The sequence below is a fragment of the Syzygium oleosum genome, unplaced genomic scaffold, assembly GCF_021117445.2.
Source record: "Syzygium oleosum isolate NSW1041296 unplaced genomic scaffold, Sole_v2.1 Sole_v2.27, whole genome shotgun sequence".
In the NCBI taxonomy this organism is placed as follows: domain Eukaryota; kingdom Viridiplantae; phylum Streptophyta; class Magnoliopsida; order Myrtales; family Myrtaceae; genus Syzygium; species Syzygium oleosum.
The window spans coordinates 637,728-779,142 of NW_026607511.1; the positions used below are offsets into that span (position 1 = coordinate 637,728).

At 38.9% G+C, this 141,415-nt stretch overlaps 10 protein-coding genes, 4 long non-coding RNA genes and 1 pseudogene across 38 annotated transcripts in view; all 15 read left to right on the forward strand.

The window, feature by feature from the left end:
* The first annotated feature begins 1,886 nt into the window (after positions 1-1,886).
* Positions 1,887-42,654, forward strand: LOC115684323 (protein NTM1-like 9). 2 transcript variants are annotated; one of them, XM_056303511.1, is made up of 5 exons: positions 1,887-2,111; positions 2,269-2,543; positions 3,066-3,206; positions 3,346-3,465; positions 42,613-42,654. In XM_056303511.1, the coding sequence occupies exons 1-5, from the start codon at positions 1,949-1,951 to the stop codon at positions 42,628-42,630; spliced, it is 717 nt and encodes a 238-aa protein (XP_056159486.1). In that variant the 5' UTR covers positions 1,887-1,948; the 3' UTR covers positions 42,631-42,654. The 2 variants fall into 2 exon arrangements, with proteins under 2 accessions (XP_056159486.1, XP_030464920.1); XM_030609060.2 differs by lacking the exon at positions 42,613-42,654 and adding an exon at positions 3,563-3,757.
* Positions 19,618-23,689, forward strand: LOC115684299 (protein NTM1-like 9). The gene is made up of 4 exons (XM_030609042.2): positions 19,618-20,044; positions 20,154-20,425; positions 23,006-23,155; positions 23,239-23,689. The coding sequence occupies exons 1-4, from the start codon at positions 19,870-19,872 to the stop codon at positions 23,464-23,466; spliced, it is 825 nt and encodes a 274-aa protein (XP_030464902.1). The 5' UTR covers positions 19,618-19,869; the 3' UTR covers positions 23,467-23,689.
* Positions 24,441-25,815, forward strand: LOC130135118 (uncharacterized). The gene is made up of 2 exons (XR_008814603.1): positions 24,441-25,037; positions 25,532-25,815. It is a non-coding gene; the product is annotated as an uncharacterized LOC130135118 (long non-coding RNA).
* On the forward strand, positions 33,416-68,950 carry LOC115684300 (protein NTM1-like 9). 5 transcript variants are annotated; one of them, XM_030609043.2, is made up of 5 exons: positions 56,462-56,596; positions 56,689-56,892; positions 57,007-57,272; positions 57,808-57,948; positions 58,064-58,474. In XM_030609043.2, exons 2-5 carry the CDS (start codon positions 56,718-56,720, stop codon positions 58,301-58,303), a joined length of 822 nt encoding a protein of 273 aa, XP_030464903.2. In that variant the 5' UTR covers positions 56,462-56,596; positions 56,689-56,717; the 3' UTR covers positions 58,304-58,474. The 5 variants fall into 5 exon arrangements, with proteins under 5 accessions (XP_056159480.1, XP_056159482.1, XP_056159481.1 ...); XM_056303505.1 differs by lacking the exons at positions 56,462-56,596; positions 56,689-56,892 and adding an exon at positions 33,416-33,762; XM_056303507.1 differs by lacking the exons at positions 56,462-56,596; positions 56,689-56,892; positions 57,007-57,272; positions 57,808-57,948; positions 58,064-58,474 and adding exons at positions 33,418-33,762; positions 33,878-34,137; positions 34,673-34,813; positions 34,901-35,345.
* LOC115684303 (protein NTM1-like 9) lies at positions 46,808-50,850 on the forward strand. Its single transcript, XM_030609045.2, has 5 exons — positions 46,808-46,971; positions 47,046-47,243; positions 47,353-47,636; positions 50,231-50,377; positions 50,461-50,850. The coding sequence occupies exons 2-5, from the start codon at positions 47,069-47,071 to the stop codon at positions 50,686-50,688; spliced, it is 834 nt and encodes a 277-aa protein (XP_030464905.2). The 5' UTR covers positions 46,808-46,971; positions 47,046-47,068; the 3' UTR covers positions 50,689-50,850.
* On the forward strand, positions 51,863-53,399 carry LOC115684301 (uncharacterized). Its single transcript, XR_008814604.1, has 2 exons — positions 51,863-52,247; positions 52,739-53,399. It is a non-coding gene; the product is annotated as an uncharacterized LOC115684301 (long non-coding RNA).
* LOC115684302 (protein NTM1-like 9) lies at positions 61,404-63,610 on the forward strand. 4 transcript variants are annotated; one of them, XM_056303510.1, is made up of 5 exons: positions 61,404-61,603; positions 61,831-62,031; positions 62,125-62,384; positions 62,920-63,060; positions 63,175-63,610. In XM_056303510.1, exons 2-5 carry the CDS (start codon positions 61,857-61,859, stop codon positions 63,412-63,414), a joined length of 816 nt encoding a protein of 271 aa, XP_056159485.1. In that variant the 5' UTR covers positions 61,404-61,603; positions 61,831-61,856; the 3' UTR covers positions 63,415-63,610. The 4 variants fall into 4 exon arrangements, with proteins under 4 accessions (XP_056159485.1, XP_056159484.1, XP_030464904.2 ...); XM_056303509.1 differs by having other exon boundaries at positions 61,594-61,735; XM_056303508.1 differs by lacking the exon at positions 61,404-61,603 and adding an exon at positions 61,718-61,744.
* A 3,787-nt stretch (positions 68,951-72,737) lies between the features above and the next one.
* LOC130135092 (uncharacterized) lies at positions 72,738-74,148 on the forward strand. Its single transcript, XR_008814560.1, has 2 exons — positions 72,738-73,169; positions 73,511-74,148. It is a non-coding gene; the product is annotated as an uncharacterized LOC130135092 (long non-coding RNA).
* Positions 74,149-75,050: 902 nt separating this feature from the next.
* Positions 75,051-80,952, forward strand: LOC115684292 (uncharacterized; annotated as a pseudogene).
* A 3,398-nt stretch (positions 80,953-84,350) lies between these two features.
* Positions 84,351-86,082, forward strand: LOC115666068 (protein NTM1-like 9). 4 transcript variants are annotated; one of them, XM_030587859.2, is made up of 5 exons: positions 84,351-84,477; positions 84,554-84,751; positions 84,881-85,167; positions 85,380-85,520; positions 85,626-86,082. In XM_030587859.2, exons 2-5 carry the CDS (start codon positions 84,589-84,591, stop codon positions 85,887-85,889), a joined length of 855 nt encoding a protein of 284 aa, XP_030443719.2. In that variant the 5' UTR covers positions 84,351-84,477; positions 84,554-84,588; the 3' UTR covers positions 85,890-86,082. The 4 variants fall into 4 exon arrangements, with proteins under 4 accessions (XP_030443719.2, XP_056159379.1, XP_056159377.1 ...); XM_056303403.1 differs by having other exon boundaries at positions 84,407-84,514; XM_056303404.1 differs by having other exon boundaries at positions 84,375-84,751; positions 85,380-85,439.
* Positions 86,083-91,538: 5,456 nt separating this feature from the next.
* LOC115667788 (uncharacterized) overlaps positions 91,539-141,415 on the forward strand; it is a 64,780-nt gene continuing 14,903 nt past the window's right edge. Inside the window, exons 1-3 of one of the 3 annotated variants that reach the window (XM_056303387.1) lie at positions 91,539-91,748; positions 91,824-92,014; positions 92,163-92,413. In XM_056303387.1, the coding sequence (XP_056159362.1) occupies positions 91,834-92,014; positions 92,163-92,413 (432 nt within the window). In that variant the 5' untranslated portion in view covers positions 91,539-91,748; positions 91,824-91,833. Of the gene's footprint in view, positions 92,015-92,118; positions 92,414-141,415 lie in introns of all 3 variants that reach the window. The other 2 variants (XM_056303386.1, XM_056303388.1) reach the window with 2 other exon arrangements.
* LOC115666338 (protein NTM1-like 9) lies at positions 95,290-107,899 on the forward strand. 5 transcript variants are annotated; one of them, XM_056303398.1, is made up of 5 exons: positions 95,290-95,421; positions 95,498-95,695; positions 95,826-96,112; positions 96,325-96,465; positions 96,576-96,974. In XM_056303398.1, exons 2-5 carry the CDS (start codon positions 95,533-95,535, stop codon positions 96,837-96,839), a joined length of 855 nt encoding a protein of 284 aa, XP_056159373.1. In that variant the 5' UTR covers positions 95,290-95,421; positions 95,498-95,532; the 3' UTR covers positions 96,840-96,974. The 5 variants fall into 5 exon arrangements, with proteins under 5 accessions (XP_056159373.1, XP_056159375.1, XP_056159376.1 ...); XM_056303400.1 differs by having other exon boundaries at positions 95,366-95,458; XM_056303401.1 differs by lacking the exons at positions 95,498-95,695; positions 95,826-96,112; positions 96,325-96,465; positions 96,576-96,974 and adding exons at positions 106,297-106,495; positions 106,626-106,912; positions 107,121-107,261; positions 107,362-107,899 and having other exon boundaries at positions 95,367-95,421.
* LOC130135094 (uncharacterized) lies at positions 109,695-111,360 on the forward strand. The gene is made up of 2 exons (XR_008814564.1): positions 109,695-110,819; positions 111,040-111,360. It is a non-coding gene; the product is annotated as an uncharacterized LOC130135094 (long non-coding RNA).
* LOC115684293 (NAC domain-containing protein 62-like) lies at positions 116,970-120,667 on the forward strand. Its single transcript, XM_056303405.1, has 7 exons — positions 116,970-117,269; positions 117,403-117,653; positions 117,930-118,094; positions 118,174-118,539; positions 118,891-119,193; positions 119,683-119,979; positions 120,189-120,667. The coding sequence occupies exons 1-7, from the start codon at positions 117,089-117,091 to the stop codon at positions 120,414-120,416; spliced, it is 1,791 nt and encodes a 596-aa protein (XP_056159380.1). The 5' UTR covers positions 116,970-117,088; the 3' UTR covers positions 120,417-120,667.
* LOC130135093 (NAC domain-containing protein 96-like) lies at positions 129,192-133,098 on the forward strand. Of its 8 annotated transcripts, none has more exons than XM_056303396.1 (8): positions 129,192-129,583; positions 129,671-129,915; positions 130,219-130,368; positions 130,464-130,608; positions 130,741-130,777; positions 131,922-132,003; positions 132,499-132,618; positions 132,820-133,098. In XM_056303396.1, the coding sequence occupies exons 1-8, from the start codon at positions 129,367-129,369 to the stop codon at positions 132,904-132,906; spliced, it is 1,083 nt and encodes a 360-aa protein (XP_056159371.1). In that variant the 5' UTR covers positions 129,192-129,366; the 3' UTR covers positions 132,907-133,098. The 8 variants fall into 8 exon arrangements, with proteins under 8 accessions (XP_056159371.1, XP_056159372.1, XP_056159368.1 ...); XM_056303397.1 differs by having other exon boundaries at positions 130,464-130,578; XM_056303390.1 differs by having other exon boundaries at positions 129,193-129,583; positions 130,741-130,859; positions 131,710-132,003.

A 141,415-nucleotide genomic window follows, 5' to 3' on the forward strand; every position in this document is an offset into this window, starting at 1 on the left:
TATTGCATCTTGACTTGACTTTACTCTCACATTCTCATTTGTATGGGCTGCATTCCTGTTTGATGCCTCCTAGAGTTCACTATCTTGATCATGATAGAATTGGGTGTCTATAATGTCGGTGGAAGGTGGATTGAGTTTACTGACATACAGTTGGAATTTCTTAGAGTGATTTGCTGATAGACCGACTGTTCAATTAATCTCAAAGGTAATTGATTAGGTGACTTTGCACTTGAGAGGTTAACCAGGTTGACCATTTGCCTTAAGCTTATTGTTGCAGATGAACATCTTTGGAGGACTCTGTGTTCTCATTTAGCTCTCCATGAAGATGAAAATTTGTCCCTTGGGACAGATCGTCTCGTTTGAATTGGTCCGCAGCTTTGTATTGATAATTATGGATAAGTGGACTGAAACCATTAATAATTCCTAACCATGAAGGGTTTCCTGTACCTGCAGCTTGCGTACAAGTCAATGGTGTAGTTGTCAAGAGCCGTGGGAGGTTTGTCGTGATTTAGTTTGTTTTGAACCCGGAGCTAGTTTCTATTTGTCCTTTATGGCATAGCATCAAGTTCTTTGCTGATCAATTGTCTTGTAATTTGTACGATATGCATATTTACTACGTGTGATATGAAGTTTCATTTTAATAACCGATCTGAAAGATTTCACAGCATGCTTTCTTAAAACTGTTAAAATCATGGATTCGATTTCATTACAGTCTGTAGCGACGTGTTCATTGACACCTGAGGGCCGCGATCGAAATGGGTGAAAAATGATCCTGGGCGTGCTTAATGCCGAGCCAGTTTGGGGTAGGGCTACGCTTGACCAATTTGGTCCAAATCTATCCCATGTACGGTGCTCTCAATATAAGTTCATCAAGTAATCAGAGTACAATCCCACTAGATCTTGTGACATAAGCATTAATGACTAGTTCTGTTCAAACCATTCTAGCAAATGGTCTTGTAGTGGTACCTTGAATACTTAGATACAAGTGTATTTTGCTCTGCTTTGATAGGTCATAGGCGACTGATGTGGGCGACGAGAGGAGATTATTGTACAGGAGTACAGTCAACCGTTCTTGATTATTCTCTAAAATTTGCTCATCAAACATATGATTTTCTTGGAAGTATGAAAAATAACAGAACATACTGAAAACTTATTAAAAGTTAATTTTTTACTTCCATGTAACTTGGTAAGTTAAAGTCACAAAGTCTCGAGCTCAAATCATTAGAAAAATCACCTTCTTTAAGATTATTCATACGTGCAATGGCAGTCCAAGAAATTTCATATATTATTCTTTTCCAATAATTGTTTCCGCCTAGGAAAGTGGGGGTCATCACTACCCCCTACATCATGATTGTATACATGCACGGGCTTTGACTAGACTTGATCATGGACCTAGCGGCAAACTAGTCCCATCCAGACTTTGAAACCCGTTTTAATTTTTCCAAAATCGGGCGACACTTGAACGGGGACTTCTTGACTAGATACGCTCAGTACTCGACTCAGTCTACCTAGGCGCCACCTATTGATCGAATTTAGCTTTGAATGTTTAGACCTTTGGTCATTAGGTTTTCATGCTTTGGCTCAATCTCTCCAAATACAGAGCTCTATGGGCATTAGCAAACAAACACAGTCCCTACAACTTGGCGCACTTTCCTGGGGAGGGATAGAATGGGAATTTCACCGGTAGCTTCTCTTGCAATCCTCCGCGGAGAAGATAGAGAAGTGTGTTTAGCTTCCCTTCAGAAACAAGGGCTTAGGGAAAAAGGGGGCTTGTGTCACAAGGGAAGACCCGCAAGCAGCAAAAACCAGAAGGTTGAGTCAGTTTTCAGTTCACTTATAAATTGTCGTCTCCAATTGACATATGAACTCGCAAATTCACTCAAACACTCAAGTTCTAAGTTCTAACCATATCACTTGTCTTAGCTAATTAGCCATACTCAATCTCTGTATGGAGCGCTATCAGGTGGGATTCAGATTCCTTCCGACTGAGGAAGAACTCGTCAATAACTACTTGATGAGCAAGGTACTTGGACACAACGATGGTGGCGTCATCCCCGAGCTCGAGGATTTCTATGCGCACGATCCTTGGGATTTACCTAGATTGTATCAGAGTAAGTTTCATGCGTCTACTCCTTCCTCTTTACTTTAGTTGTAGTAAGAATTTCGTTTATCATATTAGTAATTACACATTGACAAGTCGTTCATACATTGTTTGCACTATAGTGTTTTGATAAGTAGTCCTAAATCTTTTGTTGTGCATGTGTGCAGAAATATCGAATATTCCATCGGATGGGTTGGATTGGTACTTCTTTTGCCCTTCTCCTTACCTAGCCCAAAATAGCGAACGTGTCAAAAGGCAAACAAGAAGTGGTAAATGGAAGATCACTTGCCAAAGGGATAACATAAAAACTCGAGACACCAAGGCTTTAATAGGCACCAAGAGGATTTTGGTCTTTTACAATGGTCGCGCCAAGACCGGATGGGTCATGCATGAATACCACATGAATCCCAAACTTCTTAATGGATACTCTTCCGCTTTCCAGGTTCCCCATTTGATCTATCTAAGAATTTTCATTTCTTTTTCATTTGCAAAATATATGTTTTAGGCGAGGCTCAAAGAAAGCAGGATGATGGTTCTTTTGAACTATCAAATAATATCAACGGCTTCCAACAAAATGAGCCAATTAACTACTTAGGGTTGGCACAATTTGTTGGAGCATGATTTATAGTTTAGGAACCGGAGATAACCCATTCAAATCCCGCCAATTGCATGTATACTGCTCTAAATTAGGACCGCCTGCATAGGCCAAAAACCTACGCTTAACCGGTTCAAGGAATTTGCACGTTGTTCCGTGAGCTTAGCCCAGCCTTGCGCTCGATTAAAAAAAGAAAAGAATGACCCAATTACACTCTTGTATCGTGTCATTATTATTTTGTTTTGTTCTGACTATATGTGACGTATATTTTTCAGGTTCCGTTTTTCATTTACATTCTGCATTGTATTCAAAGTGAAACTTTTAGATTCTACCGACTCTAATCTTTGTTACAATTATACAAATTTGCAGATACCCTATATCCTTTGTCGTTTGAAGAGGAAACCGAGTGAAGGCTTGGATATATCCCCTAGTTTTGAAGGAGGATCAAGCGTAACTGATGACACCGCAGCTGCTTCTCAACATGAGTGGACAGAGGACACAGATCAGGAGGTAAACAACTGAAAGGACCGAGCCTCTTTTCTGGATTTTTCTTCCCTAGTCTCACTGGTTTCAATAAAAATATTGTTTGCCGAAAATTTCGGAGTAGTTCAAGAGTTTTTTAACACGAAATTTTTTTGTCCGACATCAGTCATCGTTTCAAGCGACCATGGAATCACTCCCACCACTGCAGACGCTCGCTGACAACTTGCCGAACTACAACTCGTATCGCTCTTTCGTTCCGCAGCCCTGCGTGTACGACGATGGCCAGGTACGGCGTACCAAGCCGATTGTTTTAATCACACGGCAAAACACATTGACCATTCAGTAATTCCTGATTGAACTGATGATCACCATGTTTGATACAGGGCGATGATCCTTGGTGGGCCTTGGAACGTGAAGATTACCACAATTAGCTCCTCAACAATGTGGCCTTGCAGGATCATGCGTTAGAAAGTTTTCATGTCCTGCGAGTGGGTTATGTGTGTTTTTTGTATACCAATAAACATGAGACGTATTTGTACTGCGTATTCCGTACTGCACTTGTGCTAATCAAATGGTTGGACGAATATTAAACTTCAGTTGATTTGCGTTATCGGCCTTCTATTTCCTAACAGTTGGGGCATTTTGCGACGATCCATGTTGGGACTATGTTACATGAATTAGTTCGCTTCGACACCGGACGCTTTTGTATAAGTTGATCGGCGGTCATGTCGGACTATGTTATAATAATGTTGGTTTGAATATAGGAGCAGAAACTATTCAAGAATTCACATTTATAACAAGCCTAGACCAACTTAACCCAGTAAAACAAGGTAGCTTGTCTCGATTGGGAGGTGGAAAGAGTTGAAAAGAAAGTTACAAACGGGTGCATAAGGTGTATTTTGCCCACACCTATATTCACATTTTCCCATGTACAACATCGAATTGAACCACCATTGTTTCATTGAACTTTCTTGTTGCTATTTACGTGAAAATACAATAGATGAAGGGTCATTCGATCAAAAATCATTTCACTCTTTGATGAGTGATATGAGCAAGAGGCTTTGAGAAATGAAAGAAATAGAAATGCTACGACTAGAGCTTTTATTCTCCAACATAAAATCAGAAAAATTAATTTCCTGTTCAAATGATAATTAGTCTTTGTAGTGTTCCTAGTGCATCCGACAGGATCTTGTATCCCTGTGCGTTCGAGCTGAGCTTAATTAATCCGTGTTATATACGAATAATAAATGTGTTGCATGCACATTAACTCTTTAATCTTTTTTCAATACACTTTAGACACATGTAAATAATAGCAATTTAAATGTTAAACCTTTTAGCATGATGCATTTAAATTTTTTTAAACATGTTTAGATACTTCTGAACAAATTTTACATGTCTATGCAGGAGAGCTTGTAATTTCTTTTTAAAATTGTGTTAACAATGTTGTATCTTCTAAGTCTTAGTCAAATTTCAATTTTATGACAAGATTTGTGAACAAATTGCGTTTAGCATGAATCTGACACAAAATGATTATGACATGACCTAATTATGATATGAAATTAGAAATTGCCTACCCAATTCTGCGCAATATCGGAGTGGGACACTAATTATTGTAACTTTAATTCCCAACTAATATCCTTACGATAACTTTGCCTAATTACAATGCTTGACGATATAACTCAGGTCATGCCTTAGTTTTTATTCTATTTTTATTAGACAAATGATAATTTTCTAGTCAAGCTTTAGTTTCGTTGTATATTTATGATTTTAGATAGAATCATGCGAAATGCTCAATTATTTACATGAGTAAATGTAATTAATGCTCTTATCTTGCTACACCTACTAGTGAAATCTTCACGGTCCGTCCCTATTCGAGTAGTAATTACTGGTAAACTATGAATATACTAATCTTTGTTTGAACATTTCTCAGTCCTCTTCTAATTTCAAAGTCATAATCTAGTCTAGTATATGACCTATGGAAAGTTATTGGTATATATTAAAAGCTTACTATTTAGGACAATATACAAACCCAAATTTCACTACTAAATCTACCAACTTTCATGGAAAAGTGGAGGATATTACCATTTCGGTCCTAAATCTATTGGATCGATTTTAATATAGTACTAAACTTTTTTATTTGTTTTAATCTAGTCCTAATCTTTGTATGAAATTTCAATTTAGTCATTTCGATCAAATTTTGCATGAAATTGTTAACATGAAGGTCCAATCATTACTAGTTTTCCTACGCAGCACGCCGGCCATCCGACGTGGACAAATCCTTTCAAAACGAGGTAGTTTTACTTACTTTCCTCTTCACTTTTCCAGATTTTTTTCATTTTTTTTGCTTTTCCTTCTTTTATTTCTTTTCTTTCCTTACTGTTCATCTTCTTCCTTAGGTTTCGTTGTTACTGTTTATCCGCCATTGTCGCCCTGTCTGCCATCGCCGCCAGGCTCTGCATCTCCCCACTGCTCGACTTCAATACCCGCCACACCCAATACGACGAGCTGCCCTGAGATCTGGATGGCTTGAGCTTGGCCGCGGTAGCAATTCAGGACTCCTTGGTCTTCGTTTCGCTTAGACTCGGAGAAAACAAGGAAATAGTTCTGGTGAGTTGGGATTTATGGAGGGTGTGAAGCTGCTTAGAGCTTGGCCTAGTCCCTTCAGCTGCAGAGTCATATGGGCGCTCAAGCTCAAGGGAGTGAAGTATGAGTAGAAGAACGATATGTTGTTACGGTGCAATCCAGTTCACAAGAAGATCTCTGTGCTCATCCATGGAGGGAGACCGGTTGCTGAGTCCGCTGTGATACTGGAGTACAGCGGAGAGAGTTGGCTACGAACTCCTCTGCTTCGTCGGGATCCTTAGGAGAAGGCCGTGGCCCAGTTCTTGACCAAATTCGATGAGGACGGACATCGAGCCATTCAAATCTAGGAGCAACCCGTTGTGTAAGGCGTGGCAAGGGGTGAAGTCAAGTACTGGGGAGATGCAGGGGTGGTGGGTGGCGGAGGTGGAGACGGCGGCAATGGCAGGAAGAACGGTAACGAGGTAACCCGGGGAAGAAGATGAACAGTAACAGCAAAGAAAAGAACAGAAAAGAAATCTGGAAAGTTAGGAAAAAATTAAAAAATCAAGACCGCATTTTGAGTAAATTTGTCCACTTCGTATTGCCAGCGTGCCACGGAGGATAGCCGGTTGTATTGGCACGCTAATAATTTCGAACGAAATTATCCAAAAAAGTCCACATTGAAATTTAACGTATACCTTTAGACTACTGGTAAATCTTTGCTAATTTTTTCTGGAAAAATGTGTTCCATTGAACAATGCCAAATTGGTCAAGGTGACAAAGGTCAAACAAATTGGAGTGGCTTTCACTTTTAACATTTCCTTTTTCAAATCTTACTATGCACACATTAGATTTGTTTTTTGTTCATTCTCAAACAACCCAAACTTTCACAATTTGTAAATGCCGACATGTAGATTCATATATAAGTTTTTTGAAATTTTTAAACATTAAATAATATTTTAAATTTTGACAAGAAATTAGAAAATTATTACTTTATATAATTCATTTATACCAACAAACAAACTTTTAGTAAATTATCAAATCCACTCATGATGAACAAAATCGATTGCAATAATCATTGGAAAGAAAGAAAATTGTCCATAAAGTCTTCAACTATTGTACAACAGCTAATTTAGTCTTAAACCTTTTAATTATGTCAATTTAATCCTAAACCTTTTAACGATATGCCAATTTAGTCCTTTAGCCAATGTGAACGCGTCCCGTTCTACGTAGACGACTGGGATGATTTTTGCAAATTTTTTTAATATTCTAAAATTTTTCCTTTTTTTTCCTTTTCCTTTTTCCTTTTTGCCCCTTTTTCCCTCTTTTTTTTTCGGCGGTAACTAGTCGCGAGGGCTGGCAAGGGCCATGCTCGTGCCAGCCACCTAGCCTATGGCAAGGGCGAGGAAGAGAGGAAACAAGGAAAATGAAAGGAGAAACTCGAAATGGAAATAGGCGACATAAAAAATAGTTCCTTGTAACTAAAAATTAGTCATGTAACTTAGGGGTGCGACTCGTCGGCGAACTCAAGCTCTTACTTGAGACTAATTGGGCACTTTGGGTCCGTATTTGAAACTGATTGGGCAGTTGAGGTTCTTATAATTTAATCCTAAATCTTTTAACGATATGCCAATTTAGTTCTTCAACCAATGTGAACGCTATCCTGCTCTAAGGAGCACGACTGGGACGATTTTTGCAAAATTTTTTATATGCCCCTTTCCCAACTTATCAGCCCTGATTTGTATTTCTCGATGATCAATCAGACTGGAGACAAAGTTTTACATGATATGACACAAAAGTTGGTGCAAATGCCAGCGGTTAAAGGCCCACTAACAAAGATTTCTGAATCTGGAACTCTTTATGATCCACGTTTTGTGATGCTCTTAATTCTCATTTTCTGAATCTTAGAAAGTGTTTTTGTAAGGTGAATTGGCTGTGGTTGGCCTATTCAGGAGCTTCCATTAATAAACTTCATAATTCTTTTTTTTCACTGAAAAGGCTCTAAAGTGAAGGGATCCTTTTTTTTCCTCCTCTTTTACCAGCTTTATAATCCCTTTTTGCATTGCAATGCTTAAATTTTCGAATTCTATCATCTTCTTAAGGTGGTTCCATTGGACCGGATCGGCGAAGGCCGGCGAGGGGGCCGGAGGTCGCCGACCCAACGGCCGCCGGGTCCGGTGACCGCCCAGGGTCGTCGCGGTCGACCGGGGCGACGGGGTGCGGTCCGCGAAAATAGGAACCGATCCTCCCAGTCCGGTTCTTAGTTCCTGAGTCGGACTGGACTGGATCAGGAATCGATCATCCCTAATGTAACTTAACATTTAACCTTTATTTCACATCCAAAACTGATTATTTAAGGCATTTGACAAAGGTTCAATAAGAACCTTAGCTTTTAGTAGACCAGTACAAATGGGTGGGTCGGGTCGGGTTTGGGTCGGATCATAAATGGTCCGACCTAATATATATATGCCCCTTTCCCAACTTATCAGCCCTGATTTGTATTTCTCGATGATCAATCAGACTGGAGGCAAAGTTTTGCACGATATGACCCAAAAGTTGTGCCAAATGCCAGTTATACCCACTTAGAGATTTACTCGATCAAACCATTATGATACATTTTTAAAACTTACTTCCATTTTTGAATCTTAAATTTTGGAAAATGCTGTGATGCCCATTCCGAGATTGAGAGAGTGCAAATGTGAGTTAGCGCAAGGTTGAGTAAGGGCGGGAGAGATTAGTTGAGTTTAAATCAGTTGTAAATTCATTTATGACCCATTTACGATCCATTTACGACCCATTTAATACTAATATTAGACTTCTACCCATTTACTAAATATAACTAACCCATTTATGATCCATTTACTTGATATATGAGTTAAGAAATGGGTTTATGACCCATTTTGAGGTCTAGCTCTTAGTTAAGAACATCAATTTTGCCGAAGAGCATAAGAACTTCATTTTCTATAGTTACAAACTTATCCGAAAGATAGAATATAAAAATATGCCGCTGCCCCGCTGATCACTGTTTGGTCTTCCAAAATTCAAAAAATAATAATAAGAAATCTTATTTGTCATTTCGATGTTCACACATAAATCGTAAACATATATAAGAAAATGAAAACATAATAATAAAAAAATTCTGTGCCCTATGTTCCTCCCTCTTTTTGTCAATTGTTTTCCAAATATATATAATTATAAGATAAGAATGATGAGAAATAATAAGTGCGTTGGAAACTATCCAAAATTAACTTGGCTAAAAATAGGGAAAAAAAGTGGATCATATTCAAAATTAAGTAACACACGTGTAATATACGTGCTACACACGTGCAATATACGTGCAATAAGGGAAGTGGGAGCCATCACTGCCCCTATATCGTTACTATATACATGCACGGGCTTTGACTAGACCTGGTCATGAACCTGGCGGCAAGCTAGTACCGTCCCGGTTTTGAAACAACATTTCAATTTTTCAAAATCGGGCGGCACTTGAATGGAGACTTCTTGACTAGATATGCTCGGTACTCAACTCGGTCTACCTAGGCACCACCTATCGATCGAATCTAGCTTTGAATGCTCCCACCTTTGGTCATTAGGTTGTCATGCTTTGGCTCAATCTCTCCAAATACACAGCTCCATGGGCAATAGCAAACAAACAGAGTCCCTAGAACTTGTCGCACTTTCATGGGGAGGGATAGAATGGGAATTTCACCGGTAGCTTCTTCTGCAATCCTCCGTGGAGAAGATAGAGAAGTGTTTTTGAGCTTCCCTTCAGAAACAAGGGCTTAGGGAAAAAGGGGGCTTGTGTCACAAGGGAAGACCCGCAAGCAGCAAAAACCAGAAGCTTGAGTCAGTGTTGAGTCCAGTTATAAATTGTTGTCTCCAATTGACATATGAACTCACAAATTCACTCAAACACTCAAGTTCGAAGTTCTAACTATATCACTTGTCTTAGTCAATTAGCCATACTCAATCTCTATATGGAGCGATATCAGGTGAGATTCAGATTCCTTCCGACTGAGGAAGAACTCGTTAACAACTACTTAATGAGCAAGATACTTGGACAAAACGATGGTGGCGTCATCCCTGAGCTCGAGGATTTCTATGCGCACGATCCTTGGGATTTACCTAGATTGTATCAGAGTAAGTTTCATGCATCTACTCCCTTCCGTTTTACTTTAGTTGTAGTAAGAATTTCGTTTATCGTATTAGTAATTACACATTGACAAGTCGTTCATACATTGTTTGCACTATAGTGTTTTGATAAGTAGTCCTAAATCTTTTGCTATGTATGTGTGCAGAAATATCGAATATTCCATCGGATGGGTGTGATTGGTACTTCTTTTGCCCTTCTCCTTACCTTGCCCAAAATAGCGAACGTGTCAAAAGGCAAACAAGAAGCGGTAAATGGAAGATCACTTGCCAAAGGGATGACATAAAAACTCAAGACACCAAGGCTTTAATAGGCACCAAGAGGATTTTGGTCTTTTACAATGGTCACGCCAAAACCGGATGGGTCATGCATGAATATCACATGAATCCCAAACTTCTTAATGGATACTCCTCCGCTTTCCAGGTTCCCCATTTGATCTATCTAAGAATTTTCATTTCTTTTTCGTTTGCAAAAAATATGTTTTAGGCGAGGCTCAAAGAAAGTAAGGTGATGGTTCTTTTGAACTATGAAATAATATCAACGGCTTCCAAAAGAATGAGTCAATTAATTACTCAGGGTTGGCACAATTTGTTGGGGCATGATTTATAGTTTAGGAACTGGAGATAACCCATTCAAATCCCGCCAATTGCATGTATACTGCTCTAAATTAGGATCGCCTGCATAGGCCAAAAACCTACACTTAACCGGTTCATGGAATTTGCACGTTGTTCCATGAGCTTAGCCCAACCTTATGCTCGATTAAAAAATGAAAAGAATGACCCAATTACACTCTTGTTTCGTGTCATTATTATTTTGTTTTGTTCTGACTATGTGACGTATACTTTTCAGGTTCTGTTTTTCATTTACATTCTGCATTGTATTCAAAGTGAAACTTTTAGATTCTACCGACTCTAATCTTTGTTACAATTATAAAAATTTGCAGATACCCTATATCCTTTGTCGTTTGACGAGGAAACCGAGTGAAAGCTTGGATATATCCCCTAGTTTTGAAGGAGGATCAAGTGTAACTGATGACACCGCAGCTGCTTCTCAACATGAGTGGACAGAGGACTCGGATCAGGAGGTAAACAACTTGAAAGGACCGAACCTCTTTTCTGGGTTTTTCTTCCGTAGTCTCACTGGTTTCGATCAAAATAATTTTTGCCGAAAATTTCGGAGTAGTTCAAAAGTTTTTTAACACAATTTTTTTTGTCCGACATCAGTTTCAAGCAACCATGGAATCACTCCCTCCATTGGAGATGCTCGGCAACAACTTGCCAAACTACAACTTGTATCGCTCTTTCGTTCTGCAACCCCACGTGTATGACGATGGCCAGGTAAGGCGCACGGAGCCGATTGTTTTAATCACGCGGCAAAACACATTGACCATTTAGTAATTCCTAATTGAACTGATGATCACTATGTTTGGTACAGGGCGATGATTCCTTGTGAGCCTTGGAACGTGAAGATTACCACAATTAGCTCTTGAACGATGTGGCCTTGCAGGATCATGCGTTAGAAAGTTTTCATATCCCGCGAGTGGGTTATGATTGTTTTTTGTGTACCGATACATATGAGAGGTATTTGTACTGCGTATTCCGTACTGCACTTGTGTTAATCCAATGGTTGGACGAAATTATGGATATTAAACTTCAGTTGATTTGCGTTATCGGCCTTCTATTTCACAACAGTTGGGGCATTTTGTGGCGATCCATGTCGGGACTATGTTACATGAATTAGTTCGATTCGACACTGGATGCTTTTATAGAAGTCGATCAGCGGTCATGTCGGACTATGTTATAATAATGTTGGTTTGAATACAGGAGCAGAAACTATTCAAGAATTCACATTTATAACAAGCCTAGATGAACTGAATCCACTAAAACAAGGTAGCTTGTCTCGGTTGGGAGGTGGGAAGAGTTGAAAAGAAAGTTACAAACGGGTGCATAAGGTGTATTTTGCCCACACCTATATTCACATTTTTCCATGTACAACATCGAATTGAATCACCATTGTTTCATTGAACTTTCTTGTTGCTATTTACGTGAAAATACAATAGATGAAGGGTCATTCGATCAAAAATCATTTCACTCTTTGATGAGTGATATGAGCAAGAGGCTTTGAGAAATGAAAGAAATAGAAATGCTACTACTAGAGCTTTTATTCTCCAACGTAAAGTCAGAAAAATTAATTTCCTGTTCAAATGATAATTAGTATGTAACAGTCCGAATTTTCGATCCTTTTCCCGGGATTTAAGAAATGAGTTTGGCCAATGCACTTATAGTGAAATCTCACCCGGAAATGCGCATTCACGGGATGCTAACCTTAGGGGTAGGCCTATTACGGGATTGAGTTCGCACGATCAAAGAACTCGATCTGAGTTCGATCTTCGACCATATGGATTGATGAGGAATGTTTTGAGCCAACCGAGAACCGGTCTATTTGATTGATCGTGTCCGAAGGAACTAGCGACGTACCATCGCAATTATATGACAACCGAGGTTGTCCGGGTAGAGTAAACTTAAACGTGATTTGACTTAGTGTCGGTCACGGGTCGAGAGCGCGTAATCCCAATGAGCCACTCGCAGCCGTAGATAAGCTAAAGTCGCGATTGTTCGATTTTAGTCATTTCTTGAAATTCAGGCCCGGGAATCGAGAATTTTGAAAGTGACAATTTTGAGCTGCCGATGACGTTTTGGCTTGGCTAACCTTGGGGCCACCCATTTCTTCAAAAATGGATTTCGGTTCGGGACCGGAAAAATTACGATTTTGCCCTCGGGACCCGGACGTTGATTCTCGAGGCCGTATAAGATTATTTTTCGAGGCCGATGTCATTTTAGGGTGGCCACGCATATTTGGAGTGGATATGGTCAAAATTGGAATTTGGCTCGGAAGCGAAAAATAATATTATTTTAATCCCAGACTTTGCGCGATTTTCGAGGGCTTAAAAGCTATTTTCGCGATTCCAACGCCATATTATGTTGGCCACACCCATTTGGGGTTAGTATAGACAAAAATTGGAATTTCGCCCGGATGGAAAATGACCGTTTTGCCCCGGGCCATTTTGCCCAAAATTTTGGGAAAATATTAGGGACAATTAAGAGTACAGAAACGGAAAATTGGACCATTTTACCCTTGAGAATCACAAAAGGGTTAGTTTTGAGGGCAAGGGGTATTTTGGTCATTTTGTGGTTTGGTCCAAGTACACTATTTAAGTCAAAATTGGTCTTCCTTCCCTATTCTGTCTCTCCCCTTTTTGCCGTGAAGAACACCCCTTCCCCTTTTATTTTTTTCTCCTTGGCCGTGAGTTCTTCCTTGGCCATTCTCTCCACCGCCGGCGCCGCCGTTCGCCGCCACCACACCGGACCACCCTCAAGCCACCGTCCACGCCGCCGTACGCCACCATCACCCCCTCCCGCCGTCCCTCTCTCTCTCTCTTGGCCGTGAGGCCCTTGGCCACGCTCAAGCCACGCCATCGCCGTCCAAGCCGATCGCCGCCACTCGGAAGTTGTACGTTGTCGCCGTCATCCTCGATTAAGTGTCGCAGCTGCTTTGTTCTAGCAGAAAGTCTAGAACGCAGTAAGTGACTTCCCCCAATCGACACCTAGGACCTCGGGTATTGCTAGGCTCGTTTAGGGTTCGGTTTAGGTGATTTTCGTGGCTGTTTTGGACTGGAAATAGTGGCTGGCTGTTTGGGTGGTGGTGGACTCGATTTGGCAATGGAATTTCGAGGTTTAGGAGGCTGAGTTAGGGCTGAGTATTTGGTGGTTGTGGACTGGTTTGTCGATGGAAAATGTGAGGTTTGGGAGGTTCGGATAGGGCCGTGATGATGCAACGATTACGGTTTGAATTCGTGTGATTTGGTGTGATTTTCGGATTCGTGACTGCTGTACCCGTCCGGTTTGTTATTTTTGTGGAGAATTTTGGGGGCCGAATTTGAGGAAGTTTTCTTCATGAAAGTTGCTCCCAACATCTTGAAGTATAACATACTTTAATTTTGGAATTTTTGGAAATCATTTGAGGCCATTCGGAAGTCCATCTTTGGACCGAAACAAAACTGCCCGATTTAGTGTTCACCCGACCTTCTGGTCTGTTCGAATTTTTATAAATTTTTCCAGGCATATTTTCAAAATACTTCCTTCATAAAAATTGTTGGGGACATTTGTGGTTATAACATATAAAAATTTCAAAGCTTTTCAAGGTGATTTGTGTGTTGAAATAAATGTATTTTGAGGACAAAGCAGTTGTTAGAGCGAACTGATTTTGGTCTGATTTCGAGGGACAAAAAGGCATGGTTACAGATTGAACCAGATTTCGTGTTCTTCATAAGAAATGTTGATCAAGATGTGTTTTATGATATATCCAAATTTTAGAATTTTTGAAGTTCGTTTACTATTTATTTTGATGGGATTTCGGTCACTGTGTAAACTGCCCAGATTTACCCTGATGCTATGAATTGAATTGTGTACGTGGTTGTGTGACTTGTGATTGTGGGCTGATTTGGATTGTGCTTGGGCCGAATGTGATGTGGTGCCGTGCCGTGTGTATGTGGCCGTGAGGTGTAGGGGCGTGATCGTGTGAATATGCATTGAATTCGTGTGCCAAGAGTGTGTGATTGGGTGGCGTGTTCGTGTGACGAGAATGTGAAATTGTGAAATGTGTGTGTGAGGTGTGTATGTTTGGCCGTGCGTTTGTTGGCCGTGTGTAAGTGTGGTTTGAGTGGAACGAGGATACAGAAATGTGGGATTGGTTGGAAAGGATCCGTCCCGGGCGTGTACGTTTACGCGGGACGATGCTGTCCCCGAGTGACATGTGATGATGAAATTGTGTGAGAATGCGTGTCCGCCATGAACATGTGATCACCTAAAATGCCTAATGCGTTATACGGGGCGATAATAATAAGTTGTGTGATCACCAGGACCTTCGGGTCGTGACCTTCGGGTCGATACCGTCCTCATGCACTTTGAAGCAGGTGACGATGCCCGTACGTCCGAAGACGACCATCCTCATGCACTTTGAAGAGCCGTTGGTCGTAAGGAGATGCGTGTTGCGCGCTCATGCACTTTGGAAGAGTGCTAGAGACATGAGCGGATCGGCTTGCGCGTGCATGCACTTTGAAAAGTGATGCTGGTGACGGGCCGTAATAATGTGACTCGAGTCGTAATTAATAATAAATTGGGAAATTGCCGATTATGGGGTGGGCTGGACGGAGAATGCGTATGACATGTAGACGACATTTGCATGCATGGAACATGCATAGGCACGGCATGCGAATGTATGAGAATCGGTGCATGAACGTGTGATTGACATACGTGTGATTATGCGTGCCACGCATGTGCCGTGACTATTGTATGTTGATCTGCACTAACTGCAGGGGTCGATAATTGTCTCGACTATTGTGGTATTGTGATTTGAATAATTGTTTCCAATCGGAGATTGCATGCTAGCCTAGCCTAGGTTGGGTTTAGGGGTGAACTTACCGAGAAGTGTTCTCACGGTTGTTTTAACCAACAATTTCGAACCCCGACAGGACCCATGAATCTCCCGCCACCGCCACCGAACGTTTTGGAGTCCTCGGTGGATGGGACGGTATAAAGGGACTCGGACTCGGAGGACAAGGAATCGACTCGAGTGGGTTTTTGGCGAGCACCATTTTTGGAGTAGTAGTAAACCCAACTTTTCATCCTTGAGTATCGGTTTTTGAGAAAGGCGATATAAATGTAAATATTATGGTATAAGAAGGAAATGAAAAAGATATGTATATTCTCCCTGATTTTTCTCCCTAGTTTTAATTGTCCGGATTTAATTGTTGATATCCGTGGTAGTAAATCGCCGATGGGGTTTTGAGGCCGATATTCTGGGACGTCGCTTGAATCGACTAGAGGCGGTGTCGCGTGCCGTAGGGGTTCGGGGCGTGACAAATAAGGTAGCTTGTCTCGATTGGGAGGTGGGAAGAGTTGAAAAGAAAGTTACAAACGGGTGCATAAGGTGTATTTTGCCCACACCTATCTTCACATTTTCCCATGTACAACATCGAATTGAACCACCATTTTTTCATTGAACTTTCTTGTTGCTATTTACGTGAAAATACAATAGATGAAGGGTCATTCGATGAAAAATCATTTCACTCTTTGATGAGTGATATGAGCAAGAGGCTTTGAGAAATGAAAGAAATAGAAATGCTACGACTAGAGCTTTTATTCTCCAACATAAAATCAGAAAAATTAATTTCCTGTTCAAATGATAATTAGTCTTTGTAGTGTCCTACTGCATCCGACAGAGATCATGTATCGAGTGCGTTTGAGTTGAGCTTAATTAATCTGAGTTATATACGATTAATAAACGTGTTGCATGCACATTAACTCTTTAATCTTTTTTCAACACGCTTTAGACACATGTAAATAATAGCAATATAAACGTTAAACCATTTAGCACGATGTGTTTAAATGAATTTAAACATGTTTAGATACTTCTGAACAAATTTGACATGTCTATGCAAGAGAGCTTGTAATTTTTTTTTTTAAAATTGTGTTAACCATGTTGTTTCTTCCAACGTGCTTGATAATCAAGTCTTGGTCAAATTTAAAATTCACGACAAGAGTTGTGATCAAACTGTGCTCAGCATGAATCTGACATAAAATGATCATGGCACGACATAATTGTGATATGAAACTAGAAATTGCACGCCTAATTGTTCTTGTTATGGGAGTGGACACTACTTATTGTAACTTTAAATTTCCTAATAATATCCTTAAAATAACTTCGCCTAATTATAATGCTTGATGATACAACTCGGGTAATGCCTTAGTTTTTATTCTATTTTTATTAGACAAATGATAATTTTCAAGTCAAGCTTTAGTTTTGTTGTATTTTTACGATTTTATATAGAATCACGAGAAATGCTTGATAATACATAGTAGTAACTGTATTTTTAGCTCTTATATTGCTACACCTACTAGTGAAATCTTCACGGTCCGTCCCTGTTTGAGTAGTAATTACTAGTAAATTATGAATATACTAGTGGGTTAATACTTCAAAAAACCAAACTAGTACATTTGTGACAAATTTATTCAAAACTAATTTTTTGATAACAAAAAACGACAAACTAATACACCGTAACAAATTTATCCTCCATTAGTTTCCGTTAAATTTTACCGTCAAATTACTGAGTTGGATGACACATAACAATTGATGGGTATACTGGTTTCGGGTTTTATCCATCCGTTTGCTATAGGTTTACCAATTTATGATTTTTCGTGATATTAATCTAATTTTACGGAGGGTAAAATTGTCGTAAGTGTATCGGTTTGGGGTTTTTGGTGATTAAAAAATTAGTTCGAAGTAAATTTATCATAAGTGTACTAGTTTTGAGTTTTTCATGATATTAACCCTATACTAATTTTGTTTTAACATTTGTCAGTCCTCTTCTAACATCAACATCATAATCTAGTCTAATATACGATCTGTGGAAAGTTATCGGTATTCATTAAAAGCTTAGTATTTAGGACAATATACAAACCCAAATTTCACTATCTTGATGTCAAATCTACCAACTTTCGGTCAATTTTCATTTGAAATTGTTAATGTAAAGATTCAATCATAGCCAGCCGCGTCAAAGCCAAAAATCTGATGAATAGAAGGACAGTCTTACACTATACACCGGCAATCCGAAAATATAGACAAATTCATTCAAAACGATGTGGGTTTACATTCTTTTTCACTTTTCCAGATTTTTTTTCATTTCCTTCTTTTGTTTCTTTTCTTTCCTTACTGTTCATCTTCTTCCTTAAGTTTCCTAGTTACTGTTCATCTGCCATCGCCGCCAGGCTCTGCATCTCCCACCGCTCGACTTCAACGCCCTCCACACCCAATACGACGAGTTGCCCCAAGATCTGGATGGCTCGAGCTTGGTCGCGGTTGCGATTCTGGGCTTTATGGTCATCGTTTTGCTTAGACTCGGAAAAAACAATGAAATCGTTTCGATGAGTTAACATTTATGGATGGAGTGAAGCTTCTAAGAGCTTGGCCTAGTCCCTTCAGCTACAGAGTAATATGGGCGCTCAAGCTCAAGGCGATAAGAGCGGGTGCAATCACAAGAACATGCCTGTGCTCAGCCACAGAGGGAGGCCGGTTGCAGAGTCCGCTGCGATACTGCAGTACATTGAAGAGAGTAGGCTACAAAGTCCTCTGCTTCCTCAGGTTAGGAGAAGTTCTTGATCAAATTCGGTGAGGACGGAGATCGAGCCATCCAAATCTAGGAGCAACTTGCTGTATAAGGGGTGGCGACGGTTGAAGTCAAGTAACGAGGAGATGCAGGACTTGGTGGCGGAGGTGGAGACGGCGACAATGGCAGGACGGATGATAACAAGGAAACTCGAGGAAGAAGATGAACAGTAACATCAAGAAAAGAAAAATAAAAGAAATTTGGAAAGTTTCTGAAAAAATAAACAAAATGACCTCGTTTTGAGTAAATTTGTCCACTTCATATCACTAGCGTGCCACATATGATAGCCGATTAGCTGTCATGTCAACACTTTCGGGTGAAAATGTCCGAAAGGACTACATCGAAATTTTAAGTAAAGGTTTAAACTATATTGGCAAAATTGAAATATTTAGGATTATATTGAAATGTGTACAATAGGTTTAGGACTAAATTGGTAAATATTTTTTTTTTGAAAAATGTGTTCCATTGAACAATACCTATTAGACAAGGTGACAAATGCTGAAACAAACAACGTGACAAGCTTTAACTTTAACTTATTTTTCAAATCTTAAAAAGTGCACATTAGATTCTTTTCTTTCAATCAAAAAAAAAAACAACAGAAACTTTCACGATTTGTAAATGCTGACAAGTAGATTCATATAGAAGTTTTTTTTTGAAAATTTTATAATGTAGATAATATTTTAAATTTTGAAAGTAAAGTAAAAAGTAGTTAATTTATATTTTCGTAAATACCAACAAACAAACTTTTAGTAAATTATCAAATCCCACTCACGATGAACAAAATTGATTGCAATAATCATTAGAAAGAGTGAAAATTGTCCAAAAAGTTCTAAACCGATTGTACGGTTGCCATTTTTTTTTTATTTTGTACAGTGGCCAATTTAGTCTTAAACATTTCAATTGTGTCAATTTAGTCATAAACTTTTTTGACAATTTTCCAATTCAATATTTCCGGTCAACATGGACGACGTCTGTTCTACGTGGTAACACTATTGCTAACATGGAAGATTTTAACAAATTCTTTTAATTTTCTAAAATTATTAGCCTTTTCCTCTTCCTTTCGCCTATAGCCAGTCGTGAAGGCCAGCAGGGTCGCTCTCGCCAGCCACCCCTCGCCCAAATCTGGAGAGAGTGAGGCTTTCCCAAGCGAGGGCCTCCTCACCATATCTGGGTGACTTAAAAATTAGTCATGTAATTTAACTTTTACCTTTATTTCACATCCCACATCGATTATATAATACATTTGGATAAAGGATCCAATAAGAACCTTAGCTTTTTTAATGAAGAACATCAATTTTGCCGAAAGTATGAGGAAACTTCATTTTCCAAACTTATAAACTCATCCGGAAGATACACTATGAAAATATATAGGAGAATAACTTTTGCTTTGGGAATCGTCCTAACAAGAATCTTTTCAAATCTTTCACTTTCCACGTCATCGCTCAAAGTATGCATTGACAACAAAAGTCTAGATTCTTCACTGAGGAAACGCTCAAGCAACTTCTTATCATGACCTTCGAAGATGCTGTTCTTGGTGAAAACGGCAGTGTCTTTGAGCTTATGGTAGCATCCACTCAACAGTAGTTTGCCTTCTTGAAAAGGCTAAAGAAAATTACCTGTTTGGAGTCAACAGTCTAAAACAAAGTCAAGCCAGGAGTGAGCTTCTGCTTCCTCTACTTATTTCACTAGTCCCATTCTCTACTACTCTTTTCTTCTCTTTCTCTGTAGCAGAATTTGATTTGTGACAGGAAAGCATGGAAGACTTGACGGAGACGTGGCCGGTGGGACTCAGATTCAAGCCGAGGGAGGACCAACTTGTTGATCAGCACTTCCGAAGAAAGCTAAGAGGAGAAACGGAAACTATCTGCTTAATACCAGAGCTATATATCTACAAGTGGGAGCCTCCGGATCTATTTGCCAGATACAATGGTAACTTTGTAGTTCATATTGAACAGATTTACTCTTTCCTTAGTGTTCTCTATGGTGGTTGCTTCTAAGACTCGGTGAATCGACACTTCACCATTTGTTTTTTGTATAGCCCTGTCAAGGATACCGTCGGATGAACACGAGTGTTTCTTCTTCTGCCTCAGGGATAATAAGATCCCGAATAGCCTTCGTACGGAGTTTGGATTTTGGAAAGATACAAGTAAGAAACGTGTAGTACGAGCACCGGGTACCGGGGAGGAGATAGGGTTCAAGAGGATCTTGGTTTACTACGAAGGTCGAAAAGGGGATGCCCGCAGGACGGACTTCGTGATGCACGAATATTACCTAAATTCGAATGTTTCGAATAGTGAAATTCCCCGCCCGGTACTCGATTTCTCTTCTTTTTGCTTCCTCTCAATGAGCATCTCTAACATAATCCAGCTAATATTGAAATGATCACTTTCAAGCAATGTGCATTTTCCATTTGTTCTATCAAAGCAAATAGATGTATGAGTATGTGCATATGCCTTCCTTGTCATGCTACATATACTCCTCATTATGCTTCTTGTGGATTATTGCCCTATTATTTCTATTGTCTTCGTTTTCTGGCTTTTTTAGTGCATGTTTAGGGACTTTTCCCCCGGTGTGGGTTGTCCAGCAGAGCAATCCAGGGTACTTCTTAATTAAACTTTTTGGTACTCTATAAGCAATCACAGCCATCATTTTTAGAAAAAAAACTATAACGATGGATCCACACAAAAAAATTTATTATAAATGTGCCTAATAATTTTTCCATGGAGCCACACTCTGCCGTGTGCATGGAAACTTTTTTTGTTGCATTTGGTACAATCGAAAGGAATGGATTGGAATGAGGAGATAGAATGTAAACGAAATCGAATAGGATGGAATGGGTTTCGATTTCTTTGTTTGGTTATAATAAAAAAATTATTGTTATGGAATGGATTTGTGGTTCTTTTGTTGGTTGTGTGAGAATGAAATGGAATGAAATTTCTGTAATTAAACTTTTGATTTATTAATAGACTTGCATTTAACAAAATATATACTTTTATAGCACAAAATAATGGACCATAATTTTTATTATAAAAAAATTAATATTTAATTATTCCAGCTCAGTAATTCAATAAATTAATATTATTTTAATAAGGGAAAGGATGATATGGGCATTCCATAGGTCTACTTAAGAATGCTCATTCCTTCAAAAGTTGAAATAGGCATTCCATTGGGGGAATGCCATTCCAACCTTTAGAAAGACACCAAATGCAAGAATAGGAATGGAAGGGGGAATGCATGGGTTAGCATGGGTCCCGGGTAGAACCAGGAACCGGTCCAGATTGACCCTAAAAATTGGTCCGGTTCCCGACTCCAAACTTTTTGGAACCAATACTATGCGGTCTAGTTCCCAGTTCCTAGGTAAGAACCAAACAAAATCGAACCGAGAACCATAGAACCAAAGAACTGGATTGGGAATCGGAGAACTGGACCAAGAACCGGACAGAACTGAGTAACCCTAAAACTAGTAGTATCTGTGGATCTTTTTACCAATTTCCATACTAGCAGTATCAAACTTTCAGAATTTAGAACATTATTTCATTAGTAATGTTATTTATTATGTTCGTCCATTATTAGGAATAGTTTTAAACTTGCTCTGGTACAGGTGGAATATATGCACCCATTAGAATCCACGTGCAGCATATATGTAAATTGATTGCAAGAGAAATCCAGTATACTATGCAATTTGGAAACCTCAAATTTACTAATCATTACCCTTCTACACATGTTTCTAGTTTACTCTTGAATCAACCTCTTTTATTTACTCTACATAACAACATAATACTACTTCTATTGTTAGGTTTCACAGATTACTTCACTTATAAACAGTTCTATTTGGGATAGGTATTCTTGTTAATGAAACTCTATCTATCTAAAGGGGAATTTCTGTTGTTACTTTAATTTTCATTTTGCTTGACTAAAAATGAAGTAAAGAAAAAAGGAATAAAATAAATGAAAAAAAAAGGAATTGGCCAGTTCCGGGGTAGACCGGGAGCCGAACGTGCTGAACCGACCCTGGAACTGCATGTTCTGTTCCAAGATTGACATTGTAGGTTTCAGTTCAAAAAATTGGTAATCGGTCCCGGCATGGTTTCCAAGTGGAACTTGAACCTACATTGGAACCCCTCACCCCTAGTGGAATAAGAATTCCATTTTCAGTTCACTCTTGCATACTAAACATAGCATTAATATTCTTTCATTCTTTTTCCATTTTTTGAACAAATAAGAGAACCTTTACCTTAATAGATTTGTTTATAGCAACATATATAAAGTTAAAAAGTATTTTGTTTTACTTCTCCGCCAAAATCTAAAATGTTACTCAAATTTCGAATAAATTATGAAATGAAGATATATATTAATGTGCATGTCTAACATTTGCATATTGTGAAAGTTTCAAGCTTTAAGATTTGAAAAAAAAATAAAAAATTAAAGTGTGTACGCCACAAGATTCGATAAATTTAGGATATATTTGGCGTTTGTCTTTGTTGTAACTCTAATGCTTTGTTTGGAAATGCAAGGTGTGGAAAATGTGGGCGGAAAATTTTGCATGTTTAGAATATTGTTAGAACATTTCGAGTTGGTAATTAATTTTGTAATTTTCGTTATTTCCTAGGATAGTTAATTTCACTGTTAGATAAGATTACTTCCTTACTTGTACATATTCTTCAGGTATAGATACTCTTTGTTTGTGACACATTATAAAGTCAAGCAACGTACCAATCCATTTCTTAATATCGGTTCTAACTCTTGAAAATCTAAATTTCCCTTTTCATATTTCTCACAAAAATATTATCTTTCTTTCCATTTTCTCTCCCAAAATTTCACTCCCTCCGTTTTCTTTCACCTTCCAGACATAGCATAAAACTCAGCTCCGACATTTTTTTCCCTTTGTAGATGGAATTTGTCCTGTGTCGCATAACAAACAGGAAATGTGAAAAAGCAGGATCGGGGTCAGCAATTATGAGTACGAGGGCCAATCTAACCAGTCCTACTAGTATTGTTAATAATTCTGACAATGAAGGAGCACAAGATATTAGCGCACAGGTAAGCAAATATCAGTTTAGGTTGACATGATTAAGCAAGACTAAAGCTTGAATATGTTGTTTTCTTTCCATTGTCTCCCTCAGGCATCTCTAGCAGTGACTGTTGAACCCGAAAGTTCCAACCATACTACGTTGGATTATGATTTACCAGATTGCAATGCATCTGTTCCTCGGCGGCCCGACATGCTTGGAATGGAAAGCTCACTGTGCAATGATAATTGGCTTGTTGACGGAACTAGTGATGAACATGATGTGCCATGTTCTCCAAGGGATGACGTTATTTATCTCTCTGATATCTGGAGCTTCAACTAGCACAGGCTGGCGTGCCTTATCGTCACGTGTATAGAACAGCATGGCCACTTGCTGGCCTTATTGCAAGTCATACTATGGGAAGAGATTATGGTGTAGATATTAATTGTTACTAAGGATTGCCAGTGTTTTGCTACTCTATAATGTTTCAGTGTTTTTTTATCATGTTCCAGTGAAAATTCTCAATCGTGTATAAGCTTTGTATTATTAACTTGACCTCTCACTCTGCGTATTATCTTGATCTTTTAGATACTAATATTGGTACGGATATTTCACCTCTTGTCCCTCCTACTCAATCATTTTTGGGAAACTTTCAAAGAAATGCCTGAAGTGGGACTGTTTTTTTCAAATGATGGTCTAGAATGGATTTTATTTCAAATATGGCCTTGAAGTAACAAATTTAGTTTCAAATAAGACCCCGAGCTTACCAGTTGGCCAAATCTTTACTTGAGCAAGATGCATGTTTCTAAGAGGGAATAAAATCGCACTAGTCAAGGATCACTTCTCAAAATCTTGCAAGTCCAACATACATAATACATGGAAAAGTAACAAAATCATCAGTCTTTGGTATTTCATCAAACCAACATGATTCTTTTACTTTGTGAAGAGTCATCAACAGAAGTCATGACTAAATCTTTATTTTGTCCTCTAGAAAAAATTCACAAATCTCGTTCAAACTCAAGAAAATAAATAATAATTTTTGTTATTTTTGCTTTAAATAATGCATTTTAAACGTACAAACACGCCCTAGATGATATCAAGAACCTTTTTTTTTTCCTGTCCTATCTCTAACGCTTCTCTTTCTCAGACTTTTGCTCCGCTTCTTTACATAGCTCGAGAGTTGAACCCCGCACCTAAGATACTAGTATCTGATAGTGTTAAATCAAGAACCTTTTTGTTTAGCTATAAAAAGTAGTGCTAGGAGGTGTAACGTCTCCTCTCCTAGCCATGAGAAAAGAGGTGTAACCTTCAGTGAAAGTTCTTGCTTCGTTTTTACCCATAAGATAAAGATAAAGATGAAGAAAAAGAAAAAAGACCCAAATAAAGAAAGCGAATACTAGAAGCATCCTGGTAGGACCAGCAGTTGGGTCTCCATCAACTCAACTTCCGGATGAAGTTGAGAGCACTTCAGAATCAAGTTGAAGGCAAAAAGATTAAAAAAGGAGAAGAAGATAAGGACAACAAAGGAAAAGGAGGTGGAATCCACCAAAGGGTCTGACAAAACGGCCGTGATTTCAACTCAATGCGAGTGGAGTATATATTTCCATCCCTTCTCAAATAAGTGTGTATCCAACGAATCTCCAACCGAAGTTCAGGAACTTCATCTCCCCTGTGTTTCTGGCGCAGAGAGCACGAGATGGAAAACCTTTCGATAGAGCTGTGGAGTCTTTGCCGACAGGGTTTGGAGTGGAAGCCTGCTGTGGAGGTGCTCGTCAATCATTACTTGAAGTTGAAAGAACGAGCTATGTATTGGTGCCCCAATCAGTCCCGGTGTTCACTAGGAACACGCGAGCAGGGGCCATGCACGAATATCACCTAAAGCCGTTCTCTTGTAGTATGCTTCAGGAGGCAGGGTAATCATTTTCTTCTTCTTCTTCTTCATTCTTAAATCTGTTCTTGTACAGGTACAGCACATCTTTGTTCACCAATGAGATCCCAGAGGCGTATTAGATTACCGTATATAGGTTTTTCGTGCCATTTCCAGTACTTCTTGTTTTCACCATAATTGAATTGTTTAGATCCCAACGAGCAAAAGTGTTTCTCTTGATTCTTCACCACCTGAGCTTTACTGGGTAGACATAACATTAGTGGTCAATGACTGGGGTTTATGAGAATTTGGATTCGGGGGTAACAATAGCGACAGCGAAGAACTTGATTTCTATGCCCTTCTTGGCTTTCTAAGCCGAGGTTTAGACAATGAATTTGTGATAATCTGATGTTGCATTTTGTTGACCCTCTGTTTATAAAGATACATCAGTGTGCATCCCAGGTCCGTGAGGATTTTATTGTTGCTGCCTTTTGCTACTGTCTCATATTGACCGATGTTGGGTTCTTAAATCCTGAACAGAGAATTTGTCCTTGGCCTCTTGAAAGAAATACAAGATGAGAAGGCTGATAATCGTTCTTCATCAACATACGTGGCACCTCAATCAAGGCAGGTCTAAGAATGTCAAGATGCCTCAAGAGAGACGATCCATGTATCTCTAATAAATAGTTGAAGATATGTCAACAAGGTGATCTAGGTAATTGGAGACGCTTGTGAAGTCATCCGCAACCTAGTTTTCATTTACTTATTGTGGAGCACAATGATCTTTATGATAGAATCAAATAAACCCTCTTTCTTGTCAAGAAGGCATGTTCCTCATTTCGAATTTCCTTTTCTTTTTATCCACCATCGCTTTTCAACCCGTATTATGACATATCTAAAACACAGTAAGTATGAACAGACAACCGACACATTCTCAACCGACGATTGCCTACAATATGCTAATTTATACTTCATCTCCTCCAAAGATTGTACAAAAAAGCATATATAAATCACAGGGTTCTAAGCCCAAACATTGATAAATGAAGAACCTTCTCGCCAAACCCCAGAATCAGTCGTACGTTCTCGGATGCTCTTCTTTTTTTACCACAGGAAGCCACAGTACCGTTTTTTCATCCCCTGTAAGCCATGAACGTGTCTTCTATTAGACTAATGATATATCAAGATGAATATGGTTCAGTCCTTGTGCTTTGCGCTTGTTTAAGTATTGTCTGTTGCATAGTGGGTCTGCAACGTCTGTAACTTTGTAATCCGTTTGATTAATGTATTTTCTTTCACTTTGCAAAAGGAAGGGGAAAAAAAACAGAACCGGATACGATTCCACTACTCACTTTTTGTACTACTTTGGAATATGCTGGATGATGTGGTCATCGTGAGTGAATAGCATCAACATCAACCCTGCTGCTCAATGAGGCTGCTAGAGTTTGAGGCAGAGAACCATCCGTCCCAAAGATGAAATCATAGGATTTTGGAAAATAGATTTATTAACTAGATTAATTTCCTAAATAGCTTCGAGTTTCAAAACAAGTTAAATAGGCTAAATGGACTACGACCATGGTACAGGTGATCGAGGAGCTACGAGCTGGGCTCAGTAAACTGGTGAGCCGCAAACCACATTCGCACGGTCATAGATCATGATGGGCTGTGAGAAAAAAAGTGAAATAAACTGTTTTTCTGTCTTTATTTATGGCCATGAACTGCGTTTGTGCAAGTTAGAAAATTTGTTTGTGCTTTATAAAAAGCAAAAAACAATGATTTCCTACTCAAATTATAAATTCTATTAAAAAAATGTTATCCATGAACTTATGTGTCAACGTATATACCGTATGAAAGTTTTAGGTGTTGCCCGTCCAGATAAAAGTAAATATACATCAGCCGCAAGATTTTGAGGGAGAGAAAATGTATTTATAAAAATGGTTAATTCCATAAAAAAATCCCAAATTAGTACATTTGTGACAAATTTACCTAAAACTAATTTTTTGACCACCAAAAATCGCAAACTGGTATATTTGTGATAAATTTACCATCCATTAGTTTCCGTTAAATTGGATTAATACTACGAAAAATCACAGACTGGTACACCTGTAAAAAGCGGAGGGTAAAACTTTAAACTGGTACATCCGTCAACTGCCACGGGTCATCAAACTCAGTAATTTGACGGTAAAATTTAACAAAAACTAACAGAGGGTAAATTTGTCACATGCGTATCATTTTGGGGTTTTTCATGGTCAAAAAATTAGTTTATAATAAATTTGTCACAAGTGTACCAGTTTAAGATTTTTCGTGGTATTAACTCTTATTTAAATCACAAGATTTCTAAAAAAAATAAAAAAATTATTGATGTAATTTTTCCTAAAGGGATTTGAGTTTTCAAAAATAAAATTGGGCTACCTTGGCTAAATGGACCATGACTAAAACACATGCGATGAGCAACGAGTTGGCCCTACATACTGAGTTGGTCATAAACCATAATTGCACTACTAGTGAATCACGAGACATGAGAAATAGTAGGAAAATGTTTTTAAATGATGAATTATGCTCACCTGCTTTGTCCTAATCGTTTTATAAAAAAAGCAATCAAAGTCCTAAATATTAAAAAAAGTGTAATCAAGTCATAAATGTTTTGAAATCCGTGTAATCAAGTCTCCATCTTGCCGTTGGTGGAGTTCGGCACTAGAATTTCGGGCCCAAAACCAACAAAATCCTGTACTTTTTTGGTATAGAACGATAGAATTATGTCAAACACGAATATAACTCGAACTTTTGGGCTTTTGCAAACTTTATTTTCAGCCTAGTTTTCGTTTAACGGGCTCAAACTCGACGTATATATTTTTAATTTGAATCGATACACATATGGATATAATAAAAATTTTTGAACATTTATCAATCCTCTTCTAACTTTAAAGGCATAATCTAATCAACTATGATTTATGGAAATATGTAATATCTAAAGTTTATTACCTCGATGTCAAATTTACCCACGTTGATATATGTTCCTTCATACAACACCTACTAATTAATATAAAATTGGTAACCAAATGTTGGGTAGAATCGGTAAATTATCAAACCCATCTATAATGTACAAACTTTTATATCAATGATAGTTGGAAAGACAACATGTGTACATGCGCATTAGTTATGTAACTAAACATTTGCACTTATATCACATCGGCAAATGAAGGGAAAATTACCAAAAAAGTCCTAAACCTTTTCAAATTGTGCCAATTCAGTCCTAAACCTTTTTTTTTGCCATTTCAGTCCTAAACCTTTTACAATTATGCCAATTCAGTCCATCCGGCCACTTTTGACCAGCCGGTGCTAACGTGAACGCCGGCCGACAGACGTGGCATTATTTTAATATTTTTTTTCCTTCTTCCCCCTGGCCGGGATCGCCGGCCGACCGACGTGGCATTATTTTAATATTTTTTTCCTTCTTCCCCTGGCGAACCGGCCATGGGGAGGCTCCTCGCCGGCGAGGTGACCTCGCCGGCCTTGGGCGAGGTCGACCTCGCCCGGCCATGGCGAGGTTGAGCTCGCCGGCCATGGGCCATGGCGACGGCGAGGCCTCGCCCAAATCCGGCGAGACCTTGCCGTCACCGGGCGAGGTCGAGCTCGCCGGCCATGGGCGAGGCCGAGCTCGCCGGCGACGGCGAGGTCTCGCCAGGCGGGCGAGGCCTCGCCGTCGCCATGGTCGGCGAGCTCGACCTCGCCCATGGCCAGCGAGGTCGGCCTTGGCATGGCCGACGAGGTCACCTCGCCAGCGAGCCTCCCCCTGACCAGTTCGACCAGGGGGAAGAAGGAAAAAAAAACGGAAAAAAAAATATTAAAATAATGCCACGTCAGTTGGCCAGCGTCCACGTCAGTGCCGGCCGGCCAAAAGTGGCCGGATGGACTGAATTGGCACAATTGTAAAAGGTTTAGGACTGAAATGGCAAAAAAAAAAGGTTTAGGACTGAATTGGCACAATTGCAAAAGGTTTAGGACTTTTTTGGTAATTTTCCCGCAAATGAATATAGAGGTGGCAAAATGGGTCTAGAATCCATATTTTAACTTATATTTAATGGTGTGAGTCATAATTGGGTTACCTTAAGTCTTAATGAACAAACTTTTATGTCAATGATAGTTAGTAAGACGACATGTGTACATGCGCATTAGTTATGTAACTAAACATTTGTACTTATATCACATCGGCGATTGAATATAGAGGTGGCAAAATGGGTCTAGAACCCATGTTTGAACTCATATTTAATGGTGTGAGTCATAATTTGGTTACCTTAAGTCTTAAAAACATGCTTAAGTGGGTCTTAAATGGGTTACTAACAACTTAATGGGTCTTAAATGAATAATAAATGGATTACCTAATAAGCTTAAGTGAATAATAAACATGTCACTTTTAATATTTTTAATTTTGTGATTTGTTTTATTTTTTGGGTTAATACCATGAAAAACCCCAAACTGATATACCTGTGACAAATTATCTCAAATTATTTTTTTGATCACCAAAAACCCCAAACTGGTACACCGTGACAAATTTACCCTACGCTAGTTATTGACTAAACCGACCTTTCTCCTTTCTTGATTATCAATCTTCCACAAGACACAAATGCTGTGAATTGAGTTCAATATCCGATTCAATGAATCGACTTACATGATATTAGCATGCTTTGTAATGTTTCGACTTGTGAGAAATCTTAAGAAGTCTATGGACCATCCCTATTTCAGCTTCCTCTAATTGATGGAGGACTATTTTGGAACGTAGGACCTTGCCGAACCTATAATTAGCCACATTATACGGTCCGAGTCTCGGGTCCAGTCACAGGAAAAGATGCTAAATTTTCCGTAGTCGGTAGATTTATGAAATTGCTATAAAATTATAGTAACATTGGTGAAAAAAGTATAGCCGGTAACTCGATTGTCAAGTAACCAGTTTGCATATGACCAGCACTATCAGAAATTTACTAAGGCTCCAACGAATTAGTAAATTACTAATTTTACTAGTATGATAAGTAAACTATCAACACTGTAATAATTTACCAACATTTCAATAAGTTAGTAACTTATCAACTTTGAATTGTTACTAGTGTAGTTAGTAAGGTACTGATTAACAAAAAATTTACTAACATTCATATAATTTTTAAGTTAGCAACTTCTCGTAAATTTGACAACTGTAGTTAGTAAAATATCTACAGTACAAGGAAATTATCAACATCTCTATAAATTAGTAAATCACCAACTTCTTTGACATTCTAGTAAAATATCGATATTATAAGAAACTTACCAATGTTCCATTAAATGAACAAGTTATCCAGTCCTTTGATATGTTACAAGTTCAAGTGGTAAATTACCAACACTATAGAGAATTTACCAAAATTACCAGCTTCTTGCAAATTTTTGAATGTGGTTAGTAAAATACCAACCTTGTAACGAATTTACCAAACATCCCAGTTAAAAAATAGTATCATGGCTCTGTTGTTAATGAATTAGTAAATACCAACTTCTTTTACATTTTTCAAGTGTGGTTAAAAAATTACAAACACTTTAAGGGATTTATTAACATCCCAATTGATTACGCCAACTTCTTTGAAAGTTTACATGCATGGTTAGTAAAATATCATTCCTATAAGGAAATTACCAACATCTCATTATATGAGTAAGTCACCAACTTCTTTCAAGTTTTACAAGTATGGTTAGTCATTTACCATGACGAATTTATATACATGCAGAAGAATAAGTACGTCATGTACTTCACCTGTGTAGTGCGTATTGTAAAGGCAAAATTTCACCAAAAGTGCTAATTATTTGTCCAATAATTAAGCAAGTCATAAGCATACTATTGATAATTTAGTCAATATTTTGAAGTGAGTAATTGTAACAGTCTGAATTTTCGATCCTTTTCCCGGGATTCATGAAATGAATATCTAGTTTGTGCTTGGGCCGAATGTGATGTGGTGCTATGCCGTGTGTGTGGCTGTGAGGTGTGGTGGCGTGGACATGTGAATGTGCATTACAAGCGAGAGGATTGTGGAAAGTGACGCATGGTGTGAGTAGCATGCGAATGTGTTTGTATCGCGTGATGTGATGCTCGATTATGGGGTAAAAACTGCTATGCATGGTATGGGACGTGCCCAAGTGGGTTTTGCTCTATAATCGGGGCACGCGCAGCCGTGATGTATTTTTGTGGTATCTGCTGTGGTTGACTAACGTGTAGGAACGTGCGTGATGGATTCGAGGTAGGGTCGCATGTGATTGTTAGTTTGGCCGATCGTTGTGTGTTATGTGTGTTTTCGTCTCGGCGGTACGTGAGTGCCACGTGGGGTTGAGTTGTACACTTATTGAGATTCGTCTCACGGTTGTATAACCGCCACTTTCAGACCCCCGGCCCTAAACCCAGAAGTGCGCCTTTTCTTTTTTGGAAGTCGGGGAGCTACTCGTTGGTGCCCGGTGGAGCGGGGTGAGTTCTAGAGATTCAAGCCGTAGATTGTAAGGGACTAGAGGTGGGCGGCCCCTTTAGGTTTTTCCTAAGGTGTTTTTAGGGGTTGTATAACTTGGGTTATCCGATAGTGAAGTTAAGATAACCAAACCCCGAACTTTTGTTTAAACGGTATTTGAGGATGTTAGTCCGTATTTATGTACGTAATATGATGTTTGTATATTTGGTGTTGTATGAATATGTGGTTGCTTTGGATTGTTCCATTGTTCTACTGCCACTGTTGTCGTCATTATTTGTCCGGGTTTTGTTATTCGCTTCCGCATGTGGCTCACGATGTTTGGGTTGGGTCGGCGACGTTCCTGGGACGTCGCATCATTTCCCGACCGGAGCAAAGGATGTCGCGAGCTTGTTGGGGTTCGGGCGTGATGTTAATGACATTGAGGTTGCAAATTATTTGAGGAGATAAGATTAAGGCAAAAAGCCACAAAAAGCCCTAAACTATGCTCACTATGACATATTTACCCTTAACTTTTTTTTGTGACATCAGAAATCCCAAATTATGCCCACCGTGACACATTTACCCTAAACTTTTTCTTGTGATATAAAAAAACCCAAAACTTGTATCTATGTGATACATTATCCTCCGTCAAGGTTTCGTTAGATGATTTTTCTGTCAAAACAATGTTGTTTTTATTTCACTTAAGTCATGTGGGCACCATGTCAACATTGTTCACTTTCTAGCATCAATATAAGTAGATTTTTAACGGTTCTTAATGACAAAATTTTTACGGAGGATAAATGTGTCACACGGGTACAAGTTAAGGATTTTTTTTGTCACAAAAATTTTTTTAGGGTAAATGTGTCACAATGGGCATAGTTTAGTTTTTTTGGTGGCTTTTGCCCTAAGATTAATGGTACAAGAGAAGTTCCATTTTACGCTTAATAAAATTCCATTTTACAAAATATACATATACATATCTTTATACATATACATGTGTGTGTGCAGCCATGTACAATAGATAAGAGAGAGGAGCCAAAAGAAACTGGAAAATTATCAATCCTTTTATAATTTCACAGGCACAATGTAATCTACTATGATTGATGAAAATATATCAAATCCAAAGTTTATTACCTCGATGCCAAATTTACCTACTCTACTATAAAAGTAACTAATAAATTCCTTTGAACAACGCCTACGAGTTAATACAAGGTTGGTAATTAAATGTCCGGTAGAATCAGAAATAATTAAAAACAACCAATAATGAACAAGATTTTCTTATGGCAATCGTTGGAGAGGTGAGATGTGTACATAAGAATTAGTTACGTAACTAAGCAATTGCCCTTATATCACATCCAATGGCGACTTTATAGAACAGATTTGCACTGATAAACGTTCTAAATACGAATAAGATACTGAACTTTTTAGTCAAGAACATGCATCTAAGTTTTGCTAAAGAAGACGAGTCTGCCCTTTAATTTTTTTTTCCCACATAGTTCGCACCCAAGTAATATGCATATAATATATAAAGAGAAATCGATTGTGCTTTTGCATTGTACAAATGAGAATCTTCTTATCTCTTTCACTTTCAACATCATTGCTCCCACTATGCATGTTATTTAGAATTCTAGAATCTTCTTCACTGAGGAAACACTTCAGACAACTTCATATCATGATCTCCATGGCTACATACATGAAATTCTAGAGTCTTCTTCCCTGCAGAAACACTGCTAAACTTCATAACATCATGTGCTTACTCCTGCATATTTTAGGTTATGAAGCTATCTGTCATATGCTCTGATTGGCTAAAACAACCAGATGGGTCCTATTAACCAAGTTAAATGCGCGTAGTGGAATTCGAAGAAGCTGCTCGTAGTGAAAACGTCGTCGTCTTGAGCTTGAGGTGGGATCCACTTGAACAGTAGTTTGCCTTCTCAAACAAGGGTCAAGAAAATAACTCTTTTTTTGTGCTTATAAATTGACCCACTTGGAAGTGTTTGCAGTCCACACTCTCAGGCAAAGCCAAGTCCATAGTGAACTCTGTTTCCTCTGTTTTCCTTCTATTCCTCTGCTCACTTCACAAGTCCCATCCCCTCCACTTCTCCTCTTTTTCTACTGCAGAAGTGAATGTGAGATAGCAAGTGTATATCATGGCAGAATCGAAGGAGGCGTGGCCGGTGGGACTCAGGTTCAAACCGACGGAGGACGAGCTCGTCGCTCATCACTTGACAAAAAAGCTCAGAGGAGAAATGGGAACTACTTGCATAATTCCTGAGCTATACATCTACGACTGGGAGCCTCCGGAGTTATTTACACGATACAATGGTAACTAATATTTGGTCCTTGGTGTTCTCTCTCTCTATTTCTTATGGTTTGATGGTGATCGAGAGTTATCTATAAGACCTTAGTGAATTAACATTTAACTGATCTTTGGTTGTAGAATTGTCATGTATACCGTCGGATGGAAGCGAGTGTTTCTTCTTTTGTCCCCGTGTTCGTAAGAGGAAGACCGCGTGCGGATTTTGGAAAGAGACAAGTACCAAACGTGTTATACAAGCATCAGACACCGGTGAAGAGATAGGGCTCAGGAGGAGCTTGGTTTACCACAAAGGTCGACAAAAAAATGCACATAGGACCAACTTGGGCATACACGAATATCACCTAAACTCGAATGTTTTCGATAGTGAAATTTCGGACCCGGTACTCGGCTTCTCTTCTTTTGCTTCCCCTAATTGAGCATCTATAACATGGTTACAAGTGCAGGTAAAATTGATAACATCATTTCTCTACATATGTTCCTTATTCAGCTGCTTGATGTTTCTGGCTTTCTGAGTTCATGATTTTCTAGTTCCTCCCTCTGTCCCATGATTATTTAATCGTGATTTACCTTTAAGTCCAGTTGAACTTCGAACAGTAGCATCCGTGAGTCAGAACCTTTCCTACAGTATTTTGTAGAATTTCGTGAGGAAGATTGAGAAAGAAAACTTACAGATAATCATTTTAAGTGATAGATTCATGACTGATGTTTTAGTTCCGTGACTACTGAAGGTAATGCTGCCAAAAGTAGAGTGATTCTGCAGCAGCAGAGGGGGCAATTTGTTCTTGAAACAAAAATTCCTTCAGATTTGATAAATGACGCACGATGTATCTCATGCATAAACTACTTCCGTGCAACAAGGGAGTTCCCGTCATTGTAAGCCTGAAACTCATCCCTGGTATCATTTTGTCTATGTAGACGGCATTGGTTCTCTGTCACATAATAAACAGAAAAAGTAAGAAAGCAAAGTCTGCAACAGCGAGTACTTCAACCGATTTAAGCGGCCCTAGCAATCTCTGTGATTCCCAAAACGAAGGAACACAAGAAATTAGTGCACAGGTGAGAACATATGATCTAGAGATACAACTTACTATACTAAAGCTCTAGTACTGATTGTTCCTACGTTTTTTCCTTTTTGTCGCTCAGGCATCTCCTGAAGTTACCGTTGAATTCTCGTATCCGAACGAGATGTCGAATTTAAATCTACCAGACCAGAATGTGCCTATTCCTGATCAGCAGCCTCAAATGAGCAAAGAGCAACGTTTGTCTCATGACGATCATCGGCATGTTGACGAACCTAGTGACGGACATTGCTCTATGCCATATTCTCCAAGCGGCTGTATCAATCTCGCGGATCTCTTTTAACTTTTACGAGAGTACTGATTAGTATGCCAAACTAGAGTGATAATGCCAGTGTTTGAGGTCCTTTTATAAATGTTAATCTCATCCTTGCTTATTATATCAGTGATAATGCTGTGTACCCACTATGCTTATCCGAGGATAGGACATTATATCAATCTTGTACCCTTGTATATTGTATTATTATTGCTTCCTTATATTTGATGTATTGATCTTGATTTTATCTGCTCAACACTGGTCAAGCATCGATATCTATTCGCCTAACCGTTGAGAAGGCTTGCAGTATGAGGCTTTCCTCCATAGTTGTAATATCCCCAAGTCCATACGTATGACTTGTGAAGTGATTTGTAGTTAAATACCTATTCCTCATCAATGCCCCGGTTACTCCCGATGATGCGCTTCTCAGTCTCTTTCGATTTCTCGGCTCTTACTCTTTCTCACCGCCTCTAATCTCTCCTCAATGGCAGCGCCACCCTACCATGACGATGGATAAAGCAAAGTAGTTCTTTCTCGCTGACTCTCCTCTCTCCTCAAACGGCAACACCACGCCATCACCACAAAAGATAAAAAAGCAAACTTGCGGCCATTGTTGTTTGTTAGGTGTATGATTTGATTATGGGTATGGTGGTATCTGGATGGTAGGATTTCTAAAAACTTCTCACGAAATAAAGCATGATTTCAAACATAATCAAGGCATTACCTTGCTATTAGGTGGCATCTAGATGCCAAATATCCATAAAATCAAGCATGATTTCGACCATAATCAAGTTATAAAACACGCAACTATTGTCATTATTTATGTCTTGATTGATTATGAGCATCAATTGAAAGTTAAAAGCAAATTTCGTTTAGAAACGAGGAAAAACTGAATTTAAAATAACACCCCTTAGTGTCGACACTTCAATCTTTAGAATCATTTAAAATAAATCAAAGGAACGACTAAACTGGCCTTTCTCCTTTCTTGATTATCAATCTTCCACAAGACGCAAATGCTGCAAATTGTGTTCCATATCCGATTCAATGAATCGAGCTATAATCATATAAGCATGCTTTGTAATTTTTCAGACTAGTGAGAAATCTTAAGCTGAAAGGGTGTAGTCTATGGACCATCCCTATATTAGCTTCCTCTAATGGATTGAGAGCAATTTTGGAATTTAGGACCTTGCCGAACCTATAATTAACGACATTATAGGGTAGGTGTGATCAGTTCCAAGGTGAGTGGTTCTTGGGCCGGTTCGACAAAATTAGAATCGGGATAGTCCACTGGTTCATGAACCCACCCAAGAACTAGACCAGGTCCGGTCCGATTCCTAGGTGGGTTAGTGGTACTGGCCATGTCCTCGCTTGTGCGTATGGGGTTCTGATTCGCATTTCAGTTTGAGGGAATCCTCGCTTGTTCTCGTGGTTTGTTTTGGGCTAATCGAGAAGCAAAAGAAGAAGCTGAGTCTGATCTAAAATGAAGATGAGTGTGGAAGGATTTTACTGTAGTTTGAATCTCGATAACAAATGCTGGCATGAGATTGTTTAGTGAATGTTTGGAAGTCTGTACCAGACTGCATTCTGTGGAAATATGCTCGGAAGAAGTAGGAATAAAGTGCAGGATTTCATCCTTAGGAGTCTGAATGGGTGACGCAGAGAGAAGCGTAAATTTGGAACAACTCCAAAAAACTCGAAATTTTTATTCAATAATATTGTGCTCTTGATTACAAGACGGACATCTTATATATAGAGATAGGACTCCTAATACTAATGAAAACCGAATAATTAAAGAAACTGCCAATATGGTAATATAGGAAACTGTCTTACTGGTAATATAGGAAACTGCCTAACTGATAATATAGGAAACTGCCTAAATGATAATATAGGAAACGCTTGAATGGTTGTTTTCCCCAAAATCGAAAAACTGCCGAGATTTCCAATGATTACGGCGATCACATTGTTCAAGATAATCACAGGCTAAGCGTTCTACATCATTCCCTCCTCTTCGGAAAAACTCGCCTCGAGTTATGATCAGATAGAGGGGTGTATCAGAAGCATGATACTCAAATAAGTCTGCCACATTAAATGTAGGGGAAATGTTGAGATCACCCGGAAGTTCAACTATATAGGCATTGTCGTTGATCTTCTTCAGGATGCGGCAAGGACCAATCTTCTTGTGCTTCAGTTTATTATAGGTACCTACAGAAAACGCTCCTTTCGGAAAACCATTACCTCATCGCCTACCTCAAAAATTTTCGAACATCGCCGTTTGTCAGCATCCTCCTTATACTTTGAATTACTCTTCGGTCTCAAAGTAATTTTAGTCCTTTTCCACACAAAAGAATACGTATTTTCCCTAGCTCGGTGTATAGCATCAACATCATATTGCCATGGTCGATCCAGTAAAACATGACACGCATCCATCTCCACAACATCACAGACAATAGTATCTTGATATGATTTTCCGATTGAAATAGGCAAACGGCATAATTGGTTTACCTTAAGTTCTGCTCCCTTGCGTATCCACCCGATCGTGTAGGGCGCGGGATGCGGCTCCGTCTTTAGTTGCAAGTGATCCACCAAGGCCTTTGACACTATGTTCTCGCAACTTCCGCTGTCAATAATGATATCGCATACTTTGTTGTTGACAAGATAAATGAGCGGAAAAGGCCGATTCCGCTGGGTATCTTCTCGTCCGCGGAGTAAGCAATAGACGACGCACTACACAATCAACTTGCTCACCCACTTCATCTTCCACTCCCACTTCTTCTTCCTTTTCCCAATCTTCCTCATACACATCTTCGTCATGTTCAACGATATTGGCCATTCTACGACGAGGACAATCGCTGGAACGATGGCCTAACTCATTACACTTGTATCACCTGATCGGTTGGGGCTTGGCATATGGATTCTGGGTATTATAATTGGGAGTGCGATTGTTTGTTGCGACTGCTTCCTTAGGCGTCCCACTAGTACCCCCTGGAACTCGGCTCGAATAAGGTGTTTGTTGACTAGAACTTGCAATATCAGGCTGTCTTCCTTTCCCGAATGACCCACGACCCGAATAATTGCTACCACGAGTACTAAGGCTAGTCCTCTCCAATTGCACCTCAATTTTTCGCGCCATATCCGGGCGTCTTCGACGAGAGAATAGTCGATGCAAAGAAACCCGATCCCGAATATTAAGTCGCAAACCATTAATGTACCTAGCAGTTTGTTGTGCCTCAGACTCATCCAGGTTATTACGAGCGGAGAGTCAAAGGAACTCTTCCGTATAAGCTTGGACCGATCTATTCGATTGTCAGCAATTTTGGAATTGCTGAAATAACAGTTGCTCATAGTCCGTTGGGAGGAACCTCTTCTTCAACTTCTGTTTCATCTGACCCCAAGATCGAATAGGAGCCTTGCCTTGTCGACGTCGCATCAATTGAGTTTGTTCCCACCAAGCTGAAGCGCCACCCTTCAACTTGTACGCCACAAGTTTCACTTGGCGATCCTCGTCAATATCCATAGCGTCAAAGAATTTCTCGACCTCCCAAAGCCAATCAAGGAAATCTTCAATATCCAAATTCCCATTGAAAGTAGGGAGATCTACCTTTAGTTGATATTGCTCAGGATCTCGTCGATATCCTCCCTGATGTCGATTCCCACGAACATGCTCCTCCGGAGTCCCCTCAGTACGGCGACCACCACGAATCTGCATCTCCCGGAAATCATCGTCTTCGTCTTCCGTATCCTCGACATAGTCTTGACGCCTATGTCGGGAATTCCTCCACGCCCCATAGCATCTTCGGGATCACGAACGACGGAATTCGCTCGGCTGGAAGAACGCCGGGCGCATGGTTTGTGGACAAACGCTGGATGGCATCAAGGATCTCTTGAAACCTCCGATCGGTTTGATCCACGAACCGATTGAACTCGGCCGCGTAATAGGCTTGTTCTCACGGCCCTCAGCGGCGGGGAGATTGACATTCACGTTATTCACCATCGTCACAGAGAAACCTACTACGATACCAAATGACGCGAGAGAAGCGTAAATTTGGAACAACTCCAAAAAACTCGAAATTTTTATTCAATAATACTCGTGCTCTTGATTACAAGACGGACATCTTATATATAGAGATAGGACTCCTAATACTAATGGAAACCGAATAATTAAAGAAAGCGCCTAAATGGTAATATAGGAAGCGCCTAAATGATAATATAGGAAAGCGCCTTTTCGGTAATATAGGAAACTCGCCTAACGATAATATAGGAAAGCGCCTAAATGATAATATAGGAAACTGCTTGAATGGTTGTTTTCCCCAAAATCAGAAAAACTGCCGAGATTTCCGATGATTACGGAGATCACATTGTTCAAGATAATCACAGGCTAACTGTTCTACATCAATGGGTCTCCACTTTTCTCCAGCTTGTTCTGCTTCTCGTGCACTTCTATGGTGCATTCTTTCTTTGTTAATTATGTTGTTTTGGAAAAAAACTGTACCCTTTTTGGACGCATGAAAATGGAGTAAACATAAAAATTAAAACATATAATATGTGTACTGGTCTGGTCCGGGTGATCCGGGAAGGTGGTTCCACACGTGGAACTAAGAACTGGACTGGTTCCCATGGGAACTACCCAAAACTGGCCGGTTCGATCGGTTGCTGGTTCTTTTGCACACCCCTGTTATAAGATACGAGTCTAGGGTCCAGTCACGGGAAAAGCGGGAAAATTTTCTGTAGTTGGTAGATTTATGAAATTGCCCGTAAGTTTTTAATAATGTTGGTGAAAAAAGTACAATTGGTAACCGAAATGTCAAGTAACCCGAATATATTGACAGCACTTTTGTAATTAACCAACGTTCCAGTGAATGAGAAAATTACCAACTTTTCTGAAATTTTGCAAGTACATAAATAAACTATCAACACTCATTTCAATAAATTAGTAACTTATCAACTTCGAATTGTTACTAAAGTAGTTAGTAAATTACCAATTAACAAAAAATTTACCGACACTCATACAATTAATAAGTTAGCAACTGTGCAAACTTTACAACTGTAGTAAGTAGAATGTCACAAGGAAAGTACCGACATCTCTATAAATTAGTAAATCACCAACTTCTTTAACATTCTGGTAAAATATCGATATTCTAAGAAACTTACCAACGTTCCATTAAATTAACAAGTTATCCAATCCTTTCAAATGATACAAGTTCAAGTAGTAAATTACCGACACTATAGAGAATTTACCAAAATTACTAGCTTCTTGCAAATCTTTAAATGTTGTTAGTGAAATACCAATCTTGTAGCTAATTTACCAAACACTCCAGTTAAAAAAATACTATGATGCTCCGTTGCTAATGAATTAGTAAATTACCAACTTCTGTCACTTTTTTCAAATTTGGTTAGTAAACTACAAACACTATAAGGGATTTATTAACACCCCAATAGAATAGTCCTACTTCTTTAAAAGTATGGAAAAATAACATCCCAATAAATTTCCTTAAAGTTATGGAAAAATGACAAAACAAACTAAAAACTTATTAAAAGTTATTGTTTACTTCCATATAACTTGGTAAGTTAAAAGTTACAAAGTCTTGAGTATAAGTGATTATGAGGACTACTTTCTTTAAGATTATTCATTCGTGCAATGGCGGACCAAGAAATGCCATATATTATTATTTTTTTTCAAACTTGTTTTCAACTAGGAAAGTGGGGGCCATCACTATCCCCTACATCCGCGACTGCATAGATGCACGGGCTTTGACTAAACCTGATCGTGGACCTAGTGTCAAGCTAGTCTCGTCCAGGCGTTGAGCCAACGTTTCAATTTTTCAAAAATTGGGCGGTACTTGAATGGGGCTTTTTGACCAGATAGGCTCAATACTCAACTCGATCTACCTAGGCCCCACCTATTGATCGAATCTAGCTTTGAATGCATGGACCTTTGGTCAATTAAGTTGTCATGCTTTGGCTCAATCTCTCCAAATACATAGCTCTACGGGCATCAGCAAACAAACACAGTCCCTTGAACTTGGCGCACTTTCCAGGGGAGGGATAGAATGGGAATTTCACCAGTAGCTTCTCCTGCAATCCTCCGCGGAGAAGATATGGAAATGTATCGAGCTTCCCTTCATAAACAAGAGCTTCGAGAAAAAGGAGGCTTGTGTCACAAGGGAAGACCCACAAGCAGCAAAAACTAGAAGCTCGAGTCAGTTTTCAGTTCTCTTATAAATTGTCCATCTCCAATTGACATATGAACTCACAAATTCACTGAAACACTCAAGTTCTAACTACATCACTTGTCTTAGCTAATTAGCCATACTCAATCTCCCAATGGAGCGATTTCAGGTGGGATTTAGATTTCTTCCGACCGAGGTCGAACTCGTTAATAACTACTTGATGAGCAAGGTACTTGGACACGCCGATGGTGGCGTCATCCCCGAGCTCGAGGATTTCTATGCACGGGATCCTTGGGAATTACCTGGATTGTATGAAGGTGAGTTTCATGCGCCTACTCCCTTCCCTTTTTCTTTAATTGTAGTATGAATTTCTTTTATTGTATTAGTAATTACACATCGACAAGTTGTTCATACATTGTTTGCACTATAGTTTTTTGATTAGTAGTTCTAAATCTTTTTCCATGTATACGTACAGAAATATCGAATATTCCATCAGATGGGTGGGACTGGTACTTCTTTTGCCCTTCTCCTTACCTTGCCCAAAATAGCGAACGCATCAAAAGGCAGACAAGAAGCGGTAAATGGAAGATCACTTGCCAAAAGGATGAGATAAAAACTCGAGACACCAAGGCTTTAATAGGCACCAAGAGGATTTTGGTCTTTTACAATGGTCGCGCCAAGACCGGATGGGTCATGCATGAATATCATATTAATCCCAAACTTCTTAATGGATACTCCTCAACCCTCCAGGTTCCCCATTTGATCTATTTTAGATTTCTATTTCTTTCATTTACATTCCGCATTGTATTCAAAGTGAAACTTTCGGATCTAATCTTTATTACAATTATAAATATTTGCAGATACCATATATCCTTTGTCGCTTGAAGAGGAAACCAAGTGAAAGCTTGGATATTTCCCCTAGTTTTGAAGGAGGTTCAAGTGTCACTTATGACGCTCCTGTTGCTTCTCAACTTGGGTTGACAGAGGACGCAGACCAGGAGGTAAATAATTGAAAGGACCGAACCTCTTTTCTGGATTTTGCTTCCCTAGTCTCACCGGTTTCGATCGAAGTAATGTTTGCCGAAAATTTCGGAGTAGTTTGAGAGTTTAATAACACGAAATTTTTTGTGCGACATCAGTCATCGTTCCAAGCAACTGTGGAATCACTTTCTCCATTTCAAACGCTCGACAACAACTTGCCAAATTACAACTCGTATTGCCCTTTCGTTCCACAGCCCTATGTGTACGGCGACGGCCAGGTAAGGAGCACGTAGCCAATTGTTTTCATCACTAGGCGAAACAAGTTGACCATTCAGTAATTCCTAATTAAACTGATGATTACTATGTTTGGTGCAGGGCGATGATTCTTGGTGAGCCTTAGAACGTGAAGAGTACCACCGTTAGTTCTTCAATAATGTGTCCTTGCAGGATCATGCTTTAGAAAGTTTTCATGTACTGCGAGCGGGTCGTGTGTGTTTTTTGTGTCCCTATATATATATTTTTTTTTTGAGAGGTAATGTGCTGCATATTTCGTATTGCACTTGTGCCAACCAAATAGTTGGACGAAATTGTGGATATGAAACTTCAATTGATTAATGAAGATGTGATGATAGAGATATCGGCCTTCCATTTCCAACGGTTCGGGCATTTTGCGGCGATCCATGTCGGGAGTATGTTGTATGTATCAGTTCGCTTCAACGACAGATGCTTTCATCTAAGTCAATCGGCGGTCCATGTCGGACCATGTTATAATAATGTTGGTTTGAATACAGTAGCGGCGCCGCTATTGTATTCAAACCAACACCGCTACTGTATTCAAACCAACATTATTCCGCTACTGTATTCAAACCAACATTATTATAACACTAAATTCTATCCACAATCTGCAATTACCTGCTGTTATACTTTTTTTTTTCTAAATTAGAAATAATGTGGCCCTTTGACCCCACCAAATTTTTGTCACCACACTATGTCCCTTCTAAAATTAGAGAAAATCCAAATTGTAATCAATTCAAGAATTCACATTTTATAACAAGCCTAGACCACTTGAACCCAGTAAAATAAGGTAGCTTGTCTCGATCGGCAAGTGGAAAGAGTTGAAAACAAAGTGGCAAACGGGTGCATAAGGCATACTTAGCCCACACTTATATTCAAATTTTCTCTTAAACAACCTCGAATTGAACCACCATTTTTTGATTGAACTTTCTTGCCCCTATTTATATGAAAATACAATAAATGAATAGTTGTTCGATGAAAAATCATTTCACTCTTTGATGAGAGATATGGGCAAGAGGCTTCGAGAAAAAAAAGAAATAGAAATGCTACTACTACAGCTTTTCATCTCCAACATAAAGTCAGAAACATTAATTTCCTGTTCAAATGATAATTAGTATTTGTAGTGTCCCTAGTGCATCTGACAGGATCATGTATCGAATGCATTCGAGTTGAGTTTAATTAATCCGTGTTATATACGAATAATAAATGTGTTGCATGCACATTAACTCTTTAATCTTTTTTCAATACGCTTTAGACACATATAAATAATAGCAATTTAAATGTTAAACCTATTAGCACGATGCATCTAAATGTATTTAAACATGTTTAGATACTTCTGAACAAATTTTACATGTCTATGCAGGAGAGCTTGTAATTTTTTTTAAAAAAAATTGTGTTAACCATGTTGTATCTTCTAACGTGCTTGATAATAAAGTCTTGGTCAAATTTCAAATTCGCGACAAGATTTGTGAACAAATTGTGGCCAGCATGAATCTGACGTGAAATGATTATGGCACGACGTAATTGTATGAAACTAGAAGTTGCGCGCCCACTTGTACGTGTTATGGGAGTGGACACTACTTAATGTAACTTTAAATTCCCTAATAATATCCTTATAATAACTTCGCCTACTATAATGCTCGACAATATAACTCGTGACATACCTTAGCTTTTATTCTATTTTTATTTGACAAATGATAATTTTCTAATCAAACTTTAGTTTTCGTTGCATATTTATGATTTTAGATAGAATAATGTGAAATGCTCAATTACATTAGTAAATGTAATTAATGCTCTTATATTGCTACACCCACTAGTGAAATCTTCACGGTCCGTCCCTGTTTGAGTAGTAATTACTGGTAAACTATGAATATACTAATCTTTGTTTGAACATTTCTCAGTTCTCTTCTAATTTCAAAGTCATAATCTAGTCCACTATATGACCTGTGGAAAGTTATCGGTATGCATTAAAAGTTTAGTATATAGGATAATATACTAACCCAAATTTCACTACCTCAATGTCAAATCTGCAAATTTCATGTAAAAGTGGAGAAAATTACCATTTCAGTCCTAAACTTATCTTACTGATTTTATTGTAGTCCTAAACGTTTTAATTATTTCAATACAGTCTTAAACTTTTCCATCAAATTTAAATATAGTCATTTCGGTCAATTTTTATCTGAAATTGTTAATGTAATGGTTCAATCATCGCCAGCCGTCTTACACTGCACGCTGGCAATCCGATATGGACAAATTCATTCAAAATGACATGGTTTTACTTACATCTTTTTCACTTTTCAAGATTTTTTTTCATTTTTTTTCTTTTCTTTCCTTACTGTTCATCTTCTTCCTTAAGTTTCCTTTGTTACTGTTTATCCGCCATTGTCGCCATCTCCGCCATTGCCGCCAGGCTCTTGATCTCCCCATCACTTGACTTCACTGCCAGCCACACCCAATACGAACGAGTTGCCTCAAGATCTGGATGGATCTAGCTTGGTGGCGGTAGCGATTCAGGGCTTTATGGTCTTCGTTTCGCTTAGACTCGAGAAAAACAAGGAAATCGTTTTGATGAGTTAGGATTTAATGAGGGAGTGAAGCTGCTAAGAGGTTGGCCTAGTCCCTTCAGCTATAGAGTAATATGGGCGCTCAAGCTCAAGGGAGTGAAGTATGAAAAGGTGGAGGAAGATCTCGGCAATAAGGGCGGATGCGAGAGCATCCCTGTGTTCATCCACAGTGGGAGGCCGGTTGCAGAGTCCGCTGTGGTACTGGAGTACATTGAAGAGAGTAGGCTACAAAGTCCTCTGCTCCCTCAGGTTAGGAGAAGGCATTGGCCCAGTTCTTGATCAAAATTGATGAGGATGGAGATCGAGCCATCCAAATCTAGGAGCAACTCGTTGTATAAGAAGTCAAGTAATGAGGAGATGCAGGACTTGACGGCGGAGGTGGAGATCGCGACAATGGGAGGACGGACGATAGCCAGGATACCGAGGAAGAGATGAACAGTTACATCAAGAAAAGAAAAATAAAGAAATTTGGAAAGTTCAGAAAAAATAAACAAAATGAGATCATTTTGAATAAATTTATCTACTTCATATCACTGGTGTGCCACATAAGATAGCCAATTGGCCGCCACGTCAACAAGTTCGGGTGAAAATGTCCGAAAGGACTACATCGGAATTTTGAGTATAAGTTTAGATTATATTGGTAAAATTGAAATGCTTAGGATTATATTGGAATCCATACACTAGGTTTAAGTAAAAAAAATTTCGAAAAAGTGTGTCCCATGGAACAATACAATACCTATTGGACAAGGTGACAAATGTCAACACAAATTAAGGTTTATTTGGAGTGGCTTTCACTTAACCTTTTTTCTCAAATCTTACGAAGTACACATTCTTTTTTTTACAATCTCAAACAATCAAAACTTTCACTATTTGTAAATGCTGACAAGTAGATTCATGTTTTTTTTAAAAAAAAAATTTAAATTTAGATAATATTTTAAATTTTGAAAGTAAAGTAAAAAGTAGTTACTTTATATTACTCGTAAATACCAACAAACAAACTTTTAGTAAATTATCAAATCCACTCATGATGAACAAAATTGATTGCAATAATCATTGGAAAGAGGGAAAATTGTCCAAAAAATTCAAATCAATTATACGGTTTCCAATTTAATCATAAACCTTTCAATTGTGTCAATTTAGTTATAAAATTTTTGACGATTTGCCAGTTCAATCTTTTCGGCCAACGTGGACGGCGTCTGTTCTACGTGGTATAGATGTTGCTAATATGGACGATTTTTACAAATTCTTTTTATTTTCTAAAATTATTAGCCTTTTCCTCTTCCTTTTCGCCTATAGCCGGTCGCGAATGCTGGCTGGGGCCACTCTTGCCAGCCACCCCTCGCCCGAATTTGGCAAGAGCGAGGCTTTCCCAGGCGAGGGCCTCCTCGCCAGATCTGGGCGACCTAAAAATTAGTCATGTAACTACTACTTGACCTTTATTTCACATCCTGAATCGATTATATAACACATTTGATAAAGGATCCAATAAGAACCTTAGCTTTTAGTCAAGAACATCAATTTTGCCGAAAGTATGAGGAAACTTCATTTTCCCAACTTATAAACTCATCCGGAAGATATAATATGAAAATATATAAGAGAACAACTTTTGGGGAATCGTCCTAACGAGAATCTTTTCAAATCTTTCACTTTCCACATCATCGCTCAAAGTATGCATTCACAACAAAAGTCTAGATTCTTCACTGAGGAAACGCTCAAGCAACTTCTTATCATGACCTTCCAAGATGCTGTTCTTGGTGAAAACGGCGTCGTCTTTGAGCTTATGGTAGCATCCACTCAACAGTGGTTTGCCTTCTTGAGAAGGCTAATGAAAATTACCTGTTTGGAGTCAACAGCCTAAAGCAAAGTCAAGCCAAGAGTGGCCTCTGCTTCCTCTACTTATTTCACTAGTCCCATTCTCTACTACTTTTTTCTTATCTTTCTCTGTAGCAGAATTTGATTTGTGATAGGAAAGCATGGAAGACTCGACGGAGATGTGGCCGGTGGGACTCAGATTCAAGCCGAGGGAGGACGAACTCGTCGATCATCACTTGCGAAGAAAGCTGAGAGGAGAAACGGAAACTATCTGCGTAATACCGGAGCTATGTATCTACAAGTGGGAGCCTCGGGATCTATTTGCCAGATACAATGGTAACTTTGTAGTTCATATCGAACAGATTTACTCTTTCCTTAGTGTTCTCTATGGTGGTTGCCTCTAAGGCTCGGTGAATCGACACTTCTCCAATTGTTTTTTGTGTAGCCCTGTCAAGGATACCGTCGGATGGACACGAGTGTTTTTTCTTCTGCCCCCGGGATAATAAGATCCCGAATAGCCTTCGTTCGAGCAGGAAGACGGAGTTCGGATTTTGGAAAGTTACAAGTAAGATACATGTTGTACGAGCACCGGGTACTGGTAAGGAGATAGGGTTCAAAAGGATCTTGGTTTACTACGAAGGTCGACAAGGAAACGCCCGCAGGACTGACTTTGTCTTGCACGAATATCACCTAAATTCGAATGTTTCGAATAGTAAAATTCCCCGCCCGGTACTCAATTTCTCTTCTTTTGCTTCCTCTTGTTGAGCATCTCTAACATCTTTATCAATGCAGGTAATATTGAAATTATCACTTTTCAAGCAATGTGCATTTTCCATTTGTTCTAGCAAAGCAAATAGATGTATGAGTATGTGCATATGCCTGCCTTGTCATGCTACATATGCTCCTCATTCTGCTTCTTGTGGATTATTGCCTATCATTTCTATTGTCTTCGTTTTCTCGCTTTGTTAGTCCATGATTGGGGACTTTTTCCCCGGTGTGGACTGTCCGGCAGAGCAATCCGGGGTACTTCTTGATTAAACTTTTTCGTACTCCATAAGCAATCTCAACCTTCAATTTTGGAACAATAGATTAATGGAAACCAAACAAAAATTGATTGTTCGGAACAAATTTTGAGTATAAAAAAAATTATTATAAAAATGCCCAATAATTTTTCGAGGGAGCACACTCTGCCATGTGCATGGATACCTTTAATGTTGCATTTCGAACGATAGAAAGGAATGGATTGGAATGGGGACATAGAATGGAACGGGTTCCAATTTCTTTGTTTGGTTGTCCTAAAAAAAATTATTGCAATGGAATGGATTTGTGGTTCTTTTGTCTAGTTGTGTCAGAATGATATGTAATGAATTTCTGTAATTAAAATTTTTGATTTATTAATAGACTTGCATTTAACAAAATATAAATTTCTATAGCACAAAAAAAAAACCATAATATATATTATCAAAACATTAATCTTTACTTATTCCAACTCAGTAATTCAGTAAATTAATATTATTTTAATAAGGGAAGGGATGAAATGGGCATTCCATAGGTCTATTTAAGGAATGCTCATTCCTTCGAAAGTTGAAATAGGCATTCCATGGGGGAATGTCCATTCCAACCTTTAGAACGACACCAAATGCAATAATAGGAATGGAAGGATGAATGCAGGGGTGAGCATGAGTTCCGGGTAGAACCAGGAACTGGACCAAACCGAGCCTAAAAATTGGGGTGATTTCCCGTTCCAAGACTCCTTAGTCTGGTTCCTGATTTCAAATTTTTTTGAAACCAGTAGTACTATGCGGTCTAGTTCCCGATTTCTGGGTAGGAACCTAACCAAATCAGACTGAGAACTGTGGAATCGAAGAACCGGATTGGGAGCCAGAGAATTGGACTAGGTATCGGAGAGTCGAACTGAACCGAGGTAACCCTAAACTAGTAATATCTATGGATCTTTTTAGCAATTTTCATACTAGTAGTATCAAACTTTCAGAATTCAGAATATTATTTCATTACTAATGTTGTTCAATATGTCCTTCCATTAGTAGGAAAAGTTTTAAACTTGCTTTGGTGTAGGTGGAAGATATGTATCCATTAGAATCCACCTGCAACATATATGTATATTCATTGCAAGAGAAATTCCAGTATACAATGCAATTTAGAAACCTCAAATTAATTAATCGCTACTCTTATACACGTGTTTCTAGTTTACTCTTGAATCAACCTCTTTTATTTACTCAACATGACAACATAATACAACTTCTATTATTAGGTTTTACATATTACTTCACTTATAAATAGTTCTGTTTGGGATATGTAGTATTGTTGATGAAACTTTATCTATTTGAAGGAGAATTTTAGTTGTTACTTTAATTTTCATTTTGCTTGACTAGAAACGAAGTAAAAAAAGGAATAAAATAAATGAAACAAAAAAAGGAATTGGCCGATTTCGAGGTAGACCTAGGAATCGACCTTAAAACCGCAAGTTTGATTCCAATGTTTATAGGGTAGGTTTCTGGTTCATGGTAGGTTTTAGGCTCCAAGTGGAACTTGGACCTACCTTGGAACCACTCACACCTGGTGGAACGAGAATTCCAATTTCATTTCATTCTTGCATACTAAGAATAACATTACTTTTCTTTCATTCGTTTTTATTCTATTTTTCGAACAAATAAGAGAACCTTTACCTTGATAGGTTTGTTGTAGCAACTTATAAAATGTCAAAAAGTATCTTTTTAACTTCTCCGCCCAAATCTAGATTGTTACTCGAATTTCAAAAAAATTATTGAAAAAAGAATTATATGAATGTGCGTGTCTAAATTTGCATATTATGAAAGTTTCAAGCTTTAAGATTTGAAAAAAAGTTAAAAGGGCGCATGCCGCAAGATTCGATCAATACAGGATATATTTGGCGTTTGTCTTTGTTGTAACCTTAATGCTTTGTTTGTAAATGGTAGGTGTAGAAAATGTGGGTGGAAAATATTGCATGTTTAGAATATTTCGAGATTGTAATTAATTTTCCATTTTTTGTCATTTCCTACGATAGTTATTTTCACTGTTAGATGAGGTTACTTCTTTACTTGTACATATTCTTCAGGTATAGATACTCCTTGATTGTAACACATTATAAAGTCAAGCAGTATAGTAATCCATTTCTTATTATCGGTTCTAATTCTTGAAAATCTAAATTTCCCTTTTCATATTTCTCGTAAAAGTGTTAATTTTTCTTTCCAATTTCTCACAACAAATTTCACTCCCTCTGTTCTCTTTCTCCTTCCAAACACAGCATAAAACTCAGCTCCGACATTTTTTTCCCTTTGTAGATGGAATTTGTCCTCTGTCACATAACAAACAGGAAATGTGAGAAAGCAGGATCGGGGTCAGCAATTACGAGTACTAGGGCCAATCTAAACAGTCCTAGTATTCTTAATAATTCGGAATATGAAGGAGCACAAGAAATTAGCGCACAGGTAAGCAAATATCAGTTTAGGTTGACATGATTAAGCAAAACTAAAGCTTGAATATGTTGTTTTCTTTCCATCGTCTCCCTCAGGCATCTCCAGCAGTGACGGTTGAACCCGAAAGTTCGAACCATACTACGTTGGATTATGATTTACCAGATGGCAATGTGTCTGTTCCTCGGCAGCCCGACACGCTCGGAATGGAAAGCTCGCTGTGCGGTGATAATTGGCTTGTTGACAGAACTAATGATGAACATGATGCGCTGCGCTCTCCAAGCGATGATGTTATTTATCTCTCTGAGATCTGGAGCTTCAACTAGCACGGACTGGCGTGCCTTATCATCATATGTGTACAGAACGGCATGGCCACTTGCTGGCCTTATTGCAAGTCATACTATGGGAGGCGATTATGGGGTAGATATTAGTTTTTACTATGGATTACCAGTGTTTTGCTACTCTATAAAAGTTTCCGTGTTTATTTATCATGTTCTAGTGAAAATTCTCTATTGTGTATAAGCTTTGTATTATTAACTTGGCCTCTCACTCTGTGTATTATCTTCATCTTTTAGAAATATTGGTACGGATATTTCCTCTCTAGTTCTTCCTACTCAATCATTGTTGGCAAACTTTCAAATAAGGTCTTGAAGTGGGACAGCTTTTTCAAATGATGGTTCAGAGCGGATATTGTCTTAAATAAGGCATTGAAGTGACAAATTTAGTCTTAAATAAGACCCCAAACTTACCGGCCGGTCAAATCTTCATTTGAGCAAGATGCATGTTATTACGAGGGAATAAAATTGCACTAGTCAAGGATCACTTCTCAAAATCTTGCGACTCCAACATACATAATACATGGAAAGAAACAAAATCATTCGTCAAACCGACATGATTGTTTTACTCTGCAAAGGAGTCATCAACAGAAGTCATGATTAGATATATATTTTGTCGTCTAGAAAAAATTCACAAATCTCGTTCAAACTCAAGAAAATAATAATTGTTGTTATTATGGTTTAAATAATGCATTTTAAATTTACAAACATGCCCTAAATGATATTAAGAATTTTTTTTCCTGCCCTATTTCTGACTCTCATATTACTTAGACTTTTGCTCTGCGTATTTACATAGTACGGGATTCAAACCCTACGCTTGTAATACTAGGGTACCGGTGTGTTAAATCAAGAGTCTTTTTGTTTAACTATAAAAAGTAGTGCTAGGAGGTGTAACGTCTCCTAGCCATGAGAAAAGAGGTGCAACCTCTAGTGAAAGTTCTTGCTTCGTTTTTACTCATAAGAAAAAGAAAAAGAAAAAAGACCCCCAATAAAGAAAGCGAATACATAGACTAGAAGCATCGTGGTAGGACCAGCAGTAGGGTCTCCATCAGCTCAACTTCCGGATGAAGTTGGGAGCATTTGAGAATCAAGTCGAAGGAAAAAAGGAAAAAAAAGAAAAAGATAAGGACAACAAAGAAAAAATAGGTGGAATCCACCAAAGGGTCAGACAAAACAGGCATGATTACCAAAGGGTCAGACAAAACAGGCATGTTTCCAACTCGATGCGAGTGCAGTATATATTTCCATCCCTCCTCAAAGAGGTGTGTATACAATCTCCATCCGAAGTTCGGGAACTTCATCTCTGCTGTTTTCCTGGGTCAGAGAACATGAGATGGCAAACCTTTCGATAAAGCTCTGGAGTCTTTACCGACGGGGTTCGGAGTGGAAGCCCGCTGTGGAGGTGCTCGTCAATCATTACTTGGAATTGAAAGAACGGGTTATGTATAGGTGCCCTAATCAATCCCGATGTTCGCTAGAAACATACGGGCAAGGGTCATGCACGAATATCACCTAAATCCGTTCCCTTGTGGTATGCTTCAAGAGGCCAGGTAATCATTTTCTTCTTCTTCTTCATTCTCAATTCTGTTCTTGTACGGGTACAGCACATCTTTGTTCGCCAATGAGATCCCAGAGGCATATTAGCTTGCTGTATATAGGTTTTTCGTGCCATTTCCAGTACTTCTTGTTTTCACCATAATTGAATTGTTTAGATGCCAATGAGCAAAAGTGTTTTTCTTGATTCTTCACCACCGGAGCTTTACTGGGTAGACAAAACATTGGTGATCAATGATTGGTGTTTATGAGAATTTCGATTCGGAGGTAACAATAGCAACAGCCGAAGAACTTGATTTCTATGCCCTTCTTGGCTTTCTAAGCCGAGGTTTAGACAATGAGTTTGTGATAATCCGATGTTGCATTTTCTTGACCCTCTGTTATAAAGATACATCAGTGTGCATCTCAGTTCCGTGAGGATTTAATTGTTGCTGCCGTTTGCTACTGTCTCATATTGACTGATGTTGGGTTCTTGAATCCTGAACAGAGAATTTGTTCTCGGCATCTTGTAAGGATACAAGATGAGAAGGCTGATAATCGTTGTTCATCAATGTATGTGACACCTCAATCATGGCGGGTCCAAGAATGTCAAGATGCCTCAAAAGAAGCAATCCATGTATCTCCAATAAATAGTTGAAGATACATCAACAAGACGATCTAGGTAATTGGAGATGCTTGTGAAGTCATCCGCAACCTAGTTTTCATTCGTTTATTGTGAAGCACAATGAGCTTTCCGATAGAATCAAGGAAACCTTCTTTCTTGTCAAGAAGGCATATTCCCCATTTCAAATTTCCTTTTCTTTTGATCCACCATCAATTTTCAACCCGAATTACAACATATCTAAATCACAGTAAGTATGAACAGACAACCGGCACATTCTCAGCAGACAATTGCCTACAATATGCTAATTTATACTTCATCTCCTCCAAAGATCGTACAAAAAAGCATATATAAATCAGAGGGTTCTAAGCCCAAACACTGATAAACGAAGAGCCTTTTGGCAAAACCCCAGAATCAGTCATGCGTTCTCGAATGCTCTTCTTTTTTTACCACAGGATGCCATAGTACCTTCTTTTCATCCCCTGTAAGCCATGGACATGTTTTGTATTAGACTAATGATATATCAAGAAGAGTATGGTTCAGTCTTTGTGCTTTGCGCTTGTTTGAGTATTGTCTGTTGCGCAGTGGGTCAGCAATGTCTGTAACTTTGTTGTATTTTCTTTCACTTTGGAAAAGGAAGGGAAAAGAACAGAACCGACTACGATTCCACTACTCATTTTTTTGTGTTACTTTGGAATATGCTGGGTGATGTGGTCATCGTGATTGAATAGCAACAACATCAACTCTTCTGCTGAATGAGGTTACTAGAGTTTGAGGCTGAGAATGATCCGTCTGAAAGATGAAATTTTAGGATTTCGGAAAATTAATTGACTAACTAGATTAATTTCCTAAATAGCTTCAAGTTTCAAAACAAGTTAAATAGGCCAAATAGACTGCAACCATGGTATAGGCGATCAAAAAGCTACGAGCTGGGCGCAAACCACATTCGCACGGTCATAGATCATGATGGGTCGTGAGAAAAAAAAGTGAAATAAACTGTTTTTCTGTCATTATTTATGGCCATGAAACGCGTTTGCACAAGTTAGAAAATTTGTTTGTGCTTTTTAAAAAACAAAAAGCAATGATTTCCTGCTTAAATTTAAAATATTATTAAAAAAATTAAAATAATGTTATCTATGAACTTATTTGTCAATGTATATACTGCATGAAAGTTGTAGGTGTTGCCCATTCAGAAAAAGTCAATATACAACAACAGCAAGATTTTGAGGGAGAGAAAATGTATTTATAAAAATCACTAGATTTCTAAAAAATGAAAAATTAACTGATGTAAATATTTCCTAAAGGGGTTCGCGTTTTCAAATATAAAATTGGGCTACCTTGACTAAATGGACCATGACTAAAGCACATGTAGGGGTGAGCAGTTTCAAGTTCCTTAATGGTTTCACTTGCAATCTGGAACCTATCCTCGAGTACAGATTCCATTTGGAACCTGGAACCAACCGTCGGGTACAGGTTCCTCATTTTTTGAAACTTGGAACCTACCCGTCGGAACTTGGAACCTAAAACCTACATTGTCACAGGTTCCAGGGTAGGTTCCAAGGTCTAACAGGTTCTTTTTTATTTTATTTCATCATGAAAATGAACGCAACAATACTGAATAAGCTTGTCATTCACCAAAAAAAATACCAAAGAGTAGTTTTCCTAGCATTACAATTCAAATAAATATAATTAAAATGAGAAGTCATTGCATGAATTGATATTAGGGATGAGCGGTTTCATGTTTCGTATAGGTTTCACCTAAAATCTACCCATGATAATAGGTTCCTCATTTTTTAGAACTTGGAACCTATCATATCACAAGTTCGAGGGTCGATTCCAAGGTCTACCCAGGCTCCACTTATATCAATAATTGAACAATTACAGTGAATCATCACTTGCTGTTATGATCCACTAACCATAACTTATATTTAGACATACGACAAATATGAAACATTAACAAGTCATAAAACGAAAGCTCATATTAGTGGTTTCAGATTATACACTCATCATCTAATACCATGAAATACCGCAGGATCACGCAAAGACATAAATCAAGAAAAAACACAAAAAACTCTTTTAAGTTTCAGGTTCTAGGTTTCAAGTTCCACCTACCTAGAACCTGAACCTACCCGTCGAAATAGGTTCTCCAATTTTTGGAACTTGAAACCTACCCTGCATACCTTGGAACCTGGAACCTACAGATTTCCACCGGTTAGGTTCTCAGGTTTCAAGTTCTAGTTTGGAACCATGCTCACCCCTAAGCACATGTGATTAGCAACGAGTTGGCCCTACAGACTGAGTGGGTCATGAACCACATTTGCATGGATAGTGAATCATGAGACACGAGAAATAGTAGGAAAATGTTTTTAAACAATGAATTATGCTCGCAAAAGACGTGTACGGTTTAAATTTCTTCTAGGGAAAATTGCTTTGTCCTAATTGTTTTATAAAAGAAGCAATCAAAGCCCCAAATATTTAAGAAAGTGTAATCAAGTCATAAAGGTTTTGAAATACGTGTAATCAAGTCTTGATCTTGCCATTGTTGGAGTTCGCCACTAGAATTTCGGGCCCAAAACCAACAAAATCGTGTACTTTTTGTGCATAGAACGATAGAATTCTACCAAACACGAGTATAACTCGAACTTCTGAGCTTTCTCAAATTTATTTTAAGCCTAATTTTCGTTTTATTTTAGCTGTTAATTTTTCGTTTAACATGCTCAAACTCGATGTATATATTTTAACAATTTGAATTGATACACATATGGATACACAGATGGCCCTCGCCGGACATAGAAGACTAAAAAAGAAAAAGAAAGAAAGAAAAAGAAAAAACGAAAAAAAATTAAAAATCAAATTTAGAAAAAAAGATAAAAATTGTCCATAGATTTGTATGGCATGGAAGTGTTTAAGCAATATAATTTTTTAAAAAAATTATAAGAAACAACTTTTCCTAGATTGGATAAATATGCAAGTGTTTTAACAATATGGGTCGGGTAAAGCATGGGTCGAGAAATTTGCACTACGAATAAATTAGTTATAAATAGGTTAATGGGTCAATTTCTATTGGATCATTTATCACTCGATCCAAACCAGATCTAATCCATCTGTTTGACAGGTATAACTAAATACAATAGTTTTAGACTGACAAAAGTTATAAATTCGGATGAAAAGCTAAATTTTTTAGTGAAGAACATGCGTCTAAGTTTTGCTTATGCATATAATATATAAAAGAGAAATCGGTTGTGCTTTTGCATTGTACTAACAAGAATCTTATCTTCTTTCACTTTTCGACGTTATTGCATCCACTATGCATGTTACTTGGAATTCTAGAATCTTCTTCACTGAGGAAACGCTATGAGACAACTTCATATCATGATCTCCATGGCTACATACATGAAATTCTAGAGTCTTCTTCACTGAAGAAACACTGCTCAACTTCATACCATCGTGTGCTTATTCCTGCATATTTTAGGTTATGACTTTATATGTCATATGTTCCGATTGGCTAGAACAACCAGACGGGTCCGATTAACCAAGTTAAATACGCGTTGTGGACTTCGAAGAAGCTGCTCGTTGAGAAAACGTCGTCGTCTTGACCTTGAGGTGGGATCCACTTGAACAGTAGTTTGCCTTCTCAAGCAAGGGTCAAGAAGATTACTCTGTTTTTTGTGCTTATAAATTGACCCACTTGGAAGTGTTTGCAGTCAATACTCTCAAGCAAAGCAAAGCCAAGCCAAGCCAAGAGTAAACTCTGTTTCCTCTGTTTTTCTCCTCTTCTTCCACTGCTTATTTCAATTGGACCATTCTCCAATCTTCTCCTCTTTTTTCGATTGCAGAATTGCGTGTGAGATAGAAATCATATAGCATGGCAGAATCGATAGAGGCGTGGCCGGTGGGACTTAGATTCAAACCGACGGAGGATGAGCTCGTCGGTCATTACTTGAAAAAAAAGCTCATAGGAGAAATGGAAACTCTTTGTTTAATTCCCGAGCTATGCATCTACAACTGGGAGCCTCAGGAGTTATTTACACGATACAACGGTCAATTACATGCAGTCCTTAGTGTTCTTTCTCTATTTTCTTATGGTTTGATGGTAATTGAGGGTTACCCATAAGACCTCAGTGAATTAACATTTAACCAATCTTTGGTTGTAGAATTGTCAAGTATCCCGTCGGATGGAAGCGAGTGTTTCTTCTTTTGTCCCCGTGGTCGTAAGAGGAAGAGGAAGACCGAGTGCGGATTTTGGAAAGAGACATGTACCAAACATGTTATACAAGCATCGGACACCGGTGAAGAGATAGGGCTCAGGAGAAGCTTGGTTTACCACGAAGGTCGTCAAAGAAATGCCCATAGGACCAACTTGGGCATGTACGAATATCACCTAAACTCGAATGTTTTCGATAGTGAAATTTCGGACCCGGTACTCAACTTCTCTTCTTTTGCTTCCCCTAATTGAGCATCTATAACATGGTTACAAGTGCAGGTAAAATTGATAACATCATTTCTCTACATATGTTCCTTATTCAGCTGCTTGATGTTTCTGGCTTTCTGAGTACATGATTTTCTAGTTCCTCCCTCTGTCCCATGATTATTTAATCGTGATTTACCTTTAAGTCCAGTTGAACTTCGAACAGTAGCATCCGTGAGTCAGAACCTTTCCTACAGTATTTTGTAGAATTTCGTGAGGAAGATTGAGAAAGAAAACTTACAGATAATCATTTTAAGTGATAGATTCATGACTGGTGTTTTAGTTCCAGTGACTACTGAAGGCAATGCCGCCAAAAGTAGGGTGATTCTGCAGCAACAGAGGGGCAATTTGTTCTTGAAACGAGAATTCCTTCAATTTTGATAAGTGATGAGTGATGTATCTCGTGCATAAACTACTTTCATGCAACAAGGGAGTTTTGATCATTGTAACCCTGAAACTCATTCCTGGCATCATATTGTCTTTGTAGACGGCATTGGTTCTCTGTCACATAATAAACAGAAAAAGTAAGAAAGTAAAGTCTGCAACAGCGAGTACTTCAACCGATTTAAGCGGCCCTAGCAATCTGAATGGTTCCCAAAATGAAGGAACACAAGAAATTAGTGCACAGGTGAGCATGTGCTGCGTTAGATTGATACAAAGGAACATATGCTCAAGAGATACAACTAACTACACTAAAGCTCTATTACTGATTGTTCCTTCATTTTTTCTTTTTTATCGCTCAGGCATCTCCTGGAGTTACTGTTGAATTCCCTTATCCGAACGAGATGTCGAATTTTAATCTACCAGACCAGAATGTGCCTATTCCTGATCCGCAGCCTCAGACGAGCAAAGAGCAACAGTTGTCTCATGATGATCATCGGCAAATTGGCGAACCTAGTGACGGCCATTATTCTATTGCATATTCTCCAAGCGACTGTATCGATCTCGCGGATCTCTTTAACTATGACGAGAGCATTGATTAGTATGCCAAACTAGAGTGATAATGCCAGTGTTTGAGGTCCTTTATAAATGTTAATCTCAGCCTTGCTTATTATATCAGTGATAATGCTGTGTACCCACTATGCTTCTCCGAGGATAGGACATTATATCAATCTTGTACCCTTGTATATTGTATTATTATTTTTTTCTTACAATTAGTGTATTTATTTTGATTTTATCTGCTCAATACTGGTCATGCATCAATTTCTATTCGTCAAACCGTTGGTTGGGCTTGCAGTATGAGACATTCCTCCATAGTTGTAATATCCCAAGTCCCTACGCACGACTTGTGATAAATCTTAAGCTGAAAGGGAGAAGTCTATGGACCATCCCTATTTAGCTTCCTCCTATGCATGGAGGGAAATTTTGGAATTTAGAAGCCTTGCCGAACATATAATTAACCACATTATAGGGGACGAGTCTAGGGTCCAGTCACAGGAAAAGCTGGAAAATTTTCTGTAGTTGGTAGATTTATGAAATTGCCAGTAAAATTCTAATAACGTTGGTTAAAAGGGTATAAGAGAGAACTCAAATGTCAAGTAGCCTGTTAACATATTAGCAGCACTATCAGAATTTTACCAACGTTCCAAGAATTAGGAAATTACCAATTTTTACTAGTATGGTAACTAAACTACCAACACTGTAATAATTTACCAACATTTGAATTAGTTAGTAACTAATCAACTTTGAATTGTTATTGGTGTAGTTAGTAAAGTACCAATTAACAAAACTTTACCAACATTCAAATAATTAGTACGTTAAACTGTAGTTAGTAAAATATCAACAGTACAAGAAAATTACCAATATCTCTATAAATTAGTAAATCACCAACTTCTTCGGCATTCTAGTAAAATCTCAATATCATAAGAAACTTACCAATGTTCCAATAAATTAACAAGTTATCCAGTTCTTTGGAATGTTACAAGTTCAAGTAGTAAATCACCAACACTATAGGGAATTTACCAAAATTACTAGCCTCCTGCAATATTTTTAATGTGGGTAGTAAAATGCCAACCTTATAACCAATTTACCAAACATCCCAGTTAAAAAATGCTTGGATGGCTCCGTTGCTAATGAATTAGTAAGTTACCAACTTCTTTCACATTTTTCAAGTGTGGTTAGCAAACTACAAACACCATAAGAGATTTATTAACATCCCAATAGCATAGCCCAACTTCTTTGAAAGTTTACATGTATGGTTAGTAAATATCATCCCTATAAGGAATTTGCCAACATCACATTAAATGAGTAAGTTACCAACTTCTTTCAAGTTTTACAAGTATAGTTAGTCATCTACCATGATGAATTTATCTATGTGCGACAAAGGGAAAATTGCACTAAAAGTCCTACGTGTTTGTCCAATGTTTAACCAAGTCATAAACATACTCGATCTGATGTACTTAAGTCCTTCCGGTAACCGTTCAGGCAAATTTGTTGATCCGGCACGTCGGAATCCTAGATAGCACTTTTTAATATTACTTTTGGCATACGCAGCACAGAAGTGGCGCTGCTATGGGCACTACCTCAGAAAATAGGTTAAATATTCAAAAATAAAATAAAACAGGAGAATAATACAAAAAGCCAAATATTGAAAGGAAGAAGGCAAAGGAAAGAGCATGTAACGGCAGGAAGGGCTCTTCACGTCGCCGGCTACCTTCTCCACATGCAGGCGAGGGCATCCAGGCTTTTGCTCTCGCAAGGGGAGGTTTGCCATGGTCTTTTTCGTCTCATAGATTTAGGTCATTCGGTTTTTCAATTTTTTTTCAAAATTTTGATCTTTCTTTTTATTGGCTTTCTTCCTTTAAAAGAAAATTCGACTTTTCTTATGTGGTGCCACGTATCCTAAAAAGTACTAGAGAATGCCACACTAATTTCCGGTAGGCCAAGTCAAAGAAGGAATTGATTTTATTTGATTCAAAACATTTAGGACTTGATTGCACATTGGACAAAACACTTCAAGTACTTTTGGTGCAGACTTAGCCTAACCTAAACAACATGATAATAAATTTATTAATGTTTAATTGGATGTTGATGGAATTGTTTTTTAATAACTAAATGTATATTTATTGATCTATATAACCAACATAATTTCTTACAAGTATCATGAACGATCTAACGAGTGTGAACAACTTTCTTTGACACTATACAATATGGTTAATAATTTACAAACGTTGTAACGAATTAACTAATGTTTCGATGATTATTGATGAACTGTTTTTCACTATGTAAATAGTTATTTATAGTGCAATATTTTGAAGTGAGTAATGACATTGACATTGCAAAGTATTCGAGTAGATAAGATTAATGGCATAAGAGAATTTCCATTTTACGCATATTGAAAATTTAATTTTATTAAATATACATATACATAAATTTACACATATATAAATGTGTGCAGCATGTTTAATAGAAAGAGAGAGGAGCCAAAAGAAAATGGAAAATTACCCATCCTCTTATAATTTCAAAGGCACAATCTAATTTACTATGCTTTATGGAAATACATCAAATCCAAAGCTTATTACCTCGATGCCAAATTTACCTACTTTAATGGAAAAGTTACTAATACATTCCTTCGGACAACGCCTACGAGTTAATACAAGGTTGGTAATTAAACGTCTGGTAGAATCAGTAAATATCATATCCAAGTGACAATAAACAAGATGTTTTTTTTCTGTGACAATCATCGGAGAGATGACACATGTACATAAGAATTAGTTACGGAACTAAACATTTGCACTTACATCACAGCCAATGGCGACTAATATAGAACAGTTTAACATCTAAATATGCATAAGAATCTAAAATCTATATAGTCAAGAACATGCAACTAAGTTTTGCTACGGTACACGAGTCTGCCCGTGAATTTCCTTTCCCCCAAAGTTCACCCTACTTTTGAAGATTAATATGCATTATAATATACGAAAGAGAATCGATGGTGCTTTGGAACGGTGCTAAGAAGAATCTTTTCACCTCTTCCACTTTCAACGTCACTGCTCAAACTATCCTTGTCGCTGGGAATTCCAGAATCTTCCCCGCTGAGGAAACACTCGAGACAACTTCACATCATGATCTGCATCAAATTCTAGAGTCTTCTTCACAGAAGAAACGCTACTCAACTTCATACCATCACGCGCTTATTCCTGCATAGACAAGGTCATGAAGGTATCTGCCATATGCTTCCTTTGGCTAGAATAACCAGATGGGTCCTATTAACCCAGTTGAATACGCGTTGTGGACTTCGAAGAAGCTGCTCTTGGTGAAAACGTCGTCGTCTTGAGCTTGAGGTGTGATCCAATTGAACAGTAGTTTGCCTTCTCAAACAAGGGTCAAAGAAAATTACTTGTTTTTTGTGCTTATAAACTGACCCACTTGGAAGTGCTTGGAGTCGACCACTCTCGTGCAAAGCCAAGCCAAGAGTAAACTCTGTTTCCTCTGTTTTTCTTCTCTTCTTCCTCTGCTTATCTCAATAGCCCCATTCTCTACTCTTCTCCTCTTTTTTCTATCGCTGAAGTGAATGTGAGACGGCAAGCATAAAGCATGGCAGAATCGACGGAGGCGTGGCCGATGGGACTCAGATTCAAACCGACGGAGGATGAGCTCGTCAGTCATTACTTGACAAAAAAGCTCAGAGGAGGAACGGAAACCATTTGCGTAATTCCCGAGCTGTACATCTACAACTGGGAGCCTCCGGATTTATTTATCCTATACGACGGTAACTTGCATTTAGTGCTTAGTGTTCTCTATTTCTCTGTTCTCTTATGGTATGATGGTAGCTGGTAGTTACCGAACCAATCTTTGGTTGTAGCATTATCAAGTATACCATCGGATGGACGGGAGTGTTTCTTCTTTTGTCCCCGTGGTTGTAATAGGAAGACTGCGTGCGGATTTTGGAAAGAGACGAGTACCAAACGTGTTATACAAGCACCGGACACCGGTAAGACAATAGGGATCAAGAGGATTTTGGTTTACTATGAAGGTCGACAACCAAAGGGCCGCAAGACTGATGTGGCCATGCACCAATATAACCTAGATTCGAATGTTTCGGATAGTGATATTTCGGACCCGGTACTCGACTTCTCTTCTTTTGCTTCCCCTAATTGAGCATCTCTAACATATTTAACAAGTGCAGGTAAAGGTGATATCATCATTTCTCTACATATGTTCCTCATTCAGTTTCTTGAAGTTTCTGGCTTTCTGAGTTCATGATTAGCTAGTTCCTCCCTCTGTCCCACGATTTAAGTGCGATTTACCTTTAATTCCAGCTGTAGTTCGAACCTTAGTATCTGCGAGTCAGAACCTCTCCTACAGCATTTTGTAGAATTTCTTGAGGAAGATCGAGAGACGAAGCTTATGGATATTCATTTTAAGTGATGGATTCATAACTGGTGTTTCAGTTGTAGTGACTACTGAAGGTTATACTGCCAAAAGTAGAGTGATTCTGCAGCAACAAAGGGGACAATTGGTTCTTAAAAATTAGAATTATTACATTTTTGATAAGTGACGCGTGATGTATCTCGTGCATAAACTACTTTCGTGCAACAAGGGAGTTTCGGTTATCGTAACCCTGATACTCATCCCTGGTATCCTATTGTCTTTGTAGACGGCGTTGGTTGTCTGTCGCATGATAAACAGGAAAAGTAAGAAAGCAAAGTCAGCAACAGCGAGTACTTCAACCGATTTAAGTGGTCCTAGCAGTCTGAATGATTCCCAAAATGAAGACACACAAGAAATTAGTACACAGGTGAGGAAGTGTTGCTTTAGATTGATACCAAGGAAGATATGATCTGGAGATACAACTAACTATACTAAAGCTCAAGACTGACTGTTCCTTCGTTTTTTCTTTTTTGTCACTCAGGCATCTCCTGGAGTTACTGTTGAGGTCCCCTATCGGAACGAGACGTCGACTTTTAATTTACCAGACCAGAATGTGCCTATTCCTGATCAACAGCCACAAACGAGCAAAGAGCAACAATTGTCTCGTGATGATCATTGGCAAGTTGACGAACCTAGTGACAGACATTGTCCTATGCCAAATTCTCCAAGCGACTGTATGGATCTCACAGATCTCTTTAATTATGACGAGAGCACTGATTAGTATGCCAAATTAGAGTGATCATGACTGTTTGAGGTCCTTTATAAATGTTTCTTTCAGCATTGCTAATTATGTCAGTGATAATGCAGTGTACCAACTATGCTTCTCAGACGATAGGACACCATATCAATCTTGTACCCTTGTATATTGTATTATTATTGTTTCCTTATAATTTGTATATTTATCTTGATTTTATCTACTCAATACTGGTCATGCATCAATATCTATTCGTCAAACCTTTGAGAGGGCTTGCAATATGAGACTTTCCTCCATAGTTGTAAGATCTGAAGTCCATGCGCATGACTTGTGAAGTGATTTGTTGGTAAAGACCTATTCCCCATCAATGGCCCGAGTACTCCCGACGATGGGCTTCTGAATCTCTTCCGATTTCTCGCCGCCTCTAATCTCTCCTCAATGGGGGCACCACCCCACCATGACGATAGATAAAGTAAAGTAGTTCTTTTTCGCTGACTCTCCTCTCTCCTCAAACGGCGACACCACACCTTCACCTTGAAAGATGAAAAAAAAAAAAAAGAAGCACACATTTGGTCATTGTTGTTTGTTAGGTGTATGATTTGATTATGGGTATTGGTGGTATCTGGATGGTAGGATTTCTAACAATTTCTCACAAAATAAAGCATGATTTCAAACATAATCAAGTCACTACCTCACTACCAAGTCGCATCTAGATGCCATTTATTTATAAAATCAAGCATGATTTCAACCATAATCAAGTTATAAAACATGCAACTTTTGTTCTTATATTTGTGCATGACTTGATTAATTATGAGTATCAATTGAAAATTAAAAGCATATTTTGTGTAAAAATGAGGAAAAACTGAATTTAAAACACACCCCTCAGAGTGGACACTTTTAATCTCTAGAATCACTAAAAGTAAATCAAAGGAACAACGAAATGGACCATTCTCCTTTCATGATTTTCAATCTTCCACTAGACACAAATGCTGCAAATTGAGTTCTATATCTAATTCAACGAATTAAGCTATAATCAGGTTAGCATGCTTTGTAATGTTTCAACTTGTGAGAAATCTTAAGCCGAAAGGGAGAAGCCTATGGACCATTCTTATTTTGAGCTTCCCCCTATGCATGGAGGGAAATTTTGGAATTTAGAAGTCTTCCCGAACCTATGATTAAGCACATTGTATTGGATGCAACTAGGGTCCAGTCACGGGAAAAGCTGGAAAATTTTTCGTAGTTGGTAGAATCATAGAATTGCCAGTCAAATTCTAACAACAATGGTGAAAGACGTATAACCGGTAACTCGAATGTCAAGTAACTTGTATGTATATTTTATGATGCACGTGTGAGTTATATTAGAGAAATCCTACATCGGAAAATTGATATGGTGTAGAGCAGTTAATATATCATAGTTGGCTCATAACTCATTACCTTAAGCTTTTGAAAAGATAGATCCAACTAGATATGTTAATAGATTCAGATTTTGGCCCTCTCTTGGTGATCTCCCTAGGCAAAAGATATAGGGTTTTTGTTGCGCATTCTTAATATTATCAGAACCGATGGTAGATTGATTTTGTGAGAAAATTTCACCGGCTTAACTTTTGAATGAAGTTTGGGTCCAATTTGATATGTTAATAGGCTTGGACTTAAGCTCTCTCTTGGCGAGCTCCCCCAGCGAAAGGTGTCGAGGTTTTGCTACCCGATCCCAATAGCATATTACCAACACTATTAGAAATTTACCAACGTTCCAACAAATTAGTAGATTACCAATTGTCACTAGTATGGTTAGTAAACTACCACCACTGTAATAATTTACCCACATTTCAGTAAGTTAGGAACTTATCAACTTTGAATTATTACTAGTGTAGTTAGTAAAGTACCAATTAACAAAAATTTACCAACATAGATAAGAAATAGGAGCCAAAAGAAAATGGAAGATTAACGGTTATCTTATAATTTCAAAGACACAATCTAATCAAATATGATTTATGGAGATATATCATATCAAATTTCATTACCTCGATGTCAAATTTACCTACTTCAATGGAAAGATTTACTAATACATTCCTTCAGACAACGCCTTCGAGTTAATACAAGGTTGGTAATTAAATGTCTGGTAGAACCAGTAAGTAATCAAATTCAACTAGTAATGAACAAGATTTTTTTTTTGTGACAGTTATCGGAAAGACGACGTGTATGTTGGAGCTAACAAAGCAACCCAAAAGGGGGTTGAATAGGTTGAGTGATGATAATAAAAGGTTTTGCGCAATACTAAACAATCAACAATCAAGATGGCAACTTAAATAGAATAGCGTGTGTGATGATGACAAGCAGATCAGAATGAATGAAGACAATCACTCAGTGATATATAGTGGTATGGCTTTGTACACATGCCTACGTATACTCTCAGACTAACAGCCTTAACAGCGGTTAGATTCGACCATTAGTAAGCAAAGCAAGTTATAACTGGCTAGTATTGTTCCTTTCAATTGATAGATCATACTATTAGGATACATATATTGTTATGCACTCCACTGTCAGTTGTTCTACTACTAAACCAATACAGAGAGCGATACATAGCATCACTGCTCCTCATACACTAAGGTCCTCAATTTGTCCGTTGGAGATCAGCTAGTTGTTGAGAGTCATTGGAGGAGACCTTGGAAGAATCGGCACTGCTCCTATAGTCGCTTCTTCTGACAATCTAGGTTTCCTGATAGGCCTGCTGCATCTATCAGAACAGTAAAATGTCAATTGCTTTTTTAATTGCTTTCTCAGTTTTTCGAATATGGAATCCAGTCTTGTAACGACTACATTCTGAGCCATCAACGGTCATCTTTCCGGGGCGTATCTCGCTATTATCAATCCTACTGCATCACTATCACTATCACATGCATATTATCACCAATGCTGATTGTGAGTAACCTGCCTTACTATCTTCAGTGACAATAACAACTAAATGACTCAAGATGTTAAGATCAATGATCCTGCAATCCTTATCAATATCAAAAGGACTTCTAGGGATACCAGCTTGACTGATACTATAAAGTAACTTCGAGACATTACTCTTACTTGTACTTGTAAGTCCAACACGTCAAAGCCTAGTGTCTTGGCAAACCAAGATCATTGATGATATAAAAACAATTTCACTATATGCACTCGTCATAATAAATGTTAGAACTCAGAGATATTTCAGTAATTATCAAAATATCATAGGAATGTTTTTCAACAACGTGTACATAAGAATCAGTTACCCAACTAAACTTCTGCACTTACATCACATACAGTGGCGACTATATGAAAAGAGACCTTTCCCCGAAAGTTCACACTCCTCTTTAAGATTAACATGCGTATAATATGAAAAGAGAATCAATTGTGCTTTGGAATCGTACTAAGGAGAATATTTTTATCTCTTCCACTTTCAACGTCACTGCTCAAACTATCATTGTGGCTAGGAATTCGAGAATCTTCTTTACTGATGAAACACCACTCATCGGCTCAAATAACCAGATGGGTCCTAGTAACCCAGTTAAATATGCGTTTGTGGCCTTCCCAGAAGCTGCTCGTAGTGAAAACGTCGTCGTCGTCGTCGTCTTGAGCTTGAGGTGGGATCCACTTGAACAGTAGTTTGCCTTCTCAAACAAGGCTTGCTTCTTTTTTGTGCGTTTATAAAGTGACCCACCCGGAAGTGTTTGGAGTAAACACTCCCAAGCAAAGCCAAGCCAAGAGTAAGCTCTGTTTCCTCTGTTCTTCTTCTCTTCTTCCTCTGCTTATCTCAATAGCCCCATTCTCTACTCTTCTCCTCTTTTTCGATTGCAGAATTGAATGTGAGACAGCAAGCATAAAGCATGGCAGAATCAACGGAGGCGTGGCCGGTGGGACTCAGATTCAAACCGACAGAGGACGAGCTCGTCGGTCATCACTTGACAAAAAAGCTCAGGGGAGGAACGGAAACTATTTGCTTGATTCCCGAGCTGTATATCTACAACTGGGAGCCTCCGGATTTATTTATCCTATATGACGGTAACTTGCATTTAGTGCTTGGTGTTCTCTATTTCTCTATTCTCTTATGGTATGATGGTAATTGGCAGTTGCCTAACCAATCTTTGGTTGTAGCATTATCAAGTATACCGTCAGATGGATGCGAGTGTTTCTTCTTTTGTCCCCGTGGTCGAAAGAGGAAGACAGAGCGCGGATTTTGGAAAGAGACCAGTACAAAACGTGTTATACGAGCACCGGACACTGGTAAGCCAATAGGGACCAAGAGGATTTCGGTTTACTATGAAGGTCGACAACCAAATGGTCGCAAGACTGACGTGGCCATGCATGAATATCACCTAAATTCGAATGTTTCGGATACTGAAATTTCGGACCCGGTACTCAACTTCTCTTCTTTTGCTTCTTCTAATTAAGCATCTCTAATATGGTTACAAGTGCCGGAAAAATTGATATAATCATTTCTCTACATATGTTCCTCATTCAGCTTCTTGATGTTTCTGGCTTTCTGAGTTCATGATAAGCTAGTTCCTCCCTCTGTCCCACGATTAAGTGCGATTTACCTTTAATTCTAGCTGTACTTGGAAGTTGGAACATTAGTATCCTAGAGTCAGAACCTTTCCTACTGTATTTCGTAGTATTTCATGAGGAAGATCGAGAAACGAAACTTACGGATAATCATTTTAAGTGACAGATTCATGACTGGTGCTTTAGTTCCAGTACTACTGAAGGATATGCTGCCAAAAGTAGAGCGATTCTGCAGCAACAAAGGGGACAATTTGTTCTTGAAATTAGAATTACTTAAATTTTGATAAGTGACGCATGATAAATCTTGTGCATAAACTACTTTTGTGCAACAATGGAGTTTCGGTTATCTTAACCCTGAAACTCATCCCTGGTATCATTTTGTCTTTGTAGACGGGGTCAGTTCTCTGTCGCATAATTAACAGGAAAAGTAAGAAAGCAAAATCAGCAACAGCGAGTTCTTCATCTGATTTAAGCGGCCCTAGCAATCTGGATGATTATCCAAACGAAGAAACACAAGAAATTAGTGCACAGGTGAGCCAGTGTTGCTTTAGATTGATCAAAGGGACATATGACCTAGAGTTACATCTAACCATGCTAAAGCTTGAGTACTGTTTGTTCTTTCTTTTTGCTTTTTTTCCGCTCAGGAATCTACAGGAGTTACTGTTGAAGCCAACGATCTGAACGAGACGTCAAATTCTAGTTTACCAGACCAGAATGTGCCTACTCCTGAGCAGCAGCCTCAAATGAGCAAAGAGCAACGCTTGTCTCATGATGATCATCCGGATGTCGATGAACCTAGTATGCCATATTCTCCAAACGACTGTATCAATCTCGCGGATCTCTTCAAATTCGACGAGAGCAAGGATTAGTATGCCAAACTATGCTTAGATTATGCTGCAAAGATTAGTTGTGAATTGTGATAATGGATTGCCAGTGTTTGAGGCCCTTCATATATGTTAATCTCCACCTTGCTTATTATATCAGCGATAATGCTGTATACCAACTATGCTTCTCCCAGGAGAGGACATTATATCAATCTATTGTACTATTATTTTTTTGTCACCATTTGTATACTTGTCTTGATTTTATCTACTCAGCGCTCGTCATTGTTACTGTTCATCTTTTACGATGCAAGCACTCTCAGACAACTTCTGCATCTCCCAGAACAATTCCCTTGCAGCATTGGTCTCACCAAACAGAACCAAGGCATCGATCACGACACTCCACGAAACAGCACTCCTCTCTCGGGCATTTCTCAAATACCTCTCAAGCCCATTTCGCGGTTTTAGAATGTAAGAAGGAAGATCCGGGTTCCTAGACATACCTCCAAATCCGAACCAATCGAGGAGAAAGAATTCTCTGGTGACACCAAACCGTGTCGAGCTCAGCTAGGGGTCAAACCGGCGGAGGCTGCCGAAAGGGATGTGCTTGATGGTCTTGATGAGCAACTCGAGCTTCTGTGCCTTTAATTTCCCACGGTGTAGCAACAGACCAAGAGATTCCACCTTGAGCAGAAATTGATTCACTAAACAGGGATCTATCCAGCGGCCGAACATGTGGAAAAGCTTGATCCACCGGCATTTAGAAGCCTTGCCAAACCTATGATTAAGCGCATTATAGTGGATCGAGTGTAGGGTCGAGTCACGGGAAAAGCTGGAAAAATTTTCGTAGTTGGTAGATTTATGAAATTGCTCAGGGATTTCTAACTAGTGTAGTTAGTAAAATAGCAACATTTTGTAAATGTAACAGATTAGTAAATTACCAACTTCTCGGAGATTCTAGTAAAAACATCAATCTTATAAGAAATTTACCAATACTCCATTAAGTTAACAAGTTACCCACTTCTTTGAAATGTTACAAGTTCAAGAAGTAAATTGCCCTCATACGCGGTTAGTATAATACCAACCTTATAATGAATTTACCAAGCATCCCAATAAATTAGTAATTTACCAACTTCTTTCACATTTTTCAACTATTGTTAGTAAACTACCGACGTTATAAGAATTGCTAACAATTTCTTTGAAAATTTACATGTGTGGTTTGTAAAATATCATCCCCATAAGGAATTTACTAACATCTCATTAAATAAATAAGTACCAACCTTTTTCAAGTTTCACAAGTATAGTTAATAATTTACCATGATGAATTTACCAGAGTAGTCTGCAATGTAAGGTAGTATCACACCAAATGTCCTAATCATTTGCCTAATGTGCAAGTAAGTCCTAAACATACTCATCAAATCGACGTTGTTAAGTCATTCCGGTGACCATTTAGGCAAATTGGTTGATCCGGCATTCCGGAATCCAACGTGGCACATGTTAGTATTACTTTGGCATACGTTGTGCACATAAATAGGTTAAATATTACGAAATAAAACGTAAAAATAAAAATGGAGAATCACAAAAAGAAAAAACCCAAATACTAAGAGGAAAGATCGCAAAGGAGAGAGAATGAAAGGGTTTTATCACATTACCAGTGACCCTCACCGCAAGCAGGCAATGGCATGGTGTCATGCCTGTTAAATATCTATGTTTTTTTTTTCCCAAAAAGAAAATTTAACTTCTCTGACATGGTGCCAGTTTTTTAAAAAGTACTAAAAAATGGCACACCGGATGCCGACATGCCACGCCAACAAATTGGCCTAATACAGTTGTCGAAAAGACTTGATTGCATTGGATTCAAAACATTAATTACTTGATTGCGCATTGGACAAAACACTTTAGGTACTTTTGGTGCAGTTTCGCCGAATATAAACAAGATCATAATGAATCTAGTAACATTTAATTGTAAGTTGATGAACTATTTGTTAATATCTATGTATGCACTTATCGACCTATGTAGCCAATGTAAGTTCTTAGAAGTATCATGAGTGTACTAAAGTGGCATAAAAGAAAGTTAATTTTTTACACATAAGTTATTGGAATGAATTTCGTGATTTTGAGTTAAGTACACTTTTCACTAATACTTTGCATCAAATGAAGGTTAATACAAAATAATTAAGGTAACACTGACAGACAAATGTCAATTCAAGTCAAAACATAACTAACAGAAAACAATTGAAAATTCTGTAATATGAGGAATTTTCGCTAATTGTTGGTAGATTATCAAGTCAAAATGTGTAACTATTTACCTACCTAAGATCATATACTTTACATGCATGATTAATTAGAGTTTCTTCTTATTTAATCACATATCAAGATAATAAAATGATATTTTAATAAAAGAACTTTCTTCATTATTAGTAATGGTTAAATATGTATCGTTTACTTAATTCAAAAGAAAATTTTATTCCATAGCACGGGGTTTGCAAGCTAGTTACTTGATAAAGCGCTATGCTCTCAATGCATGAGAAAAAGTAAGATATTATGGCCAAAAACAGAACTTGAAAGAAAAAGATACAGCTATGCTGTGTTCTCAACCTTTTTTGGTTTGTTTTTGATCTTTTTATGAACAGCAGTGCTCTCCTGTTTTTACTACAAGTGAAAGACAATGTGCAGAGACTTAAGTAGACTTATCGGTGCAAGTCCACTCGAGCAACGCCAGATGAGCCAAGAACTCGTACCGCGCACCACTCGCCAGTTTTGAAAGGAAGGTATTAGGAACCATGAAATCAGGTTAAAAGCAACTCATCTCGTGAATTTGTTCTTGGTACGTGAATTTGTCTGGTATCATGTGAGATCCACTTTTGTACCGGTCGGGATACTTTTTGTCTCCTCAGGTACGAGGTTTTTGTGTTCGGCCTCACTTGCTGTATATTGCGCGTTGAAAAGTTATATACTACTTACTTTACCAAAAAAAAAATATGTATTGTTTACTTAATTCAAAAGAAAATTTTATTCCATAGCACGGGGTTTGCAAGCTAGTTACTTGATAAAGCGCTATGCTCTCAATGCATGAGAAAAAGTAAGATATTATGGCCAAAAACAGAACTTGAAAGAAAAAGATACAGCTATGCTGTGTTCTCAACCTTTTTTGGTTTGTTTTTGATCTTTTTATGAACAGCAGTGCTCTCCTGTTTTTCCTACAAGTGAAAGACAATGTGCAGAGATGTAAGTAGACTTATCGGTGGAAGTCCACTCGAGCAACGCCAGATGGGCCAAGAACTCGTGCCGCCCATCACTCGCCAGTTTTGAAAGGACGGTATTAGGAACCACGAAATCGGGTTGAAAGCAACTCATCTCGTGAATTTGTTCTTGGTATCATGTGAGACTCGATTCATCTCGTTACGACGCTTCATGCACTCGGGCTTATATGTTAGGAGCTTCACTGGTGTAAAGTCAACATGAAGAGGACTTAAGTGTTAGCTATAGTGTTTCTAAGGTTCTTAGGCTCCGTTTATTTTGCGAAAAGACGAATGATTTATAATATTACTATTTAAAAAAATGATCATTCGTATCGTTTGAAATAATTAGTTCAAGAAAAAAATTTAATTATCGATAATAATTTGTCTAAATATTTCACGAACGATGAAAATATTTTTCGTTCGTTTAATTTTGTAAATCGTACGAGCAATATTTCAACGAAAATATTTTCAACTTATTTATTTTTTCTGCGAAATAAATCCCTTTCAAGTTAACTTTTTTATTTTTTATTTTGTGAAACCGACATGACGAGCCTCATTTGCTTTTGGCACTTTTTGTCGCTGCTCGAGTTCCCTTCCACCGAACGCTGTCCAATAGAAAGGAAAAGATATCCAATAAAGCAGGCGAATAAATTGACCTGTAGCGCAACATGGTAGGGCCAGCATTTAAATCTCAACTTCTGCAGGAAGTTCTCAGACTTGAGAAGCAAGTTGAAGATGAAGAATATAAATAAACAAACAAACAAAGATCTACGAAATAGCAGGTAGATTACTTTCCAAGAAAGGGCAAAGAAGTCAAAAAAGGACTGCACCAGACAACCCCGGGCATGGCTCAAACCACAATGCCAGGGCAGTATAAATTCATCTCTTCTCCTCTTAGGTTTGGATATCAAAACCTCCCCATCCTAGCTCAAACGTTTCGTCCCCTGCTCCGTTCTTTTGTTGCAGCGGACGCTGAGATGAAAGAAACCGAAACAGCGGTGAGGGTGTTCGCCTGTGGGATTCGTGGTTAGGCCAGCCACAAAAGTACTCGTCAATCATTACTTGAAGCAGAAAAGAAGAATGAATAGTAGTAGCCCGTTTCGCTCGTGTTTTCTCTTTGAAAAATACGAGCATAGGTCATGCACGAATATCACCTAAATGCCACTTCTTCGTGGCATAGGTCCCTGATCAGGTAATCATATTTATTTATTTTTTCAGTTTTTTTCTAGCAGATTAAGAGTCCTTTTTTTTTCGATTCTTCCGAAAAACCTCTTATGTTCTTAATCCTCATCAGCTGACCTTTAGTGGTAAGCAAAACAAACTTTTTGCCCCATGAGTAAAATCCATTTTGATCAACCATCGGGTGATACACGTGTACTTGACCTCAGTACTGTCTTAGGCTTTGTTGATTACGGTATATAGTTGTCAAGCCTATCGATATTATACTGACATGTAAGAGCATGATTGATGCATTCTGCTACTTTTCCATATTGGCCAAAACTAATGTTTGATTCCTTTTTTTTATGTGATCAGATAATCCGCTCTTGACCTTCCCAAGGAATACAAGATGAGAAGGCTGATAATTAGATAGTTCCAAGGTGATACTCAGATATGAGAAAAGCAATTGTGAGAAGATTAAGATACCTTGAAGAAGTGGTTACATTGTTGAAGAAAATTTCAACAAAGGCAGTACGCTTATTGTGGAGTACAATGAGCTTTGCATTAGAAATTAAATTTTACTTTTCTATCTGTATTCTCCAAATTAGTTCATAGCTATTGCACTTTAATTATCAGAACAGCATCGACTAATTCAACAGTGTAGTATAATGAGTATCTTCTCTCTTGTGGGGATGCTTATGAAAGAATACAAGTATCTCATTAAGAGTTCTCAGCTCAAGGACTTGGTCATATGAAGACCTGTTCTCAGCTCAAGAATATACAGTAGAAAAAGTCAGACTCAACCTTAAGTTTGAAGATTAGTTGTATTTCCAGTTCTCCCTTTTAGCATTATCTTATGTTCTTATGTATCTATTTTTTGATGTAATTCTACGATGGAATCATTCATGCTACTTTTTCATTTTCTTTTGGCCTAGAATCTGTAATGCCAGTTGATGATGATATTTCAAGAAAGCTCAAAAGTGAATAAAGAAATATGATTTTTGCTGCTGAAATTCACCTCATTGTAACACTTTCCAACACATTTATTCACATGTCAGTAATCGATAACCTGTAATTGGGTTATTACTTCGAATGTGCTGGATGCTGTGCTCATATTGTGTGATTCAATATTTATCCTTATGCTGAAGCTGTCTTTCTGGACCTCCCAATCTTTCGAATTTCTCCAGTTGATGACCATAATCTCTTTAATCAGAAGCATCGTGAATAATCAACTCATCGATGAGAGTGACACTGTATTGACTTGCACATTTTTTATACGAAAAGTGCACCAGAAAGAAGGTAGAAAGAACCAGTTCTCAAATTCCCTGCGATCAAATAGATAATGTATATTGTCAGTTCGAGGTTTAGAGGAAGGTAATTATAATTATGCTCAGTCATAAACCGGCATGTTTTTCAACTGATAAATACCACTTGGACGTGGTATAGTTGGCATCGGCACTCAAAGAACCCTGTACAGTGTAGCCCTCTTTTTTTTTTTTTTGGTAAAAATATGGTGCGTTATTCATTTGTTTGATGTTCATTTAGGACTTCCATTGGCAGAAACTGATTGTGAGCTCAATTTGAATTAGGTATGTCTAGATAAAAGGGAAAAGTTTCCTGTTGTAGTTGGTGATACATTCCGGGCATATCCCCCAAGAACGATCCTGAGATTTCGTAGACATGTATTTGTTTTTTATTGGACTGTGAATGCATTCAGATGGCTCTAAAGACATGGTTTCTCATATAATTACATCAGTTATACTTTGTAAATAAGAAGGAAATAAATAACAATGGCTTTCTATGTAATGCAGAAAATACGGCAAGAAAGTTTTAGTGAACACTGACATTTTAGAGTGATATGAGAATCTTTAATAGTCCTTGAGTGATAGGATGGGATCCACCAGCACCACAAGAAGCAGACAAAGAAAAAGGACCAAAAGTTATGCAACTTCTCAAAGAAGGGAAAGACTTCAATGAAGACCCCCAAGTGCAAGGTCTTGAAGCTCTTTTTTTTTGCGTCGACAAATTGAGGTGAGTTTGCTTGTGTGAGAGTGAAGTAACAGAATTAGAAGAAGATGGCAACTGTGATCATCCCAGAGAATCTGCCGGTTGGATACAGATTTCACCCAACCGACGAGGAATTGGTCGATCATTACTTGAAGCTGAAAGTGCTCGGATTCATAGACAACATCTGCATCATTCCCGAGGTCGATATCTGCAAGTGGGAGCCTTGGGAATTAGCACAAAGATTTAAGGGTAAAGAACAAGATGTTACTATCATCTTTCCTGTCTTTTTAGGCGAGTTATGGCATTGTAACGGATACCTTATAATTATAAATGTGGCATCATGCTATCCTAAAGTTCTACGGCAATTGCAGTAAGATAGTGTATGCATCAGTGAATATTTTGCGGAATGTACCGCTGGAATCAGAGTTTAACGGTATATAATGGTGAAGTGTCACTTTATAAGATATGTATCTTTCATCTGTAGGAAAAGAAAGGGATAAGTTCTTCATTAACTATATTTGAATTGAACTTGACAGAGCAATCAATCATTCCTTCTGATGACAAAGTTCAAGAGTGGTGGTTCTTCTGTCCACAAATGCAACGAATTCAAAGATTGACTCGCTTGGGATATTGGAAGAAGACTGGTGTTGATAGGACTATCAAGGCTAGAGAGAAGAACAGAGCAATTGGTACTAAGAAAACATTGGTCTTTCATGAAGGTCGGAGCTCTAAGGGCATCAAGACCAACTGGGTCGTCCACGAATATCATATACTGACCGACAATCTGGATGAACTGTTTCCACACTATGTACGCAATCTGTCCCTCATTTATTTCTTCTCGTTTACTACGTTCATTGAGTATTGTAATAATCTGCAGAATCATCCAATTCAAAAGTTTTGACTAGCCAAAAGCAATGATACTGTTCTTCCTCATTTTCCACTACAGAAGTTTGTAATGGAGTAGGATCCTGGAATTTAAGTAGGATAGGATCAAGTCTTGTGGACTCAGATAACATGGTTGTTTGACAGCTGACCAAGAATTATGTCCTCTGTCGCTTAAAGCACAAAGGAGATGAGAAGTCCGATATTTCAACCATACAATCTAAGGATGGAGCCATTAGCTTGATTGACATGGATTCACACCCTCATCAACCTGAACACGATAACTCATATTCCAGAGTGAGAATAAAAAAATGTTCTGTTAATGGACATAATTTGTGAAGCATGTTCAATATTAACCTTTTTTCTTTTCCAAAGCAGCCTAGGATTTGGGCAGTGGGAAACTCACCAATTAGCTTGGTTGACTTGGGTTCAGACCTTCATCAACCTGAACACGAGAACTCATTAGTGGAAGTGAGAATGAAAAATGTTCTGTTCATGGACATAATTTTTTAAACATGTTCATAATTAACCTTTTTACTTTTGAAAACAGCGAAGGATTCAGGCAGTGGGAAACTCACCAATTGGCTTGGTTGACTTGGATTCAGACCTTCATCAACCTAAACAGAACTCATTTCCGGAAGTGAGAACGAAAAAACGTTCTGTTCAGGGACATAATTTGTGAAACATGTTTGTAACTAATCTTCTTTCTTTTGAAAACAGCAATGGATTCAGGCAGTGGGAAACTCACCGTCTAGCTTGGTTGACTTGCATTCAGAATTTCATCAACCTCAACACAAAAACTCATTTTTAGTAGTGAGAAAGAAAAAAAATGTTCTGTTCATGGACATAATTTATGAAGCATGTTCATAACTAACCTTTTTACTTTTGATAACAGCCTTCGTATCAGGCAGGGGTAAACTCAGCGACAGAGCCCTCATTTCATCAATGGATTCAGGCAGTGGGAAACTCACCATCTAGCACGGTTGACTTGCATCCAGAATTTCATCAACCTCAACACAAAAACTCATTTTTGGTAGTGAGAAAAGAAAAAAATGTTTTGTTCATGGACATAATTTATGAATCATGTTCATAACTAACCTTTTTACTTTTGATAACAGCCTTCGTATAAGGCAGGCGTAAACTCAGCGACAGAGCCCTCATTTCATCAATGGATTCAGGCAGTGGGAAACTCACCGTCTAGCACGGTTGACTTGCATTCAGAATTTCATCAACCTCAACACAAAAACTCATTTTTGGTAGTGAGAAAGAAAAAAAATGTTCTGTTCATGAACATAATTTATGAAGCATGTTCATAACTAACCTTTTTACTCTTGATAACAGCCTTCGTATCAGGCAGGGGTAAACTCAGCGACAGAGCCCTCATTTCAGCAGGACAACCGAGTTCACTTCATTTCATCATTCTTCCCGCAGGCTTCTTTCCAATCAGAAAAAGTCGAATACCGACCCTATTCCAACGAGCCTATAAATATCAGAAGTCCATCTTTTGCAGACTTCTCGTTGGACAATAGAGTTGCTTTTATTGATGAATCCGACCAGTTGCAATTTGACTACTTTGACAGAGATCACATGCAAACACAGGTCAAAATTCTTTTCGTGAAGTTTCAGTTGGTTATATTGCTTGTTTACCTTTACTATCTTTAGGAGAAGAACTGATTTAGAAAAGAGAAATCTCAGGGAAGTTTTTCTTGTGTTATTAAGGTTGTGTTTGTTTTGGGGAAATTTTTATGGTAAAGGAAAATGCTTTCCGGAAAATTCTTTTCCAGGAAAATGTTTTCCCATTTTCAGGTTAGGGAATTCATTTTCTTATCTTTAAGCATGAATATTTTCTTTGACTGATCATTTTCAGCAAATCAAACGAGTGAAACTCCAGAAAACTAATTCGTGGAAAACTCTTTCACTCAAACAAACACACCCTAAATTTCAATTAGAGATGTACTAGAATGGCAAACATTCTACCAAAGAACATTGCAAGTGATGCAGCTGTTACGCATCAAAAAAGATCACCTTAGAGAAGTGAAGCAGAACATATCAACATATGATACAGCTTCCAGACACATTTAAAATGAAACCTTGGATGTTCGTCATCAGCTTAACTGTTTAAGATTATGCCTCAGCCATTTATCTTTCTTCAATATGTTTCATCTCCTGCATTGTAGTATGGCCCAACGAGTAGCTCAGATGATGAACTTGCTGTTCTCATGAAGAGTCGGCGAACACAAACAATCGAATCACTCCATGGTGTAGTTCCACTAGATGAAAAGAAAGGCTTCATTGAGAATAAGTTCAATGGGTTACATATCTCCTCCCCAAAACATATGGAGCCTCCAAAAAAGCCTGATATTGCAAGAACTTACAGCACTGATGAAGAATCAAGGGTCGAAAAGGTTGAGAAGCTGGAACTTGCAGCTAGAAATATCAAACCAGAATGTGTAACTCTGGATGAATTAGAAGCCAAAGCAAAGGTGAAGCAAGCTCCTAAATTCACTCGTAATGTATAATTATTAATTTCAAGTTAGGATTGTTTGCATTGAGTTTGATGGTTAAGTTAATAGCAAGGATTCCGTATTCTCAGCGAAATTCAAAAGAAAAGACTAGGACAATTCCGAGTTTCAAGAGTCTCCAGTTGATTTAATTAATTACTTCTGTATAAGCTTATAAGATATAGTGGTTTACAAACATTGGCAGGTAGGAGAAAGCAGAGAGCACAGTGCTGCATCAAAATCACCCCAGAACAATGACAACAAAGGAATTGAAAAAGCCATAGAATTCAATGCCTAATTTGAGAGGAACAATCACCCACTGCACAAAGATTTCCATGGTTCCTCCACTGGTAGGTCTTGCAAAATGTGCTTATTGGGATTTGCTTGTTGATGCCATGAAATAACGAACAAGATCATGCAAAGAAGTAGAAAATCATAATGTAATATAGCTTCCAGACAATTTAGAAATGAAACTGCTAATGTTTGTCATGAGACTAGGATCATGCCTTAGTCAGCTCCTCTGATTCAATTGATCTCAAGCAATATGTTGGTTGCAGTATGGCCAAACATCTAGCTCGCAGAATGAAAATGCTATGGTGGAGACTTGGCAAACACAAACAATTGAACTAGCCCATGGACGTGTAGATGTTCCTCCAGAGGAAAAGAAAAACTTTGATGGGAATGAGTCCAACAGCTCGAGTGTCTTGCCCCCAAAACGTATGGATCCTCTGGAAAAGCCTGCAACTGTAAGAATTTATAGCAAAGATGAAAAGACGAGATTCTTAGAGGTGAGAGAAGCATGTTGTTTGTTTCTTCATTTTCTGTCGCTTCCTTGTAACATAAACCAAAGTAGCATGATATATCAAAGAAGGTCATTACAGAGAAGTGAAAAGTTAAAAATGTCGCAGACTCCACGCACTTTTAAAATGAAAGCTCCCGTGTGTCAGGAGATTGAGCTTACACTACACCTCAGTTATTTCCTCTGATTCAGTTGATCTTGTTCATGCAATGTCTTGTTTCAGTCGCATAAGAAGCATGTTGTAGCAGGGAATCTGCGAAATGGAACTGTTGAACGACTCAATGGAGTTGTTCATCTGGAGAAAAAGAAAGGCCTTGTCGAGAATAAGTCCAACAGCTTATACATCTCCACGAAAGATATGGAGCTTTCAGAAAGGCATGCGGGTGTAAGAATTTACCGCAAAGATGAACCTCTGAGATTTGAAGAGCTTAGAAAGCAAGATCTGGCAGCCAGAAACATCAAACCTGAATATGTACCTTTGGATGAATCAGCAGCCAAAGCAAAGGTGAAAGAAGCTTCTAAATTAACCCCTCGTGTCTAAGTATTAATTTTTTGACTAGTGCTTTTGTGGATTACTTGGATCGTTTGAGGTAATAGCGCCAATTTCGTATTTTAGGACAAGGCGAGAGAAAAGACTAGCAGAATGCAATGACTACTTGACCGCTTTCGACATTCCAGTCTTTTTTTTTCTCTCAGAAGTTTAAGCTGCCGTAAATGATTAACCACCAACAGCTCAAAGATTTTCACTATTCCTCCACTTGTTATTCTTGTGAAAAAGCGAATGGCTCACTTATTCCCTCTTTTATAATCGATCCCATGCATTGTATTCCTGCAGCATGACCAAGATTCTAGGTTGCATAAGGAACATGCTCTCGATGGTGTTGTTCATCTGGAGGGAAAGAAGGGCTTTTCCGAGGATGAGTTCAACGGACGGCGGATCGTCTCGGCAAAACAGATGGAGCATCTGAAAAAGGCTGTGAATGCAGAAATTTATGGCAAACACGAAGAACCAAGGTTAGAAAGGTCAAGAATCCGGAATTTTCAGCCAGAGAGATCAAACCAGAAGGTCATTCTTTGGTTGAATCAACAGCCAGATCAAAGGTAAAACCCTCGAGTACTTTTAGAGTCTCGAATTGATTAATTGATCCAATATGCTCATTGTTCACAACGATTGAAATGGTCAAACAGGAGAAAGCAACGAGCACAGTGAGGAGACTGAACCAGCCAGAGAGCAGTCAATTTCGGCAATAAAATTGGCTGGATCAACAACCAACAGCACGGAGATTTTCGCAATTCTCTCAATCGTTAATGTCACTAACATGCTTGTATTTCTGATTTTCAGTGCTATTTCTCTGAATATGAGGTTATGATGCAAGGGTCCAGTTTAATTTGTGTATGTAGTACCACTTGTAGCTTGTCTTCATTTGGATAGCCATGCCTTGTACTTCATTGTCATCTGTAATGGAATGGAAACTCTTGCTAAAAGCTCTCACCCGTTTCGCAAGTGAAAAACTGAACTGAGACGATTCTTCTGACAGTGTTCTCCATCCTGTACACCTCCGTCATTGCATTTGCATTTGAAGCTTTATCATTTGCAAGTGGAAATGTGCTGAAGCATTTTTACCTTATTCTTCATTTATGATTGAGGATGAATTCGGCATCTCAGCTATGCGCACCAATTGCAGATCAACCGCATTTATTAAGTCCCTGCACAAGCTGAAGCGCTAACACTTCTTCTTGTTGCATCTATGCTAAGATTGTTTTAGCCCTCCTGATTGGCGATGTTAGTAAACTGTCGCGTCGTTCAGTAAAATTAGTGAAGCGGAAATGAAATTTTGTTAGGTTGAGGCATGTGCCAGGAAGAGAATTAGCAATTCGAACGCACACGGTTTAATAGGAAATTCTTGTCTCGGCCCATTCCCCACCATGGATCAGATGAATGTCAGCCACCGAAGTGGTGGGTCCACGAGGACCCATATCCATGGAACGGTTATAGTTGCGTGTTCAATGATCGAACCAGATCCGTCGAATGTTAGGTCGACAACGTGCTGTAAGAGCTAGTAAACGTTGGGATGAGCAGCAAGCTTCGATATCTCATCCTGGGGATACTTCTCGAGAGGGGGCCTAAGGTCCAATCCCTAATCTAGAGAAGTTATGGGACAACTAGCTATATTAAATATCTTATTCCTCTCATCACTTGCACCTTAATATCAAAGATCTAAACTTGAGATCAATCACGGTTAGAATGCATGTGTGGATTGTGTTAGAGAAGTCCCATATCAGAAAAGTCTCACATCAGAGAAATGATGTGATGTGAAGCTTATATCCTAATTGGTTTATGACAGATTGGCTTAAGCTTTTTAGGGAAGGTGTGTTGACGGGTTCGGACTTGAGCTCCCTCTTGATGTTCTCCCTGGGTGCAGGTATCGACCTTTTGCTCCGTGCCTCGACAAATGATATGAGAGTATATGGTTAATTGGGTCCCGCTCCCAACAAATAAGCACCGTGAGAGTACAATATTTGTGAGTGACGTCGTGCTTGGCAGTGGATTGGATTGAAAATAGTCCGATTCATATTGACCCATTTAACCCATCTTGACCCATATTTATGTGGTGCAAATCTAACGATTCAAACCCGACTCAACCCCACCCGTATTGCTAAAAGACTTTAATATTAAATCCAATTTAGAAAAACTTGTTTTTAGTAAGTTTTTAAAAATATATATTGATAAAATACAGTGGATAATTTTTATAATATAAAAAAATCTATTTTTTTCTTTTTTTTCTTTTTCTTTCTTTCTTTTCCTTTTTTCTTATACGTCCGGCGACCGACAACCGGCACTCCTTTTAATAATTTTTATTTTTATTTTTAAAAAAATCATTTAATTATTTTTATTTTCTTTTTTCTTTTCTTCTTTTCTTTTTCCTTCTTCATCGACTGGCCATAGGCATTGGACGAGCTCGCTAGAGGTCGGCGAAGCTCGAGCTCATCCGAAGTCGACGAGGCCTCAGCCTTGCCCGATCGGCAAGCTTGAGCTCACCCAAGGCTAGCGAGCTCGAGGCTCACCAGATTTGCGAGGCTCGAGGCAGGCTTGAGGCCAGCAAGCTCATCCTACGCTTATAGCTGGCCACCGGCTAAGGAAGAAGAAAAAGAAAAAATAAGAAAAGAAAAAATTATTTAAAAAATCAAAAAATTAAAAGAATTAAAAATGACATGTTTATGATTCACATAAGCTTCTTTTTAAAACTAAAGTCAACTCATTTAAGCTTATCTTTAAAACTAAAGCCAACCCATTTATGACTCATTTAAGATCCATCAAGTTAATAAGTAAACTATTTATGACCCACTTAAGCTTTTGTTCAAAACTAAATCCAACCCATTTATGACCCATAAAATTAAATATGAGTTAAAATATGGATTCTTAACCCATTTTGCCACTTCTAACGGTAGGTCTTTCTTTGTGAATTACATCCATGAAGTTGATGTGTTGAAGCCGATTAAATCATGTGTTAAAATATGTGTAATCATTCTTGAGCTTAAGAGATTATTTCACAAGGAATAGGGGGTTAAACACCGAGTGGGTTATTGGATGTGATTGGAGCTAGGAAACACCAAGAGTGTTTGAGTGATTTGAGTACGATTGTAATCTCCGTTGTATCGCTTGATTTCCTCGTTGACGTAGGTCACTACTACCAGATCACGTGAATCTGGTGTCCAATTTATTTTTTTATTTTGTTTATTTTATTATCCGATCTCTTGCTTCCGCAACAATTACCTTAATAATGGGTCACATCCTTTTACTTAAGACATCAAATACCAAATAGATGGAAAACATGAATTCCAAAAAGATGGCTATACATTCTTACATGTGGAATTTGTAGAATTGCCATCATTAAATCGAAAATAAAGTTCGAGGGTGATATTAGGCATTAATAGAAAGATCAAGCCCGTCATGTCATTTCCCCAAATTTCAAACCTTTCGTAGAAGTTATATCTTTTGAAGAATATATGGTGCTTTAGAATCGTACCAACGCAAATCTTTTTTTGCCCTTTAGCTATCACCGTTACCCAGTGTACACATGTCATAAGAAGTACTAAAGTCTAGTTGACTGGAACCCACTCGCAACTCCTTATCATCATTGGCATGTTGCATGAGATTCTAGAGTATTCTTCACAGCGAAACACTTCCAAGTTTCAACTTCACATCCTGATGTGGTTATTCACTACTATAGGAGTTGATATACAAAGTATGTAGCTGGTGATATGCCATGTGTCTTGCAAAGCATTCTCGTACCTGCATATTCCAATAATAAGTGAGCCATATTTAATCATTTAATATAAGTTGTCCCTCTTTCTTTTTGTTATAATTGTTGACACCTAAATTTTTACTAATAAATTTTTACAATTTACTGGTTTGGTCCATTCTTTAGACATTTGATCTAGGGACTATGACATTTTAGATCTCAAGCTCAACTTCAAAGAATGACGAGTGACTAAATCCACGTTAGACCCATAATCCAATTTTATTAATATTCGTTGAAGGGTTAATATTACTAAATATCTCAAATTGATATATCCATGCCACAATTACACAAAACTAATTTTCATTTCACAAAATATACCAAACTGATACACTCGTGCCACATTTATCTTAAATTAATTTTTTTTGTCACAAAAATTTCAAACCAAAATACTCATGCCACAATTACTCCAAACAAATTTTCATATTACAGAAAATCTCAAATCACCAAAATTAGGGATTTTCCAATAGAAGATTTTGGTGATTTAGGATTTTTTGTGATGAAAATTATTTGGGGGTAAGTTTGGCACAGATGTACCAGTTTGAGATTTTTTGTAAAATAAAATTAGTTTGAGAGGGATGTGGGATGAATGTAATAATTTGAGTTTTTTTTTTTTGTGGTATTACCCATTTTTCAGAATTGTACCCACAAAGTTATTACAGGTGGTGGAGGAATCCCGGGCGTCTGTCGTCAGCAAAAGCGTGTCTTGAGCTTGAAGGGGGATCCACTGAACAGTACAATGCCTTCTGAGACAAGGGTGAAGAAAAGTGGTTGCTTTTGTGCTATAAAGTCGACCCACTTGAATGGAATTTGGAGTCACACTCTCAAGTCCCAAGCAAAGCAGAGCAAACAGTAAACTGCGTTTCCTCTGTTTTTTTCCCCTGCCCTTGTAAGTTGTCTACCCTCATCTTCTCTTGTTCTATGCCAGGTTGAGGTTGAGACTGACAGGCATCATCAAATTGAATGGCGACATGGCCGGTGGGACTCAGATTTCGACCAACCGAGGACGAACTCGTCGATCATCACCTTAGAGGGAAGCTCAAGGGAAAAATAGAACCATGTTGCCTCATCCCAGAGCTATACATCTACAAGTGTGAGCCGCCAGATTTGTTCAATTCATACAATAGTAAGAGCATAGCGTGGTGCTAGTCCTTTGAGTCTTCTCTATTTTTCCATTTTCCCATGTTTTTGTGCTATTTACTTGTTGCCTGAGAGATTGTACTCGATGAATTCATTAACTGTTCTTTGTTTGTAGAAAAATCGGCAATACCATCAGATGGACGGGAGTGCTTCTTCTTCAGTCCTTGCGGGGACAATATTCCGAATAATCGTCGTTCTAATAATAGGATGACAGAATTTGGATATTGGAAAGATACATGTAAGAAACGCGTCATACGATCCCTGGACACTGGCAAGCAGATAGGGATCAGGAAGAATTTGGTTTTCTATGAAGGTCGACAACCAAAAGGCCGCAAGACCGATGTGGTCATGCATGAATATCACCTAAACTCAAGTGTCTCTGACAGTAAAATCTCTGGCCCGGTACTCGATTTTTCCTCTTCTAATCCCTCTAATTGAGCATCTTTAAGGTGTTTACCAGTGCAGGTAAGGTTGAATATGGTTTAGAATATCTAGAATAGCTTAACTTTAATCGGCGATCCGCCATCCATCCTATGCATAGAATTTTTCATGTGTATATGGTTATGATGGTCTCTGTTTGTAGAACTCTGATCCGCATCCTTTCATCTTTGCAGATGGCCTTTGTTCTCTGTCACATATTCGACAGGAAACGTAAGAAAGCGAGGTCAGCAAAAGTGAGTACTTCGGATAGTCTAAGCACCGTTAGTACTTCTCAAGTCTCTGGAAATGGACTAGCCCACGAAAGTAGTGCACAGGTAACCAAAAGTTGCTGTGGTTGACATAAAGAATATGATCTACCGATATGTTTAGCTAACCTAAAGCTTTTAAATGTTCTTTTCCCCCCACTTTTATCCCTCCAGGCATCTGAGGAAGTTACAATCGAAACCGAAAATGAGAATGAGATATCGATTTCCAGTATGCCAGACTGTAATGTTCCTGTTATTCCTCAGCAGGCGCAGATGCACGAAGAGCAAAGCTTGCTTCATAATGGTCATCCATTTATAGATGGGCATATTGATGAATTTTATGATGAGCCATATTCTCTGAGCAACAATATTGAAATCTTGGATCTCTGGAATGTCCCTACGGACGGATTAGTATGCCAAAGTATCTTTCATATATAGACATTTGATGGCCTTACTAGTACCTAATTACCATGTTGTTGACATAGAAGGGATAGGAGGTGGGTGTACTGTAAAAACTGTACTTGTGTGACTAGAGATTGTGAGTGTGTATGGTACAAACTATATCGTGCTGCTTATAACCATCAGGTTGCGAAAGATTAGATAATTCAGTATATGCTTTGTGTTGGTTCCAGTGTGAGTGAAGGAAAACCATTGTGTAGCCTTACTATGCACTGCAAGCACAGGAGGAAGTTATATCAGTCAAATGACTGGTTGTATTACCTTGTGTTTTCTGGCTAATGAGTTGATGATCCAAGACTCATCCAATTTTAGATGCACCCCCTCCATCTAAACTGCCTGCCAACCCAAAAGTACTAGACAGGACATAGCCTCCACTTTCCACTCTTGCTGAAAATTTTCACCGATCTCGTAAGCAAAATGCCAAACCGTGACGATTCTTCTGACAGTGTTCAATCTTATGCACCTCCATCATTGCATTTGAAGCTTTATCATATGCAAATCGAAATGTGTCGAAGCATTTTTTTTTATTACACTTCACTTATGGTTGAGGATGAATTCTGCATCTCAGCTGTGCACACCAATTGCTGATCAAATTGTACCTAAGCAATTGTCTACACCCTGAACAAGCTGAAGCGCTACCACTTCTCCCACGGCACACCCTCGTTCACCACCGTCTTTCTTCTTTGTAAACACTGTATACGCACTACCACCACCGCGCCATTGCCACATACTCACATGCCATCATCACCATGTTCTTCATTATCCGCAACCCCCGTTGATCATGAATAAAAGAAACAAATTGCTGCCACCATAGGATTTTCCTTTTTCGCAGCCACTCCCATTGTTTTGAGTGCCATCATCGTCTGCCACAGTCCACCAGCCATGGCGCCGCCACCACTGACCATCGCTTGGAACCATTAAGAATCCATAGCCACCACCGACCATTATGCCAAAGGCAGTGAACCTTCTCCATGACCTGAAACTAATCTTTGTTTCGCCTCAGACATCGGTGAAAGTGTTAGGCTTCACTGTGCACAACAAAAAGGAAGGAGGAAGAAGGGGAAAAAAAGAGGATAGAAGAAAATGGAAATGCAAAATTGTGAGCTGGACCACAAAAAGTGAGTAAATATTCAAGCCCAAACAAGATTTCTAAGCCCACCATCAGCGTAAAAGTGTTAGGGGTAAACACCGGTCCAATTCAACCTAAAAACCAAACCAAATCGGCCTGGACTGATCGATTTCCAAGGAAAACTAGTTCAGTTCCCAGTTTCGTGAACCTAGTGTTGGTTGCAATATAACAACACCCAAGATTTCCATAGCTAGAATCTAGAACACAGTAATAGAGTAAAATGAATTTGTGTACCTATTTGGAATCCATCGTTCTCAATGCGGAACAGCGACGATTCCCAACGCAAGTCTTTTCCTTTATTACCTTCTGTATCACTGGCTCAATGAGACTGCCTCTCACAGTTGGTGTTTGCCCCTTCTGTGAGACAATGTGTGCGTTAAGACTAGAGAAGGCACTTGAGTACTATTTATAGAGTTTTAAGCCACGCCCTCTCATCATCGGCGCCTTACTCGGCCCACACTAGCCAGTCTCATATTAGACTATTTAAGAAACCTTGTATCACACATTATTAGACCAAGCCCGTAAAACAGTTAATTACAATATCAATTAATGTAGCCCACATCATAAAAACTCGTACACCAAGAACTAGTGTAGGATGTTCCTGGTTCTAATGCCGGAATTGGTTTTACCTAGAAACCAGTTCCACTCATTTGGTTCCCAAGTTGAACTGAGACCGAACTAGTTTGGAACCGGTTCACCCGAGGTTATGGATGAATGTTGTAATCGAGTTCTAATTTGGAGACGGCTAGTGGATCCTTGGTAGACTTAGTTTGTTATAAAGCTTGAGAAGTGATTTAGTTTAGTGGCTCAAGAGCTCAGTCTTTGATCAAGCCATGTTGCTTGCTCTTTGTATTCTTCAGAATTAGATCAAGTAATCGTAGGTGGATCACCTAGTTCAAGCTTTGTTTAGTTAATTTTCCAACTTCAGGTGTTGCTGTGTCCTAGTGTTCGTAGTTCTCTTGCGGTTTAGTGATGTTGCTGCTAGGGGTGTCAATTCCCCAAACCAGCCTGAACCGAATCAATCTGAAAATTTCAGGTATTTTTGGGTTGGGTCTCATTCTGGTTCAGGTAATAAGAAAAAGTTTTGGCATCTTGACGGTTTGTTAAAGTTTGGTTCATATATCCGAACCGAACCGAAACACATCGAACACTAAAATGAAACCTCCTCTGCCACAATCCCACTCACCATCACATGATCTGAGAGAGAGATGGTGTGGAGTGCGATGATGTTCGGAGCTCTGCTGGGGCTGGGCATGCAGATCTACTTCGATGCCCTCTACAAACTCCCTTACATGCGCTGCATGTTAACTCCAATTGCTCTTTCCCCCACTTTTGTACCCTAATTTTTCACGATTTCAATCCTCAATCCCCTTGCGTTCTTGTTCATTTTGCTCCTATAAGCATTGGATTGAAGCTTTTGGTACTGGCAAGTGTTTGGTTCAAAAATCAGATCCGTGAAAACATGTTATTGGGATGGGTCTTCGAGTGGCGTTCGAGAACCAACTGGTGATACGGGACGCTCAGCTCCAAGAAGATCTCAACAAGATGCTTGAAAAGGCCAAGGCTGCCGGTAAATTGCTAGGATGGAAAGAAGAGGAAGAAGAAGAATGAAGGGGGAGAAGACGAAGAAGCAGCGGCGGCCCCCTCCCAAAAACAATACCCTGGAAAACCGAAAATTTGGACCTAACATAACCAAACTTATTAGGATTCAGTGCACAATAACAAAGAAATGGAGAGTAAAAGAAGAAAAAAAAAATTGAGATACAAGATTAGCCACGTCTAGTAAAAAATACCACTATAATTAGCACACGATACATCTCCGTTATATCTCTTAATTACAAAAGAAATAGAATGTATATAGGTAACAACATCTATTCATGGGTACAAGCCTAAACTACTAATAAAATACAAGCTCAACATGTAAAAGCCCTTAGATTTCGCCGGGGCGCTGCCCATTCCAACTCTCGTGGGGCGGCCCCCCATGCCCTTTGTGCCTTCATGTTGTTAGGGAGTATGGACTACACACAAACAAAACTATCATTTCGGTGTGGGTTCTGTACGGTTCAAACCTTGGTTTGGGTCACAAAATATATAAAGCATTCGTGTTTGGGTCGGTTCGGGAATCAAAACCAAACCGACCCGTTGACACCCCTACTTGCTTTTGCTCTGATGGACCACCTAGTTCAAATCTAGAACTTACGTATCCTGAAACCGATCACTTGTAATAAGTATGAGACTTATTTGGAAGGAAAATCCATGGGTGAAAAGCTAGTTTTGGTATCGAACGGTGGAAAAGGATTTCCAACTCAAGTTCGAGCAAACACCTGAAAAATATTACTATTTTTATGAAAAATGACTTCTCTGAAAATATTCTTTGAAGTATGATTGGTGGATCTGGTGTAGTTGGTGTTGTCTCCGATCCGTCTCATGCTGGATCGGCTTGAACCGAGAGAAGCTGCTTCCCATCACATTTGAACCTCGCCTTGCTCTTTTAGGCCCCGTTTGGTTCAGCATTTGGAATGCTCATTTGGGGCCTGATTGTTGTCAAAGTGCTGCGACAGTGAATCGGCCGCCATCTTCTTGTGGTTTGATAATGCAGAGTGTGGGTCGACCATGGTGCTGCCACCCTGGGTTCCGAAAGCGAAGACCTCGTTCTCAGGGTCCTTGATGGGGAGGTTGAGGTTGATCATGTGGACGATCGGGGTGAATGTGGGCCTGATGGAAAGGGTGGCATTACGGTTTTGCGGTGGCAATTGTGTTTGTGATAAGTGAGTGGACTGAGGAAGAGAGAGAGAGAGAGAGAGAGAGAGAGAGAGAGAGATATGAAGAGAAAGACGAAGAGAGAGACCTTTTTTACTAGGCTAAATGGGTCAAATATGAGTTATAAGCACACCCATCATGGCCTGCTTTTTTAGGCTTTCATTTTTTCTTAACCCACTTAGGCCTGTTTTATAATAAATGAGTTACCCATATAAAATTGGACCTTCTAAAACTAAGATACAAAATGGGTTCATTTTTGGCGGTTCTACTCGTCACATGAACCTTGATATCTAAGATATGCAGTAGAGATCAACCTCCTCAATAATGGGTCGCATCTTTTTTGCTAAAGATATCAAATACCATAAAAAGGATAACCTGAACACTAAAAAGATTGGGTGTGCACATGAACACGTGGAATTTGCATAATTGCCCTCATTAAACCAAAAATAAAGTTGGGAAAATTCCAATTAAGGACCCCAAGTGGGGTCAAATTCTCAAATAAGGACCCAAAGTGAATATTGTGTACCTCCGCCGGCCCCGGTTATGGCCGGCGGAGGAAGAGAAGAAAAAAAAAAAGAAAAGGAAAAGGAAAAGAAAAAAACAGAAAAAATAATAAAAAAATGAAAAAGAAATCTTGTTCGATGCTTAGGAGCAACTTTCTCACCGCCGGTGGTATTTTGGCCGGCGGGGACCCAGGTTTTTATTTGAGACTTTTTGAGCACTTCAGTCCTTTTTGGATCGACGGACTTCACCTTTATTCGACACAATATTCACTTTGGGTCCTTGTTGGATTGACCCCATGGGATCCTTAAGTGGAATTTTCCAATAAAGTTCGAGGATGATATAAGCATTATTACAAAGATCAAGCCCTATCATGTCATTTCCCTAAATTTTAGACGTCTCGTAGAAGTTATATTTTTTGAAAAATCAACAGCGTTTTAAAATCATAACGATGCGAATCTTTCTTTTCCCTTTAGCTGTCACCAATGCTAAGTGTACACATGTCATATGAAATACTAAAGTCTATTTGACTGGGAACCACTTGCAACTCCATATCGTCATCGCCATGTTGCATGAGATTCTAGAGTATTCTTCACAGTGAAACACTTCCAAGTTTCGAGTTCATATCATGATGTGGTTATTCATGACCGTAGCAGTTGATATGCAATGTATGTAGGTGGTGAGATGCTATGTGACTTGCAAAGTATTGACGTACCTGCTTATTCAAATAAATAAGTGAGCTATATTCAATCATTTAATATAAGTCTCTCTTTTTCTTTTTGTTACGACGAGTGACTAAATCCACTTTCGACCCATATACCAATTTTATGAATATTTTTTAAAATATTAATATCACTAGAAATCTCAAATTGGTATATTCGTGTCACATTTATGCAAAACTAATTTTCATTTCGTAAAAAATTCCAAACCAGTACACCCGAACAACATTTATCCCAAACTAATTTTTGTGCCACAAAAATTTCCAAATTGGTACATCCGTGCCACAATTATCCCAAACTAATTTTCATATTACGAAAAATCTCAAATCACCAAAATTAGGGATTTTAAGATTTTCTAATATAAGATTTTGGTGATTTAGAATTTTTTATTATGAAAATTAGTTTGGGATTAGTATGGCACGAGTGTACCAGTTTGCGACAGGTAGATGCAGCATTCGAGATTTTTTCGTGATATTACTCATTTTTCACAATCGTACCCAACAAAGTTAATACGGGTAATGGAGGAATTCCAAGCGTCCGACGTCAGCAAAAGCATAGTCTTGAGCTTGAAGAGGAATCCACTTCAATTTGAGATTATTATTCAGTGAACAGAACAATGCCTTCTGAAATAAGGGTTAAGAAAAGTGATTGCTTTTGCGCTATAAAGTCCACCCACTTGAATGGGTTCTGGAGTCACACTCTCAAGTCCCAAGCAAAGCAGAGCAAACAGTAAACTCCGTTTCCTCTGTTTTTTCCCCTGCCCTTGTAAGCTGTCTACGCTCATCTTCTCTTGTTCTATTGCAGGTTGAAGTAGATGGGAGCTGTGATCATCCCACAGAATTTGCCGGTCGGATACAGATTCCATCCAACTGACGAGGAATTCGTCGATTATTACTTGAAGAACCGAGTCCTAGGATATGTAGACCATCCCTGCGTTATTCCCGATGTCGACATCTGCAGGTGGGATCCTTGGGAGTTACCACAGAAGTTCCACGGTAACAACAGATACCTCTATCAAATTTGCTTGCTCCTTTGATATAATTTCTCTCCAGCCATGATTCTCGGAAACTTATTACCTTAAGTTTGTGGGTTTGTGGAGCATAATATGTATCATCAATCAGTGAAAAGTCGAGGGAATGACAGGTGAATCAATCATTCCCCCGGATGACAAAGTTCAACAGTGGTGGTTCTTCTGTCTGCAAACCCCCCAACAGGTTAAGAGATCGACTCCCTCGGGCTATTGGAAGAAGACTGGTCCTAATCGGAATGTCAAGGCCAGAGATATGAGCAGAGTAATCGGTAATAAGAAAACATTAGTGTTCCACATTGGTCGGGGCTCTGAGGGCATCAACACCAAGTGGGTCATCCACGAGTATCACTTACTCACCAATGACGTACTCATTCTATCCCTCACTTATTTGTTACAATCTTTTATATTCACAAGGTGCATGAATTCGATAACATGTCATATGAGAAGTATAGCTACAATAATCTGCAGAAACACTTGATTAAAAGTTTCCACGATTCCTAAAGAAGCAAAGAAACATTATTTTGCTCAGTTTCTACTACAGAAGATTGAAATCTTACACATATAAAGAGAATGATATTATTTTCCCAAATTTGTGAGCAGAATATTTTACTGTTGAAGAAAATATGATCGGATGGTATGAACTGGTCTTTTGACAGTTGAATAGGAATTATGTTTTGTGTTGCTTAAAGCATACACAAGATGAGAAGGCTGATAATTCAACCATAGAATTAGCGCGTGGAGCCATTAGCCTGGCAGATTTGGATTCGGATCTTCATCAACCTGATAATTCAACCATAGAATTAGCGGATGGAGCCATTAGCCTGGCAGATTTGGATTCGGATCTTCATCAACCTGATAATTCAACCATAGAATTAGCGCATGGATCCATTAGCCTGGCAGATTTGGAGTCGGATCTTCATCAACCTGATCACGAAGACTCATTTCCTGAGGTGCGAGGAAGAAAGTTCTGTTTATACAATTAAAATCTGTCTTAACAAGAGGCAAGATGTGTTGATGATTAATCTTTTTGCTTGCTAATACAGCCTTTGATCCAAGGAATGATGAATTCACTGATAGAGGGCCCATTTCATCCTGAGAACCGACTTCAAGTTCATCTTTAATCTCACAAACATGATTGTATTTCTGATTTTCAGTGCTATTTATCTGAATATGAGGTTATGATACAAGCGTCTAGTTTAACAGTGGTATCACTTGTAGCTTGTCTTCATTTGGATGGCTATGCCTTGTACTTCTTTGTCATCTGTAATGGAATGGAAACTCTTGCTAAAAGCTTTCACCGGTTCCGTTAGTGAAAAACCGAACTGAGAAGACTCTTCTGACAGTGTTCTCCATCCTGTACACCTCCGTCGTTGCATCTGAAGCTTTATCATTCGCAAGTCGAAATGTGCTGAAGCATTTTGTTTCTCATACTTCATTTATGGTCGAGGATGAATCTGCATCTGAGCTATGCACAGCAATTGCAGATCAAATTGTACTTCGCAATTATTAACCCACTGAACAAGCTGAAGCGCCACTACTTCTTCTCGTTGAATCTATGCTAGGATTGTTTTAGCCCTCACGATTGGCGATGTTAATAAACTGTCGCATCATTCAGTAAAGTTAGTAAGCGGAAATGGAATTTTGCAAGGTTGACGCATGTGCCAGGAAGAGAATTGGCAATTCTAACGCACGCGATTTAACAGGAAATTCTTGTCGAATGTACTGCTCATGGTCAATAAACTGCGGCAAGAGCTAGTAAATATTGGGACGAGCAGCAAGCTCCGATATCTCATCCCGGGATATTTCCCGAGAGGGGGCCGAAAGTCCAAGCCCCAATCTAGAGGAGTTATGGGGCAACTAGCTATATTAGATGTCTTCTACCTCTCATCACTTACACCTTAATATCAAAGATCTATACTTGAGATCAACCACCTCAATAATGGATCGCATCTTTTTGCTCAAGACGTCAAATACCAGAAGATGGAAAACCTGAACTCCAAAAAGATGGGTATGCATTCTTACATGTGGAATTTGTAAAATTACCATCATTAAACCAAAAATAAAGTTTGAGGATAATATTGAGCAATAATAGAAACATCAAGCCCAATCATATCATTTCCCCAAATTTTAGACCTTTCGCAGAAGTTATATCTTTTGGAGAATCAACTGCGCTTTAAATGCGAATCTTTTTTTGCCCTTTAGCTATCACCAATGCTCAGTGTACACATGTCATATGAAATGCTAAAGTCTACTTGGCTGGGACCCAATTGCAGCTCCATATCATCATCGGCATGTTGAATGAGATTCTAGAGTATTCTTTACAGTGAAACAGTTCCAAGTTTCAACTTCACATCATGATGTGGTTATTCATGACTGTAGGAGTTGATATGCAATGTATGTAGCTGGTGATATGCTATGTGACTAGCAAAGCTTTCACGTGCCTGCACATTCCAACAAATAAGTGAGCTATATTCAATCGTTTAATATAAGTCTGTTCCTCTTTCTTTTTGTTATGATGAGTGACTTAATCAACTTTGGACCCATAATCCAATTTTATGAATATTCTTTAAAGGCTTAATATCAGTAAAAATCTCAAATTAATTTACATGTACCACATTTACACAAAACTAATTTTCATGTCACAAAAAATTCAAAACTAGTGCGCCCATGCCACATTTATCCCAAACTTATTTTTGTGTCACAAAAAATCTTAAACCGGTACATCCGTGATATACTTATCCTCAACTAATTTTCATATTACAGAAAATCTCAAATCACGAAAATTACAAATTTTAGGTATTTTCCAATCTATGAAAATTAGTTAGAGGGACCCACCCATGGGTAGCTCAGTTGGTTAGGACGTACTTGGGATTGTGTGGTTAGACGCCTTGGCCCGGGTTCGATTCCCTAGGAGACTTGTGATTTAAGTGGGAGGCCATGGCGGTGGGTTCTTTGTCTTTGTCTCCCAGGAATAGTCGAGTGCGCAAACCGGCCCGGACACCTCGGTTACAAAAAAAAAAAAAAATTAGTTAGAGGGTAAGTGTGGCACGGGTGTAGCAGTTTGTGATTTCCTGCAACACAAAAATTATTTTGAGATATATGTGATATGAATGTACTAATTTGAGACTTTTTTGTGGTATTACCCATTTTTCCAGAATTGTACCCAACAAAGTTAATCCAGGTGATGGAGGAATCCCGGCCGTCTGTCGTCAGCAAAAGCGTGTCTTGAGCTTGAAGTGGGATCCACTGAACAGTACAATGCCTTCTGAGACAAGGGTGAAGAAAAGTGGTTGCTTTTGTGACTATAAAGTCGACCCACTTGAATGGACTTTGGAGTCACACTCTCAAGTCCCAAGCAAAGCAGAGCAAACAGTAAACTTCCTTTCCTCTGTTTTTTTCCCCTGCCCTTGTCAGTTGTCCACGTTCATCTTCTCTTGTTCTGTTGCAGGTTGAGGTTGCGACTCATAGGCATCATCAAATCGAATGGAGACATGGCCGGTGGGACTCAGATTCCGACCGACCGAAGACGAACTCGTCGATCATCATCTTAGAGGGAAGCTCAAGGGAAAACTAGAACCATGTTGCCTCATCCCAGAGCTATACATCTACGAGTGTGAGCCGCCAGATTTGTTCAATTCATACAATAGTAAGAGCATAGCGTGGTGCTAGTCCTTTGAGGCTTCTCTATTTTTCTATTTTCCCATGTTTTTATGCTATTTGCTTGTTGCCTAAGAGATTGTACTCGATGAATTCATTTAACTGTTCTGTGTTTGTAGAAAAATCGGCAATACCATCAGATGGACGGGAGTGCTTCTTCTTCTGTCCTTGCGGGGACAATATTCCGAATAATCGTCGTTCTAATAATAGGATGACAGAATTTGGATATTGGAAAGATACCTGTAAGAAACGCGTCATCCGATCCCTGGACACTGGCAAGCAGATAGGGATCAGGAAGATTTTGGTTTACTATGAAGGTCGACAACCAAAAGGCCGCAAGACCGATGTGGTCATGCACGAATATCTCCTAAACTCAAGTGTCTCTGACAGTAAAATCTCCGGCCCGGTACTCGATTTTTCCTCTTCTAATCCCTCTAACTGAGCATCGTTAAGGTGTTTACCAGTGCAGGTATGGTTGAATATGGTTTAGAATATCAAGAATAGCTTAACTTTAATCGGCGATCTGCCATCCATCCTACGCATAGAATATTTCATTTGTATATGGTTATGATGGTCTCTGTTTGTAGAACTCGGATCCTCATCCTTTCATCTTTGCAGATGGCCTTTGTTCTGTGTCACATAATCGACAGGAAATGTAAGAAAGCGAGGTCACCGAAAGTGAGTACTTCGGTCAGTTCAAGCGCCGCTAGTACTCCTCATGACTCCGGAAATGGACGAGCCCACGAAATTAGTGCACAGGTAACCAAAAATTGCTCTGGGTTGTTGACATAAAGCAATATGATCTACCAATATGTCTAGCTAAACTAAAGCTTTTAAATGTTCTTTCCCCTCCTCTTTTCTCCCTCCAGGCATATGAGGAAATTATGATCGAAACAGAAAATCAGAATGAGATATCGATTTCCAGTATGCCAGACGGTAATGTGCCTGTTATTCCTCAGCAGGCCCAGATGTACGAAGAGCAAAGCCTGCTTTTTAATGGTATTCCGTTTGTAGATGGGCATAGTGATGAATGGTATGATCTTGGATCTGCAAGCGACGGTATTGAGATCTTGGATCTCTGGGATTGCGGACAAACTAGTATGCCAAACGATCTTTCATTTATAAATATTTGATGGACTTACTTGTACCTAGTTACTATGTTGTTGAAATAGGACGGATGGGAGGTGGGTGTACTGTAAAATCTGCAGTTGTGTGACTAGAGATTGTGAGTGTGTATGGTACAATCTATACAGTGCTGCTTATAACCATTAGGTTGTGAATGTTTAGATATTTCAGTATATGCTTTGTGTTGGTTGCAGTTTGAGTGAAGGAAAACCGTTGTGTTGCCCCACTATGCACTGCAAGCAGAGGAGGAATTAATATCAGTCAAATGACTGGTTGTTTTACCTTGTGTTTTCTGGCTAATGAGTGGATGATCCAAGACTCATCCAATTTTAAATGCAACCCTTCCATCTAAACTGCCTGCCAACCCAAAAGTACTAGACAGGACATAGCCTCCAATTTCCACTCTCGCTGAAAATTTTCCCAGATCTCATAAGTGAAATGCCGAACCCCGACGATTCTTCTGACAGTGTTCTCAATCCTGTGCACCTCCATCGTTGCATTTGAAGATTTATCATATGCAAATCAAAACGTGTCGAAGTGTTTTTTTTGTTGCACTTCACTTATGGTTGAGGATGAATTCTGCATCTCAGCTATGCACACCAACTGCTGATCAAATCGTACCTAAGCAATTGTCAACACCCTGAACAAGCGGAAACGCTACCATTTCTCCCACGGCACACCATCGTTCACCACCATCTATCTTCTCTGTAAACATTGCATATGCACTACCACCACCGTGCCATCGCCAGCCGCCACTAATCATTGAACCGGCATACTCACTTGCCATCATCACCATGTTCTTCATTATCCGCAAGCACCGTCGATCATAAATAAAAGAAACAAATTGCTGCCACAGTAGGATTATCCTTTTTCGCAGCCACTCCCATTGTTTTGAGTGCCATCATCGTCTGCTACATTCCACCGTCCATGACTCCACCACCACTGACCATCGCTTGGAACCATGAAGAATCCATAGCCACTACCGACCACGATGCCAAAGGCAGTGAACCTTCTCCATGACTTGAAACTAATCCTTTTATCTCCTCAGGCTGCGGTGAAAGTGTTAGGTTATGCACCACAAAAGGAAGGAAGAAGAAGGGGAAAAAAGAAGACAAAAGAAAGAGGAAATGCATAATTGTGGACTGGACCACAAAATGTGAGTAAATATTCAGGCCCAAACAAGATTTTAAGCCCACCGTCAGTGTAAGTGTAACGGGTGAGCACTAGTTTGGTTCAACCTGAAAACTGAACCGAACCGGCTTAGTCCGACCAGTTTCCAAATAAAATTGGTTCAGTTCCCGGTTTCGCAAACCTAGAACTAGCGTAGGACTGGTTGGGTTCCTCGTTCCAATGCTGGAATAACCGGTTTTACCTAGTCCACTAGTTTGGTTCCCAAGTCGAACTGGGACCAAACTAGTTTGGAACCAGTTTACCCTAGGTTATGGATGAATGTTGTAATCAAATTCTGATTTGGAGATGGCTAGTGGATCCTTGATAGACTTAGTTGGTTATAAATTCAAAGCTTGAGAAGTTGATTTATTTTAGTGGCTCATGATCTTAGTCTCTGATCAAGCCATTTTGCTTGCTCTTTTGTATTATTCATAATTTGATCAAGTAATCGTAGGAGGGCCACCTGGTTCAAGCTTTGTTTATTTAATTTTCCAACTTCCAGTGTTGTTTAGAGTGCAAATGAAAACCATTTTCTTCCCCAGCTCAATTTCTGATCAGAAATAGATTTTTTTATTCTATTTTCCTAGACAAGTTCTAAGCAGAAAGTAACGTTTAATCAATGACACAAAATTTTTGTTTAATAGGTTATTCTTAAATTTTTGTTTCCAGTGGCCGATAAGCTGGGGTGGGCGGCAAGGTCGAGCAAATTTTTGTTCCTTCATGGCGATGAGGTGACTAAATTACGAAACATAAGACTAAAACGACATCGCTTTGACTTAAATTTAATTTTTAATACTAATTTTAATTAAATTAAATTTAAAAAATAAGCTTAAAAAAAAGAGGAGGAGAAGTTAGGCAGGCAAAGCTACATGCCCTTGCCACCGCCGCCGCCCCACCATCACCAGGAGGGCTCGTCGAGGGTGGGGGACGGCCGACGGGGGTCGCCGAGCCCCTGCCAGGGGCCCACGACCCTCCTCGACAGCAGGAGAGGGCTTGTAGGCCCTCGCCCAAATCTGGGCGAGGGGCCGTGACCCTCCCCCAGACAGAGCGAAGGTCACCGGCCCTCGCCCAGACCTGGCTGAGGGCTGATGACCCTTGACCGGTTTGGGGGAGGGTCGTAACTCCTTGCCTGTCGTCAGCGAGGGCTTCTAGCCCTCCCCGTCGGACTTCAGCTCCTCCTTCCTCTTTTTTTAAATCTAAACATTTAGCTTATTTTTAAATTTTAATTAAAAATATAAAAAGTCATGTCATTGTCACGTTGGATTGAAAAAATAATAAAAAAATTCAAGTCAGCATTTTTTGTTAAACGGTATTAAACTTTAGGACTCGATCGAACCAATTTGACAAGTTTTAGGATTTGATTATACTTTTTGCAAATTTTAAGACTCAAATGCATTTTGGTGATAAATTTTATGACTTTTAGTGAACATATTCCTATAAAATACCATAAAAAGGATAATCCGAACACTGGAAAGATGGGTGTGCACTCGAACACGTGGAATTTGCAGAATTACCCTCATTAAACCAAAAATAAAGTTCGAGCACAATAGACAAAGATTAAGCCCTATCAAGTCATTTCCCTAAATTTTGGACCTCTCGTAGAAGTTATATCTTTTGGAAAATCAATTGCGATTTAAGACCGTAACAGCGCGAATCTTTCTTTTTCCTTTAGCTATTACCAAAGCTCAGGGTACACATGTCATATGAAATACTAAAGTCTACTTGACTGGGACCCATTTGCAATTCCATATCATCATCGGCTTTGTTGCATGAGATTCTAGAGTATTCTTCACAGTGAAACACTTCCAAGTTTCAAGTTCACATCATGACGTGGTTATTCAAGACTGAGCATAAAGTAGCATTTAATCAACTACACAAATTTTTTGTTTGATAGATTATTCTTAAATTTCTATTCCCGGCGACCGATGAGCCTGGGTGGGCGGCGGCGGGTAGCAAGATCGAGCGATAAAAAGAGTTATTATTTTTTGTTCATGTTCCAGAAATAGAAAATTAAAAAAAACCTACTTCTCATTTTTGTTTCAAATCTATTTTTGGGCTAAAAATTTGTCTCGGAAATAAATAAAAAAATGAAGTTGTGTTGCCAAACGGATTTCTATTCTAAACTTGTTTCCGAAAGCAGAAAAATAGAAAAACGGGAAACAAAATAGTTATCATTCGCGCGACCTTTGTGACGGCCCAAGCCAAGCGGCGGAGCGTGGGGAGGAGGGATGGCGGTGCGTCCGCATCACTACCTCGGACGTGCGCAGGGGAGTGGGGTACCTCTCTTGTCCCACATCGCTTAGGAAAGGAGCCTTGGGTTTGCTTATAAGGCTTGGGGTTCTATATCTGTGTAACGCGTTTTATACAAGCTTCCACTGTGCTAAGAACAAAGCCTTGAGGGAGGCCCGTGGCTGGGATGGCGATGTATGCGTTCACGCCAAGGCGGGAGGCCCAAAAGAGGACAATATTGGGCTGGGATGAGGGATGGCAGTGCGTTGTGCTTCTTCCCTGCACAAACGCGTTTTTAAAGCCGTAAGCGGTCAATGGGGCAAGCCAAGTGGCGTAGCGCAGGAGGAGGAGGAGGAGCCTTGGGGCGAGCGCGAGGAGGAGGGGAGGGAGCCTTGGGTTTGCTTATAAGGCTTAGGGTTCTATATCTGTGTAACGCGTTTCACACAAGTTTCCGCCTTGCTGAGAACAAAGCCTTGAGGGAGGCTCATAGCTGGGATGGCGATGCGTTCACGCCAGTGCGGGAGGCCCAAAGAGGACAATATTGGGCTGGGATGAGGGATGGCAGTGCGGCCGCGCCTCTTCCCCAAACAACGCGTTGACAATATTACACAATGTAGGCTCGAGGTGTTACACCCTTAGTGTCCTATTGTTCATAGTTCTCTTGTGGTTTAGTGATGCGAATGCTAAGGGTGTCAAAATTCCCCAAACCGACATGAATCGAACCAACCCGAAAATTTCAAGTATTTTTGGAACCCTTCTCATTCTGGTTAGGATAATAAGAAAGAATTTTGGGTATCTTGATGGTTTGTTTCAGTTCGGGTCATATACCCGAACCGAACCGAAACACATCAAACCCTAAAAAGAAACCCTCTCTGCCGCAACCCCACTCACCATCAGATGATCGGAGAGAGAGAGATGGCGTGGAGCATGACATTGTTCGGAACGATGCTGGGGCTGGGCACGCAAATGTACTTCAATGCCCTCTACAAACTCCCTTACATGCGCCGCATGTCAACTCCAATTGCTCCTTCCCCCTCCTTCGAACCCTAATTTTTCATGATTTCAATCCTCAATCCCCTTGCGTTCTTGTTCATTTCGCTCCTATAAGCATTGGATTGAAGCTTTTTGGTACTGGCATGTGTTTGTTTCGAAAATCAGATCCGTGGGAACATGTTATTGGGATGGGTCTTGGAGCGGTGTTCGTGAACCAACTGGTGAAATGGGACTCTCAGCTCCAAGAAGATCTCGACAAGATGCTTGAAAAGGCCAAGGCCGTTGGCAAATTGCTATGAAGGAAAGAAGAAGAAGAACGAAGGGAGAGAGACAAAGAAGTAGCGGCGGCCCCCTCCCAAAAAAAAAAACCTCTGAAAACCGAAAAACCTAGACCTAATAGAACCAAATCATCATTTCGGTGTGGGTTTTGTATGGTTCACACCTTGGTTTGGGTCACAAAATATATATACTTTCATGTTCGAGTCGATTTGAGTATTAGAGAAATCCAAACCGAACTGACCGTTGACACCCCTAGTTGCTGCTGTTGGACCACCTAATTTTGGTCTGGAACCTATGTATCTTGTAACTGATCACCCTTAATAAGTGTTAAGCTTATTTGGGAGGAAAATCCATTGGTGAAAAGCCATTTCCCTTATCAAATGGTGAAAGAGTATTTCCAACTCAATTTCGAGCGAACTCCTGAAAATATTACTATTTTTCAAAACGACTTCTTTGAAAATGTTCTTAGAAGTATCAAATGGTGAAGATTAGGTCTGGGGGTGGCTCTAGTCCGATTGGTGTTGTCTCCGATCCATCCAATGCTGGGCCATCTTGAAGCAAGAGAAGCCGCTTCCCATCACATTTGAACCTCGCCTTGCTCTTTCAGTGGGAGAGGATGAGTTGATGGAGGTGGTAAGTGGAGCCCATGGTGTGGACGGCGATGTCGGAGAAGGAGCCAAAGTTGAAGCACTCGATTTGGACGTGACCGCACAAGGAGGAGAGGTTGCAATCGAGGGCACGAAGCTCATCGCTGGCAGTGGATTGGCCACCATCTTTTCGTGGTTTGGTAATGCAGAGCATGGGTCGACCACGGCACCGCCGCCCTTGGCACCGAAAGCGAAGACCTTGGTCTCGGGGTCCTCGATGGGGAGGTTGAGGTTGATCTTGTGGACAGTAGGGGCAAATGTGGGCACGATGGAAAGGGTGGCGTTAGGGTTTTGCGGTGGCAAATATGGTCGTGATAAGTGAGTGGAGACAGAGAGAGAGGGTTAATTGTGAGAGATGACAAAGAGAGACAAAGAGGGACCTTTTTTGCTGGGCTAAATGGGTCAAATTATAAGCAAACACATCGTGACTTGCTTTTTTAGGCTTTCATTTTTATCTTTACCCACTTAGTCCTAGTTGATAAAAAACGAATTACCCATATATAATTGAGCCTCCTAAAACTAAGATACAAAATTGGTTTATTTATGGCAGGTCTACTACATTGATATCCATGATATGCACTTGAGAGCAACCCCTCAATAATAGGCCACATCCTTTTGCAAAAAAAAATAAAAATAGGGATATGTTCACTAGAAGTCCTAAAACTTGTTAAATTGATTCAATTGAATCATAAAGTTAACACCGTCTAATTTACTAACGAAAAACGCTGATGTGGCTTATTTTAATATTTTCTCTCTCCTTCGCGACAATGATGTGACTAAATTATGAAATATAAGACTAAAACGACTTCGCTTTGGCCTAAATTTAATTTTTAATACTAATTTTATTTAAATGAAATTTAAAAATTAAGCTTAAAAAAAAGGAGGAGAAGTTACGTGGGGAGAGCTACAAGCCCTCGCCACCACCGTCGCCCCACAATCACCAGGAGGGGTCGACGAGGTTGGGGGACGGTTTGGCGGCAGTTGACGGGCCCCTTCGCCCTCACCAGGGGCTCGCGACCTTCGCCGACAGTAGGCGAGGGCTTGTAGGCCCTCGCCCAAATCTGGGCGAGGGTCGTGACCCTCCCCCAGACCGAGCGAGGGTCACTAGCCCTCGCCCAAACCTGGTCGAGGGTTGCCACTAGGTTAGCCGCCAGTGGCGGCCCTCGGCTAGGTCCGAGCGAGGGCCGGCGACCCTCGCTCGGTCTGGCGGAGGGCCATGACTCCTCGCTTGCCTTTGGCGAGGGCTTCCAGCCCTTCCCACCGAACTTCAGCTCCTCCTTCTTTTTCTTTTTAAATCTAAACATTTAACTTATTTTTAAAATTTAATTAAAAAAATATAAAAAGTCACGTCATCATCACGTTGGATTGAAAAAATAAAAAAAAAATCCAAGTCAGCATTTTTTGTTAATAAGTTAGACGGTGTTAACTTTAGGACTCAATCGAACTAATTTGATAAGTTTTAGAACTTGATTATACTTTATGTAAGTTTTGATACTCAAATGCACTTTGGTAATAAGTTTTATGACTTCTAGTGAACATATCTCCATAAAATACCATAAAAAGGATAACCCCGAACGCTAGAAAGATAAGTGTGCACTCGAACACGTGGAATTTGCCAAATTACCCTCATTAAACCAAAAATAAAGTTCGAGCACAATAGACAAAGATCAAGCCCTATCAAGCCATTTCCCTAAATTTTGGACCTCTCGTAGAAGTTATACCTTTTGGAAAATGAAAAAAACCACCAAAAGCCCCAAACTTTACCATCTGTGACACATTTACCCCGAACTTTTTTTTGTGACACCAAAAACCCCGAACTTTGCTTTTTGTGACACATTTACCCCAATGTATTTAGTCCATGGGCATTTTCGTCTTTTCTGCTTTTTCTTCTTTTTTTTTTCTTTTTTTTTTCCTTTCCGGCGAGGGGGGGCCTCGCCGGCGTCGGGCGAGGGCGGTCCTCGCCGGCGTCGGGAGGGTCGACCTCGCCGAGCGGGCGAGGGCCGCCCTCGCTCGCCCGGGCGAGGCGGCCCTCGCCCTATCCGGCGAGGTCGACCCTCGCCGGCGTTGGGCGAGGTCCGCCTCGCCGGGCGAGCGAGGGCGGCCCTCGCCGGCGTCGGGCGAGGTCCGCCTCGCTCGGGCGAGCGAGGGCCGCCCTCGCCCGGCTCGGGCGAGGTCGACCCTCGCCGACGCCGGCGAGGGTCGACCTCGCCGGCGGGCGAGGGCGACCCTCGCTCGCCCAGCGAGGCGACCTCGCCGACGCCGGCGAGGGTCGCGCGTGCGCGACGTCCCTCGCCCGTGCGAGGGCGGACCTCGCCGACGCCGGCGAGGGCCGCCCTTGCTCGACGCCGGCGAGGGCCCCCCTCGCCCGACGCCGGCGAGGCCCCCCCTCGCCGAAAAGGAAAAAAAGAAGAAGGAAAAGACGAAAATGCCCATGGACTAAATACATTGAGGTAAATATGTCACAAAAAGCAAAGTTCGAGGTTTTTGGTGTCACAAAAAAAAGTTCGGGATAAATGTGTCATAGATGGCAAAGTTTGAGATTTTTGGTGATTTTTTCCCTTTGGAAAATCAGCCGTGCTTTAAAACCGCAACAACGCGAATCTTTCTTTTCCCTTTAGCTATTACCAATGCTCAGGGTACACATGTCATATGAAATACTAAAGTCTACTTGACTGAGGCCCACTTGCAACTCCGTGTCATCATCGGCTTGTTGCATGAGATTCTAGAGTATTCTTCACGGTGAAACACTTCCAAGTTTCAACCTCACATCATGATGTGGTTATTCATGACTGCAGGAGTTGATATGCAACGTATGTAGCTGGTGATATGCTACGTGACTTGCAAAGCAGTGACGCACCTGCGTATTCAAATAAATAAGTGAGCTGTATTCAATCATTTAATATAAGTTTGTCTTTTCCGTTTTGTTATGACAAAATCCACTTTAGGCACATAAACCAATTTTATGAATATTCTTTAAAAGATTAATATCACTAAAAATCTCAAATTAATATATTCGTGTCACATTTACATAAAACTAATTTTCATATCACAAAAAATTAAAGAAAAAGGACACCATAAGTATTATAACTTTCTTACGGCGCTTACTTGAGTGTCATAACTTTTTTTCGATTACTTGAGTGCCATAATTTATAAACGACATTCACTTGAGAGTCACTGATATACCTGCACACATTTATCCCACACTAATCATTGTGCCTCAAAAAATTTCAAATTGATATACGTGTGCCACACTTACTCAAAACTTATTTTCATATTACTGAAAATCCCAAATCACCAAAATTAGGGATTTTTGGATTTTCCAATATAAGATTTTGGTGATTTGGTATTTTTTGTGATGTCAAAATTAGTTTTGCATAAGTGTAGCACGAGTATACCAGTTAGAAATTTTTGTAATACAAAAATTAGTTTGGGTTAGATGTGACATGAATATATCAATTTGAGATTGTTTTGTGGTATTACTTATTTTTTAAATAGCAAAAGCCACCAAAAACCCTAAACTGTACCCACTGCGACACGTTTTACCCTAAACTTTTTTTGTGACATCAAAAATCCCAAATTTGCATATGTGTGACACTGAGAACCGTTAAAAATCTGCCTATATAGATGCCCAAACAGTGTTAACATAACACCCATTTGGCTTAAGTAAAATAAAAATAATATTTTTTTGGTTGAAAAATCATCTAAGGAAACCTTTGAGTACAGGTTTAGGGATTTTTGTGTCACAAGAAAAAGTTTAGAGTAAATGTGTCACAGTAGACATAATTTAGGGTTTTTTATGTCAATTATGTGTCACAACGAGTAGTTTGGGATTTTTGTGACTTTTTCTCTTTTTTATAATTGTACCCAATAAAGTTAACACAGGTAGTGGAGGAATTCCAACCGTCTGTCGTCAGCAAAAGCACCGTCTTGAACATGAAGGGGGATCCACTGAACAGTACAATGCCTTCTGAAACAAGGGTGAAGAAAAGTGACTGCCTTTGTGCAATAAAGATGACCCACTGGGAAGGGTCTGGAGTCACACTCTCGAGTCCCAAGCAAAGCGGAGCAAACGGTGAACTCCGTTTCCTCTGTTTTTTCCCCTGCTTTTCTAAGTTGCCAACGCTAATCTTCTCTTGTTCTATTGCAGGTTGAGGTTTAGATTGATAAGGCATCATCAAATTGAATGGCGACATGGCCGGTGGGGCTCAGATTCAAACCGACCAAGGATGAACTCGTCGATCATCACCTTAGAGGGAAGCTCAAGGGAAAACTAGAAGCATTTTGCCTAATCCCAGAGCTATATATCTCCAAGCGGGAGCCTTCCGATTTGTTCATTTTATACAATGGTAACTTCGTAGTGTGGGGCTAGTCCTTTGAGTCTTCTTTTTTTTTCCACCTTCCCGTGCCTTTGTGCTATTTGCTTGTTGCCTAAGAGATTGTACTCATTTAGTTCATTTGAGGGTTCTTCGTTTGTAGAATTATCGGACGTACCATCAGATGGACGGGAGTGCTTCTTCTTCTGTCCCCATGAGGACAAGATACCGAACAGTCTTGGTTCTAATAACAGGATGACGGAGTTAGGATATTGGGAAGATACCTATAAGAAACGCATCATACGATCACCGGACACCGGCAAGAAAATAGGGATTAGGAAGATTTTGGTCTACTATGAAGGTCGACAACCAAGAGGCCACAAGACCGACGTTTTCATGCATCAATATCACCTAAATTCAAAAGTCTCTGACAGTCAAATCTCCGGCCCGGTAATCGATTTTTCCTCTTTTGATCCCTCTAATTGAGCATGTTAGCGTGCTTACCAGTGCAGGTAAGGTTGAATCTGGTTTAGAATTTTAGGAATATCTTAACTTGAGTTTGTGATTCGTTGTCCATCTTATGGATAGAATATTTCATGTATATATGGCTATAATGGTCTCTGTTTATAAAACTCTCCACATCCTTTCATCTTCGCAGATGGCCTTTGTTCTCTGTCACATAATCCACACGAAAGGTAAGAAAGCGAGGTCAGCAAAAGCGAGTACTTCAGCCAGTTTAAGCACCGTCAGTACTCCTCATGACTCTGGAACTGGACAAGCTCACGAAATTAGAGCACAGGTAACCAAAAATTACTCTATGTCAACATAAAGCAATATGTAATCCTGACATATCTAGCTAAAACTAAAGCTTCACTTTTTTCCCTCTTTTCTTCCTTCAGGCATCTGAGGATGTTATGATTGAAACTGAATATCAGAATGAGATGTTGGTTTCCAGTATGCTGGACAGTAACTTGCCTATTATTCCTCAGCAGGCCCAGATGCACGAAGAGCAAAGCTCGCTTTATAATGATTATCAGTTCATAGATGGGCGTAGTGACGAATGTTATGCTATGCCATTTTCTCCAAGCAACTGTATTGAGATCTCGGATCTCTGGAATGTCGTCTAGGGACGGATTAGTACGCCAAACTGAAAGATAGCTATATGATGGCCTTACTTGTACCTAGTTACCATGTTGTTGAGATAGGAGGGATGGGATGTGGGTGTACTGTAAAATCTGTAGTTGTGTGAGAAGAGATTGTGTGTGTGTTTGGTACGAACTGTATGGTGTTGCTTATAAACACCAGGTTGTGAAAGTTTAGATACTTCAGTATTTGTTTTGTGTAGGTTTCAGTGTGAGTAAAGGTAAACCATTGTGTAGCACAACTATGCATTCCAAGCGTCAGAAGTTAATATCTATGATATGACTGGTTTTATTACCTTGTGCTTACTGGCTAATGAGTAGATGATCCAAGACTAATCCAATTTTAGATGCACCTCCTCCATCTAAACTGTCTGCCAACCCAAAAGTACTTGCTCCAAGTACTCCATCCAATTTATAAAGATACTCAAATTTGAGGGGAAGGCGCAAGTATATCCAAGTTTCGATTCAAATTTTTATATAGAAACATGTATTAAAAACTCGTCCGAGTGGCCAGGGTGGACCTTTGCAGTAGTACTTAGCTACATCTCTTGCATCTGATGTAGGAGATGGATCATTACAAACTATAGCATTTATAGAACTGACGTCTTGTTCGGTGTCTATCCATATAAACCCAAGAATCCTACTAGACAATTAGGATACATACCATTTACAACGGCTAAACCCGATCCATTCGAACTAAGCCACCAAAAGGAGCAATCCGAACATAGAAATAGGATGTAACAAATAGAAAGCAAAAGGGTTTCGAGAAATGACTAGCTGTTCTTTATAAATAAAGGAAGAAGCTTTTGATCATAATCGATCATTTTACCAAAAAAATTAACCGAATGTAACCTTTCATCGGATGGAAAGTACCCATAGGTCCAACCGTTGAATATCCCAAAACCTCAACTAGATAAGACTTTACTTCAATAACCAAACAGAATCCTACGCCATTCCCGTTTTGTTCTCCTCTCGGCTGTCTGGTCCATTCATTAAACCCATAATGCTAAATAAGAGGGTGAGCAAAACCACAATCTAGCAAATGACAATCACTTCTACGAAATCAACAAATTATGCAACTTTCTTAACATGTATGCAACCCTATGCATCAAGACTGTAGTACCAATGCAAATTCTCAAATAGCAGTATATTCAACTTATATTTCATAAATCATGAATCATATAAAATGCATCATATTATAAATCATATCATTGCCACCAAATATCAAACTCAATATTTAATATCGATAAAAAATTTAACCCAAAAGCCTAAACTGATAGATGAAGTGCTCATTTTGCAGCTCGATGCAATGTCCACACGACATCTGATTCGTCCTCTATTGTGTACTTATGCGATCTCTCAATAGACCTCAGTCTTTTATTTGAAGTCTATAGTGTTTATATATTACATTTTATGTAAAAACTACGACAAAATATACTAAAATATGACGTTTTTTTGGACAGTGGATCGATTTCCTGGGGCACTATTGAATCCCTCAATTTTCTATGCCATCAAAAGAGAGCGACGTGAAACCAATAAAAGAGAAGGAAAGTGAAAACTATTTGATGCAGAAAAGGAAAGTGAAACCAATAAAAGAGAGCAACGTGGCCTCACTGACAAAGACGCAGGAGAAATATCAAAGAGGAAAGAAGAAAGAGGAGCCAACCATTATATGGGATCCAAGAAAGTAGCAAAATCGTAGGGTCCCATGGAGTTCAAAATTGGAAGACATTATTTGTGGTAAAATGTTAAAGGTACCGGTAAATTTTTAATCTTGTTAGTAAAAAAGTTATTCAACATTCGAGTTATCCGTCATAATTTTTTTTAACCAAGGTATTAAAAATTTACAAACGAAATCGGAGATCTACTAATGACGGAAAATTTTACGGCTTTTTCAATGACTCGACCGAAGAATCGCCTAACATGTTAAGCAAATGAATTGACTAGAAAAATGCATCGGTGGGATCCAGCAACGACTCGGGGTCTCAACTTCCTCAGGAAGTTCTCCGACTTGAGGAACAAGTCTTGAATTCTCCAGACAAATAAACCAATGAACAAGCAAGAAGAAAAGGGTGCACCGAACCCACCGAAAGGACCAGACAGTATTACTTCCCAAGCAAGCAAATGAAGAGGGGCACCAGACAAAATAAGCTTGACTTCCAGCTCAAGGCGAGTGCAGTATAAATTCATCTCTTCTCATGCAGGTTTGGATATCAAAACCTCGCAGGACCCCAGCCATGTTGAAAGCATTCAGGAGATGGAAGAGATTACAACAGCCTTGGAGCGTGTCTCGGTGAGATTTGGAGCGACGCCCACCACAGGACTCGTCAATCATTACTTGGAGTAGATATCCGCGTGCACAGGCAAGAGGCCATGCACGAATATCACCTAAACTTTGTGGGTGCCCCCAATACTCATAGTTCCTGACTGGAATGCACCGGCGGGGGTTTGCGCACATGTCCTAATTCCTTATTGGAAGTGTCCGCGCACACGGGCAAAGGAATATGCACGAATATCACCTAAATGTTGTATGTGCTTTGAATACTCCTGGTTCCTAATAGGAATACATAGGTAGGGTCTATGCACACGAACAATGGGGTCATGCACAAATATCACCTAAATGCCATCTTCCTCTAAGTATACTCCAGGTAATTATGTTTGTCTCTTCTTCATTTCCTTGTATCGTACAGTAGAGCACATCTTTGTGCACCAATGAATATCATTACTGTCAGCTTGGCAGGAGAGACAAAAAGAAATACTATTTGTTAATCATTCGTGCCTTACAAGTTTTCCCATTCGATTGATGATGGCAAACATGCACAGGCACATTATGTGCATGCTCTACTTGGTTTTGTAGACAAAGGTATAGGTATTATCTTCTGTTTTTTGGGGCAGCAGCAATGGGATAGATATTGAGTTTGTCAATATACTCCATTACTTATGCTGAGCATATATCAGTACACTATTTTGGTTTCGGAAACAACGTTGAGCATCTCCGTTATATGCAGAAATGTTGCTGCACTTTGCTGATTGTTATATTTACATACTCACCTTCCATTATTATCGTCTTTTTCAATTTGTACAAAAAAAATTTCCTGGTCTTTAGAGGGAATACAAGATGAGAGGGCTAATAGTCTAGACATACCCAGTTAGACTCGGATGCCTTAACCAAGGCAGGTTAAGATGCCTCAACGAACGAGATCTACGCGAACTAGGTATGTCTTGTTGAATCAAGGCGATCCAAGTAACTGGAGCCGCTTCTGAAGCCATATTCAACTTAATTTAGTTTCTACAAACTTATCGTTGAACACAATAAGCCTCGAGCACTAGAAGTTAAGAAGTTTGTTTCTTTCTTTCCTTCATTTTTATTTTGCACTTTAACCTGGATCTATCACAGAATTCTTCAATTGAAATTGCAATATTCATGCAACGCAGTACATAGGCATAGATATCAGGCGAGTAACTTGGAGTTCTCAATCAGAAGACGTCACTGAAGACCCTGGTGGGAAGAAAATACAGGAGAACAATATCAGAGACTGAAATCTTCAAGATTTAAGATCGTCCAGAGTTCTAGCGCTATAGCCTTTAAACATTAGTGTATAATTGTTCATGATTCTTATTTTTCTTCTATAATCGCGATGAAAGAATATGTCATGCAACTCTGTACTATACTCGAGAGAATAAGCAATATTGCTGTGATGCTACTTACAATATTTATTCCCAATACAATACAAAAACCCGTCTGAATTTATGTAATTACTTAGAGCATGCATAAGGCTATCGTCATCTTTCTCGAGTGATTAAACCTGTCTTCTTCTGCTGCTGCTGCTGCTGCTGCAATTCTCACTTGGGATCGCCGGATAAACAAGCGAGCAGATTGACAGTCTCTTCGTGACATCATAACCAATAAATAAAAGGCCAAATAGCAATAAAAGTTATTATGTCGTTCTCCACTTCTAAATTCTATCACCACCTTTCTGGATTAGCAAAATAAATCCTCACTTTTTAATAATATCAGTATAATATCCCAAAAGGCCAAAACTAGACATCCTGCAAAAAATTATCTATCAATTACCCTTTTGCCGTCTTAAGGGTTAAAATATGTATAGAATTGAAATTGAAACTATTTTTCAAAAGAACTTACTTTTTTTTTTATCTTTTTTCTCTTCACACAATAAATTTCCAATATATTTTTTATAAATGAAAAAAGGCTGATTAGAAGCCAGATAAATCACTTGAGTGAGGCACCCATTAAATTATGCTCCGGTTAAATATCCTCCTTTAAGTAATAAAACCAGATGAACTTAAATTGTTATCCTTCCTTTTGGCATAGTTTGGCAACAAGTAACAGAGAATATTGTTCTTAGAACAGTTTACTTGCCACTTTGGGAAGGAATCTGATAGAATATTTCCTCTCACAAATTGTGTTAAAAAGACTTGGGATAGATTTGATACAGTTTGAAAGATTGAATACTTTGCAAAAAAATTAAACCATAATTCTAACAAGAGGCTTGTAAGAGGTTCACAAAAATGTAAAAATAATTACGTGGACCTCATTAGAATGGGGCGCTAACTCTCTAAAAAATCCTTAACTTTAGATCCAATCCCAATTATATTCAGAACTTTTTTTGTTTGAAAAAAAATCCCTAACTTTCACTCGAGCCCCAAATATGCCCACAGGACCATACATTGCCACTGGTTTCTTCAAGATTATCAACATTCAAAGGCTCGTGAGGGTGTTGATGAAGAAGTGGATTCCGATAATGAACATCTAACTGGTCCTGACGTTGATAATTTTTAGGGTTAATACCACGAAAAACCCTAAATTGGTACACTTGTGACACATTTATCCAAAACTATTTTTTTGACCATAAAAAACCCCAAACTGGTACACCTGTGACAATTTTACCCTGAACATACCACAAAAAACCCCAAACTGATACACATGTGACAATTTTACCCCGAACTAATTTTTAATATTATTTTTTTAATTTTTTTGAATTTTTTCTTTTTTTTTCTCTTTTTTTTTCTTTCACCTTCAACCTCCGGCGGGCCGCCAGTCCGGCGACCGGCCAGAGGCGGAAGTCGGCGAGGGCCGCCCTCACCGGTATCGGGCGAGGGCAACCCTCGCTGGTATCGGGCGAGGGCTGCCCTCGTCGGCGTCGGGCGACCCTTGCCGGCGTCGGGCGGCTCCTCGCCGACGCAGCGAGGGTCGCCTCGCCGGATCCGGCGAGGGCGACCCGCTGCGTCGGCGAGGGTCGTCCTCGCCTACCCAGGGCAAGGGCGACCCCTCGCCTGACTCAGGCGAGGGCGGCCCTCGCCCGACGCAGGCGAGGGTCGCCCTCGTCGGATCTGGCGAGGGCGACCCTCGCTTGCGTCGAGCGCGACCCTCGCTTGCGTCAAGCGCGACCCTTGCCTGCGTCGGGCGAGGGTCGTCCTCACCTGCCCAGGGCAAGGGCGACCCCTCGCCAGATCCGGCCAGAGCAGCCCTCACCCGAGCCGACGCCGGCGAGGGCGGCCCTCGCCGACTCCGCCTCTGGCCGGTCGCCGGACCAGCGATCGGCCAGAGTTTGAAAATGAAAAAAAAAAGAAAAGAAAAGAATAAAAAATAAATAAAAATTCGAAAAAAATAAAAATAATAATAATATTAAAATTTTAATTCATGGTAAAATTGTCACATATGTACAGCTTGGGGTTTTTGTGGTAAGTTCAGAGTAAAATTGTCAGTGTACTAGTTTGGGATTTTGGTGGTCAAAAAATAGTTCAGGGTAAAATTGTCACATTGTAGCTTTGGGGTTTTTATGGTCAAAAAATAGTTTTGGGTAAATGTGTCACAAGTGTACCAGTTTAGGGTTTTTCGTGGTATTAATCCTAATTTTTATGACATTGGAGGTGATTATTGGATGTGTGAGCAGATTTGGGACTAAAGTAAAAATTTGCGATTTTTTTAGGAAAAAAAAAGTTAGGGGAAAAACGGGAATTAGACCTCGATATTAGTCAAGTGAATTACAATTTTTAGGAAATTGTTAGCTTCCCGTGTCCTGTGCTTTACATAGTCTACGAAGGCTAGGTTTTTGTTTCCTTTCAGTTCTTTTCTAGATTGGTATGCCTAGGCCGATATGGTACTGCTGAATCTAGCTTGGGCCAGAATATAATTTGCCCAAAATAGTAATGGTCTTTGGATCTCTAAACTACGTTTGATGCTTTGTTACCTTAAGATGAACACGTAATTACATATATATATACACACACACACACCCCCCACCTTGACATCATGCCCAAGAAAGTAGTGTTATTTAAATTAATTTTGTAAATTAATTTTGTTATACTTGCTATAATTCTGCTTTTGTTAAGCAGAGAAACTAGTAAAATACGACGTCATTGACAAGGATGGAAAAAATCAAAAGGAAATAAGTAAAGCAATGACCGGAAAAATAGAATAAAGGTCCAATAAAGGAGGCCCATAAATTGACTAGAAAAAGTATTGGTAAGACCACTGATGACTCTCGTGTTCTCAACTGCTACACGAAGTTATCAGATATGAGAAACAAGTCCAATCAATAGAAAAAACAAGAAGAAGAAGAAGACTGCAAAATGACATGGGATCCACGAAAAAGCCAGACAACATAACCTCCTAAGGAAGGTAAAGAAGAGCGCATCAGACAAAGCACGGGCTGGACCCCCAACTCAAAGCAAGTGCGGTATAAATTCAATCTCCTCTCACAGGTTCAGCACCAAAGTTATCTCCAGCCAAGCCCAAGAGTTTTCCTGCCTGCTCTGTTTCTTCTGCGGAGAACATGAGATGGAAGACATAGCTGCGCATCGTTTGCCAGCGGAATTTAGAGTCGAAGCTGGTCATCATGAGAGGACTCGTCAATCATCACTTGAAGCTGAAAGAAGGATTTGGGTGTTGGTATCCCTATCGCTACCGGTTCCAAACCGGAACATGCGGATAGGGGTCATGCACGAATATCACCTAAATACCTGTCCTTTTTAGTGTACTTTCGGAGGCTAGGTAGATATAATTATCTCGTTTACTTGATATATATGCTCTACTTGGCTTTGCAGACTAAGGTGCAGTTATGAAGTTCCTTCGTCGAATTATTTGTTTATGCTGAGCATATTTGATTATACTCTACGCACACCAGTTGCCATCTATTGATTGAGATATTGTTCTGTGCATCTTAGTTCTATGAAGATATGTTGCTGGCTTTTGCTACTTTTTTCATATTATCCAACTCATGTCGCATTCTTTCTTCAAATGTATGCAGATATATTGTTCTGGGCCTTTTGGAGGCAACCGAAATGAGAAGGCTGATAATCCAGACCTTCTTAGTAGGACTCTGCTGCCTCGTCCGAAGGTTGATTAAAGATGCCTTAAAGAAGAAGATCCATGTACTTCTAATGCGTTGTTAAATTACAACAATTCAAGTGACTGAAGACACTTTTGGAGATGTATTCCACATGAGTTTCTACATGCTTATTGTGGATTCACAATATGCTCTGTGTATTAAAAGTAAAATTTTCTTACTTAGAAGTTTTTGATTTTATTGTACTTTTTTTTTATTTCATTTCAATAGGGAACATCGATTGCTCATAGATTTTTCAACCCAAATGACAGTGCTTCTCCAATTAAGTATATATATAGTTTCGGGTATCCTCAGCAGATTAATGATTTGCCTACAGTACGTCTTATTTCGTACTATGAGCTTATGACAACACACAGGTATCTCAGAGTTCTCAACCAGACTCCAGATATCGGTAAATGAATACCCCGTTGCAAAGGAAGTACTTTAGGAAGTACTGGAGCCTCAGTCTTCTAATTTTAAGATCCCAGCATTCCAAGGCCATGATCTTTCAACAGTTATCATATGTTCTTTGATTGATGGTCTTTTGTATTTCTTTCTTTTAATTTCCCTCTGTAATCTCTACAACAGAATTTGCTAGGTCAACCCTCCAGTACAACCAGGAGAGAACAAACAAGAATCGTAATCCTAGTCATAGTATATCTGTTCATAACATAATAAGAGATCCACATTAGTTTCTGTTGTTGCCTATAATATGCTGGATGGTGTCATGGCGTGTTCATTACAGTGAGGAACATTTATATTTTGCTGAATTAATCACTTTGGAACACGCAATGTATCCGAATTCCATGTATGATAGCCTAATTTATGACTTCATTAGGAAGAATGGCTCGTACTAAATATAAATAAACTGCTAAAAGTGCAAGCAGACTATACTTCATGGAATTGGTAAATGAAAAACAGTAAATGAATTCCCCCCCTTAAGTGAAAAAGGAGATGATCACCAGAATCAGTGAGTACATAGGTTTTACCCAGAAGATGGAAGCAGCAATAACACATCTTTTAACCCCATGCCAAGGTTAAGGAACAGACTTATGTGTCGAGTAGTTTACATGACACAGTTTTGATTCTCCACAACCGCCAATTGCTTGCAATCTTATATTTGTATCACACATGAGGGCTTATGCACACATCTCGCCTGGTCAATGAAATCAGTGGGTTGTTTTGGAGTCCCGTCGTTTATGCATTTAAAGTGGAGTTGAAAGTCATCTTAGAAAAATCCTGCAGTTCAGCGCTTTTTGGTAATCTGATCTTTCATCTATCAGCATATTTCAACAGTGGAACTGTAATGACATGCACGAAAAAAGAAGAGAACATTCATTTTCGCTTGCTGTCAAAAGTAAATGAGTTCTGGGGGCAATCGGCTAATCTGGCCTCAAAAGACAACCATTAGTCGAAAAGTGCCAGCTATCAATCCAGTTATTAATCCCCAATGACCCGTTGCATCAAAATGCAAATCATAGTTTAGTCTTACCTAAATTCAAAGGAGATGAAGCCAATTATCATGCAGCTCAGTTACAAACCCATGGAACATCTTTTTTTAGCTAACCAAAGCAGTAACAAAAATCCCATTGTACGTAATTTGTTTGTACATTGGTACATGAAGCGACTGGGTAGGGTGCACCTTTGTCATTTAAATAAAATGCACACGCGCGTGGACAGCCCTTATGTTAACTGACTATTAGCAGGTTGATTTTAACTCAAATTCGCACTATGTCATTAATAAATGGAAATGAAAAGTCTCATATTGTAATAAGAGGTAACAACCAGGACACATCACAGGAGCAAATCCCAGAAATTTCCTGGATATTGTCTCTGTCATATGAAAAAAACAGTGTATCTTTCAGAATGAGCAAAATCTTAAAATAGTTTAATTTCTGTGAAGGGACCCACCAGGACAAGGAAAAGCAGACAAAAAACCATCCCTATCAGCTATCAATCACGATCAAGATTTTTCTAAAAGACACATACAAAAAGTTCGGTAACTTCTCAAAGAAGGGAAGACTTCAATAAAGACCCTCCCAGATGGTAGCGTGTTGATGCTCACTTCTGCTTCCACAAACTGAAGTCAGTTCATTATTAACTAGTGTGTTGAGTGAAGAACAGAACGGAAGGAGATGGGAGCTGTGATTATCCCACGGAATTTGCCGGTCGGATACAGATTCCATCCAACCGATGAGGAATTCGTCGAACATTACTTGACGAACCGAGTCCTCGGAATCGTAGAGCGTCCCTGCATAATTCCAGATGTTGACATCTGCAGGTGGGATCCTTGGGAACTACCACAGAAGTTTCATGGTAAGAACAGATACCACTATCACTTTGCTTACTCCTTTGATACAATTTCTCTCCAGCCATGATTCTCAGAATCTTATGGGTTTTTGGAGCATAATATATATCATCAATCAGTGAAAAGTCGAGGGAATGACAGGTGAATCAATCATTCCCCCGGATGACAAAGTTCAAGAGTGGTGGTTCTTCTGTTTGCAAACATCCCAACAGGCTAAGAGATCTACTCCCTCGGGCTATTGGAAGAAGACTGGTCCTGATCGGAATGTCAAGGCCAGAGATACGAACAGAGTAATTGGTACTAAGAAAACATTAGTGTTCCACAAAGGTCGGGGCTCTAGGGCAATCAATACCAAGTGGGTCATACATGAATTTCATCTACTCGCCAATGATGTACTTAATCTATCCCTCACTTATTTGTTGCAATCTATTATATTCACAAGATGCATGAAATCGATAACATATTATGCAGAAACACTTGATTAAAAGTTTCCGCAAGTCCTAACGAAGCAAAGAAACATTATTTTGCTCAGTTTCTACTACAGAAGATTGAAATCTTGTACATATAAAGAGAACAATATTATTTTTGAAATTTGTGCGCAGAATATTTTAATGTTGAAGAAAATATGATCGGATGGTATGAACTAGTATAACGTGGTATTTTGACAGTTGAATAGGAATTATGTTCTGTGTTGGTTAAAGCATACACAAGATGAGAAGGCTGATAATTCAACCCCGGAATTAGCACATGGAGCCATTAACCTGGAGGATTTGGATTGGGATCTTCATCAACCTGATCATGAGGACTCATTGCCTGAGCTGCGAAGGAAAATAGTTCTGTTTATACATTCAATATCTGTCTTGACGAGCGGGCAAGATGTGTTGATGACTAATCTTTTACTTGCAAATACAGCCTTTGATCCAAGCAATGATCAATTCACTGATAGAGCCCCCATTTCAGCCCAAGAACCAAGTTCAAGTTGCTTCATCTGACCTCCTGCAGCTGCTTCAGCCTGCCCTGCGATCACAAAGTAGCCTTCCCTCCAATATACATCAGTTTATGAATACTGAGAGTTCATCTTTTATGGACTTCTCATTGGAGAATGGCACTACTGACGAATCTATCCAATTGGAATCATTGTTTGGAACAAGTGAAGAGGATGAAGATTTCAGTAACATGCTAAACGAAGATCTTTTTGAAGAGGTTGAAGATGTTGAGATGCTAAGTGGAGATTTATTTTGTGGCGACTTCTTCGACGGAGACCAAATGCAAGCACAGGTCAAATTCTTCCCTTGAAATTTCATTTGGTTGCTGTGATTACCTCTCTAGTAAAAATTTAGGTTTAAAATGCATTGGATTGGAAGGGCACCTTACCTTTTCCACGTTATCTGAAACTAAGGATAATTTTCTTTCAATCATCTTTGGGTAGAATAAAAAGTTCATTAAAGAATCTGTCTGCTGAAAAAGAAAAGTGGACTCTCACGCTAAGTTACCCATGCTTAATTACTTTCAATTGTAGAAGAACGATGGACACTTTAAAACCTACCCTTGAAGGTTTGTTATGAAATTAAGTTTATGCCTCAGTTTTTTCCTCTGATTCACTCTATCTCATACAATCTGTCGCTGCAGTATGCCCAAACATCTAACTCGCATGATGAACGTCCTGTTCTAATGGAGAATCGGCGAACACGAACAATCGACTCACTCCATGGTTTTGTTCCTCTTGAGGAAAAGAAAGGCATGGTGGAGAATAAGTTCAACGGCTCACTTGTTGCCCCCGAGAAACCTATGGCACCTCCTGTACGCGCTGCAAGTGTCAAATATTATGGCAAAGATGAAGAGCCGAGGTTTAGAAAGGTTAAGCAGGAAACTGTAGCCAAAAGTATCAAACCAGAATGCATATATTTGGATGAAACAGCAGCCAGAGCAAAGGTGAAAGCAGCTCCTAAACTAACCCATTGTCTTATTACTACTCTTATACGTTGACGTGCATTGCTTGGATAGTTAATTAGATGATATGGATTCCGTTTTTTATTGCAGTGAACTATATTGGATATGTGGTTCATAGGTACTTAAGAGAACAGTCAATTTTGTTAAAATCCGCTTTGAGAAATACATGAAATGGATTCTAGCATTCTTCTATCAAAAGGAAGTAAAATTCCAGTTTAAATTGCTCGTGGTTTATCAACTTTGGTTCAACTTAATTAGAATGTTGGAGAACTATGAAGCAGAAAATATATATAGAAAAAAATTGCAGCCGAGATATTGAACAAGGTTATAGTAGATGACTAAAGGCAGATTATGTAATTAGAGCTTCCAGACAATTTGAGAACAAAAACATGAATGTTTTGTCATGAGATCAAGATAATGCCTCAGTTATTTCTGTTGACCCGTTGGATCTTTTGCAATGCTTTGTTGCAGAATGGCCAAATATCTATAATGGAGAATCGCAAAACACCAACAATTGAGTCACTCCATGGTGTTGTTCCTTTTGAGCAAAAGAAAGGCTTCATACAGAGTAAATTCAACAGCTCACATGTTTCCTCCACCAAATCTATGGAGCTTCTGAAAGAGCCCAAGACTCCAAAAATGCCCGAGTCTCCAAGAATCTATATCAATGAAGAACAGAGGCTCGAAAAGGTTAAGAAGCAGGGAATTGCATTGAAAAATGTTAAAACAGAATGTGTATCTTTGGATGAATCTGCAGCAAAAGAGAAGGTGAGAGAAGTTCCCAGTTAAACAGATTTTGTCTTTCTGTTATCTTCCAAAGTTGATGTGCATCATTGGACCATTTAGTTTGATTGGCATGGTTCCATTTTATTTGGAAAATCAGTAGAAAACTAGGAAAATTCTTCAACTTTTAGATCCATGTTAATCCTTACTTTCCTTTTCCTCAGCTCACTATTTGAAACACTATATGTTTGCAGGTACTAAAATACAGAGAGCACGGTGGAACCAGTAATTCACCGAGGAAGACAAACAACAAGGAGATTGAACATGCCAGAGAGAAATCAAATTCAGTGACTGCATTGACCGGACCATCCACCAAGAGCACAAACGGTTCCACAAATCGTCCCCTGCGTAATCTTGTGAACCTGCTCGGCGGGATTCTCCTGCTGATCGCCATCACTTACATTCACTTACCAAGTATTTAATTTATAATTTTCACTGCTATTTTGCCCTGAGTGTGATGCAGCATCATTGACAAGTACGATTGTAAAAAAGGGTTTTGTATGTTGTGAATTCAGGTGTATGTAGCTTGTCTTCCTTTTGATGCTGATGCTTTGGTACTTCTTTTTGCGTCAGCGGAATTGGAAGATCTCACTAGATGTGCAACTGCTCTGTAATTTTACTTTCTTCGTTCTCTGCTGTATATAATGCGAAGAAACAAGAAGTTGCCACGGTTGTCTCCTTTGAAAGTTTACTTTTAGTCCATCATTGCATGTATATCTTTCAGTTCATCAAACCATGGATCGATCACATGAGATTGGTTGTTTTTGTAGGCACGGTCCATGGACACAACATGCAAACTAATCAGTCTAAATAGGTCAAAGCCTACTTTATAAGACGTTAAATCTGAGTCTTCCTAGAATCACACACGTGTACTCATAACACAAAAAACAACAAACGAGGACCGAGAATACATTTCAACCGACACTGAATGTTAAGAGTTAGAGACTTTCGGTACACCAGTGACCTGTATCAAGCTGCCCAACAAAATACAAACATAATTTATGATGTGAGAAGGGCCATAAACATATGGATCACCTTAAGACAAGGTGCACCACGGCACGGTCTCATAAATGTTACAATAACCTGCATTCTTTGCAAATTAGAAATGTTCTAGTATAGATGACAGTTCACGTGAGGATTTCCAACATAATGGCCTCTCTCACTCTCTCTCTCTCTCTCTCTCTCTCTCTCTCCCTCTCACACACACACATACCCACCATGTAAGACGATTTGTCACACCAGCACAGCATTGTAGTGTTGTTACTAATGGCAATTGATGATAAATCTCGACAGAACAGATTGAGTGACTCGATTGCACAAGAAAGAAGATGAAAAGACAATGTTGAAGGAACAGTGCAATTTAGAGACCATATTCAGGCTCGACCGTTTAAAAGATTAATTTACCCCGACACCGCTCTAGTTTTGACCAAATTGTCACTGTATTTTCACAAACTACTTTTCCAGGAGTATTGGAAAGTATTTAACTAGGGATACTTCATTCTATAAAGTCCCATGAGACGATATAAGGGAAATAATTGGTGATTTGAGGGAGATATAGTTCTGTTTGTTTGAGCTTTAAAAAAATTACTTATGGTGGTATTGCGTTACCTCCAAATTAGAGCGTTGTTAAGAGTAGGATTTTGGAAATACAGGGGTGTTACAGTGACTTGGTCAAAACAGTGCAGTGTTGGAGTAATAAGTAGGGAAAAAGATTGAAAAAGAATCCCGTAAAAATGCCAACTTTTACTCCTTTCTTTTGGCAGGATGACCCCACAAGAGGAATCTGTCCACCACATATGGGGAGGGATAGAGAAAAGGAGAGGAGTGGAGAAAGACATTCACAAGACTAAAAGATGATAGCGACGGCTATAAAACTTCCTCAAGAAGGTGAACGAAGTCTTGGAAAATGCTGCAAAGAGGACAAGAGGGAAGGAATAAACAAGGACAGATGTGGGATCCATCTAGCACTGTGGATTAACTTCTCCAGCAAGGGGGAGACTTCACCAGACAAAGTTGCTTGGCATAAGTCAAGTGTCTATTATAAACAAGGACAGACGTGGGACTCCATCAAGCACTATGGATTAACTTCTCAAGCGAGGGGAGACTTCACCAGACAAAGTTGCTCGCCATGAATCGTATACTATAAATTTGGCACTTCCATGCTCAAGTTTAACAAACTGCTCTAACCAAAGCCACTCTCTCTCTCTCTCAGCTTAGCTAAGAATCACCAAGAGCGTATACCGTCTGAATAATATTGTTTGGTGTCCTAGTTATTGTTTACTACCTTCTTGGAATTTATATTTATTGTGGGAGTCCTCTAATTATGCCATTTTACTCCTCTTTTGACTGTTAATCAAAGTGATTGATGATGTTTTAGAGATAACTTTAACAGATTAAAGCAATGCGACTTCTTTTCAATTTTTCTGCATCTATTATGGCTGATAATTGTTAGATAAGCAAAATGTAGTCTCCACCTTTAAGCACACCTTTTTGATGGTTTAGGACAGAGTTAACCAACTGGGAAGAATTAGAAGTGAAGTTTTCGTCCTGGTACAAAGCTTCATTTTCATCAACGTACCATGCACTTATTTCATTTTAGTCCATCTCTAACTTTTCACTACTAGATTTGTGTCTCATCTCTACTGTTTCGCTGCCTTATTAAGTTCCAAAATAGAAGCATGTGTGATGTATTAAGTACAGTGACTAAGCAAAACAGTCAGTGAATGACTAAAACGAAAAAAGATGTGTAGAACAGGGATGACAACATGTCTGCACTTCTTGTGTCTCTTTGTTTTTTGTTTAGTTTTCCTTTGGTGTTTCCATAGATGATTAGGAGTAGGGCAAGAACAAAAACTAGTTTTTGCTGCAGAAAACACAAGATGGAGAAAAAAAGGTAGTTGTTAACGCATTTCCATGCACGGATATAACCTAAATGCTTCGGTCATGCCAGAAAGCTTGAATGTCATGCACGAATATCACCATTCTTTTTGCCGCTAGAAAATCACTCTATCCTGAAGAATCAGTCCTCTGATTTTTCTCAAAGAGCTAATAAGTAACCCATTCAAAGGCCTCTTCTCTCATTTTATTAGAATGGAAGTGTTCTGTCACGGAAAGAACTCAGTAGTTTGGTATACACATAGAAGTTCAGACTTGTGGAATCAGTTTTCATTAGAATTTACCCGGATGGATACATATATGTTCCTGTTAGTATGATAAGGATCGTGCTAATAAGATGTGATTTGAAATGAGTCGCTGTTTAGCTTTACCAATCAAACTATGGTTGTATATTTTTTAGTTTCATCGATGTTATACGTTGTTCTTGGACTTAACGTAACAACTACTTATGTCTGTTTGTCTCTCTTTGTGAGCAGAGTATTGCTTTGGTTAGTCTCTCGGAGGAATCCGTAGATAAGAAGGCCGAAGATGACCGCATTATACGATAGTACTAAAAAGACACAGCCTGCTTCACCATAGGTGACACAAGTGAGCTTCATCACAAGACATGATGCCTTGACAAAGAAATTATCGAATGTGTTGTCAGGAAACATATCAAACCCTTAACAAGTCCCTCCATTGAATTCCATTGTGGCTTAGTGAAACTTTCACTTCATCTGCTCATTGAAGCTACAGAAATTAAACAGAATTAGCTTATAATCAACATGGTGTTCTTTCGAACCAATAAAAGAATTACTTCACGAGTCACGTCAAATAATGTGTGAGTCCATCATCCGTTTCATCATTGAATAAAAACTGTTTCTTACATCATAAGGGGTCTGACAGATGGAACATTACCCAGACCTACTGACCGATTTTGTTACTTTGGCATGCAGATTGTTATAACATTAGAAGAGTTATTTAGATCATTGTACCCCACTACTTGGCTAATATTATTTAAAGATTCTTAGGATGGTACAAGGACAAATAATCGATCTGATTAATGATCTGATCTTCATCTATTAGCCAAGTACCTCACTACTTGGCTAATGTTATTTAAAGATGACTCCTTAGGTCAGGTTCTTAGAAGTGATGTATGCAACCACTACTCTCACAATGTTTTCGTCTAGCATGACAAACAGCGTTTGTAGTTTCCAAAGTGTGGCATTCAGGCTCAGCGGAAGATGCATAAAATCAAGCTGTGCTTCATTGTTTGACTGCAAATTAGTCAATTGTGAAGTTACTTATCCCCGCACACGCACTCATGAGCAATACTCCGAATCAATACTCCACACCTTTGTTCTGGTTCATTAGTCTGTAGATAAACAGACAAGGGAAGAGAAAGTCTGGGTACAAGCAAAAGTCACAAATTCTTATTGTTATGGTTGCAGATTGAACTGAAATATTATAGATCATTCTCTGATACAAAAGATACCAAATCAGGTGATTTTGTTCTCGGTTTTTCATATTCATGCTGCAAGTATACATTTGCAATGTCATAACATCTAGAATTTTTTTTTTGGTTGAAATAACATCTAGAATTGAATGTATCACTTTCTTCAAACATAAATGAGTAACTTTTTAAATATTTTTTGGGGTATGTATTGTGTATGGATCTAATGAGGAATTGTAGTTCATCTCACGAGGCGTGTATTGGTAGGATACCATACCATAGACAAGAAAGGACTCCTGCCTTTTGTAAATAGTGTTTCATCAAAACTAAATGAGGTATTCTTAGACATTTGATTCTGCTATTATAAGTTCTTTCTTTTAGGTGAACTATCTTGATATTAAATTGGATAATCAAATTGAGATATTTTTTATGGGAAATTTAATGGGAATCAGTTTCTATCTACTGAACGGTAGTATGGTTCACAGTATATGCACTCCCTGTTCTGCTTTTTCTTTTCCAGATGAGGATGATTGAGTTCATTAATCAGCTCAAAGCAGGTTAGCCCCTCCATCCAGACCCAGGCCAGAATACATTAATTACTGAATTACAGTGTCATCTTCTATCATTATCACTAACCAATCTTCACATTGCTTTGTAGTCTTAGGATGCTTTCGCTGTATTGGATTCCTTAGCTATATTCTAACCTATTTATGTGGGAAAATCCCAATAAAAAGAAAACAAACTTTAGTGAATAGCAAAGAACGCTATGATGCCACGCCATGCGTCCACGTTAATTGCCTGCATTTCGATACTCTCTTTGCTTTGTTTGGTGCTCTCTTCTGTGACATGGGAAAGTGGTGCTTTTGATGCGGTGGCTCTGTTATTAATTCAAATAAACGAATTTGATGATGCTTTATTCTTGGCGATATTAAATTCAATCTCCATTCTGAATCTTCTTCACTCAGCCAAAGGCCAGATGTCTTTCTTTCTTTCTTTCTTTACTTCTGCTGAAAAAGAAATGAGAGAGTTCTTGAATGACATATGTCGGGACCCTTCTGATCTGAACCTCGAGGGAGTTCGGGGGTTTGCCAAGCGGGCGTAAACAATCCCTCTTGTATGGTAGCGCTTTTACTTAGCACGGGCTCTCCCAATTGCAACTTGATTTCTCAATAAATATTTGATTTGGTTTTGCTTTAGGAAATGTCAATAATCTATTATGGGTCGATTATGGGCCAAGTAAGACGCGATAGTTCGTCTTACTTCCATGAACTAGAGATTCATAGGTACGTGGATTTGGTTACGCTAGTTTTAGTAACTCTCATTATTGGTACTTTTTTCCTTCTATGAAAAGAATTTAGGAAAAATGACACAAATGATCCTTAAACTTTAGCTCAATATGTAATGTCATCTTTGAATTTTTAATTTATTTAATATATCCCTTGAATTAATCATAAATATTCAATCTAGTCACTGAACTTCAATTTGTTCAATCTAAATTCTCAACTTTCTTTAAAAAAAAAAGTCAAAAGTTTTCAAAATTACATCGTTGCCTGGATTTCATAATGTCTTTTTATTGCAATTAATTTCATAGATTAACAAAAAAATATGGCTATCTTATTACTTTGTTAACTTTTTGGTCTTTATAACTATTACAATAGCTCCATTTAAGTCTATTTCAACTTATGATCTATATATTAGTAAAAGTAGAACCTTATTTAGAGTTGTATCGGGTCGATGCTCCTACTATTTTAATTTTCTAATTTACACATTTAACTAAATTCAAATAAGAAACACAAAAACTTGAAAATTTTCTCCATCTAAAGGATTAGGAAAAATATTTAGTTAATATAAGTGCATCTATTCATAAATTAATATCGTTATTAAATACTCTTAAAAACTCTTATTTTTAGAATAAGAGGACTATGAATCCGATATAAAAATAAAGACAAAAAAGGTAAAAAGATAATAAAAAGATAGCATATTTTTTGTTGATTTTGGAAATTGATTGAAATAAAAAAAAATTCTAAAATCTGGGTAAGAGTATAATTATGAAAACTTGTGAATAGTACCATAAGACTTATTTAACTTTGTTACGAAAAGTTGAGGGGCGAAAATGATTAAGTTAAAATTTTAAGGAATAGATTGAAAATTTAGAAATAGTTAAAGGATCACATTAAACGAATGAAAAATCATAGGATGACATTACATATTGGGCCAAAATTTAAGAATTATCTGTGTCATTTTCCCAAAGGATTATTCATGCAATCTTCTCAATTTTATTGTTGCCTATTTTATCATCTAGGATATGCAAAATAGGTGACCATGTGTGAATCTTCCAAACAAGCACATATACATAATCAAATAATATCAAAACGGATAAAATACAAGGAAAGAACCCAAGCCAATGCAAAATTAACAGTGCCTTGTAATTAAGGCCCGGGACAGGACAGGATCCCATGAACTATACATACAATTAAACATGCACCAATCTAATGAATCCGAATTATGATAATGAAATACTAAAATAAGTTAAATAAAGCTTAGTTTAAGTCAAACTAATCTAATGCAATTTCTACTTAAATGCAATTCAGATGCATTTTTCATCTTTTTTTTATCTATTTTTATCCTTTCCATCTATTTTACAATAAAACCAATCAAAACCTAAGAATAAACTAATTGCTGAACAATCTTGTAATACAACTCCAAAATGAGTCAATGAAAAATATTTTTATTATTGACAACAACTCATGCCAAAACATTTTTGTTGCTAGTGAGAATATTTTCTATTGCCTCTTTTCCTAATAGATATAAATGATTAGAGTTAGGAAAATATTTTCCAAATTGTTGATTTTTCATGAAACAAATGGCCCATTAGACTTTTAACTTTAAATTTCCTGCAAGAACAGAGTTCGTACACATCGTAGGACAACGGAACCAATTGCAATGTAATGTTGGAAAACCAGATAAAAGCCAACTTGTAGATTAATGGACCAGCGGCTGAATCATCATCTTGCCTATTTTTATCTTTCAGCCCAATTAATCCATCTTTTACAACATATTTTGCAAAATGATCGTGGAACTACCGCCAACTATTCTAAAAACTTAAACTTTTAAATGAATATGTGGTTTAATATTTAAATATTCTAACACTTCCTTTCACTTGTAGGCTGGACTTTGATATAAGCCTAAGCATGGCAACATGTGTGATTTAGACCATCGATCTGCATCTTCTAAAAACCAAAGCCTTGCCCATTGAACTAATCGATCTGCACCTTCCTTCGTCCCATCTTCGTCGCTCCCACTATTTCACCAAACCAGGCTCGGATACCGGTAGTTAGGGACGTGAATCTTTGAAGAGAAATATCGCGACCTCCCCAAAGTGCAGGCCTTAAACCATCCTTTTGAACCAAATTCGAGCATGATAAGGCTAACCCTGATGAAATTTATGTGATGTGGACATGCTTTTATAAGGTATAAATGCAAAAAGAATTAACCTTTTTTTGTTTTTGTTTTAGGGGTCAAATTTTGATCCCGAGTTTTTCTATGCGGTGAATGACCAATTGCGAGACGAGGCGACGCTATAGATCCGGAGAGAGCTGGAAATTCGAAGCTCATGGCTGTCCTGAGCAACACGCTGACCCAAAAGTCTAAAATCACCAAACTCAATGCCATTCTAGACAACGAACCGACCCACACATCATGTATATCCAAAATGCCCTCTTCTGGTCGGAGCAGGCGAGCGCCGGAGGACCAGGAAGTGCTAAGTTGGAGAGAGAAAACATAGTCTAGTGCATTTAATCGTGTGCAGGCTATTGAAGTGGAAAAAGATTTTAAAACGAAAAAGGAAGATGATATTTTTTGTGCATAAAAGCCCGTGGGGCTACGCTCGCTGACGTGGAGCTTCCTGATCGGACAGGACCACGGTGATGGAGAGAAGATATTTAGCAATTTGTGCGCGCCACGTCAACGGCTTACGTGTGACGTGCATATTTTACCCTCGTCCACTAACAAACGAACGAACACAAGATTCTGCTGATGTGTATTAAAAAAAGTGACGCGGAATTTTCCTTTTTGTCTTCCTTTCTTCAGCACTCCTTCTTCAGCATCCTCTCCGCTGGGCTTTGGCTGTCTCCACCGCCAAGCCGCCTCCGCCACCGCCATCCTTGAGCCACCACCGTCCGCGGCAGAGTTGTTGAGCTTGTCGCCGGCAACCATGGACGAGCCAAGACTCGAGCTGAAAGCTGATAAGCAGCGGACCAGATCTGGCTGTTGAGCGACGGTCAATCACCGAGTCGAGGCCAACGTCCGTGTCCACCCTCTCCGTTGTCCCGGCGGCTAAGTCTTTGGCCGCGAGCGCTCGTCCACAGATATGGAGATGCAGGATAGTAGTCGGCCATGGACGGTGGCTCGAGTCATTTGACCCTACCGACGGGATGAAGTTGTGGGGATGAAGTTCTGTGAACTGCGGGGGGTTTTCTCGATTTGTGTTTCAAGATGCCTACTGCTCCGGATTTGGATTTCGTTGGTGAATGAACAGAGGAAGACGAAGCGTTCGTCCATGGCCGACCTCCGCGCGATTTACGGACGAGCCACCGTCCATGGCCACCCCTCCTGCGCGTCTTCAGATCTGTGACGAGAAATCGTGCCGCCGTCGCCAGTGGATGATCGGCCATCCATACCGGCCGCCGCCGCCGTCCATGGAAACCCAGATGAAGAAGGAAGGAAAAAAAAGAAATTCCACGTCATTGTTTTAATACACGTCAGCAGCCATGTGTCCATTTATTTAGTGGATGAGAGTAAAATACGCAGGCTACGTCACTCGTTGACGTGGCGCATGCGAACCACCGAATATTTCCACACCCTCGTAGTTGGGAGGCGTCTGGTTTTCTGGTTGTAATGGTCGTCCCTTCTGGCCGAAGGGGCGGCGTCCGATAAAACCACCACGCCTCCTCCCGCATCGAAAGTGTGCACATGCTCACTACCCCTGAGTTCTCCCTCTCAGCGAGCTCGAACTTCTTCACTTGTGTCGGGGAAGAAAACGAGATATGGCAGCTGGGATCCGTTCGATGGGGTTTTTGGTCAAGCAGATCGTGCTGTTACTTCAGCAGCTAATGGATGGCTACAGGTTCAGTCCAACCGAGGAGGAACTGATCGATTACTTGAAGTTGGAAGAACCCGGATGCAGAGAAGGTTTCTGCATCATCCCGACAATAGCAAACATCTACGAGATTAATCCGTCGGATTTACAGGCCAAGTTCAGCAGTAAGTCGTTCGCAACTTCAAAACGAGTGACTTAGAACAGTAGCCCTTTACTCATGTTTTCAAAACAGTTTCTTAATGTGCATGCAGAGGAATCGATCATTCCATCCAATGATCGAGAATGGTGGTTCATATGTCCACAGATGCAGAACCAACGGATTAGCAGGAAAACACCATGTGGTTCTTCTTGGAAGATCACCGGTGCTCGTAAAGATGTCGTAATTGACGGCAAAAAGATAGGTTCCAAGACAACATTAGTCTTCCCTGATGGTCGGGGCTCTAAGGGTGGCAAGAGCGACTGGGTCATTCATGAATACCGTCTACCCACCGAGGATGTACTCATTCTAACCTTCATTTACTGGTTGCAACTAATTAGATTCACAAGATGCACGAATTTGATGACATATCATATGAGAAGTATAGCTACAATTATCTGCAGAAACACTTGATTAAAGTTTCCAATAGTCCTGAAGAAGCAGAGGAACATTTTTGTGCTCAATTTCTACTACAGAAGAGATTGAAATATAATAAATATATAGAGAATGATGTTATTTTTGCCAAATTTGAGAGCAAATTTTTACTATTGAGGAAAATATCAGATCTTTGGTGTGAACTGATATAACATGGTCTTTTGACAGTTGAATAGAAATTATGTTCTGTGTCACTTAATGGATAAACAATTTGGAAAGGCTGATAACTCAACTACAACATCAGAGCATGGAGTTATTGACCTGGCGGAATTGGAATCGGTTCTTAATCAACCTGATGATGATGTCTCATTTCCTGAGGTGCGGAGGAATAAATGTTCTGTTTATACGCTTATTATCTGTCTTAACGAGCACGCGGAATGTGCTAGTGACTAATCTTTTACTTGTAAAAACAGAAATTGGTCCAAGCAAGGATGAACGCACTGATGGAGCCCCGGCAGCACCAGAACCAAATTCAATTTTCCTTGCCTGACGTCCTGCATCTGTTTAAGTGGGGGCTGCGATCACAAAGTAATAGATTTCCCTCCAACATACATCAGTTTACGAATTTTGGGAGTCCGTCTTTTGAGGACTTCTCATTGGACAACAGTCTTACTGATAGATCTATTGAATTGGGATCTTCACTCAGAACAACTAAAGACGATGAACGGTTTGATCCAATGCCAAATGCAGGTCTTTTTTCTGAGGTTCAGAAAGGTGAAGAGCCAAGGTTGGAAAAGGATCAGCAGGAAACTGCAGCCAGAAATATCGAACCAAGCATATCTTTGGATGAAACAGCAGCCAGAGAAAAGGTGAAAGCAGCTCCTAAACTAACCAATTGTGTCTCGTTACTATTCTTTTATGTGGACGTGCATTGCTTGGGAAGTTAACTAGATGTTGGGTTTCCATATTTGAATGCAGCAAACTATATATAGGATATGTGGTTCACAGGCACTTTAGAAAACAGTTAATTTTGTTGTAATCCGCTTTGAGAAAAACATCAAGCGGATTCTAGCAGTCCTCTACCAAAAGGAAGTATAATTTCACTCTAAATTGCTCATGCTTTTCTAGTTTTGATTCAACTGGGTCATCCATGAATATCGTCTATTCACCGAAGATGTACTCAATCTAACCCTCATTTATTCGTTGCAATTAATTAGATTCACAAGATGCATGAATTTGATGACATATCTATGAGAAGTATAGCTTCAATTATCTGCAGAAACACTCGATTAAAGTTTCCAATAGTCCTAAAGAGGCAGAGAAACATTTTTGTCCTCAGTATCTACTACAGAAGATTGAAATCTTATACATATATAGAGAAAGATATTATTGTTGCCAAATTTGAGAGCAGTTTTTTACTGTTGAAAAAAATATAAGATCTATGGTGTGAACTGATATAACATGGTCTTTTGACCGAATGGAAATTATGTTCTGTGTCGCTTAAAGCATAAACAAGATGAAAAGGCTGCTAATTCAACCAACGAATCAGAGGATGGAGCCATTGACCTGGCGGAATTGGAATCGCTTATTAATCAACCTGATGATGAGGGCTCATTTCCTGAATTGCGGAGGGATAAATGTTCTGTTTGTACACTTAATATCTGTCTTAACGAGCTCGCAGAATGTGTTAGTGACTAATCTTTTTACTTGTAAATACAGCATTTGATCCAGGCAAAGATGAAGTCACCGGTGGAGCCCTCTCAGCACCAGAACCAATTTCAATTTTCTTTGCCTGACCTACCGCAGCTGCGATCACAAAATAATAGCGTCCCCTCCACCATACATCAGTTTGCCAATATTGGGAGTCCGTCTGTTGACGACTTCTCATCGGACAACGCATTGGAATCTTTTCTGAAAGGTGCAGAGGCAAGGTTAGAAAAGGTTCAGCAGGAAACTGCAGCCAGAAATATCGAACCATGCATGTCTTTGGATGAAACAGCAGCCAGAGCAAAGGTGAAAGCAGCTCCTAAACTAAGCCGTTGTGTCTTATTGCTATTCTTTTATGTTGACGTGCATTGCTTGCGAAGTCAATTAGATGTTGGGTCTCCATTTTTTACTGCAGCAAACTATATATAGGATATGTGGTTCACAGGCACTTTAGAAAACGGTTAATTTTGTTAAAATCGGCTTTGAGAAAAACATCAAGTGGATTTTGTCAGTCCTCTAACAAAAGGAAGTGAAATTTCACTCTAAATTGCTCATGCTTTATTAATTTCGATTCAAATAATAAGAAGAAAGGTGAAGAACGACGAAACAGAAAATATAAAAAAAAAAAAAATTGCTGCTGAGATATTGTACAAGGTTGAAGCAGATTACTAAAAGGCTGACTGTGTAATTAGAGCTTCCAGACAATTTGAGAACAAAAACATGAATGTTTGTCACGAGATCCAGATAGTGCCTCAGTTATTTCCAGTGATCCATTTGATCTTATGCAATGCTTTGTTGCAGAATGGCCAAATATCTATAACGGAGAATCGCCAAAGTAAAATCGAACCATTCGATGGTGTTTTTCCTCTGGAGGAAACAGGAGGCGTCGCACAGAGTACATTCAACAGCTCACATTTTTCGGTGATTGGCCCATTTTGTCTTGCTATTTTCTTCTTGTCTTCATGTACATTGTTGGACCATTTAGTTTGATTGGCGTGGTTCCATATTTTTCGGAGTCTCAATGAATAGAACTAGGGAAATTCTTCATTTTTCTCTCCCCTGTTGAACCTTGCTTTCTTTTTCCCTATCAGCTCCACTATTCGAAACACTTTGTGGTGGCAGGGACAAGGGTGCGAAGAGCACAATTTAGCCGGTAATTCACCCAAGATGAGGAGATTGAACATGCCAGAGAAAAATCAAATTCAGTGACAGCATTGACCTGATCAACCACCAAGAGCGCAAAAGTTCCACAAATCCTGCACAGCTTATTCTTGTGAACTTGCTCGTTGGGATTTTCCTGTTGATCGCCATTGTTAGAGATATAGATGTATTTAGGAGATTTCGTGCTATTGATTCTGATAGATGACAACTGATATCTTATTACTTTATATAGCACCTGTACAGCCTATAAATAAACTCATGTATTCTTCTTCAACATATATTGAAATGTACAGAAAATTCAACAATTCTCTCTTCCGCTTTATTATTCTAAACTTAGTATCAAGTCATTATTATATGAGGAAGCGGCTATTAAGTCTTTATAAGGTCGTGGTTGTAGCAACATTACAACAACCGCGCCGTTGTCCGTTTTCCACCGAACCCGCCGATCTTGAGTACTGTTCCGACTCTTTTCATCGCTTGTTTCAATAAATTAACATCACAACCAGACTCATTGCCCCCAATGTTAAATTATGTCTAGGATTTGAGCTCGTGAACAACTCCGATCGGGTGTTCTTATGGCGATGGAATTTGGTGCGCGGAAATAGGAAATAAATTCCTGTCAGCCTCGGTTGAAATTCCTACAAGAAATCACGTAAGGAATTTTTCTTATTTAAGTTTGATCGACTTACTTCGACCGAAAAAAAAAAAAAAGTTCGATCGACCTATATTGTTGGGCCCACATTCTTTATATAGTATATATTAGTTTGTGGAGTCTAGCATGTGTGTCAGAAAAGAAGTGAATTATATTTGGAAAGTTGATGCTCCTGGTCTTCTCTGGGGCACGAGGGCTTTGACCGTGAAAAAGGATATATATATATATATAAACACACACATTTAGGTGCGTTTATTTCGCAAAAAATATACCATTTCTAAAAAATACTTCTCAAGAAGTCTTTTTTTTTTAAATGAGCTTATTTTTCGGTGTTTGACTAAAACCTAAAAGAGATTTGGAAAATATTTTTAGTTGTTTGGTAAAGAAAATCTGATAGTGAAAATTATCGAAAAAATTTGTATTCTTTAAATTATTTTAAATTATGTTTATTAAGAAAAGAAAATACATGAATGTTTTCCTTCTTGGAAAGAAAAGGAAGAAAAAAAAGAAAAAAAGAAAGAAAATAAAATAAAAAATATTAATAAATTCAAGATGAGCAATTCCGGAAAGTGTTTTCACATTTTTAGATTAGAGAATTCACTTTCCTAATTTTATACATGAATATTTTCCTTAATCGGAAAGTGACTAAGCATTTTCAACAAACAAAATGGGTAAAAGTTCAGAAAACGGATTCCTAGAAAATACTTTCTCTCGAACAAACACACTCTTAAATACACTTTAGGGATATGTGCACTCGAAATCTTAAAACTTGTCATCAAAATGCAATTGAGTCCTAAAACTTCAGAAAGTGCAATCCGAAAATTTGTCAAATTGGTGCAATCAAGTCCTTCCTTTAACTCCGTCTAACTTGGTTAACGGAAAATGCTGACATGACTTTTTTTAATTATTTTCTCTCTCCTACATGGCGATGATTAAGGTTGAGCGATTCCAGGTTCTACCCGAAACCTAGAACCTACCCGTTGGAAAAAGTTCCTCATTTTTTGGAACCTGTAACCTACTCTACATACCCTATAACCTAGAACCTAACTTATCACAGGTTTTAGGGTCGATTTCAGGGTCCACTTAGTTTCCACTGAATTAAACGATTGTAGTGAATTATCACCTTTAATGACTACCGCTTACTGTTATAATTCACCGACCACAACTTATATTAAGACACATGAAGAATATGAAACATTAACAACATAAAAGTTTCACCTTACCAAAAATAAAAAAACAACATAAAAGTTTCAATCATAAAATGGAAGTTTAGACTAGTGATTTTAGATTATACACTCATCATTGGATACCATAGAATACCACAAGATCGCGCGAAGACATAGACCAAGAAAAATACAAAAACTTATTCGAGATTCTATGTTCTACCTACCTAGAACTTATCCGTCAAAACAAATTCTCCAATTTTTAGAACCTAAAGCTACCCTTTCATACCCTAGAATTTGTAACCGAATAGATTCCCATCGGTCCGGTTATCAAGTTCTAGGTTCTACCCGAGAACCATACTCACTCCTAGCGATGACGTGATTAAAACATGAAACATAAGGCTAAAATGACGTTATTTTGGTCAAAATATGATTTTTTATGCAACTTTATTTAATTAAATAAAAAATAAGCTAAATTTAAAATTTTTTAAAAAAAAAAGGAGAGTTAGAAACATAGGCGAGGGCTGTAACCCTCATTGGGAAGGGCCCGTGATGGTGGGGGAATGGTCGACGGGGGCCAACCCTTGGCCAGAAGTGAGAGAGGGTCGCCAACCCACGCCGACCATTCCCCCACCATCGTGGGCCCTTCCCGGCGAGCACGTGCCATCCGCGAGCACGTTCTAGTCATGTCATATTACCACGTCAGTAGCTGACTATTGACCAGTTTAGTTAGATCAGTCCAACCTGTTTTGAGACACTTTTCTGGTCAGGTGAGGCACTTTTCGACCGGTTCTGGGCGATCACAGCTCGGTTCCCAAAATATTTCGACATGTTGAGTCCATTTTTGGCCTTATTTTATCCATATCGGCTCTCCACGTACTGGTTTCTTTGCATTTGTTGTTCAATCTACTGTGTTGAAACTAGTAAAGTGTATATTATGGATAAATTAGAAGTTTTGATATCCAATTGTCATCGACTACAACCAAAGCAACTTATAGGGAAGGCCAATCAACCCCATAATTGTGGTCCACATGCAAGTTCATTTGCTGCTGCTGCTACTACTACCAATAAGGCTTCTCCCAATGGATTGTCTTTCACTCTCTCATTAGAGGATCCTCGTTACATTCTTCGAGAGTTTGGTACTTTTAACTCCTATATTCTTTCTAATATGTCTGACGCTTTAGGTACTTTTGATTCGTGGTTTTTTACTCCACCTACTGCAATCATATGACTTCAAATTTGATTTGTTTCAGTCAAAATCATTCAATTCACATGCCCTTACTATTCACATAGCTGATAATTTCCAAATGTGAGTCAGACATACATGAGACATTTTAATATCCACATTATCCTTGTCTAACACATTTATGGTTCCCAAAATGTCTATAAATTTGATTTTAGTAGGATAATCGTGTGAATTTAGCTTTGATGTCTAACTTGACAAAAGGGAAATTTTAACAAATTTTAAGACTTAATTGCATTTTTTAAAAATTTTTGAACTCAATTGAACTTGTGTGATAAATTTTAGGACTTGATTGTATTTTTTTTAAAGTTTTAAGATTCAATTATATTTTTGTGATAAGTTTTATGATTTGATTGCATTATTTGAAAGTTTTAGCATTCTATTATACTTTCTTAATAAATTTTAGGATTTTCAGTATATTTATCCTAAAATTAATATCCGAGTTGTGAAGTTTCATAAGATCAAGCATGAGACTACCCTTTTGGAAAAGCAAAAGGACAATAACGATGACGCTAGACCCCACCACTTAAGAAGAATATCAATATAGGACATATAATTTGTCATCACAGCACATTGCTAACTCCACGGTAGCTACGTTATTTCCTCGAAGTAGAGTTCAAGTCCAGAATACTCCGGAAATTCTATTTGTTTCTTAGTAATGAATGCACTGCCAATATTGAATTTGCCAGACCCAATATCTCTACAGATACAGCGAAAAAGACACGGGTCCTCTTCCCCGAAAGAAGCGGCCTCAAACACATAGCCAACATTGATATGTTATCAAAATATATATTTATCTATATTTATGATCAAACAGCAAGCTGGTTGCATGATTATAGTTCTAAATCCACTAAAAAGAATGTGTAGCTCTCCAAACTAACAAACTACATCTAACAAATATCATTTCAGACATATACACGACTACCTCAAATCATACCCAAAATCCAACTCTCAATAAAAATTCCCTGTTGATATCACTCTTGTCTTATATGTCGGTAGTTGTGTAACTTGAAAAAAGAATTGAGATGAATAATATGAGCAAAGCATCGCTCAGTGAATAGTACAACTCTTTTCTACACAAATCAAGCATCCAGTGTGCAATTTTATAAAACAATACGATAAGTATATTTATCTAAATCCAACATATAATATAGGTACAAGATCAAACATGACATATCACTTCAGAAAAGCTTTATACGTATAAAAATACACATTCAATCAACAATATCAAAGTAAATTAATAGTTCAGTCCATTGATCACTCGAGTGGCCAATATTAAATTATGTCAACAGTCAACACCCCATGAAAAGACCTACCAAGATTTCCTCTTGGCCTAGGTCTTGACCTATATTAGCTTGTGGCTCGTCCCAAACAGAACGTCTTGAGAACATATGCACACTAACAACCTTTCAATAACCTTCATATCATAGTGACAAGAGCATAAACCATCAACACAATCGTCTAACCAATTACAAAACCATTTCATAAAACAGTTTTACAAATCAAAATACAAATAAGTACATCAAAAGTCCTAAAACTTATCACAAAAGTGCAATCGAGTCCTAAAACTTTCAAAAGATACAATCAAGTCCTAAAACTTATCTAATTAGTGCAATTAAGTTCTTCTATTAGTTGTATTCAATTTGAGTGACGAAAAATACTGACATGGCATTTAATATTATAATTCGAAGACACGTGGCACTGATGTGGTACCAAGTGAGTACCAATCAAAATAAAGACCTAAAATTGAAGAAAAAGGCCAAAAAACCCAAATGTAAAAAAAAGTAACATATAATTAGAAGAGAAAGAAGATTGGGGAATTTGAAGTTGGCGTTGCTGCACCGCTTTGCCAACGAGGGTGATAAATGAACCAGATGAACAGGCAGTGATAAATGAAGAAGATGAACATGTTGAGATTCGGATACTTGAGAGGCCAAAAAGGACCGGCTCAAGCTCCCAAACTTACGAAGTCGTGACCAATAACTAACAAAATTATTATTTCAAACTTTTCTGGCCAAAAAAAAAGAAGGTGAAATTCTAATTTTGTAATCCATCTCCCTCCTAGAACCACCGTAAGTGGAGGAGCCACCTCGCCGCTGTCATCGCTCGACCTTTGCAACGACGCTAGAGCTCGACGATTGCCTCGTCATCAACAGGCACCTCTTGGTCGATGTTGGGCTAGCCTTGCCGTAGCCATTATCCACATTCGAAATCAACCTGAAATGAATCCAGATTGGGTCCTCTGATCCTCGTGCAGTGTTGATATGGAGAAGCCTTGCAACTGTTATAGAAAGCAGTGCAGTCGTGCACGTCGAAGGGGACGGGGCAGGGAGGCGCCATGGCCGGGCAAGGGTCGAGGGGCCTGCTCGGCGGTCCGCCACCTTTTCAGAATTCCCTTCCTCCATCCTACTTTTGTCTTCTCGTCTTCCATTTTGTTTTTTTTTCTCCTTCATTTTGGCTTTTTCTTTTTTTCTCTTTTTATAATATTGGCCTATTTTCTGATGTGGTGCCCTGTGTGTCCTCAAAATATAGTAAAAATTTCATGTCAGCATTTTCTATCACTCGGGTTAGACAGGGTTAATGGAAGTGCTTTTTTTTTTGTCGAAGTTAATGAAAGTACTTGATTGCACTAGTTGAACAATTTTTAGGATTTAATTGTACTTTTTGAAAGTTTTAGAACTCGATTGCACTTTTGCACAAAGTTTTAGGACTTTGGTACATTTATCCCATCAAAATATGTCCTTTCATAAATAATTTCTCAAATCGTTTGCGAATAACCAACTCTCATACAATATCATTTTAAATAACAAAAGGATAGGAAATGCACAATCTAACTTTACGCTCTAAATATAACTTTTTTTTGTTTTTAATAAACATCACATCATAAGATGCCTCTTTCACAAATTGTAACATGACCGATTCCTATGGTTTTTAAGCCATGAGTTTACAATACATAGAAGAGATAAGCACCACTAATTGCTGACCAAAAACCAAATTGAAGCTACACCGCCCAGAAAGGGGAAAATTGTTCAAAAAATCCTAAACCTATTGCACTTTTGCCAATTCAGTCCTAAACATTTTCACTTCTTGTCAATTCATTCCTAAACCTTTTCACTTCTTGCTAATTGAGTCTATTTGGCCAGCCAGCGTTGACGTGGCCGCCGGCCGTCCAACCAACGCTGACGTGACAATTTTTTAATATTTTTTTTGAATTTTTTAATATTTTTTTCTTTTTTTTCTGACTTCTTCCCTCTCGATGGGTCCGGCGACGGCCGGAGGTGAGTGCCGACAAGGTCGACCTCACCGACCTCGGCAAAGCTCGCCCCCGGGCCGGGCGAGGTCGCCTCGCCCAATAAAGGCGAGGCTGACCTCGCCGTCGCGACCCAGCCGAGGGAGATGGGTAACGTCGCGTCCCTACCAGGATGCGGGGTCAACTTCATAGAGTCCACGAATTTTATGTATGACTTTACCTCAAATATATTTTAACATCAAAAACCTCAAACTTGTACTTGTGTGACATATTTAACATTTGTCAATAAACGAAAGCAAACGGTGCTAACGTGGTACCCACGAGGCTAAAATATGTCAACTCATTATATGTTTTTTCTTTCGTTTTTTTTTCCTTCCTCCTTCTTTTGCTTCCTTGGTTTGGTGACAATGAGGACGGTGTTGATGGCGATGATAAGGCCGGCGGGGTGGCGAGGGCGGCGGCGAAGAAGAAGGAGGAAAGAAAAAAAGGAAAAGGAAAAAGAATCTTAACGGAAGATAAATGTGTCGCACGGGTACAAGTTTAGGATTTTTGATGTCTTAAAAAACTATGGGATAAATATGTCACATTGGTATAAATTTGGATTTTTAATACCACAAAAAAGTTCGAAGTAAATATGTCATAGTGAGTATAATTTAAGAATTTTAGTGATTTTTACCCTCTAATTGTTTAACAACTATTATTTGCCTTATCACATCTTGCGTGATTACATTGAAAGCTGAAACTTCATAATTATGAAAAAACTGATTTCTTGGAGGAAACCCCAAGATTTGTGGAGCCTTTAGAGGCTTGACATTATTTGGATCCAGCTCAATGCCATCTTTAAATCCCACTCCCTTCTCTTTTTTTATCTCTTCTTTTCATTTCATTCTTAAGGGGGCCATCAAGGTTAACTACTTCACATAAATTTAGCCTTTATGAATTAGATGACTACAACTATTAGTCATGTAGAACCTCCCGTGAGATTCTACCACATTAACGATTAAATTCACCTAGCTCATGCTAGATCTTATCACGATCGAATTTTACCGATATCAAAGAAATGGTAGTCCACATTTCTAATTCAATGCCGAAGCATCAAATTCGATTGAACATAATCAACTTATAAGTAGAATGCAAGCCTAATCAATTAATCAAATCCATTTAATATATATGCAAGAAAAACAAGATTTAAGCTCTGAACTTTAGCTCAATGTGTAATGCGATCCCTGAACTTTTGGTATTTATTCAGTTTAGTTCATGAATTATACGAAAATATCTAATATTATCCTTCAATTGATTCAAGTCAATGGAATTTGCCAATTTAGCTTTTCATTCTGTTAGGGGTGAGCATCGGTCCAGGGTTGACCCTGGACCGACCCTAGACCGGCCCAACCTGGCCAATCCTGATCCAGTTCTTAGAGGGATTGGGTCGGTCACTGGTCCTAGGGCATTGGAACCTATACTATGTAGGTTGGTCCTTGGTCTTGAGGCTTTAGGGTTGGTTCGGATTGGACCAACCCTATAATTTTTTTTTCCAAACTTTATGTATATAACTTAAAGTGCCCAACCCCTCCTCTTTCGCCCTTTTTCCTCTCCCTCTCTTCGAGTCTCAGTCTTATTCTCTCCCCCAATCTAAGATTCTCTCGACTTCTTAGCGGCTCTCTCTCTAGCAATGACTCTCTCCCTCTCTCTTCTTGCTCGTTTATTCTTCGCCGGTACCAATCATGAGCAACGAAGACTCTAGGATCTCGGTAATTTAGATTGATCATCGTTCGCAGTCAACATCTGCATCTCAAAGGTAATTACCTTCATACTCGGTTTCAAGAGAAACAAAGGCCGAGAATCTTAACTTGAATGGCCACATTCATTTTACATCTTCGTCGACAATCACAAAAACAATTTTTTTTGTTAATGTTTTATGCTTCAACATGAATACTATTAACATGAACAAACATCTTAACATTCGAAAAAACAATAACGAAACAGGACTTGTAACTAGGGTCCCTATCAGAATCTGTAATATCATAATCTCCCTTCTCATGCTCGAAACAAAGATGAGAAATTTGTGGATATAATCGTGTGGCAATATGAGTTCTTAATTCAACTCACACAAATGAATATGACAATCTCAGCAGCTCTGACTCTAGCAGAGTTAAAGACTCATTCTTGAATGAGTCTTTACCACATATTATTCATACTTAAGTAAAGTATGAGCACAATTTTATTCTAATTTCAACAACTCTGAAATT

Excerpts from the sequence above, each read along its gene's own strand:
- LOC115666068 (XM_030587859.2), top strand. The coding sequence starts at position 84,589 with ATGGCGACATGGCCGGTGGGACTCAGATTTCGACCAACCGAGGACGAA. Across the intron at positions 84,752-84,880 it reads TTTGTTCAATTCATACAATA|AAAAATCGGCAATACCATCA; the intron begins GTAAGAGCATAG and ends CTTTGTTTGTAG. Across the intron at positions 85,168-85,379 it reads ACAGTAAAATCTCTGGCCCG|ATGGCCTTTGTTCTCTGTCA; the intron begins GTACTCGATTTT and ends TCATCTTTGCAG.
- LOC115684300 (XM_056303505.1), top strand. The coding sequence starts at position 33,588 with ATGGCAGAATCGAAGGAGGCGTGGCCGGTGGGACTCAGGTTCAAACCG. Across the intron at positions 33,763-57,006 it reads GTTATTTACACGATACAATG|AATTGTCAAGTATCCCGTCG; the intron begins GTAACTAATATT and ends CTTTGGTTGTAG. Across the intron at positions 57,949-58,063 it reads CACAAGAAATTAGTGCACAG|GCATCTCCTGGAGTTACTGT; the intron begins GTGAGCATGTGC and ends TTTATCGCTCAG.
- LOC115684323 (XM_030609060.2), top strand. The coding sequence starts at position 1,949 with ATGGAGCGCTATCAGGTGGGATTCAGATTCCTTCCGACTGAGGAAGAA. Across the intron at positions 2,544-3,065 it reads GATACTCTTCCGCTTTCCAG|ATACCCTATATCCTTTGTCG; the intron begins GTTCCCCATTTG and ends ACAAATTTGCAG. Across the intron at positions 3,466-3,562 it reads GCGTGTACGACGATGGCCAG|GGCGATGATCCTTGGTGGGC; the intron begins GTACGGCGTACC and ends TGTTTGATACAG.
- LOC115684299 (XM_030609042.2), top strand. The coding sequence starts at position 19,870 with ATGGAAGACTTGACGGAGACGTGGCCGGTGGGACTCAGATTCAAGCCG. Across the intron at positions 20,426-23,005 it reads ATAGTGAAATTCCCCGCCCG|ATGGAATTTGTCCTGTGTCG; the intron begins GTACTCGATTTC and ends TTCCCTTTGTAG. Across the intron at positions 23,156-23,238 it reads CACAAGATATTAGCGCACAG|GCATCTCTAGCAGTGACTGT; the intron begins GTAAGCAAATAT and ends TGTCTCCCTCAG.
- LOC115684293 (XM_056303405.1), top strand. The coding sequence starts at position 117,089 with ATGGGAGCTGTGATTATCCCACGGAATTTGCCGGTCGGATACAGATTC. Across the intron at positions 117,654-117,929 it reads TTCATCTACTCGCCAATGAT|TTGAATAGGAATTATGTTCT; the intron begins GTACTTAATCTA and ends GTATTTTGACAG. Across the intron at positions 118,540-118,890 it reads GAGACCAAATGCAAGCACAG|TATGCCCAAACATCTAACTC; the intron begins GTCAAATTCTTC and ends CTGTCGCTGCAG.
- LOC115666338 (XM_056303398.1), top strand. The coding sequence starts at position 95,533 with ATGGAGACATGGCCGGTGGGACTCAGATTCCGACCGACCGAAGACGAA. Across the intron at positions 96,113-96,324 it reads ACAGTAAAATCTCCGGCCCG|ATGGCCTTTGTTCTGTGTCA; the intron begins GTACTCGATTTT and ends TCATCTTTGCAG. Across the intron at positions 96,466-96,575 it reads CCCACGAAATTAGTGCACAG|GCATATGAGGAAATTATGAT; the intron begins GTAACCAAAAAT and ends TTCTCCCTCCAG.
- LOC115684302 (XM_056303510.1), top strand. The coding sequence starts at position 61,857 with ATGGCAGAATCGACGGAGGCGTGGCCGATGGGACTCAGATTCAAACCG. Across the intron at positions 62,385-62,919 it reads ATAGTGATATTTCGGACCCG|ACGGCGTTGGTTGTCTGTCG; the intron begins GTACTCGACTTC and ends TTGTCTTTGTAG. Across the intron at positions 63,061-63,174 it reads CACAAGAAATTAGTACACAG|GCATCTCCTGGAGTTACTGT; the intron begins GTGAGGAAGTGT and ends TTTGTCACTCAG.
- LOC115684303 (XM_030609045.2), top strand. The coding sequence starts at position 47,069 with ATGGAAGACTCGACGGAGATGTGGCCGGTGGGACTCAGATTCAAGCCG. Across the intron at positions 47,244-47,352 it reads TCTATTTGCCAGATACAATG|CCCTGTCAAGGATACCGTCG; the intron begins GTAACTTTGTAG and ends TTTTTTGTGTAG. Across the intron at positions 50,378-50,460 it reads CACAAGAAATTAGCGCACAG|GCATCTCCAGCAGTGACGGT; the intron begins GTAAGCAAATAT and ends CGTCTCCCTCAG.
- LOC130135093 (XM_056303390.1), top strand. The coding sequence starts at position 129,367 with ATGGCAGCTGGGATCCGTTCGATGGGGTTTTTGGTCAAGCAGATCGTG. Across the intron at positions 129,584-129,670 it reads TTTACAGGCCAAGTTCAGCA|AGGAATCGATCATTCCATCC; the intron begins GTAAGTCGTTCG and ends ATGTGCATGCAG. Across the intron at positions 129,916-130,218 it reads ACCGTCTACCCACCGAGGAT|TTGAATAGAAATTATGTTCT; the intron begins GTACTCATTCTA and ends GTCTTTTGACAG.